Raw genomic sequence first — 144,179 nt, 5'->3', positions numbered from 1 at the left:
CATTTTTACATTCTCCTTTCTTTCTTCTGAATTATCGTTGGTCTTCCACTTACTTTGTTGGTTTATTCTTTAAACCGTTTTCGTTTCAATTTTTCCATCGATTTATTTTTGATAAAACACTATCATACGAAAACAAAATTGTTTTACTTTACAAGATTTTCCAGTGCGTGCTCACATGCATGCTCATAGTAAAATTAAACTCTCATGTTTTCCTCTCTGTCAACCTCAGGAAGAACGGGGAGTGAATATGCATTGAATGATTTAAACGGATATATATCATTTTAATTGAAGATATTGCACTTCACAATTCGCTTGGCGTTTGCAGTAACCATTAACAAGGCTCAGGGACAATTTTTACATTTGTGTGGCTTACATCTACACCCTGATTGCTTCTCACGTGGACAAATATATGTTGTGTGTTCTACAGTCAGAAAATCAGACAATCTCTACATCTGCACAGAAAAAGGACACCTCAAAATATTGTGTATCCACAAATATTGAGAACATAAACATAAGAAACACACATTTTTCTTTTGTATTTTTTGTGTTTCATTTAAACAAACTGAGCCGCAGCAACGTGTGGTCGGGTACAGATAGTATATATATATATATATATATATATGGTTCTGTTTGAAATTCCATATAGATTTCTGTTTGACAGAAAGATTCCCAAGTTTGACTAGAGACACCTGAAGATCAGGTTACATTGGCTGAAACGTTGTGGCAATAACCCTTATCCTCAGGTGGCCTTTGAACCTTGATAGGTAGTAGCTCCCTTTCAAAAAAAATAAATAAATAAAAAACACTGTAGATATTCATAGAATTTTTTTTTATTGCATTTTCACCCCAAATAAGGCACATTGCCACTTTGTTGTAGGGGGCTACTATCAGGGACATAAGCATGAGGGGTACTGTGTAGGGAGTTGGGCAGCAAGATGTCGGTTCATGTTACACTTGAACTTCTGCATGTCAGTACAGTTGGGGAAGCAGAGACCGGAGGGGAATTCTAAAGTCTAGCGGTTTTGGGGAAGAAACTACTGGAGTAAAAGGCTCTCTTACATCTAGGGATCTCTACCGTGAAGGGGTGGGATTTTGCTGCTTGTCGAGTTTGTCGGGGGTATTTATGTCGAGGGGGCACAAGTGCTTGCAGTTCGTCAGAGCATTCACCATTAAAGTACTTGTAGAACAGGCAGAGGGATGCAACATTTCGTCGATGGGACAGAGGCTGAAGTTTAGATGACAGGTCAGGACCTATCAGATTGGCGACTATTTTTTTAACCTTGTCTAGGAGCGAGAGACTAGCAGCAGATGCATCAGCCCAAATATGACAACAAGACTCCATACATGGGCGAATGGTGGCCTTATAGAGGTATAGGATACTTTCGGGCGTTAATAGCTTTCTAGCATGGAAATAGAATACTAAGCGCAATAGATCCAAATTATCAATCGTCTTGTAGAAAAAATTCAGAAACAGAAGATCTTAGACCGCCATTCCATTTTAAGATACAAGTGATACTCTTGTGCAAGTAGTGTATTGTGAAGCAAGGGTTGCGCAATCACATCTCCAGAAGTGACATTTCTTAAGTCCAGTGGCAAGAAGTTCAGGATGTTAGGAAACACTGCCGAGATAAGTAGGAAGCTCTCTCATATACAGCAGCTCATATTCCCAACTCGTTACTCATATAGTAATTGCCAGATCCAACGTTGCTTAACCAAACTATAACATCTACAGTACTATCTACCTGTGTCACTTAAGGCATCTTAACTTTGTGGAACTTTTGTGCGCAGCTAGTTTATTCTCGTATTTGTCTTTTAAACTGCAGTATAATTAACAGCTGAGAAAGTGTAAACAGAAAGAAAAAATACAACAAATAGTTTATACCAAACGCAATATAATTTAATTATCTGCTGACCTGTATACTTTTGTAAGACTTTTCATTTCAGAATTTCTTGTTGATGTTTGTGTGTCTTATCGTCATTCTAAAATAAAAATTACTGCGCAAAGAGTTTTGAGATACTGAAACTTATTTTGAAAAAAAAAAAAAAAAAACAATTTCAGAATGTTAAAAGTATACAGGTCGGTAGAAAATTAAATTTTAATGCGCCTGGTGGAGTTTATATATATATATATATATATATATATATATATATATATATATATATATATATATATATATATACGAGCAAACAGTTAATAAAACATGTTAAAAAACACTTTGAAAAAGAGTTAAAAACATAATTCATCTGAAAAGGAAACACTTGATAAGTGGATAGTCCTTAATCCGTGGAGTTTCGAAGAAATACTTTCCTTCTCATCAGAGGGTAGGAATTAGCAAAATGTGGGATCGGATTTTGCATACAAAAGTATTTGATGAAACAGCTAGTAAGTCAAAGATCTTACTTGATAACAAAACAGTGAAGCAGAGGGAATATCGTGAAGAAAAAGATAATTACACGTGAATGGAAGCTCTATCTCCTATTTGGTTTTATCGAGCTTTTACATCTGGTTGAGATTACTTTATAAATATTAATTCTTTAATATTTATAATATACTTTAGTTTTACCATCTTGGATCATTTTGGTAAATTTAATTGTAATTTTTATTTTATATATATATATATATATATATATATATATATATATATATATATATATATATATATATATATATATATATAATCTCCAGGCTTGAGATGTTCAAAAGTAAGGACAACAAATGGTTCAGGGTCACCTGACAAAGTCTCATTGACTGAAACAGATGGCTGTTTGTAGCGACCAAATGTAACTGTTTACCTTCGAATAATTAATATATATATATATATATATATATATATATATATATATATATATATTCGATTTCACGGTTGGTAAATCGAGAAAAATGTTAGTAGCCATGTTTGTTTTTCTAAGAAACAAATTTTATTTTTAAATAAAAAGAAAATGTTAAGTTTCAGAAGGTTAAAAGTATACAAGCCAGAAAAAAATTTAATTTTTTTTTTGTCTGATAAGTTATTTGTTATACATTCCGTGTTTTGTTTTTTGATTTCTCGGTTGTTAACTATACTGCAAGATTACATGTTATTTATTTTCTTTTGCTTTTTTTAGTTTGGGGTTGTCCGCAACAAGATTACAGGCGCAGTAAGCTTGGATAGAGTCTACGACAGTGGACGATATGTAATTGGACCGTCTTATGAATTTAAAAGATTCCAGGCTGATGCTCATTTCCAGTATGTCGATAATGTTAAAGTCTTTACATCTGACAAACTTGAAGTAAGTTTTTGATTTTTTTTTTTTTTTGTCTTGTTTTTTGTTTACTTTTTCACGTTAAGATCTGATTTTTTATTTGATTCAGTTTTTTTTTTTTACTTCGTTTTTGGGGGCTTTTTTTTACTTTTTCACGTTAAGATCTGATTTTTTATTTGATTCAGTTTTTTTTTTACTTCGTTTTGGGGGGCTTTTTTTTTTGCTTTTTATTTTACTTCTTTCAATATTTTTACTTCTAAACGTTATTTAAATATCTGTTCAGTTTACTCTTATATAAAATAAACATTAATATCACAACCAGTCTCGCATTTTTTTTTTAAGTATTGAATATTTAAAAAGATACCTTTCTTTTAATTTGTCATGCACAAGGCATATTGCTACTGAAGTGAAAGAAAAAAGACAAATCGATTTGTTAGTCAAGGCTATATATACCAAATCGATTTGTTAGTCAAGGCTATATATACCAATCAGACTGTAGATAAGAAAAGTTTACTAGACAAAAGTAAATGTAAACTTCAATCTAATATAAATATTAATATTTATATATTAATCCCAACCAAATAAAAAAAAGCTCAATATGACGACAATAGGAAGTAGAACTTGACATAAAAAACACCTTTCTTTATTTCTTGATCTTACCAAAATATTTCATTCCACTTTGGAATGACCAATTTCGGTTTGTTTTTCATTTTTATTTATTTTTATAAACATTTTACAAGTTTTTTTTTGTTTTTTGTTTTGTTTTTTTTTTGCATTTTATGACCACGATCATATAATGCAGTTTCATACAATGCTTAAACAAGCAAATCTTTAGCTTTGCTATATGTACAGAGTGTCCAAAAAGTAACTGAAGGGTTTTGAACTTAAATAGATTCTTTATTTTTGATGATATCTTTATACAATTTTAATACAATCTGACTAAGACATTGGGAAATTATTTTTTTTAAATTGCAAAATTCAAACAATTTTTATTTATGAAAAATAATGTCTTTTAAATGTTGCCCATTTTCAGTTTCGCATATTTGTGCTTTTTCCAAAACATTATTCATGACAGATTGCAGAATCTCTGGATTGCGATTTAACTCTTTTATTTTATTCCTGATGTTTTCCTTCAATTCTTCCAGGGTTTGGGGTTTGACGTTTTGGGGTCTCTGTATTGATTTTTCTTTATTTCTTTCAGGTTGGTCTTTCTGCCTGGTACCAATATTTTCTCATTCAAAACCAGCTGCCATATCTACATCAGAAATATGATATCTACTACCATGACAAAGTGAAAAGAAAAGGCAATGATGCCATAAAGGTTGGATTTTGGTTTTATTATTCCGACATTAATAAAATCTTCTTTTTTTTTTTTTTTTTTTTTTTTTTACAAAGGAGTCACCACTTACCGAGGCCCGGAGTCCACTCGAGGATAACGGCTGATGAGTACACGATAGTCAATGAGATAATATCGTAGTAACCATCAGTAGTTGAAATCTGGTAAATTGGATTACTTAAGGAGACGACTCATCAAGTGCATGTTTACATTGGACTTGAAGATGACCATATTGTAATCAGCTGCAAGGCAGGGAAACGGAAGAGAGAGTTCCACAGACGTGTAGTTCTAAGAAAGAAGCTTTGTTTATGGAATCTACATTTAGGTTTGGGCACAGATAGAAAGTGGGGGAAATTAAAACAATAGATATCATAACAGATAAAATTAATTTCCCCAAACGGAAGAGTTTTGCACCACTTTCTGTGTCTTCTTATAAGATTAAAATCAACATCTACTGATACTAAACCTAATGTCTAGAATCCTTATTCCAATTTTGATCAAAATTTGTTACATGATATGGATTCCAGAAAATGTTTAAAATTCAAAGCTTAAAGAGTCTCAAGAAGAAATTCAAGGAACCTTGCTTCATTGGTGTCTTATGATTATGGATCAGATTCGATGCAAATCTGACATTTTTTTTTATTTCTTAATAGGATGCTGTGCATATAGTAGCCCCCCCCCCCGAACAGCTCTTTAAAATATGTCAAAATAATGAAATTTGGGAAATATTTGTGTTTAATAACTAATGTTGAAATCTACATCAGAGGTATCGAAATTTTTGCAGAAGATTTTCATCCCCTCCTTTTTTTTTGTTTTTTTTTTTTTTTGGCCACTTTACATAATATTAAATTAAACTAAATATTTGACACTTTTACATCTAGCATCTGTGTTTGAAAATTCATAATGATCGGTTAATTAGTTTAGGCGTGAATCCTGTACATACAAATATATAAACATATATGCATACACATCTAATTTTACAAAATAATTCCCAATTAACTTTAACTTTATATAAATAGAGACAAGTTGTAATCTTTTACCCCTGGACGTCAATAATTGAATTTTTGTTTATTTTTTTTTTTATGTTTGTTTCCTTGTGATCGCTGACAGCTAATTTATTAAAAATTATTGTATTTGAATTAGTTTTTTGTTTACAGGAAACTAAACTGATTAACTTCAAATAACATGGCCGCCAGTGATAAGAAAACGCACATAAAATTTGCTAAACAAAAAAGTCTATTCTAACATATTTTATTCAACTTTATTTCATGGTCAAATAAAAAAATTCTGGTATTCTGACTTCCTTACTCTTCCCACACCTTTCATCACCCCTCACAAACTCCCTGCCTTCCTTAAATCTCTTATGCCACTCAAAAACTGATGCTCGATTCATGCAAGATGGTCCAAAAGCAGTCTGAAGCATTCCATATGTTTCTTTGGCATTTTGTTCTAAGTTTAAAACAGAATTTTATTGCATATTGTTCTTCTAAAGTGTTCTCACATCCAGATTGCATTTTTGAAATTCACCAGCTGTGACAATTTGCATATGTACTTTTCTTTGGCTGCTGCTGCTAATAATTTAGTAGGGTGTATTCCATTTCCTGTTGTAGCTGTTCATTTGAACCTGAAATTATAAATATTAGTCAGTCGACTCATAAGATATGTAGCAATAACATACTAAATTTTCAAGAGTCTACAACAAATTTAAATGCCTGTATCAAAAAAGTCTGGAAACTTATTGGAGGCACCTCGTAGGTTTAACCTGGAAAATCCAACCAGTTTGATTTTATATATTAGATGTAATTTGGATGTCCAGCGCCATTATCTCATTGTCTCTTTCTCCCTTTGAATCAAAGGTGGTAGCAAAATCGAAACACAGGAGAGGCTTGTTCATAAGTGTAGAAATTGATAATGGTTAGTTATGTAGATTGTAAGCTTGCCATGTTCAGGTTCTTCCAACATTATTCAATTATTTTAACAAATATCCTTAATATGTGAATTAATATCTCCTCTTCCAATGGGTGAAATAGTAGGATACCATTTAAGATTTTAATAAACAGTAAATTTCATATGCTAGTGAAAGTATTATGAGGCTGGATAAGATATGTAATCAATGAAATCTATGGGAATTTTATTTTTTGTGGCTAAATAAGACAGACTGAAAGTTTTCATATTTTTTGGTTACTTTTTTTTTACACAGAACTCACCACTTATCAAGGTTCGGAGGCCACTCGAGGATAAGGGTTAATGGGTATACATTAGTCAATGTGATTATAGCGTAGTAAACATAAGTAGAGGGAATTTTGTAAATTGGATTACTTAGGGGGACGGTTCATCAAGAACTTGTTTATGTTGGACTTGAAGACAATCAGATTGTAGTCAGCTGGAAAGCAGGCAATCGGAAGAGAGTTCCACAGGCGTGAAGTTCTAAGAAAGAAACTTTGTTCATGGAATCTACATTTACATTTAGGCACAGATAAAGAGTGGGGGAAATTATTGATAGTGGTTTTGGCTAGATGAGTGCTTTTTGTGAAAGTTTGGCGAGGGGGCGGGCATGGATTGACGCTCAGCTGAACACTTGCCATGAAAATAATGATAAAGCAGAGATCGGCTCGCAACATCTTTTCTGTGGGAAAGAGGTTGCAGGGAAGAGAAATGGGCATCCCCCACTAAGCTATGAAGTCTGCCTTGAACTCTGCTTCTAGCAGCTTATCCTGCCCAGTTAGAATCAAGTATCGATTTGTTATATAAATTGCTCTTTAGTCTTAACTTTGAAAATCCGGCTAATTTAATTTTATATATTAGATAACACTTTCTCAATTTAAATGCATATTTATTAAAAAATTAAAAGAAAAAAATTTACTCTGTAATTCCTGAGGCAACACATCTAAAGCTGTTGAAAAATTATGTAAAAAAAATTGCAAAATATTTTACCCCCCCCCTTTCCTCCACTTTACTTGCACTGTTAAATTTTTGTATTTACATTTTTTTAAACATTTTCTTCCAGAATGTAGCGACCCGATTTACGACACGTGATGTTGTTAAACAACGCTTGAAGCTCGAGACAGAATTATTTCAGAATTTGAAAAACGTTCTTGGAGGAAATTGCTGCAAACCCCATTGTGATACAAATGAGAATGCGACTGGTGTGTATCCTTGTATTTATGTTGTACTTACTTTATATTCCATATGTTTTTATATACCTTAATCTTTACATTAAAAAAAAAAACAAAGAAACTTTCCTTTTTATCAGAATGAAGAAAAGTGTAATGTGATATAAAAGAAGTTGTGCAGCAAGATGTCTGTTCACATTACATTTAAACTTCTGCATGTTTAGTACTAATGTTGGGACGATTATTCAGAATCGGGAATCAAAAAAATCAACAAATTTGGGGGTATTGGAATCGGTATCGGAATCACAAAATTGGTGCCTATTTTCCGATGCCGAAACGATTCTTTTAATTATCTTCTTTTTTTTTTTTTGATTTTGTTTAAAGCAAAATCTTCCATTGCTGTTAATAATGGAATAATAATAAATATTTATTGATTTTAAATCACCAGTAAAGCTAAAATCTATAGATCATCCTCCACAAATGTATTTTGACGTTTAAAAAAATAACTGCACCTTTAACATGTGTTTTTTACAGAAATCGGCGAAAATAACAACTCTATAATTCGGTGCCTAAACCTAAATTTTTTTCTTTTAATTTTTTAATAAATATGCATTTAAATTGAGAAAGTGTTATCTAATATATAAAATTAAATTAGCCGGATTTTCAAAGTTAAGACTAAAGAGCAATTTATATAACAAATCGATACTTGATTCTAACTGGGCAAGATAAGCTGCTAGAAGCAGCTTATCTTGCCTTGACAGAGTTCATAAAGAATTGGAGTCGGTAATTGTATCGGAATCGGGAAAAATATTGGGATCATCACCTCACTAGTTAGTAGAGTCAGGGAAGCAGGAGACAGAAGGAGAATTCTAAAGTCTAGCTGTTAGAGTAGAAGGCTTTCCAGCATCCATTGTCGAGCCATTTATCAGAGTTTCTGGTTGTGTTCTGGATTTAGAAAAAAACTTTTTGCATTCTTTGATTAAGTTAAATTAATCGCCTGATGAGATCTGCAATCGAAACCTGATTGCATTATTTGCATTAGTTGGATAATACAAACTTCTTGTTATTTTTAACAATGGTTCAACGGATGTCAAATCTGACTTTCTTCAGGTGCATCTTTTCAAAATCTTGGACCCCCACACTGTCCAGCACCGTCGAAAAAGGAAAAACAAAGAAAAATAAATAAATCCGACTTGGCTTTTCTTTCTGTTTTAACACAATTCGTTTATTACTGTTTTTCTCTCTCCCCCGTCTCCACATCAGCTTAAAAAGTTTCTCGCTGCAACTGCAGGCCACATGTCCAACTCCCCTGGTGGCGTTTTTTCTTTCTGCTCCACTACACACCGATCAAAGACAACCATTTCTCATCTTCAACTTTACACATCCATCTTTTTCAACCGCATTTTTCTTCTCCCGACCACGTGGTGTCCTTTATTTTTTTGTTTTTCTTTTTCTGTGCCTAAACCTAAACGTAGATTCCATGAACAAAGCTTCTTTCTTAGAACTGCACGCCTATGGAATTGTCTAACGTTTTCCTGCTTTCCGGCTGACTACAATATGGTTATCTTCAAGTCTAACGTAAACAAGTTTTTGATGAGCCATTCCATATAAGCGAACAAATTTACCGAATTTCCATTACTAACGATTACTATATTGTCCAATTTCTACTGTACACTATTTAACCTTTATCCTCGAGTAGCCTCTTGGCCTTGATAAGTGGTGATGCCTATGTAAAAAAAAAAGCTTCCTAATTTTCATATGTACTTTTCTTTGGCTGCTGCTGCTGCTAATATTCTTGCAAGCCAGCTATCTTACAGCTTCTGCTGATATTTTCCCGTGCACTCATACGCACTCTGTTACAATCATTGAAGATGATCTATTGCGAGTACGTAACTAAAAATTCATCTTCTCTCAAGAAATTCAAAAATCTTACCAGACCTTCTACGCAAGCTTCCAACATTTAAATGGTGGTGGTGATGCTTGCTGTTGAGACTGACTCATCATTTTTGTATGACTCTATTATTGGCATTCATTTCCCTGATATCTTTCTAGTTAGAATTCTTTCTAGAAAGGCATCCAGTACTTACGGGAGGGACCATGTGAAGGTTGCCAACATCCCTAAGTGAAAATGTTTCTGTAGAAGGAGCTGGACTCAAACTTGGCACACCTAGGTTATCAGTCCATGTCGTTAAACACTTAGCCACCATCACTTTTTTTTGTTGATGATGATGATGATGATCATCATCATCATCATCACCACAACCACCACTTCCTCCTCCTCCTTTGGATGTTTTTAGTTGAATTTTCTTTCTTAAACATCAGGTCAATTCCTTTGACTTTAAACATTCAAGCTGTATAAACACTATCGCCGTTCCCAATGGGCAAGCCTTTTGTAAAATTATAAAAGAAATTTTCTTGTCAATCTGATTAAACCATTTATGGTGGTTTTTTGTTATGTTCCCAAGCTTTTCAATTATAATGGAAATCACCTTGACTATCGTACAGTTTGAGGTTTTGATATATTATTATTGTTTCATAGCTTTCTTAACTTTATGATGTTTTTTATTTATTTATTTTTTATTTTATTTATTTTTTAAATTTTTTAATTTATTTTTAATTTATTTATTTTTTTAAACATTCAATTATTATTATTTATTTTTTATTTCGTTTAATTTAAAAAAATTTTAATTTATTTTTATTTATTTATTTTTTAAACATTCAATTATTATTTTTTTTTTCGTTTATTTTTTAAATTTTTAAATTTATTTTTAATTTATTTATTTTTTTAAACATTCAATTATTATTATTTCTTTATTTATTTTTTATTTCGTTTAATTTTAAAAAATTTTAATTTATTTTTTATTTATTTATTTTTTAAACATTCAATTATTATTATTTCTTTTATTTATTTTTATTATTTCATTTATTTTTTAAAGTTTTTAATTTATTTTTAATTTATTTATTTTTTTTAAACATTCAATTATTATTTTTTTTTTTTTTTTCGTTTATTTTTTAAATTTTTAAATTTATTTATTATTTTATTTTTTTAAGCATTCAATTATTATTTTTTTTAATTTATTTTTTTTTCGTTTATTTTTTAAAATTTAAAATTTATTTTTTATCTATTTATTTTTTTTAAACATTCAATTATTATTATTTTTTATTTGTTTATTTTTTTTTAAGTTGTAGGCAATTTGAGAAGCAACTAAAAAAAATATTCCACAGTTTTTAAGAAACAGACTATGCGGGTTTGTATTACTGTACACATAGATTCGAAAAAGTTGTCAAAAAACAAATATATAACAAATAAATGTTATCAAAGGCAAGATAAGTTACTTTTCTACCAAACTGGATATATTTTTCGTATTTTTATTCAATGTAACATGTTTATTCAGCTCTAAAACCATACAGTGTTTACCGATGTATTGGAACATTCAAGATGGCGTCTTATTCTCTCTTTAACACGGTAAGTGTGAGAAAAGATGTTATAAATAAAAAACCGGATAAAATACTGTTAAAAACTGGCTCAATATATGTTACCGTGACATAGGTTGACATATATTCGGCGGGTTTTTAATAGTATTTTGTATAGTTTTTTATTTATAACACCTTTTTCCATACTTACGGTGTTAAAGAGGGTGTGAGACGCCATCTTGAATTTTCGAATACATCGGTAAACACTGTATGTTTTTCGAGCTGAATAAATATGTTACATTGAATAAAAACACGAAAAATATATCCAGTTTGGTAGAAAAGTAACTTATCTTGCCTTTGATAACATTTATTTGTTATATATTTGTTTTTTGACAACTTTTTCGAATCTATGTGTACAGTAATACAAACCCGACTATGCATATGCATCACAAAAACTTATATTTTCTTTTTTCCTCTTTTCATCTTAGATTGCTTGTCGTGTAAGCCAAGGCAAAACTGCACTATTGATGATTACGGCATGTTCATAGACGTGCGTTACTTCCAACTGGGTGCCATTGACATTCCTGATGCTTTGGATGAAAGTTTTCTTGATGCCCTCATTTTGAATGCCTCGGCCGAGCGAGAAGTCTATCTTCAAGAGGCGACCATCGTTCGTAAAGAAACAGAACAAAAGGTAAGAAAAAAAAAGAGTTGTCAATCTAATCGATCCCACTTTATCAACTAAGCTCCAGCCCCTGTCCCATCGCCGCAATGTTGCATCACTGTGCCTGTTTTAAAAATATTTTAATGGAATGTGTTCTGATGAACTTTTTTTTTTATTTTCTTTTTTTTTTTTTTATATAGGCATCACCACTTATCAAGGCCAAGAGGCCACTCAAGGATAAGGGTTAAAGAGTGTACAGTCCCTCGACGTACATATCCCCAATAAACGCGCTTAGCAAATAAGATCTCACCCCTTCGCTGTTGATGTCCGTAAATGACAGAAACCTTTCTATTCTAATAGTTTCTTTCCTCGAACAGCTAGACTTTGGAATTCCCTTCCTGCTGCCTGCTTCCCTGGCTGTACTGATATGCGGAATTTTAAATGTAACATAAACAAATATCTTACTAATCTTTCCTAGACATGCCCCCAAATAGTAGCCCCTTACGTCCAAGTGGCGATATGCTTTGTAAGAGGTGAACATGAGTAAAAAAAAAAAAAAAAAAAAAAAAGAGTCATCTCCCCCGTAAAAAAAAAAAAAACATTATTTTCCCTTGAATAAAGGAGAGAGGTTTGTCATTGGTTTAGATTTGAACGCAAGTCCGTGTGTTCTTTCTTTTTTTTTTATACCCCAAGCAGGGCTTATTGCCAGTTGGATGTAATTAAGCTAATATTTAAGACCATATCTACTGGGCTAATATGTTGGAAATGAGCAAGCTGTTTGTTCACATTACATTTAAATTTCTACATGTTAGTACAGCCAGGGAAGCAGAAAACAAGGAAGGAATTTCAAAGTCAGGCAATCCAAGGGAAGAAGCTATTAAAGTAGAAGGCTTTCTGTCATCTAGGGATCTCTACAGTGAAGGGGTGGGATTTTGCTGCCAGACGGGTTTGGCATGTTTGTGTACGAAGTGGGGGTTACAAGCGCAATGAGTTCATCAGAGCACATCCCATTAAAGTACATCTAAAACAGACAAAGGGGTGCAACATTACGATGATGGGACAGAGATTGGAGCTTGGTAGATAGTGCAGGACCTATTAGGTTGAAGACGCTTTTTCGGACCTTGTCTTAGAGTGATAGACTAGTATAGATGTATCAGCCTAGATGTGGAAACAATCTATGTATATATAAAGTAATAGCATTCGTGTGTGTGTGTGTCTGTGTGTGTACAACTCTCCTACAGCCCAAACCACTGGACTGATCATGACCAAACCTAGGGATGGTGCACACAATTTCTCAAGGTTAAAGTCAAAGGTCAAGGTCACAGACTACTCTCCTACAGCCCACACCATTGAACCAATCATGACCTAACCTGGCATGATGATGGTACCCCAACCAGAGATGGTGCACACCGTTTTTCAAGGTTAAGGTCAAAAGTCAAGGTCATAGCCCATGTATATATACTCCCTGCAGCCCAAACCACTGAACCGATCATGACTATTTTTTAAGGATAAGGTCAAATGTTTGCTAATACTCCATATTATAGCATTGTGGCTACTCTCATGTATAATTTTCTTGCACAGTAGCAGTAGCCTACATTCTTTGCAGCAGCCTTGGCAATATCCTCAATGTATTTGTTCCAGTTCATGTTGCCTGTGAGTGATAAGCCCAGGAGTTTAGATGATGAGCTCTAATCTGAGTCTCTGTTCAAGAAGTCGTAGCATCAGCATGCAGAGGTCTGGGGATACCCAAGATCAAATTCTTCATTATATGCACCAAAGACTAAAATATAAGTCCTAGTACTGAGAAAAATATTATGAGAAACTGAGATAGTTTCAATATGATTGGAAGTTCCCCCACCTCTAAATTTGGATGTCTGGGGCTATTGCGCCCTTGTCTTCTTCTCCCCCCCCCCTCAAATTAAAAATAGTGGCAAAATCAAAACACTGGACAGAGTTGTTATTAAGCTATGTAAGGAGGTACCTGCGTGCTATCATTCCACATTGTTTGCATCTGAATTTGGTGTCTAATTCAGACCTAACCCAATTGTTTGTTGGGGAAGGTTACTTAGTTTGTTGTGTGGCTGTTTCTTGAACTGTTGTTACATCCTAGGAATGGCAACCAGCTCCCTGGGTGTTAGAAATGATCAAATGATAGGCACATCTCCTTACATTAAGGGGTTTATATGGTGCCGACTATAATCGGCTGGCAGGTTTGGTCATCATCAGGTCTTCTTTGCATCGTTACAGGCAGCATTTATATCATCGGCATTCTTCATAACAGGGATCACTTCCTCTGTTGCTGAAAATTAACGCTTGTTTAATATATTGAACGCTGTATAAAATAATCGAAGAAGGCATCTTTTTTATATTATAAAAATATAGATTTATTTTAACAACACAGGAGCATTTTTTTATTCAACCCAATGAGACTTCATAATTTGTGCATTCATTTTTTTGGGTGAACGGTTATCCTCATAGTTGTTGTTTCACTATGTTTCAGCCAACTTATCCTCTGGCCTTCTTCAGGTGATTAACCATGACAGGATAGGAAAAAAATAAATACACAAATTATGAAGCCTCATCTTCCTATAATCTTCTCTATATAAATAAAATGAACTCATTTTTTCCCGTCTGATTTTGACATTAATAGGATTAAAAATCAAGATATTTCATGCAAATATAATATGCACAAACGGCAGAACAATATCTGAGGTGTGTTATAGGCTTATTATTTCTCAAATTCCTCGATAATCTTAGATTTCTATACTTTTTCTGCTGAGAAGTCACGGCCAAAATCGGTTAAGATCAATGGAAGTGGTAAAATATTTTCTCTCTAATAAATTCCTCCTCCCCCTGCCACCACTTAACACCGTTTGGGGATCGTTCACAAGGAACAGTTGAGAAGAGAACACCGGTTTGGCTTCGTAGTTCTTTCATGTGAAGTTATCTAAAATCACTAAACTAAGCTGCAGTGCTCTGTGGCGTAGTGGTTAGCGTGCTGGACAATTCACATTATATTTTCACGTTCGCGCCGACCTACCGTAGTCGTTTTTTTTTGTTTTTTTGTTTTTTCCTAAACAACTGGAATGGACTTTTCTTGGTGGCCGAACTGTTAACGTTGCAGATGTTTTTTTTGTTTTTTTTTCACACTTTATTTTCCTACTTTTACTCATGACTCCGGGTTTGATCCTTCCTACTTACCTACCATAACATTTTTTAAAACTCCCCCCCCCCCCCGTCCCGGAAACAAACACTCGGGCAACGCCGGGTACCCCCGCTAGTAGAATAATATACTATTCGATAAAAATTAAAAAAATAATAAAAAGATACGATTCGGTACAGACCAAACAATGGGAGACCAAATAAGAACACAAAATTGGACTTTTAAGATCATAAAATTCAACCTTGATCACCCTTGGTATAGTGGATAGAGGCGTTGAGTCTATATAGTTCCAGGTGAACATTGTCTGAAGATAGCAGTTTCTACCCAGGCAGGCCAGAGGATTAGTTGGCCAAAACGTGGTGAGACAACAACAACTATGAAAATGAGGATAATAGTCAGAAAAAAATGAATGCACAAATTATGAAACCTCATTTGAAAAGATACAAAAAAAAAAAAAATAATAGCATCTAATTTTTTTTTGTTTTATTTTAAACTTTGTCTATTGAACATGATGAGAATCAGCAGCGAACCGGATGTTAACGCATCCACCATGAGAGACAAAATGAAAAATCGTCTTTTGCACATGGCTCCATGCATTGCTTCCGCTTGGGAAGAAAAAAATAAGATAACCACAAAATAATTATCGACCAATGGCAGAGCTCCGCACCTAAAATAAACACTTCAAATGACACAGTCGCTGGGAGCCAGTCTGTGACTATAAAAACGAGAGATTTGAGAGAACCAAAGGTGGGAAGAGGAGATTCGCCCTGTTGCGTCAGTGAACACACGGACAGATTCTCCCACCCGACCTAAAGAGATGAAGAGATGAGAACTCGCCCTGCTGCGTCAGTGAACGTATGGATGGATTCTGTCACCAAACCTGAAGAGACATAATGAAGAAGAAAAAGAAATAAGGCACCAGTGAACTGAAGCCGATTACGCTCTCATGCTATGGGCCAAACGCCTTCAATTCTAAAAACTGCCTAATTCATACAAACCAAAGAAGAGAGGAGGAAAAAGAAGACGAAGACGCCGGGCTGCTAGCTGCTGATGAAAAAGTCACTCGCTTTCCAGTTACAAGCCAGGACACGCATCACCGACAGCAGGATAACCGGCCTACCCTAACCATCTCCATCGTCCAAAAGATAAGTTACATTTTCCGAACATTCATTCCTTGTCAATTCACACATACCTACAAACAGTTTATGAACATTCATTCCTTGTCAATTCATACATACCTACAAACATTTTACGAACATTCATCTCCTTTGTTAAATCACATTCCATCCTATGAACACTTTGCCTCTTCTAATACAAGTTGTTAGTAGTAAATAAAATCGGTTCTCAACCTTCAATATTCGTCTGTCTTTAATTATATGGAGTCAGAATCTACACACTTCCAACGTTGTTCATTTCATGTATTCTTGGTTGTGACCTCTATGGCATCCTTTCCCACCCCTAATCCTTTATATAAATACCGAGGCCATAAATACCAGGTCTTAGATAATGGAAATAACCTTGACTGTCAGAAATAAAATTTAGAAATATAGGATATGGATAAGTCTTAGATGTCTTCTAGTTTTCTAGTCTGGTCGCTCGGGGAAGGGGTCCTATTTTCTTTGTGTCAGACTTGGATATTGCAGAATCATTTTTTTCATAACACTATATGTGTATAAGCAATTACTATAAATCCAATGCAATTTCAACTCGTCATAGCTGATTCCTAAATATACAAAAGTATCCATTATCCTAGTCATGCACACCGTCCCTCATAAAAATAGAACATGTATTAAATATCAGATATTATAATAACACAGAAATTTGATTTTATTTAGGTCAAACAGATTGAGAACACAGCTGCTGAGACGTTAGAAGCTGCTGCATCAGATTCCCGGGTTATCTTGGAGGCAGCTAAGGCAAATTCCAGTTTCATGGTGGAGAGTGCACGTATCTCGGGGCTCAAGAACCTCTACACAAAGCTGAATCTGGACAGAATGCAAGATCGTAACAGGTTTGACTATCTGCGATCACTGCAAAAAATTGATGACCTACATTTGACAATTGGTTACGAAACTATGATTTCAGGCGGCATTCCTAAAAAGTAAATGCTTCATAATAATCTCTTCCTAAATTATGTGATTGCTTTAAACGCATTTCACCAGACATGGCTAACAGACTGTAGGCTTAATGTTGATAAAATTGAACTGACCTTTAATTAGACATGAATCGGAATTTTTTTCTAATTGCTCTTAATCATTTAAATAGAAATAAGAGAAGTCTTTAACATTCTTACATAGATATATATATATATATATATATATATATATATATATATATATATATATATGTGTGTGTGTGTGTGGTTTATTTACAGAATGTTTAGATAAGTCATCGGTACTGTTGATTTCAAACTTGATAATTGGGGACCATTTTAGATACCTATATCAAGCTCTCTTCAGCCGATACTCATCTCTCTCGGCTGAAGATGAAAATTGATACAATGTTTTAGATATGTAAAAGTCAATAAAAAAAGATGTTATTAGAATGGAAATATTACAAATATAAATTCAGAATAATAAAGAAATTAGGAACACCTGTTTTTACATAGAAAAGCCGATTCAAAATTGCAGTGAATCTTATGATTTAGAGGGAGATTAGTCATAATAAGTTAGACATGTTCACAAGATAAATTTGTGTGTGTAATATACATATATATATATATATATATATATATATATATATATATATATATATTGTGTGTAATATATATATATATATATATATATATATATATTCTAACGAATGATAAAATATAAAAATTAAATAAGTTTTTTTGTATAGTTTTAAAGGTTAAAACACTTCCAAGACTATATATATATATATATATATATATATATATATATATATATACTCCTAATTTTATTCAAAATTTTTTATGCAAAAATGTATCGTCAAAAGGTATAGTTAATGGTGGAAGAAGATTATTTTATAAAATCAGCCAAAGGCATAATTTGTGTAGCCTTCATAGTCCATTATTAAATGTGGCTTGGAGCAGCATGCACATAAAATGCATAAACAATAACATAATGACGTATATTAACATAATTTCAAAGTTGACAGTTAAAGGAAAATGATCTGTCAACTTTGAAAAGAGGTTTTGCTTATAAATCGTTAATTTTTAAAAGATGTATTTTTTAACTATCAACTTTGAAATAATGTTTTTTTTTACTGTCAACTTTAAATTATGATGGTTTTATTTTAACTGTCAATGTTGAAATTATATTTTTATTTTAATTGTCCATTTTGAAATAATGTTTTTATTTTGTCAATTTTGAAATGCTGTTTTTATTTTAATTGTCAATTTTGAAATGCTGTTTTTATTATTATCAACATTGAAATGATGTTTTTATTTTTATTGTCAACTTTGAAATGGTGTTTTGATTTTCACTGTCATCTCTGAAATAATGTTTATATTTTAACTGTCAACTTTGAAATGATTACCAAACAATAATTAATTTACATGTCAGATATTTTAATATGTTTATATTGAAAACAGAATAAAGAGACAGAAGCACAAATGAACCATAATACTTTACTTATAGTTTTTAATTTTAATTCAAGCCAGAAATGACTTTCTGTTAATCAGGCTTGAAAATTATTTCATATCACCATGATATTTAAAAAACATATTAAAAAATGTGCTAACATATTTTTAATCCATAAATAACAGATTAAAATAGCTGACCTTTTAAAAATTTGGAAATGATTAGTAAGAGTTTAAAACTGACAAGTAATTTCTACACTTGATTAAAGCTCAAAGTATACATTTGTGCCTCTAACCCAGGAAAAAAGATTAATTTTTTGCATGTCATATCAAAGAATCAAGAATCCCACTCCCCTTTTTAAACTGATTTTTTGTAATTCATATTTTGGGGTGCTTGTTTCCATTAATACTAAAGTAATAGTTAAAAATAAAATAACGCGTAAAGTATTCCGCATACTTATGTATTAGGCAAGAATAGATACCTGCACCAAAAATTATGGAAAATTATCAAGTAGAATTTTAATAAAAAACAAAAAATCATTTTTTTGTTGTTGTTGTTTCGTATAAGTCAAATTCTAGATTGAATCAAACTTACTTTATGTCTTTAATTTAAGAGAGTTACATAAAAAGGAGAAAAGGGGGAGGTAAGTCAGTTTACCATTTCTCCAACGTTCTGAAATGGATTTTAACAAATTAAATCTTGAAAACAGACCGACTTATTTCCCCCTTTTCTCCCTTTTTATGTAACTCTTCAAAATGAAAGGTGTAAAATAAGCTCGATCTAACATATAATCAGACATATGAGACAAAAACTGATTTTTATTTTTATTTAAAATTCTACTCAATATTTTTTGGTAATTTTTGCTATAGACATATATTTTTGCCTGATACGTAAATACATCAAATAGTTTTCCTGTTATGTTATTTTGAATTATCATATTTCATATTTCATTTGTGTATTGCTGGAAAAAACTGTACCATATTTTGCAAACCTGACAAAGGGTAACTAGAGGAAGCTCTTACAAATACTGAGTAACAAAAATGAGTTGCAGCAAAGAAAATTGTTTTCTTTATTTTGTTCTCTGCTGCTAACAAAAGAAGTCAGCAATCTCTAACAACTGCGTTCCCAAAATTAAGATGGCAGAAATGGATACAGTTGATGTAAATACAGAACGGAAGTCACTGAGCATGAAACGAAAAAACTTGTAAATATTTTACTTTAAAAAAATTATTTTAGTTGTTGTGCTATTATGAAACAAAAAAAAAAAAAATTTATTTTTTACATTTCTTTAAATAAAGTTTCTTTTGTTTTGTTTTTTATTTTAACACTTGTGTTATCATGAAACAACAAAAGAAATGCTAAAACCAAAATAATTTTTGGAAATAAAATATTTCTATATGGTTTCGTATTTCGTTTCATGCTTAGTGACTTCTGTTCCGTATTTAGATCAACTCTATCATTTCCACCATCTTAATTTTGGGGAACACAATTGTTAGAGATTGCCAAGAAGTCACATATAAAAGATAGCCCCAAATCTTAGAGATCTAGACTTAGAGTATACAAGATATACAATGAAATTGGTAACGGCATTATGGACCTAAGATTCAAAACGGCTTTATATACATGAGTATGAACCAAAGCTATTATTGCAGTGTGTATTTGTAACATTTGATTGGTCATTGTCCTTCCCTATTTACATGCCTATCCACGAGAGCAGAGTAAGACACAAAATTGTTTTTTTATCTCGGGAAAACATAACTTTCATCAAAAAAGGCCACTTGACATTTATCCCCCTCTCACAGCAGAATGATGTAGCAAAAGGCCCTGAAAACGGGATTTTAAGAGTTACTTCCCTTGAATTATTCTACAGACAGTGGAGACTTTTAGGACAAGCAAGCTAACTGCTGATGTGTCAAAAGTGTATCATTAAATGTCTGGATAGTGTACGAAACGTTAACATTTGGTACCAGACGTAGTTCTACTAAATGTTAATGTTTTATATATGATCCGAGAACATACACTAGTGTATTTCATACATTTGAGCAGTAAGTAGGTTTATTTTTAAATAATCTCCACTTCCTGTATAATAATTCAAGGGAAATAACTCTTCTGTCATTTAATATTAATATTCATCAATTATGTAGTATTTTTACGTCTCTAAGATTTGGGTTATCTTACATGACTAATCTTAGTGGCAACATTTATTTTCTAATCCATTTTTATGCTCTTTGAGGAAAGAGATAATACAAATAATTTTATTTAATGCAGTTTTTTTTTCTCTTCATTCTTATAACCAATCTATTTGCTCAAAATCAAGATGTATGAAAAGTTTTCATTGCAATCAGAATGTAAATTAATTTGTCTTTAACAGAAGACTTTCCAGTCCAATGAAAATGAAATAATTCTCTTCTGCACTGTGATATTAAAAAAAAAAAAAAAAAGTCTCAGAACTAAAAATCGTAATGATGCTCTAATTAAAAATAAATGTTAATTTAAAACAACCAATCAAATTATTTGCTCAAATTTAGAAATGAATGCAATTGTGTTATACAATACAATTTACCAAATTTTCACTACTAACGATTACTACGATATTGTCCCATTGACTACTGTATATTCTTTAACCCTTATCCTCGAGTTGCCTCTGGACCTTGATAAGCGGTGACTCCTTTGAAAAAAAAAAAAAAAAGATCCGAAGGCTTATTTAAAAAAAAAAAGTTTTTTTAACTGTTTAACAAAACTTTAATTATTGTCTTATGATTAAATTGGACTGGAAAGAAAACTGACCTTCCCTCACGTCTTAAATAATTAGAACATAAATTGGACTGTATAGTCCAAAAATATTTTTAAGTATTCCATTATCTTTTGGGCGTTATTTTATTTCTATCTTATGACTAATAATCAAAAGTTTTTTTGTTTTTTTTTAAATACGATGAAGCAATTTTTAAATGAAATATAATAAAATATAAAATATAATAAAATATATAAATGCATTTTTTAAATTGCTTGATAATCTCATTAATAAGACAGACACACACACACACAAACGCATATATGATTTTTTATATAAATATTAAAAAAATTTAAATCTTGTTTTAAGTTTATTCTCATACTAAACTTATTGCAATTCTTTTAAGGAAAAGTGAGGAATAAAAGTTATATATAACTTTATTATATCATCAGAACAATAAGGAAAAGTAAAAGGGAAAAGCAAGAAGAAAAAAAAAAAGAAACCCTTTTAGACTATGGCATTTCGAAGCTAAATGCTTCTCATCAGAAGGGAAGGGCAAGAATTATACAAAATTCAATTTTAGATAAACACTGGCTTAATAACATCTTTCATTTAATATCTTTGTTTGCTCTTCTTAATAGTGTTGAACTTTTCTTATCTTGATAAGTTTTGCTTTGTTAAAGATATATTCCTTGATAACATAATTGTATTATATATATATATATATATATATATATATATATATATATTCTTTCTCGGTTGGAGGGGGGGTCCGAAAGCCGTTCTTAACATGGAGAGGTGTGGGGGGGTATACTACACTGGGGCACGTAGTAATTATTTCTTTCCGGAAGTAATCATTATCTAGTTTAAACTTTTTTTTCTTTTGTTATTTATTTTGGTCATAGTTTAAAATACAGATTTCATCCTCTGATTCTGGTGAAAAGAAAATGGCGTCTCCATTTTCAGTGATAAACTATAGAAGTACCAAAAGTTTTGTTTTTTTTATTTTTGCAAGAAAGTTTGAAAGTTCGGTAGGATAACCATGTTCGTAATGATTCAAACGTAATAGAGATAACATTTCAATTTGTCTTATATCAGTGCTCTCTATATATAATATTGAGCATCCCTTTATCACGATAGAATTTAATACAATATATATATATTTGCCGTATTTAATTGATAATCATAAAATGATTTCTTATAAAAACTTTTAATTGTTTCATGCATATATAGTATTTAACAGGAAAAAAACTTTAACCTAATCGTGAGTTATTTCTAGAATTCCTCTATTGTTACGTTCCCATAAATAATCTTAGTTATTTCTGTTTGCTTTTTTATTTGTTTTTTTTTATATTCTTGGTTGATATTGTACTAACATACTAACTTTTATGCATCTAATATTTCTTGATGGTTTTCATGTTTATCAATATTGTATTGACTCTATGTAGATTGTTCCAGTGAAGTTTTCTATTTAACAAGTTAACACGTTCTATCTCTTTAATTCCAGACCCTTTTTAGCTTTTTTTTTTTTTACAAATTAAAATATTTCAATGAATTTTTTTTGTTGTTTTTGCTTGTTTTATTTTTTTTATGGATAAAACAAACAAAACATAAAAATAACAACAGTACAGATAAACTGCCCCAAATCATGTGGTTGAATAAAAAAAAAAAACTAGCAATGATTTTTTTTTCTCTCTACATTTTTTTTTTTTTTTTTTTTTTTTGCATATAAAATTTTAAAACATCCTTCACGGATTGTTTACCCCTGTTTTTCTTAAACCATATTTTTTCTAAAATTTGAATATTTTATTATTCACTATTCCAATTCGAAAAGTTGATCTTGAAAATTTGGCCGCCTTTTTCTTAAAAAAAAAAAAAAAAAAAAAAAAAAAAAAAAAACATCGAATTGAAATAAGGCCAAAATTGTTTGAAATTTATCCCTCCCTCTTCGCCATCTATATTTTCAGGGTCCAAACATTCATACCTCTCCCCTAAATAAGAAAAACCAAAGTGCAAATTAATTTCCATCCTACTTAACTGTCGAAATTGACGTTTCTTACTATATCACCATCATTTTATTTTTCCTGCATTTATCCTGCACAACAGGATCCGAACTGTATTTATCCCTCCATCATACAGGGTCAAAGATTTTGTCAGGACGAAGTCCGGCTGTTCTTATATGCTGGTGTTTTAATCATCCTATAAGCCTTTTTCCAGAGGCCTCCATCTTGAATGCTGTTTTACATGCAATAGATGTCTGTCTGTACAAGTGCAAAAAATGTTCCCTCATTTTGTTTGAGATTGGCATAACATCGTAATGGCGCCGAATATCAACATTTCAGACATGTTTGAATTTGGTCAAAACTGAAGTCCACTGTAATAGATCCATCTCCATCAGAGGCTGGCTAGCACTCGGAACCATACAAAGCAACAGGTTGTTCCATGGATCACAGAGGACATCAGTGACAGTACACCATGTCAACCATTTCTCTATAATTTTAGAAACACAACATTAATGCTGCATGCAAATGAGATCAAAGAATTTTCCTTCGGGAATACTGGCACTCAAGTGCTGCAATCCTTTCACTGTTTGCTCATTAATATGTGAATTTTGATAGAATTTATTGAAATTGATATTCTTCGACTGTTTTGAGGAGCTAAAACTTTAAATTCATATTTGCTGAATATATAAATAATGCAAAAGAAACTTTATATTATAGAGACTTTATAGTTTATAAGGGATTTATAGTTTATAAGGCTTTATAGTTTATAAGGGTTTTATAGTTTAGTGAAGATAAAAATCTAATAGGCGAAGTTATCTAAAAAATTTTGATACATTTAAATTATCGTATATATTTGTGTATAAGTTGAATTTCTGGGAGACGATTTTAAGGTTATTTGGGGGGGGCGACTTATACGTTGGTAATGCTTTTGGAAATGTTGTTATAGAACAATTCGGCACTCAATCATAACATAAAAAGCGTCATTTTGTTTGTGCACTCGATATATACCGGTAATGCTTGTAATCGCACTCCTTCCGAACCCCACTCCAGTGTTTGCCAGCATGTGCGATTTTTCAGTGGGAGGCTTAATAATAATTGGGATAGTTCTCACAATGTTCACTCTCTAGACGTGGCTATAGGCCTAAGTTTGATATGATGTATTTGGTGATGATATGACGGTTATTTTTAGTAGGTTAGGAAATGTAGTGTTTACGATATGTCATTCTCCCCTAAGGTTAACAAGTTTTAACAATTTAATGACAACTATTTAATGAAACAATTTAATGGCACTTAACGCATGTGTTTACATTATTATGGTATATTATGGCTCATGCAATGTATGCGTTTTTTGTTATTATGGTACGTGGCATAAATTATGTCTAAAATCAGTAACCATGCATGGAATCTACAGGTTGTCATTGATCAGAATGTTTGATTAGCAACATTTGCGTTCGTTGCATGTAAGTGTGCAACGGGTTGGTTCTATATATGAAAACTGAATAGACCTTACTTGCATAATTGCATGTATTATCGCTCACGGATGTCAAGAAACAATTTATAATATGTCTTACAAAAGAATAAAAAACCAAAAAGGAAATTATCTGTGCAAGAAAGCGCCATGAGACGACCCATTTAACTTGTCTAGAATCTACAGTCGACTTATACACAGGTAATACCTAAAATGACACCATTTTTGGTCTTAAAATTCACATCGACTTATACACAAATATATATGGTATTTACAACGTTTTTCTTTTAATTAACTTTTTTTTTAAATAAATTGTTAATTCATCGCCTTTTTTTTTTTTTTTTTACAAATCATGTCTGTGCCTATTTAAGAATGCTCAAACCATCTGTTTGTTTGTTTGTTTGTTTGTTTGGGGCAAGGGGAAACATTCTTGTAAGCGGTGTGACACATTTTTGTGATGCAAACTAAGGAACTGTTTATCTCGTTCTACTTCAATGAAAATTATTTTTATTTTTATTTTTTCGGTTTTCATTCATAATTTTGTGATCAGAATAATGTTCTAACTTTTCAAAATCCCATTTTGATAAAAATGGAACAAATGGATGGACCTGAAAAAAATGGCACAAGTGGATGAATCTGAAAAAAAAATGGCACATCAAGTATAGTTCTGTGCGGTTCTAGGAAGTTCACCCTCTCTCTCTCTCTCTATCTCTCTCTCTCTCTCTCTCTCACTCCTGCTCAAAGAGAGAGAGAGAAAGTTTATTGTTAATTATGTAAGGTGGCCCTACAGGGAATGCTAATAGTGCTGCTCAGGCACTTTTTGTAAGGCAAAATGCACTTCTTTTTATACGCTGGCTTTTGAAAAACCTTCACCTGATCTTGTATCTAACCCTTTGAAGAAGAAGTAAATAAATTCAAATCTGGTCTTTGTTGTCGATTTAAAAAAAAAAAAAAAAAAAAAAAAACACCACCAAAAGTAAAATCAAAAGATCCTTTTTTTCTTTTTGTATTTTCACTTTTCAATATGGTATTAATATGGTATTAATATGGTATTATTCAAAATGTCGTTCGTTTTTTGTTTGTTTGTTTCCGATTTGTGACCTCGTAAAAAAAAAAAAAGAAAAAAAAACTAAAATATCTTTAAACCCGTCTCTGTTTATGACTCGTACTTTGATATATTTTTTTATTTTTGTGCATTTGCGGTATAAAAAAAAAAAAAAAAAGAAAAAAAATTTGGTGCTTGTTAAGATAGAGTTAACGGATCGATTTTTTTGTTTAAATATGTGGTTTTAAGCAAAAACATCGGTACTTACTTGCCATGTCGAAAATAATAATATATTCAACAATTATGAAAATTCATCAAGTAGAAAAGTATTTATCGTTAAAAGTATTTTTTATGGAAAATTGGGGGGAGATTGCATTTTCCCTAGGTGTGAACACCTTGAAGATTGCGAATACGGAACATACTTATCTCCCTTTTCATCAGTTTAATGGTTGACAATTTGTTTTAGCCTATAGCGATAGATTTTTCTTATATATTTAAAACACAATAGCAGTTGTTCTACTTGGTGGATTTTCGTAATTTTTTTTTTTATATATTACTCTTTTCGACACGGAAATTAAGCGGGTACTGTTTTTCTGCGTCAAGACCACTTTTTTTTTTAATCGATCTGTCGACGCTATCTTAACAAGCACCTAAAGTTTTATTTAAATTTCCCACCATATTTTCCTCTGCCCACCTTAACTTTATGAGATATATATATATATATTTATATATATATATATATATATATATATATATATATATATATTCCTCAAGTTTATATTTTGAAAAAAAAATAACTAATACTCAAAATAACTTCCTCCTTATGTATGATGGAACATCATTGTTTTTCTATGGAAATAAATGTTATCGATATCAAATTGTGATTCAGTTGTTTTATTATTTGGGCACTTCTGCATTACACGGACGGCGCTATTTTTATTTATTTAATTATTCATTTTGGTACTTTTACAGTTTAATCAAGACATTAAAAAAATGAAAACATCGAGAAAAAAAAAAAGTTTAAATTGTACGTATCCATTATGGAATGAAGTTCTCCGAATTTTTTTTTTTTTTTTTTTTTTTTTTTTGCAGCGAAAAAACAATTTTCTTATGATACCGAACAAAGGATTCGATTTTTAGGAAGAAAAGCTAGTATTAAAGATGGGGAAGAAGTGTTGGCGCTTAAATTGAGTTATCTCCCCGTGGCATGGTCAAAAAATTCCAATATGCCTACCTTCAATGCGCTATCATAAAAAAAAAAAAACCTACTCGATCAAATTAAGGGAAATTTTTTTCAAACTTCAGTTCAAAGATATAACCTTTTTTTGATATTTTCATTTTTTTTTAATATCTTGATTAAACTGTACAAGTGCCGTCACTGTTGCCAGGTGGTGCTTATCAGTCAAAGAACAGCAAACTTTTAGGGAATTTTTTCAGAAACTTAATCTTAAAATGAATGTAGATCCCCTAAATATGCGCGATATTGCATTGTTGACGTCAAATTGTTTATTAATTTAAAAATTAAAACTATAGTATCTAATATATATATATATATATATATATATATAAAACTTTGTTGACCCTTTCAACAAGTGCCACAAAAAAATCAAAACTATATTTTGTTACAGTGACAATTTTACTTTAATTCAAAAAATGTTTTTAAAAAAATATCCAATGTTGCTTTAATTCGAAAAATGTTTCATTTAAATTATTAAATTGTTTTAAAAAAATCCAATTTTACTTTAATTAAAAAAATTGTTTTATTTTTACTATATTTTCTTACGCAAACTTTTCAATAAATGTTTTTACAATTATGTATTGATACATTTTTATATAAATGTTTTGGTTTTCAAATATTTTGTGTTTGGAAAAAAAAACCTTGTTTGGTATTCATTTGCTGTGTTATTTGACCAAGAAGAAATTGGAGTTATACCCCCCCCCAAAAAAAAAACAATGGTGCGGTCCGTTTAATACAGAAGTGCCATTATTTGTTGGTTTTTACTTTGTGGGGGGGGGGTCAAATATATAAAAGTTTTTTTTTTGTTCTTGTCCAGAATTCCCCTTATATTAAAAAAAAAACAAAAATAAAGAAAAATCTGTATGATGTACATACTTATGACGAAATGAAAATCTCATATTCCAAAAAACCATATGAATTGATCAAGTAGTTTAATTTTTAAATGAGAAAATCAAATTTTAAGAGTATCAAAAGAGTGATTGTTTTGTCAGCCATTTGGAAAATCATCTAAAAGAAAAAATAATAAAGGGAGATAACTCTGTTTCAAATTTGCTGGATTTATATTGTAATACCAACAAATTCCCATTAATCGCTTAATCATAAAATGCAACAAAGAGAAACAGCGGTGTCAGATAGGGCAATAAAAGATTATGTATCGATACCTACCACGTATGTATAACGTCTTTATTTTGTTGTTGAAAATACAAAACAATTTCACTGCATTCTGACTAATGGCAGGTAAGTACAGGTTATATATATATATATATAAAAAAAAAAAATATATATATATATATATATATATATACACACACACACAATGTGGTATATATATATATATATATATATATACACACACATACAATGTGGCATATATATATATATATATATCCCACACTTTTCCAGGTCGGCCATCTTGGGTATATATATATATATATATATATATATATATATATATATATATACTTCGGAATAGTTTTTATTTAACAATCAGTGGCTATGTAAACGTGAGATTGTAGGTTTACAAAATATTACTGGCAGTAATATATGAAACTCAACCACTTCATTTCATTTCAATGAGAGTTTTTTGAAATTCATTGAATTACAATTTAATATATATATATATATATATATATATATATATATATATATATTTTCTTATAATAAAAACGCTCAGAGAGCGAAAAAAGAAAAAAATTAATTGCTAATAAAAAAATAAATAAAATTCAACAATCTTACATTTATAAGTGATAAAAATTGGCAAGGGCTCGGTGGTTGCTTGGTAAAACACTAGACTACTTATCAAGCTGTTGTTGGTTCGATCCTTGTCAATAAAGTCTAGCTATACTGATGAGGAGTAAAACTCTGAAACATGTATGTATATAGATGACTTACTTTTAGGCACGTAGTAATTATTAATAAATAATATTTAAATATATATACGAGGAGTGTTCCAAAAGTAACGCTTCTTATTTTTTTTTTTTTTATTATTCTGGACGAATGGATCAGAGGGATTGCAGATTGCATTGTTATGCTGACTGAACTTATGCATTCATGATGTGAAAGTTTCATCTCTCTGTTGCAAATATTGACGGTGTGAGACTATAAAAACAAAAAGGTAAGCAACCCCTGTAATGAACGTGTGTCAGAAGCAGAGACGCGTCATTGAATTCCTGGCAAAGGTGCATTGAGAATGGTGCTGACTATGTATAAAAATGCATTCTGGATCACAAAAGGTCGCTCATTTTAATGGTACCACTCCCGTCTTTATAGCTCTTCAACTTTTGGAGTTCGAAAAAGATAGGAGGCTTTACTTTTAAAACGACTCTCATATGACAAAGTGTGTTCTAGACGCCCATGCACAGCCATCGTTCATCGCTGGCAAAAGTGCATTAAGAATGGTGGTGACCATGTAGAAACATAAAGTTTGGGGAACAAAAGGTCGTTCGTTTTAATGGTACCACTCCAGTCTTCATAGCTCTTCAACTTTTTTAGTTAAAAAATAGGTGGCTTTACTTTTAGAAAGACTCATATATACAAGTTTTCACATAAGAAGTAATATGTTGTGTGTGGCATTGAATATAGCAGAAGGATCTCCAGGATAGGGGAGATTAAGAATTGGGTAAGAATGAGATTTTTATATTCTAAATAATACAATTAGAGCTAATTCATGTTGACGCACCGGTTCCTATTAGATCACCAAAGTTAAGCAATGTTGAGCCTAGTCAGTACTAAAATGGGTGACCAGATGGGATTTTTTTTTTAAATGAATTTTTATTACATTTTCACCCCAAACAAGGCGCAGTGCCACTTTGATGTAGGGAAGTTAGTATCCCTGCAACTTATGTCCTTGATAGTATGTATAGAGTTCAGCAGCAAGATGTCTGTTCACATTAGACTTGAACTTCTGCATGTCAGTACAATTGGAGAAGCAGGAACCCAGAAGGAAGTTCCAAAGTCTAGCAGTTCTGGGGAAAAAAACTATTAGAGTAGAAGGCTTTCTTACATCTAGGGATTTCTACTGTGTAGGGGTGGGACTTTGCTGCTTATGTTTGTCAGAGGTATTTACATCGAAGAGGTACAAGGGCTTGTAGTTTGTCGGGCATTCATCGTTTAAATACTTGTAAAACAGGCAGAGGGTTGCAACATTTCGTTGATGGAACAGAAGTTGAAGCTTAGATGACAGTTCAGGATCTCCCCAGTTGGCGACTCTCTTTGGACAATACTCCATACATGGGCAAATGGTGGCCTTGTAGAGGTACAGGATAATTTCAGGTGTAAGTAACTTTCTAGCATGATAGATAGAGCCCATCTTCTTTGCAGCAGCCTTAGCAATGCTCTCGATGTATCTGTTCCAAGTCACGTTCCCTGTGAATGAATTCCAGTTGCTATAAGTGCTCTCCATTCATCTTGTTGTTACCAATTCAAATTTCAGCACCTATTTTACAAGGATCGTTCCTACTTTCTCGTGTGTGAGAACTGAGTTTTATATCGGGAATAAAATTCCCTATGAATTATGATTAAATAACCAAACGTGAATTGGTATGCCATAAGTAACAATAAAGTGGCCAACTATAGTTGAGGTTGACTCAAAGGCTCCATTTTTCATTAGCTACTATGCCAAGGTGTAGGAGTTAACGTCACTCCTTTTCCAGGATTACTCCACTTAACCTTGATCCTTACCTTATAATGCTGAGTGTTTAGCAAAAGGGGCATCAGGTACCATTTTTTAAGTTTTTGTATGACTCAACCGCAGATTGAACTGTGGTCTCTCGGCTTATTAGCAAACATTTTTGTCATTATGCCACAGTAGTTAAACCAAACCAATGTTATACTGTTAAATGAAAGAAAAAAAATATCAGGTTGACAAGAAATTTCTTGCAGTTTTTAACTTTTAATAATAAAATTTATTGATCAAAATAAGCACTGTCAGAATGAACACGCTTTTGCAAATGCAAAACAAGTGTATTTATGCCAGTGACGTAAAAATCTTGCGTTCTGGTGGCGATGAAATCGCTGAAGATGTTTTTGATATCGCTTAGGGTTTTTAAGCATTTCTCACGCAGAAAGTTGTTGAGGTGCTTAAAAAAGTGGTAGTCGGTAGGTGAGAGGGCTGGAGAGCATGGGGAATGAGGCAGAGTTCCTATTTACAATGCCTCCCCACGGGACAGAGTTAGACACCAGGGTCGTTTTTAAATGTGGAGAAAAGGAACAAAAAATAAAAATTGTCTCAGTCGTGAAGGATTTCTCCTCCACTGACAGAGAACAAGAAATTGAAGTGTAACATCTGAAGAACAGATACTACACTCTGATGCTGTGTGTTGTTATCGGTTACTTCAATTTTTAGGTCATGGCATCATGTTTGCTAAAAGGTAAATATTCATTTAACGTCTCTCAGATATGATCCAACTTGTTATAACACACTATTTTTAATGGAGTCTTTGTTTTCTTTTTTTTTTACAAAGATTTCTTTGAAGTAACGATACTTTGACTGTTGTCAGCAATTTCATTGTCAATAATTCAAGTGACTAAAATAGGATTTGACCAAGATGTTTATTATTTACCTTGTTAGCTGTAAACTATTCACGACATTCATCATTTATATTCTTCTTTCTATCTTGAAGGAGTTGCCTATGTTACATGTAAGAGACCCTGTATATATATATATATATATATATATTAGATTAAATATGTTTTTAACTCATTTCAAAGTGTTTTTAACATATTTTATTAACTGTTTGCTCATATATATATATATATATATATATATATTATATATTCTAACGAATGATAAGAAATATAAAAATTAAATAAGTTTTTTGTATAGTTTTAAAGGTTAAAACACTTCCAAGACTATATATATATATATATATATATATATATATATACTCCTAATTTTATTCAAAATTTTTTATGTAAAAATGTATCGTCAAAAGGTATAGTTAATGATGGAAGAAGATTATTTTATAAAATCAGCCAAAGGCATAATTTGTGTAGCCTTCATAGTCCATTATTAAATGTGGCTTGGAGCAGCATGCACATAAAATGCATAAGCAATAACATAATGACGTATATTAACATAATTTCAAAGTTGACAGTTAAAGGAAAATGATCTGTCAACTTTGAAAAGAGGTTTTGCTTATAAATCGTTAATTTTTAAAAGATGTATTTTTTAACTATCAACTTTGAAATAATGTTTTTTTTTTTACTGTAAACTTTAAATTATGATGTTTTTTATTTGAGATGTTTATTATTTACCTTGTTAGCTGTAAACTATTCATGACATTCATCATTTATATTCTTTCTATCTTGAAAGGGTTGCCTATGTTACATGTAAGGGACCCTCCGTCGGTAGCAATTAAGTTAGCTAGTATGAATTTTGGCAAGGGTCACATTTAGTACATGTCAGGATAACCTTAATCTGTGAACAAAATCAAAAAAGGTGACGTAAAGTTGAGACGGGCGAAGGTCAATCGCTGTAGACAAAACAGGGAATCAAATGTCGACGAAAGATGTCAAGTTTTCAGCTGGATATTTGCTGATTACGAAAATCTCATTAAAATTTGGCAGAGACGAGTACTTTTTGATGGTTAGAAGTGTCTATTCTGAAAGCTGTTCTTAACATGAAGAGGTTGAGGATTGACAACAACTGTACTTTAATTTTTTATGAGGGAGAGGGCCTGCATCAAACGGGCAACGCCGGTTAACGGGTCCTGCTTGTATGTATATAATAGTGGACTGTCCGGCGTTGCCCAGTCATAAAATATAGTTAAATATGATATTTTAATTTATGCAGATTTTAAATTTATTATTATATAGTTAATACTCTATTAATTATTATGTTGTACCCAATATATATATAGTAGTGATTTGAAGTCAGAATAAAATAACTTGGATGCTATCATCTAGAATCGAAACCAAAACATCTAGCACTCCAGCAATATTCATTATCATCTGAGCTAACATGAGATGGATATCCAAACTCTAAAAATAAACCGACATCAACATATAAATGTATGTTTGTGCATGCATAGAGAAGTATTTTAAGTCAACTTACCTCTGCCAAGTTCCAATTTTTAAAAAATTTAATCCCTTAGCAGCTATTTTTACAGGTTAAAACCAAACCGAATTTGTTCCAAATCGCCTATGTATCAAGTTTTCAATAATAAAAAAAAAAAGAAAACCGGTTTTCATCAAACAGAAATGGGGCGACAATTTTGTTGCATAACAAATAAATGACAAAAGCCATTATTTCATATGCTCTGTAATTACATCTAACTTCATACCTAACTGATATAAATAAAAGCTGAAATATAATAAAAGAAACATATTTCCGTGTGTGTGTATGTATATATATATATATATATATATATATATATATATATATACTGGATTATTTATCTTCTACCAGACTATCCATTCATGTGTAATCACCTTTTTCTTCACCATATTCCCTCTGCTTCACTTTTTCGTTTTCAAGTAAGATCTTTGACTTACTTGTTGTTTCATCAAATACTTTTGTATGCAAAATCCGATCCCGCATTTTGCTAATTCCTACTCTCTGATGAGAAGGAAAGTATTTATTTGAAACTCCGCGGATTAACGACTATCCACTTATCTAGTGTTTCCTTTTCAGATTAAATATGTTTTTAACTCATTTCAAAGTGTTTTTTAACATGTTTTATTAACTGTTTGCTCGTATATATATATATATATATATATATATATATATATAACAATTTATTAATATGTAGATTTAGCATTCGTGATTCTACATTAAAATTCAAAGATGGCGTAACAAAAAGAAAACCCAATTGCAACTTCTCTTCTAATTTTTGGATTTTGTAATCATGCCCATATTCTTTTATTTTCTTTTAAAGTTGATGAGTTCTTTCTTTTCTGAAGAATAAGGGTGAAGTCTGTAGACCAAAAATTGACAGAAGAGTTTGGTAGAGACCTTTCCTCACACAGACAGACAAGGTCACATATATATATATAGTCATTTACATACAGTACTGTTTCGCTGTTTCACAGCTCATCAGTGAAGCTAGACAAGCAAGTACCTCAAGTCAGGATCGAAACCCGATCGCCTAAGCGATATAAGTATATATATATAAGTATATGTATGGGGAAATATGTTTATTCAATTATATTTCACCTTTTATTTATACCAATCCTTTAATTTTTGAAGCTCAATGTAACTACAGAGCATATACAAATAAATGACAAAATATCTATTCCAAATTTGAAGAGGTTGCCCATCTTACGGTTTATTTCTTTCGGCATGTTAAAATGTTTAATTCTTGATAACAGCAGCTGTTTTGTAGCGCAGAATCATTCATATAATTATGTCAGTTTTTGAATTTATTCCGCCTCATCTCATCAACTTTAAAAGAATATAAAGGAATATTGGTATGATTACAACAATCGAAAATTACTATTACTTAGAACTGATCATGGTTGTTGCCTAGAATTCAATCTAATTAATAAAAAAAAAAATACAGAAAAATCTTTATGATATATGTACCAGTTATGGAATGAAAATATCATATTCCATCAATCTCATAACTTGATCAAGTAGATTTTATATAGATAATCTTTATGATTTCTATTGATTAATAGTAAATCGTAGCCATAACAAGGTTGATTTTGATCTCTATTTCTGTAGAGATTATTAAGAGAGGTAATTCATTTTATTTATTAAAGATTGTGAAGCAAGAAACACCATTCTTCATTCCTTGTAAAATTTTATTTTCTTAGTAATAAAAAAAAAAATAGATCAATATAAAATATGATATCGTTCCATGACAGGTACAAACAGCGCAAAGATTTTTTTGTATTTTTGTCTTTTAATTAGGTGGAATTCTGGACAAGAACCTTGATTATTATTTTGCACATGGAACGCATTTAGCAACACCCACAAAAAAAAAAAAGAGGCTAATTTTCATCTTTTTTTTTTCTTATGTTACCTGTTGTAGTGTTGTTGCATTTCATTTCTATGAGTTATTGATAAAAGAAATAATATTAATTCTTGATTTAAAGTCTAATAACAAAATACTAATTAATATTACACAATTTATAAATGAAATATTGTAACTGAAAAGGGAGTAAAAAGAAAAGGAAAATTTAAGTTTCTCAAAATGAATTGTATTTGATTTCAATGAGAAAAGCGTTCATTCTCATTTTCGTGGTACAGGCTGAATTATCTCCCTTGAACTTTACTTTTTTAGTCCCATTTTCATTTTTTTCAGAATATTCTGTTCAATTACTGTTAAAACATAAAGTAACAACAAAAAAAAAGGAAATAAAAGTATATGAGAATACTAAAATTTGACATGATAGACAAGAGTATTTCGTTTCATAAGGCACCATATACAAGGCAGAATAAGATTGAAAAAATGCTTGACAAACGTTCAACGTTTATTCATTTTTGGTAATGGTGAATAAAGGATAAAGGTAGACCCTAACTTTTAACCACACCGGAAGTTGGCATCCGCGTCTCTCAAAGTATGGAAGCACAGAATCGATACAATTTTCAATTATATTTTATGTTTATTTTTTTTAATTCTAATAAAAATATATAAAATACGTAAACATTTTTTATCAATTTTAAAAAAATTTTAATCGTATATCTTTTCAAATAACTATGTTGATTTAAGTTAATATGTTATATATTTTGTCAAACTATTTAGATATTTTAAAAATATATTTATTTACACAAACATGAAAAAATCTTTGGATGTGTCATATTTTTTATAGTTTTAACTATGTTTAATTAAGTTAATATGTTATAAGCGATAAAAATATAAAAAAAAATAATCGATAAAAAGTTTACATATTTTTATATGTTTTTATTATAATGGGGTGAAAAAAAATAAACATAAAATATATTTGGAAATTGTACCGGTTCTGTGCTTCCATTCTTCAATTTAGAGACGCGGGTACCAACTGCCAGTGTGTTTGAAAGTTAGGCTCCCCTTTTATTTACCATTACTTTATTCTTAATTTTTTTTTTTTTTTTTTACTTCTTTTCACGCCAAACAAGGCATATTGGACTTAGGGGACTACTATTTGAAATAATATCTAACAGGGGACTGTGGAAAGTTGAGTAGCGAGATGTCTGTTCACATTACACTTAAACTTTTATCTGTCAATACAGTTAGGGAAGCAGGAAACAGGGAGGGGATTCCAAAGTCTAGCAGATTGAGAGAAGAAACTATTAGAGTAGAAAGTTTTCTCGCATCTAGAAACCTCAACAGTGAAGGGTGGGATATTGCTACTTGTCGGGTGGAGTGGGGGGGGGTCATTATCTTAAAGGAACACAAGTGTTATGAGTTCATCAGAACACATTCCATTAAAACACTTATAAAATAGACACACGGAGGCAACATTGCGACGATAGGACAGAGGTTGGAGCTTTGCCGATACTGCGGCACCTATTAGATTTAAGACTGATTTTTGGATTCTGTCTAAAGGTGAGAAAATAGTGGTAGCTGCACCAGCTCAGATGTGGCAACATTACTGAATGCATGAGCAAATTCTGGTTTTGTAAAGATATATGTTACTCTTTGGTGTAAGTCATTTTCTAGCATGGTAGATGGAGCCCACCTCCTTTGCAGCAGCCTTGGCAATGTCCTCAATGTATTTGTTCCAATTCATGTCGTCTGTGAATGTTAAGCTGAGGAATTCGAACAATGATCTCTCAGGTAAAGTGTTATTTGTCATGGCAATTGGTGGTTGAGAGGGGTTTTTTTTTGTTTGTAGTTGTTAATGGAAAGAAGCTTAGTCTTAGTAGCATTAAATATTACCATCCATTTACGGCCCTATTTAACTACAGATAGAAGGTCGTTAGGTCGTTTTCTAAGGTTTCTGCCATTGCCTTGGATATGTGTACATTCGTTCTATCCCCCTCCTTGCATTTTAGAGAAAAGAATTCAAATTAAGAAGATAATAATTTAATAATACGATAGCGTGTGTGTTCTTTTGTGTGTCACGCTTACATCCGGGTTGTTTAATTGTTATGTACTTCCATTTCTCATCATAAATAATTTTATCAAGAATTCTTCATAAGGTTTGGTTTTGGTTTCGATTATGGCTGAAGGAACTCAAGTTATATATATATATATATATATATATTAGTTTTTTCATAAGTTTTTATTTCGGTTTCGATTCAAGTTAATGCACCCAAGTCATATAGATATCTTTTTTATTTTGGAAATCGCAACTTTATAATATATAAAAATCGATAGAACATTAACTTTATAATGATATATACGAAATGTGCAAGAATTAAAATATCATATTTGAGCATATTTATGACCGGGCTTTGTTGGGAATTCGTGCTAGCTTAGATAAATACTTTTGCAGTTTTAACAAAAAAGCTACAATAATATCAGAGCGTCTCCATTTACACTGAACATCTACAGAATGCTAACATCAATATATTACATATGAATGAGTCCCCTGTGGAATTTCCACAGGTCCCGCTAGTATTTTAATTTAAGCAACAAAATATTTACATTAAAATAATTTTGGCAAATTATTTGTTGCAATATTTTAGTCATTATATCTAGGGTATGATTCCCCAACATTGGAAGGTTCTACTTATAGGCACTGCTGATAGGATTTGACCAATCAAATGAAGCCATGTTCTGCTTGCAACCAATCAGAAACTAGAATCACTCAATAAAACATAGGTGGGAATTATAAAATATCCACTATGACTTTTGGTATCTAACATGAGAACCAATTTGCTCTTCGTCTGCAGTCTTTTACAATCCAACATTTGTAAGATCGACTAACCAACGGAAAACCCTATTCTTTGTCTTGGATTTTACAATTCAAAGCTTCTCTGATTGATGACTGCCAACTTGGTTGGAACAAGAATTTTTTTTTTCTCCTGAAACTAAAATGGCTTTCAATTCAAAATTATTATTTTTCAGTAAATGCAAAGAAGGAAACATTTGCACCAAAAAAATGTTCATTCAATTAATGAGTATCCCCTCCCCCTCTAGATCTTCCATGTGAAATCTGACCAAACCTAACAGATTAGGTCAGAGGATTTGCTGGGAGCACTACATTTTGACTAGCATAAAGATTATCCTAAGAATGAGTCGGCTACACTGATGAGGTCCTTCTGGATCCTGGATAAACCAATATAGAAGCATGGATTTCTTGAATTGCAGGAAGGTTGGTTGGCCAATGGAGACTTGGAAGACTTTGGAATTCCCTTCCTGCTTTCTTGACTGTACCGACATGCAGAAGTTTAAATGTAATGTAAAGAGGCGCCTCACTCATCTCCTTATGTAATGCCCATCTAAACACGGTCCCAAATAGTAGCCCCTTACGTACAAGTGCCTTGTTTTGGGTGAACAAGAGCAAAAAAAAAAAGGGCCAGAAATTAAAAAAGACCATTTTGAATGGCATTTGAATGCACAATGAGGATTGGAAAGCGAGCTTGTAAAATATTAAAATAAACATGCAGGGTCTCCTTTCACCATGACTAATGTTTGTGCAAAAGTTTAAAAAAAAAAAAAAAAAAAAAAAAATCCTAGGTGTGGTTATTGAGAAAAGTGCAAACAAATGAACGGGAATTACTAGGTCCAATTCTTTCTTTTGTCATCGGACCAATAAATAAAACGTCTGGCCTATTGACAAGAGAAAGCTAAGAGACCTAATCTAGACACTTATGGAGTCTGGAGTCCGACAGGACCTGGAACTGTGCAACTTGATATATTTACAGTTTAATGAAAATATTTATTTTTATGTATTCATTGGTCATTAATTCAGTATGTCACTTTTACATTGTAAATACAATTTTGTTAGTGCATCTAATCTGTCAGTCGTTAATTTAGTCTGTCATACTTAAGTATGAGACATTGTGACATAATAGTAGTCACGTTAACAGAAAATTTTAGAAATCTGGGGCGGAGGTTCAGAAGATGACACCGAGCAGAAGTTATGCAAGAGTAGAAAGACTCCAGGGCTACTTCCGGCAGCCTCATAACTCTTGCTTCCTTTCTTGTGTACTTTAATCTTCACATTCCATGAGCAATATTTCTGAAAAGGGGGGGGGCTGCTGTTTTCTGGGTCAGAATCTATGCATGTAACATTTATTGTTCGCCAGTTTTTGATGTTTAAGCTTTTTTTTTTTTTTTTTTAAAACATCAAGTGGCTTTATGCCTTGTCTGGAGCGATTTCCATAAAAAGAAGAAAAACTCATACAAGTTTCAGTGGGACCGTTCTCACTTTCTTAGAAGTGCAAGATTTTTTTTTTTTTTTTTTTTTTTTCATGTTACCCATTAAATGGGGATAGCAGGTATCAGATGACTGATATAGTTGAAATCTCACACAATTTTCTGTTCTGTCCTTTGAATTGAATAAACCAAAAAAGTATCAGTGTTAGAACTTCGGTCAAAGGGAGCTAATTCCTTTTGTTTCAGACACAGTTACCTTCTCCTTTGTTATACAATTTCTTGCATAGAGACACGAGAATAAAACACGATGGATGCTGGAAGGTGTAACAAAAGGATGGCTTAGAATCTGGGTTAATGAAGATGAAGATATATTACTCCTGCCCACGATAGTTGTGATACACAAACTTAAATAATATCGGACTGAGAATGTGTGGGAACATGCCTACCGGATGCTAACGTCTCCAGCATAAGAGACGAAATAAAAAATCGTCGTTTGCACATGGCTCCGCGCATCGTTTCCGTTTGGAAAAAGAAAAATAAGAAACCATAAAAGAATTATGAACCAATGGCAGAGCTCCCCGCTGAAAATAAAGGCCTAAATTATCACAGCCGTTGGGAGCCGGTTTACGACTATAAAAGGAAGGGACCAGAAAGAAAAGAAAGAGAGATTCGCCCAGCTGCGTCAGTGAACGCACGGACATTCTTCCGCCCGACCTAAAGAGATGAAGAAGAAGAAGAAGAAAAAGAAATAAGGCACCAGTGAACTGAAGCCAACTCCGCTCTCATGTTATGAGCCAAGACGCCTTCAATTCTAACCATGCCTATTTTACACAAACCAAAGAAGAAAAAGAAGAAGAAAAACACAGGAGGCGAAAACGCCGCGCTGCTAGGTTGATAAATGTAGTCGTCGCTCTCCAGTTAAAAGCCTGACACATCACCGAAGTAGCACGACTGGCCGCCACTTACCACCCCCGTCGTCTGAAAAGATAAGTACGCTTTGTTTAATTATACTACCCTACTCAAGTTCATTCCGTATCAATGCATACACACGCTGGACTACCATTCTCAATTTTCCTACAACAATTATTCCTCTTCCCACGCGCGAACAAACAATAGTGACCCGAACTTGAGATGAAAACACATTTCCTTTTCTTGCTACAACCCAGTCCTGCAACGAACATTGGCCACATACGCGCGGACATATTGTAACTAAACCGTTCATTTCTTTCAATAGCAAATAAACCACGTTTATCTTATCCATTAACTGAGCCTTTGTTTCCTTCAATTCCTCATTCGTTTCATCATTCTCTTGTAACGGGATTGGGGTATTTATATATCCTAGTCCCCTACAAATGATAGGTATAATTTGTATCATTTTGTATGTTACCTCCTTGTAAATAAAATGTCAAGGTCAACTGTGTATTTTCTTTCTTCCACTACTTTCTATCATTCCTTCGCTACGCACACATTCTTTGGACATAATCTTTTGTAGAGCATTAATAGTCATGAGATGTCAATATTTTCGTTCATAACGGATGTGCTTTTGTACCAAAAAAAAAAAAAAAAAAAATGTAACTGAGGCTAAAACTACACGGTGCCAGTGACAAGACTATCAGCTTTATACGCTCATCTGTACATAATTATATATAACAATATAATTTTCATTGCTAATCGGGAAGATAGAATGAAATAATCTATATATCTATAAAAATGAAATTGTCTCTGTGTGTACATTTCCCTACCAAACTACTCTGTCAATTTTCAGTCTACAGACTCGAGATTTGATATAAGGGGTATTGAGATTTGGGGAAATCTTTTTAGTCAGTTTTCGGACAGAAATTTGGCTATCAAGGGGGTCAAAGTTCAACGATTTGACCTTTGAAAACTCTACCGAACTCCTCCACCAATTTTGGGTTTAAACACTTGAAACCCCCTATTATTAATCCATAACTGTGCATCAAACAGATACCATAATACTTGCTTTGCTGTACCTTATAGCAAAGGTCCATACAAAATTTCAGCCAGATCAGTCTAGTAGTTTACGAAGATACCTTAGCTATCGTTTTTTTTTTTTTTAGTTTTATTGAACAATTGATTTCTAACAAAGATTTTTTTTTTTCATTAAAAAATTGAAACATGTTCATGAAACAGTATTAATGAACAATAGTTTTTTTTTACACAGTGGTTACCACTTATCAAGGCCCGGAAGCACTCAGGGATAAGGGTTATTGCAAGTACATTATGTCAGTGTGGAGATTTGATGAAGTGTTTACTTAAGGGGGCGGTTCATTAGGAATTTGTTAACGTTGGACTTGAACACATCCAAGTTGTAGTCAGGTGGGAAGCAGGCAGGTTGTTCATTAATACTGTTTCAGTTTCTTAATAATAGGGGTTAGGGTTTAATGCAAAAATAAGCACAAATTTAACCAAATTTAATCATATTCAACCATAAATTTGGCATAAAGTATTCATTCTAAGTCAACAGGAATATAACATTTTTCCCTTGTTTTTAATGGACTAAAAAGTCTCGTCTGCTTAATAAATTTTTAAATGAATTTGATTAGAAATTAAAATGTAAGCATTGTTAAAAGAATTTAACTTAGTGTTAGCCTTGTTTTACTTTATGGTGACAGTAAGGGAGAGAACTTGTTTCAACTTATTTTAAGACCCCCCCCCCTCAATAATTGTTGTTTACAAAAACATTTTTTTTATTTTTTGTTTTGAAATGAACATGAAGAAAACGCTTATTGGTTAATTAAAAGAAAGACATCTTTTCTATTGGAAGAAACAAAAAATAAAACCCCCCAAAACACGTATTTTTCAGGTTATTGAATTCTACACTCTAAAGTAAAAAACACTAAATTTTACAGATGCTCATTGGTCATTAATTCAGTCTGGGTAAATAAATTTAAACATTATCTTATATAGCGAATATATTCTTGTACATGGCGATTGCAAAGCAACTCGTATTACGTTTTATTATTGGGTTTATTTTCAGCAGCCCCATAAGTCGCTTCTCTTATTTTGTCCTCACATTCCATGAACAAATATTTTCTGCGTTTAAATTCATATAACATTTATCGTTGGCATTTTTTTTTTTTTTTCTTTTTAATCTCGAAGTGTTTTTTATTTTTATTTACATTGAGTGGCTTCTGGAGTTTTTTTTTTATTTTTATTTTTATTTTTTTTTATTATTACATTCTCACCCTAAATAAGGTACATTGCCACTTTGATGTAGGGGGCTACTATCAGGGACCTAAGCTACAGGGGTACTATGTAGGGAGTTGGGCAGCAAGATGTCGGTTCACATTACACTTGAACTTTTGCATGTCAGTACAGTTGGGGAAGCAGGGACCCAGAAGGGAATTCCAAAGTCTAGCGGTTCTGGGGAAGAAACTACTGGAGTAGAAGGCTCTCTTACATCTAGGGATCTCTACTATGAAGGGGTGGGATTTAGCTGCTTGTCAGGTTTGGCGTGGTTATTTACGTCGAGAGGGTTGCTTGCAGTTCGTCGGAGCATTCACCGTTAAAGTACTTGTAAAACAGGCAGAGGGATGCAACATTTTGTCGATAGGAAAGAGGTTGGAGCTAAGATGACAGTTCAGAACCTATCAGGTTGGCGACTCTTTTGAACCTTGTCTAGAAGCAAGAAACTAGTAGCAGATGCACCAGGCCAAATATGACAACAATGCTCCATACATGGGCGAATGGTGGCCTTATAGGGTACAGGATACTTTCGGGCGTTAGTAGCTTTCTAGCACGGTAGAGAGAACCTACCTTCTTCACAGTGGTCCTGGCAATGCTCTCAATGTAACTGTTCCAACTAATGTTTCCTGTGAACGTTAGGCCAAGGAGTTTAAAAGATGTACTTTCAGATAAAGAGTCTTTAGCCATTGCTATTAGTGGTAGAGAAGGTTTCTTGTAATTATTGAAGGAAACAAGTTTAGTCTTGGCAGCATTGAATGTGACCATCCATTTTTGTCCCCATTCCACTACAGATCGGAGGTCATCCTCTAGTGTTTCTGCCATTTCTTTAGATATGTGTTCATTTGTTTTCCTGTCGTGCCTGTTATAGAGTGTGGTGTCATCAGCATATATACCCATCTCACAGACAATTTTGTCAGGAGGGTAATTTATGAATATTAGGAATAATAGAGGTTCAAGGATAGACCCTTGAGGCACTCCTGCATTTATATCATATTGTTTAGAGGTACAACCATCAAGAACAACCTGGATTTTTCTCTTATCTAAGAAAGATTTAATTATGTTATGTATTCTTCCAGTGATGCCATATGATCTGATTTTCCTGAGAAGACCTTCCTGCCATACCCTGTCAAAGACCTTAGATATATCTAGAGCTACCACTCTACCCTCCCCTGCTTTGTAGTGAATGGTATATACGTTCAGAGATTACAGTTAGGATGTCTGCTGTGGAACGGGCTTGCCTAAATCCATATTGTTGGTTGATGAGAAGTTTAGCATGTTAGGTGATGGACTAGAGCTTGGTTAATTATGGACTCAAATATTTTGGCGAAAAGTGGGAGGAGGCTAATGGAGCAATAATTTACTGGGTCAGTTCTTTCGTCAGAATTCTTTAAAACTGGTACCACAGAAACAGTTTTCCAGCAGGCAGGAAAGCAAGATTCATTAAGGCATTTGTTGTTGGGAGAGAACTGGAGCTACTTCAATGGCGCACTTTTTTAATAGCACAGCCGGGATGAGATCAGGTCCACATGCTTTTGCAGTGTCAAGATTTTTTATGATAGCATGCACCTGAGAAGGGGGGATTTTCAGATCATCTAGTTTGGCGTCTGTCTGCAAAGGAAAGTCAGGGAGGGGATGGTTAGCAGTGTCCAGTGTGGAGTTGGAGACAAACCGACTGGTAAGCATGTTGGCCTTCTTGATTGCTGAGCAAACCACCTCATGATTGTTGGATTGTGGATTGCCCATTATTTACTACACTGTTGTCACGGGTTCCTAATTTTTGTGCTTCTATGCGTTTTTTGGTGGTTTCAGTAAATTCTCTCTTAGCTGTCGCTATTTCTTTCTTACAGTTACTTCTGGCTTCTTTGTACTTCTGTCTGTTTGAACTGGATTTATGTCGGTTAAATCTGCGGTATGCATGCTGCCTTTGCGCAATGGCAGCTGCACAAGTAGAAGTAAACCATTGGGTAGAGTGGGGCTTGCTATAAAATTTGCGCTTGGGAACATGTGCTTCAATTGCCATTTTGAACCATTCATTGGTCTCATTTGTGCATTGTTCAGCAGGAAGTGAAAAGATATTTTGCCATGGGGCATCTCTGACGAGATCCCTGATGGCTTCCCAGTCAGCCTTTTTATAATATCTCGTTTTCAGCAATGGCTCTCTAGTTTTGGCTCTAGAGTTTAGGGTGATTTCAACCATTATCACTGCATGATCAGCGTTCCCAAGTGGGCTGTGGGCATTCGTTACACAATCATTAGGAACTGTGGTCAGAAACAGATCTAGAAGTGACGCTTGTTGTTCTTGCTGGTCTTGGAAACGGGTTAGAAACGTAACCATCTGTGATAGGGAATGGGATATAGAGAAGTTATGCGTTGTGCTACCCGCTACGTCTGTAGGTAGAAAATCCAAGCCAGTTGCTGTGGTGGATATTGAAGTCACCAAATACATGTACTTGTGCGCTAGTGTCGAGGGAAAGTACTGTGTCTATGCTGTAAGAGACTTTGTTTATTAGGGTACAGTCCTGTGTCGAGGGAGAGCAGTAGAGAAAATACAAGTAACTAATGTCATGTTAAGTCTAAAGCACATAAATGCTTGATCGTCCGATTCTAATTTGTTTCTCTAGTCAAGGGGAGGGTGTTTCAGATATAGACTCCAAACCCGTGCATACGTCTGTCAGAGTCCTTACGGCAGAATGAGAGATATCCAGGCATGTTAAAGTAGTTAGAGGGGATAGAGGAGTGTAGGTTTGTCTCACTTAGTGCTACAGATCATAAATACAAGCCTTAAGGGAGGAGGCAAGTTGGTTTTGTTTGAGTTTTGGCCTGGTTTAAGTGTATTTTTTTATTGTACTGTCATATTTTTTAAGAGTTTCAGTTTGGGTAAGGAGCACTGAACAAGTGGTTATGCAGAATACCAGACATGCAACACCAGTAGACCTTCCATCTACTAAGATTGTGGCCTCAGAAAAGCCCACCGGGAATGAATGCAGGGTTCCTTTCCATGTGCAACATGGCACTACAAACATCCTGATATTATAAAACTGTTGATGGAGCAGCCGCTCTAAGCGCTACAAAAGAGTTAGGGCTCCTGTACTACCAGTCAGAAACAGTAGCCAAGAACTGTCAATCCAGTACCCTCAACCCATCAGACGATGGTCAACCCAATCTACTTGCACTGGCATTATGGCATTCAAGCACTTCCAAGTGCCCAGTTTAGAGGGATGGGATGTGCAGAGAGTGAGGAAAATGGCGTTCATTGCCCTAGTCAGGAAACAAGATCGACCACTGAGTGTTTCTGTCGAATTCCTGTGATTCGACCTCTACGCCTGGCTAATAGGCAAAGGAGTATGGAAACCAGGCGATAAGCAGATTAGCTTTGCAGACGTGTAATTTGTTCGAGTCACCAGCTCTAGGAAGGTTGTTATCCAAGACTGGAGAGGCTTCCCTCCACTTAGGTTTAGCTTCAGTTTTCCTTCTCCTAGACAGATGGCCTGGGAAGATCTACGGGTCCATCAGCATCAGGAGGGTTTACCTCTTGCCTGGGTCCTAATCCAGGTATTTCTGCGACCCCGCGTGGGTAGTTAATGTTACTGGGTTAATTTGTAAAAGTTATACAGTCCTGGTCAAAATCATAAGACCACTTAAGAAAGTAAGCGTTTATGCATATTATCAAATTTTTAATCAAACAAAATGGTTGAAACCATTGCCAAAAGGGAAAATATGATGGAAAAAAAAAAAAAAAAAAAAAAAATGAAATCTGCTTCATTCGAAACCTTAACCTTGATCTAATAATTATTTTAAAAAAAAAAAAAAAAACATTTTCACATGGTCAAAATGATAAGACCACTTTAATAAAATCGGCTAGTTTTGAAAAAAAATGAATACGAAAAGCTTTCTATGTTACTAAAAGCAACTTGTTAGTGGATAAAAAACATCTTACTAAATTATAAATGGTAAAAGGGAAACCATTATCAGAGTTTGAGAGAGGAAGGATCTTTGAGCTTAATAGGGGTGGACTCTCCCATAGATCCATTGCAAAAGAAGTGAATCGTAGCAAAACGGTCATCACAAATTTAAGAAATCCAGATCAATATGGGCACAAAAAGAGTACAGGTCGACCAAAAAAAAAATAACCCCATCACTGGATCGCTGTATCAGAAGTTTAAAAAAAAACTTTAGTATGAGCTCAAGTCGATTGAAAAGCCAAACAGCAGCAGAATGTAGTCCTAAAACCATCAGAAGGCATCTGAAAATGAAGGGTTTCAATCATTTAAAGCGACTGCAGAAACCACGCCTTCTTGAACAGCACAAAACTAATCAACTTAAATATACCGCCAAATACCAGACTTGGGATGAAGAGAAGTGGGAAATTTTCTCCGATGAGAAAAAGTTTCATCTAGATGGTCCAGATGGATTTCAACACTATTGGCATGATAAAAATTTGCCCAAAGCGACTTTTTCAACTCGGCATAGTGGAGGAGGGTCTTTAATGATCTGGGGTGCTTTCTCGTCAGCTGGGACCCTAAAGTTGCAAGTAGTGAAAGGCCGGCAAACATCATTAAAGTACATTTCAATGCTTGAAAATGCTTCTATCAGGACTGAAGGTCCACATCTGTGTGGAAGAAATTGGATTTTCCAGCAAGACAACGCTGCGATACACACTTCGACAAGCATGAGAATACTTTTCTTCAAATAATATAGAATTGTTAGATCATCCAGCATGTCCTCAGGACCTCAATCCCATTGAAAATCTTTGGGGATGGATGGCAAAAGAAGTGTTCAAGGATGGAACCCAGTATGATTCGATAAAGGAACTTTTTGAGTCAGTTTTCAGTACATGGGATAAAATTCCTTCACAACTGATAAAAACCTTAGTCGCAAGCATGCCAAATAGAATTTTTGAAGTAATTCATAATAATGGAGGCTATACTAAATCCTGAGACCCTTTTTAGTAATTTATAACTGCCTTTTGTTAGATAAATTATCAGTGGTCTTATCATTTTAACCAGGTGAAAATGTTTTTTAAAAAATAATTATTACATCAGGGTTAAGGTTTCGAATGAAGCAGATTTCATTTTTTTTCCATATTTTCCCTTTTGGCAATGGTTTCAACCATTTGTTTGATTAAAAATTCGATAATATGCATAAACGCTTACTTTCTTAAGTGGTCTTATAATTTTGACTAGGACTGTATATCTACTGAAAAATTACACTCCTCAAAGTGATTAAGGGACATTGCTATTTCATTGTGACTGGAGGTAAAAGTTCATGCAGTGGAAGCAGCTATATTTGCAACAGGTCTGTTGGAAGAAGTTAATGTGTGGATTTATATTTTTCCTTTAAATTTATTAATTTTTTTTCCTTATTTTCATGTTGGCTTAGGAATAGGATAACATGTTATAGAATGGCTCGATATTAAGAATTAACTAAAAATTTGTTGCCAAAGCTCTGAATATTTTAGATGGCAGGAGGGTTAAGATGTATATTCAGTGTAGATACAAGTAACGTCATTTTGGATATGAAGTACAATACAGTACAGGTATAATTGGAAGAAAATTATAAGCTATGGCGTATTCAGTATGTATAATAAAGTAAATAGATATATGGGCAGATTTCCAGCAGATGCAAATATATGGAGGTTGTACGTATTAAGTATGTTTTTACTTCTAATGAAGATATCTTTAGCTTTCGTTTAAAAATCAGGAGTTGTATTTTGCATTACAGAGTATCGGTTCAGTTTTTTATATTTAACTTTGCAAAACTAAGGAAGAGACAGCTATTGCTATGTAATATAGATAGCTGTAAATCTAAGTACAGACTATAGCTAGTAAGTATCTACCTGGATAAGAAAAAACTAATGCATGCCTTAGAGGTAGAAATGCATAGATGTTTAGTGATAATGACTTCCAATCGGTCAGCATGCGAAGTTTAAGGGCTGAAAGGTGTGTGCAATGTATGTGTTAGTGGCAGCTTGGGGAGTAGAGCAGATTGTTAGTTTTTAGGAGAGGATTAAACTTACAGAATACAGTAGAATTAATTATTAGAATTTAAAGTGTCAAGTAAAGTTTAGTTGGAGAAAGAAAAAAAAATTTTTTTTTTTTTTTTTTTTTTAATTTAACATGCAAATCAGACAAAGACAAACTATTAATACATGGCGCTTCGGGATTCGTAGTTAAAAACAGTCAATTAGGTCAAAAATAGTCAGTGTCGTATCTAATATCACAGTATATTTCAGGTACAAATACAATTGAAAGTAAGACAAACTATATTCAGTGGTTTGATATAGATAGCAAGGAAGTCACATTTTCAATACAAGCGAGCTTATAGTAATTGTAGATATCAAGTATATTAATTAAATAAAGTTCTATCTTCTAATGTAGGAAAAAAATAAATCCAGGTTTGTGATAAATTCTGGAATTTACTTTGCCTAGGCTTTTTTGATTTAAAAAAAAAAAAAAAGAATTTATTTAAATTAAATATTTTTAAAAAGTGTAATTTACTATAATTCTTAAAAAAAATGAATACGATAAGATGATATAGCACAACACTAAGTTTTATTTAGAATCCAATTTCAGCACCAGCATTTGCAAAAAGATTCTCAAGCCCTCTGAGAACCAAATCAACTGATGTCATCGGGAAGATTTTTTTTTTTTACACTAATGAGTCACCCTTACCAAAACACTTTAAGATGAGGGTTAACAAGATAGATTGAAGGTTTAATGATGACGAATATGAAAACCAACTGAGAAAACTAGTAATTCATTCTTTACAAAAAAGATAATACATGGAATGGGAAGAATTGGAGGACAAAATAGAGCAGGCAGCCTCATAACTCTTGCTGTAAAATGCTTTTTAATCTTGATAAGTGATTATTAATTAGTTAAAGAAAAAAAAAAAAGCTTATGAAAACAGTTGATGCAATTCCTGAGCAGCCCAAGAAGTAAATGCTGGAACAGATATTAAATTCTAAATAATACTCTGCACCATAGATTTCCTTTCATTTATTTCTTACTATCATGGGTGCCCAGCGTTGCCCGGGTGTTTGGAGGTGTGTGTTGAAAAAAAAAAAAAAAAAAAAAAAAAAAAAAAAAAAAATGGTAGTAGGAAGGCAGGCTCGAACCCGTACCGCAAAGGAGGAAAAGAATGAGAAAAAAGTGACATCTTTGCTGTTACGACCACCACCAAATCGGAAGTGACAGTTTTCAATTAAGGCTAGACAATCGAAAAGGAGATGACTTTCGAAAATATCGGCAAAAAAAGCAACCCCTCCCTGTAGAAAAGTGCCCAGTTGAGGATGAAGAAATTAATGTTTTTAGCCAATTTTTCGGTATTTGTCATCTGAAGGGTCGAGCTTCAACACGAGCCTGATCTCGTGAAAATCCATCGCCTCTGTCGAAAGTTTTAGGCAGACATGCAAACATACATTTATATATTAGTAGCTCAAATTTTCGATCCAAACCGATTAAAAAGCTTGCCCTTTCTCTGAATACCCTTTATGTAAAATTTCAAATGTTTAGACCAGAAATTGTTTGAGTAATTTGGTAGAGACCGCAGAGGTCAATTTTTTTGACGCCTATTATGACCCCTTAACATTTATTGTTTTGGGCTCAAATCAAGTTATTAAGTTAGATCCATGTTCAAGGAACCTATATCTAAAATTTCAATTGTTTATACCCAAAATTGGCGGAGGAGTTTGGTAGAGTTCTCAAAGGTCAAATCGTTGACCTTTGACCCTTTAACAGCCAAATTTCTGGCAGAAAGCAGATTACCAAGATTTTCCCAAATCTCAATACCATGTATATCAAATTTCGAATCTGTAGACTTAAAATTGACAGAGTTATTGTGTAGGGAAATGTACACAGACAGACCACTTTCACAGATATAGATAAGAATTATATTTCGATATTAAATTACAAACACTTCCTGAATGGGAATAACTTTCCACACACCTGTATTTTTATAAACATGCACTCCACTTGTGCGTTTGTTCATTGCGCTAACCGGAGTCTCTGCACTTGTGACCATCCAAAGTTGTTGTTGGCACTGTCAATACTGCAATAAAGAATTCCTCATTTAAAAAACATTCACAAGCCAAACCTATAAACAAATAACAATGTTTACTCCTTAAAGCTTACAAATAGTACTCACTCCCCCAAGGTTGAATCACAGAATTGCAGAATTATACTTTGCCGGATCAGGTCGAAATGAACAAGTCCACTTGGCACAGTTCTTTAGCCAAGAGTCACCAAGGGACCTACCCGGCCAAGAGAATCACACTGGCTGAACTCTCTAGTAGCTCTCACCAAAACCAATGTCCAGCTTCAACTCCCTCTTCTTCGCTTCCAGGGACTTTGGTTCTAACCCTATCCCTCTTTCTTTCTACCTAAAATGGTCACTGCTCTGATGTCCAGAGATTGGTCACTCATGATACCCACCAGAGATAACATTGAAGATGTTCTTCATTATCTGTAGATGACACTGGACATTGTTTCTTCTCATAACGGCCGATCGCAGCACGAGTTTCCCTATTTAATAGAGTACTTATTTTCTTAAAACAAAGAATATCTCATGGGTGGCCTGACGCTGGCCAGAGATATTTTCAGTTCTTCCTTTAGCCAAGCATCTACCACTGCAATATCTGCCATCGCCAGGCATCAGCAAAACACGATGCGCAACACGTTTACATATCAAGATAAGCATCTTTTTTCATCTGAACTCAGAAACTACCAAAGATACATTGGAAATCTTGCATATTCTGATTTAATATAATCTCAAAAAGGTTATTGTAAATAATCTCTACATTTATTCGGTTGGAGGAGGAGGAGGGGGTGGGTCATCTGGGACAAAAACCTATGCTGTACACTTTCTCTGATTTATTTTTTGCAAGAATTCTATTTCAGAAAAAAATTATGAGCACTTAACAGCAAGTTAATTTCCAAGTATACATTGATATATTTTAGTTGTGGAGTTCAGCGAAAACTCCACGTCTAAATATGAAAATGAATACTCTTAAATAGATGAATATCCAGAATTTATCCTATGAAAAAAAGAAAAACATGGTAAAGAAATATTTATATGATTTATGTACCCATGACAGAAAATATTGTATTCCAAAAATCACAAATCAATCAAGTAATTTTAGTTTTATAAAAAATCATTTTTAAGCAACTTAGTCATTACAACAAAAATCTCGGGTTTGAATTATTTTGAGTTATCTCCCTTGTTTCTTGAAATTTTACAAAATGGTATCACGATAGTCAATCCTCGGTGAGCCATAAAATTGAATTTTCTTAAAATAAATAAAACTACTTGTTCAATTTACATCATTTTTTAATACATTTTCTTGCCATCATGGGTACGAATATCATACTGATTTCTTTATTCTTGTTTAAACATGGGAGAATTCTGGGCAATCCTTAAATACATAACTTAGTTGCATGATCAATTATAAAAAACATATGCACTTTCCGAGTCCTTTGTTATTGTAGCAAAATTCAAAAAATGAAAAATTGTATCTTAATATTTTCTGTCATGGGTACATACATCATATAGATTTTTCTTTACTAGTAATGAAAATATTCAAAAATTACGAAAAACAATAACGTAGAAAATTAATTATTAATGAAGATAATTTTCACTAATTGTCCAAAATTAAGTTTTGCTAAATTGACCAAAGATTTTCAATTTTCAGAAAATACTTACCTCCCTTTTGTTACGATTGGAACTTTTTTCTTTTCTTTTTGCAAAACTCAATTTTTGCTAATTGTCTTTGAAAACTATTTTCATTAATAATTTTCTACCTTATTTTTCATAATTTTTTTTATATGTTCATTACTGTGACATGACAGTTCAGTAGACGCCATTGGTTTCACTTGAAATGCAAGGTTTTAATTTTCGAATTTTGCTAAAATAACAAGCCTTTTTTATATTATCTTTCCTTTGTAAAAAAAAAAAAAAAAAGAAAAAGAAAAAAAAGGCATTGCTAAAAATGAAGATTTGACAAAGTGAGGCAGGAACAAAAAAAAAAAAAAAAAAAAGAAAACAAGCAAAGAAAATAAAAAAAGAGAAAAGGAAAAGTAATTAGTTTATTGTTCAATTATGTCGTTCACACCACAGGTGTTGTTTCCGCTATTACTGCATAGCAGGTAGATAAGTCCTATTTACAATACTGCAGTCGTTTTGGGATTCTTGTTTGTTTTTTTTCCCCCAGACATTTTTCCTTCATGTAAAAAAAAAAAAAAAAAAAAAAAAAATCTGACAAGGCCTTTATAATCAGATGATAACCAACTACCGTTGTCACAAGTTATCATGGCCGCCAACAGTACATCTGTTCATTATCGCTCTGTAGATTAGCATCTGTTCAAACATGTTTATACAATATAGTAATATACATGGATACACCTTTCATGAGCAAAGGGAGAGAAAAAAAAAATTTATAGTCACGTTTTGAATATGCGCACATACATATTAGATCGATTTATAAGAACTTTTTTTTTTATGTAAATAGATTAAATCTATATATGTATATTAAAAAATTGTAATTCAAATTAAGATTTAAATTTTGCGGAAAACAAAAAAAAAATTTGGTGCACAGTTCAACTTAAATGAAAAACACAAATGCAGAAAAATCTTTATGGACGTACACATCACAAAACGAAAATATACTATCCCCAAAATGTAGATTAATCTTTTTATTTTAAATGATTTTAAGTGATTAATATGACATTGTTAATTTTTACGAGGCTAATCTCACAAGGTGGAATTATCTCTGAATTACCTGCACTTGTTTTTTTTTTTTTTTTTTAAGATGGTAATGCAAAAGTTCTTTTGCTTACTCATAAAATCTGAGATATATATATATATATATATATATATATATATCAAACTACTTGATTAATTTGTATCAGTTTTGGAATATGACATCTTCGTTGCATGATAGCTACATCATAAAGATATTTCTGTATTTTTTTTTTTTTTTTATTTATTTATTTAGGCTGAACTGTGGACTTGCATCAAAAATTTATAATCAATTTCGAAGTATCTAAGAGCTGATCTTAACTCAATGTTAGCAACCAGATAGCAACCAACATGTTTTTGTAATATTAATTAAGACATTTTATTACAGATTATTTTTTAAAGCTCAAGACCATACCAGGAGACTAGATTCTTAAAAATAATTTTTTTTAAACATTATATATATATATATATATATATATATATATATATATATATATATATATATATATATATAGATATTAATTATTTCTTGAAAGACAGTAAATTTGTTTTTTTTTGTGCATTTTTTTTTTTTGACATATCAAAGATTTGTCAAAGAGTTCCTGAAGTATTGAACTCCAATTTCTGTTCTAGAAAAATAAGGATCATTGCTTGGGCAAAAAGAGGTGCAGAGGTGGGAATGGTAGGGGAGATAATATCATTATAACCCGATGAAAAATTATGTTTAGTGTCATCATCAAGATACTTAAAGAAAAAATATTTCTTCTGATGTCACCACAACTGTTCTGAGAAGAAATGAAGAAAGAGAAAAAGAGAAACAAATAAAGAAAAATAAATGGAAAGAGAAAAAAGTGGAAAAAGAAAATGGTGGGAAAAAAAAAAAAAAAAAAAAAATCTCAGACCAGACTAAGGCTTGACATAAATCTCCCAAATGGTGACATTACTACAGTGTGTGTGTGTGTGTGTGTGTGTGTGAATATATGTAGGTTCGTGTGTGTGTGAATATATGTAGGTTTGTGCGTGTGTGTGTGTGTGTGTGTGAATATATGTAGGTTTGTGTGTGTGTGTGTGAATATATGTAGGTTTGTGTGTGTGTGTGTGTGTGAATATATGTAGGTTTGTGTGTGTGTGTGTGTGTGTGTGTGTGTGTGTGTGTGTGTGTGAATATATGTAGGTTTGTGTGTGTGTGTGAATATATGTAGGTTTGTGTGTGCGCAATGGTTTACACCTCCCTGCTCTTTCCCCTCTCATCTCATGTCATGTCCTTCATTTTGATGGTCAATTATCAATCCTATCCAAAAATAGCTCCACAATTCGGACATCTCCGTTGTCTCATAGCCAAACAGCAAAGAATGCCTATAGGGAAGAAGATCAAAGCACACGCAACTCCTAAACACGTGAAATCATCTTCCAATATTCCAACCTGAAAAACAAAACAAAATAAAAAATAAAATTTTAAAATTTTATAGACAAACGACAAACACATAATACCAGCTAAAGTACCCATGTATACCAGGTTTTTCAAATCTTCCTATGCATCTATTCAAACGGAAAAATATTAAATGGTCATCAAGTACTCATTTAATAATTATAAATTACTTATCACAAAATAAATAACATTGATAATATAAATCTCACTTGTCTGTCTATGCATGCATGCATGCATGCATGTGTCTGCCTAAAACTTTCGACAGAGGCAAAGGAATTTTACGAAATTGGTATCATTTTGAAGCTTGACCCTTCGGATGACAAATATTGAAAAATTAGCTAAAAACATCGATTCCTTCACCCTAAAACGGGCACTTTTCTACAAAGAGAGGGCTGCTTTTTTCGCCAATATTTATGAAAATCATTACCTCTTTTTGATTGACTCGCCTTAATTTAAACCTTTGCCACTTCTGGTTTGGCGATGGACGCAATGGCAAAAGCATCACATTTTTTTGTTCACGTTCTTGGCCTCCTTCGCGGTATGAGTTCGAGCCTACTACCACTTTTTTTTTTTTTTGCTCAACACACACATCCAAACACCCGAGCAACGCCAGGTACCTAGACTAGCTGATAAAAGTTCATTTTTTATGCTACTAGAATTTCAGATAATTAATTTGATTAATCATGTGCTAAAAGGTTTTTGTTAACAAAAAAAAAAAAAAAAAATAGTAGGCAGGCTCGAACCCGCGATGCAAAAGCGGAAAGAAAGTGGAGGTGTCTGTAAGGGTGTTCCTATTTACAATGCCTCCCCACAGGACAGAGTTAGACACCAGGGTCGTTTTTAATGTGGAGAAAAGGAACAAAAATAAAAATTGTCTCAGTCGTGAAGGATTTCTCCTTCACTGACAGAGAACAAGAAATTGAAGTGCAGCATCTGAAGAACAGATACTACACTTTGAGATATTAAATCTTTTATTCATGTTAAAAAAAAATACAGAAAAAAAAATCAACGATGAACAAAAAACTTAGGCACATGGCCAACTCAAAAGGGGTGATTTTGGGGGTCGTTGGTCATCCTTGTCACTCCAGAACTAAACAAAGTCAAAAGTTTCTCCCAGCTAGTATCTTCTTTCACCATAATACCGCATTCACCCTTTCATATTGGGGGACGTCCTAGTAACTCCCAATTTTTAAAACATTTTTTATTGACGTGTAAAAACAAAAAAGATAACAATAAAATGGTAACAATAATTCATTTGTGTCGAGGGAGGGGGAAGAAAAAACAAAAGGTGATTAGTAGGACCCTCCCAACCCCGTCTAGTTGATAGACTGCCCGTTCCACTAGGTTTGTAAAAGGAACCTCGCTTCTGCGGGTCAGTCTCTAGGTGGGGATGCCCTCTAGATGGGGGTGAATGGAGAAAAGAAAATTTTGTGGGTAAGGGATGGAGGTTAGTTTGTATTTCTTTTTCTCCAAGATGGGTAAAATTTAGAGGAAGGGGTGAAAACAAAAATTGCAGGTAAGAGGGGATGGGGATCTTGGAGGCTTCCTAATCGGGGAGGGATGGAACACACACTCAGCTAGCTGAGAGACTACTTGTTTAATTTAACTTTACAGAACTGCGCGTTCCACACCTAGGCGGGGAACACGTATTCAAATTTGGCTCCTCTTCGTACACACAGACTTGCCACATGTATCCATCTTCTGTCAAATGCCGCGCGATGCAGCCTTCTTCTATCACATCTGATCTTCACCCGTAGTTGGTGTTTAAAGAACGCGATCAGATCTTGATCAGAAAAAGACAACACCCCCCGGCAACCTTGCAGACGCGACGTCCAAATCACCATTCTCGCCACGGCCAGAATCGTAACGTAGACCATTTGTCTTTCCCGGTCCCACGGCGGCCTCACGTTGTCCACAACATTGGATACAGTAATTGGGTGAGGATGCTCAGGATCGATGCGAGCCGTCACCCCACTGACATACGACCAGTACTGGCGGAGTTCGCGGCAATCGAAGAAAGCGTGATCCGTAGTTTCCACAGCCGTTGTCCCACAATGGGGACAATCAGGCGACTCCAGAAACCCAGAACTGCATTGTATGTTGTTGAGTGGAAGTGCATTTCGGGCCAATCGCCAGGTCAGAGAGAACTCCGAATTGTTCAGATGACTCGAACCTGGCGCCCAGCTCCACGCGGAGCGGATCTCACTCTGCTGCCACCCCAAACGCGCGCATAGCGGGTCGTCAGCGGCCTCCTTCACTAGATCCCTGTGGAGTTCCCTACGGGTAGCAGTCACAAGGTCACTGGACCTTGGTAGTCGTTTTAGCGCGGCTCGGCACTCTTTCATGTAGGCAGATTCTCCCCGCGGCCTGCGACGGCTCTCGATGGAAGGGTCGAGAACGAGGTCGGGGAAGGCGGCAGTAACCACGGGGTGCCACGGTTGGTCCTCCTGCATATAGTGGCTCAGGAAGGCCAGCCTCTCAGCATCTCGATGACACTTCAAGTCCGGCATTCCCAAGCCTCCCTCACACGGACGTTGAATACAGACCTGTCTGCTCACCCAGTGTCTTCCTCTGTCCCAAAGGAGCGAGGACAAGAGTTCGACAAGAGCTTTTAGGTGTTGTGCAGGCAGGGGAAGTACGGCCAGTCGGTAAAGGATGAGAGGAAAGACGTAAGTGGCGCACGCCTCAGCTCTACCCTTTAAGGAAAGTTTCCTAGGAAGCCACGAATTGACTGCAGCCTCCACCTTTGACCGTACCTCCAACCAATTCTTGTCAAGCTGGAGACCCGGTCCGAACCACACGCCGAGGATCCGGACCGGGCCATCTGTCCAGCTGAAGGGCGCAGGGAGGTTTGCGTTGCCACTCCATGCGCCCAACCGCAGTCCTACCGACTTGTTGCGGTTTATCTTGGCCCCTGTAATTCTTTCGTACTGTGTGAGTGCCTCCGACACGACCTCAATGTCTCTGAAGCCCGACACGAAGATCGTGACATCATCGGCGAACGCGGATACCTTAGCAGCTGAGCCGCCAGGCAGAGCCATTCCGCGCAGGGCCGAATTTGCCTCCCCATGTCTCAGCTTGCGGAGAAGAGGCTCCAAAGCCAGGACATAAAGCAGGGGCGACAGCGGACAACCCTGACGAACCGACCGAGAGATAACAAAGGGTTTCGAGCGCTTTCCGTTCACTTGCACGACAGCCATGGGCTGTCGATACATTATGGAGATCCACTTGCAAAAGTCCGGTTTAAAACCGGCGGCCTCTAAGACAGATGCCAGGAAACGATGGTCGACCCTATCGAAAGCTTTGGACTGATCTAAGTTTATCAGCGCGGCTTCCGTGTCGTCATCTATTCCCCCCTCTAGGATCATGCGGATCAGGTGCAAGTTGTTCTGAATCGATCTCCCCTTCACAGCGTAGTTCTGTTCCGGTTCAACCAACTCGTCGATAACAACCTGCAGCCGATTCGACAGGACCTTGGCCAAAATCTTCAACTCTGTGTTTAGCAGAGTTATGGGCCTGTAGTCGTCTAACTCTTCCCCTCCATGCCCGTCACCTTTCTTCAGCAATGTGATCACTCCCTTGGTCACCTGCCCTGGGATGGATCCCTGAGCAAACCAATGGTTGAACATATCCGTCAGAAGAGGCAGAAACATGGGCGACAGCCTCAAGTACAGTTCGTATGGCAGACCATCAAGTCCTGGCGATCTGTCACAGCTGACCTGCTTCAGCGCAGTAAAGACCTCCCGCTCCGTCACCCGGCCCTCGCAACTAGCCGCTCTAGCCGCCTCGAGGCGGGGAGAGTCGGCCAAATAGTCGCTAAACTCAAGGACCGGAAGATCGGGCTGCTGCGTAAAACGCTCCTCGAAATGTTCTCGAAACCCCTCGCAGATCTCCCGAGTCGATTCCAGGGTGCGTCCATTCGGATGTTTGATTTTTGCAATGTATTTGTCCGAGCCACGCCTAGAAACCTCACGGCGCACGTCTGCATCAGAATTGACTGCTTCGTTGCCTATCTTTCTAAGCCTAGCTCTAACTACTTGGCCTTCGTAACGCTTGCTAGTCTCGCGTAGAAGGTCCTGCTTAGCTAGTTCCTGACTAACCCTATCACCCTCCCCCGTAGCCTGGGCTAGTTTCTGCTCTAGCTTCTTCTTCGTCTTGGCCTTATCTAGTGCGAGGCGCTGGGCATACTTGACGGAGAAGCTTCTGATCTTGGCTTTGAGACCTAACCACCACTTACTCCCGGTAACCGCCCCCACTAGTGCCTTTTTTATCAATTCTCTTAACTGATCTTGGAAGTCTTGTATCTCCAGAAGGGAGGTGTTTAACTTCCAGTACCCCGCTAACTTAGGCCTATTTCCTAGCTTCAGCCGGGCCATAACTAATTTATGGTCCGTCTGGCCTAGCCAAGTGAACGTGGGACAAGATAAGAAGTCTACTTCGCCTCTCCTAACTAACATCCTGTCCAAATAAGTATTTGGATAGGAGGAAACACTATTGGTCCACGTCCACATCTCCCGCCCTGGATGCTCGACCCGAAACCTGTCGACCAGGCCGCATCTAGCCATCAGATCAGCCAGGCTGGACTCGCACCTCTCCGATCCTCTAGCTCCGCCTCCTACCTTATCTATGTCGGGGTCTAAGATGGAATTCCAATCCCCCATTAGCACTACCCGCTTCCGACAATCTACAAACGCGTCAAGCTGACTGAAGAATGAGACCCTCTCACGAGCGGTGCTGGGCGCATGAACCGCAATCACCCGAAACACAGAATCTTTTACGGCAACATCGGCCACAACCAGCCTACCCACTGCATCTCTATGGACAACGTCGACCGTCGCCGACAGGGTACGTTTAACCAGCACGGAAACTCCCTTCCCCCGCGAGCTGCCATATGCTGAGAAAACCTCAAAGTCTCGGGCCAGCACCTGACAGTCCACAGAGGAAACGAAATGCGTCTCCTGAATCGCAGCGACATCCACTCCCAGGGACAAGAGGTCGTGCCGGAGGCGAGCCGCCCGGCCCGATGATCTCAAGCCCCTCGCATTCAGACTAGCCAAATTCAAAGCCATGGTACCTACCTTAAGGTGTGTTACACTCAGCTCCGAAGTCAGCCGGGGAAAGGACACCGACGTTGTGTGCAATGCTCAAGGTGGTCAGGTTTTTCATGTCCTGACCTTCTCTCACAATGCCGCCGACATCCAAAGGGTAAGTCAATTTAAGGGCCCTATAGAGTGACGGATGGACCAACACTGGGACCCTTCCCTTGCATTGTTTTGCGAGTTCCTCAAGGGAAGGGTCATTTTTCCTAATCAGTTCAATTCCCGGACCAGCCCCTTCAGCGGCTTCCAGCATTGTCCACACGTTGGTTTTGCAGGCCTCAGGAAGCCTGACGAAAGTTGTTAGCCGTGGGGCGTCCGGGAAATTAGAGGGGACATTAACGTCTTTTCCCCCTATCTGTTGGCAGTCCAGTAGAGGTTTTAAATTTTTTTCTCTGCCGGTGTGGTACGCCCATTGCCACAGACAGGGGGTCTACAGAACAAAGTTCCTCTCTCGTTTCGAGGGCGAGAGTCCCTGTTGGAGTGAGTCCGTAAGTGGGAGAATCTGAAGGGTCTCTCCCCCTCCCGGGTTCATTCTTTTCTTTCTGGGATGGCGGCTCAATTTGCATTGGTGTGGGGACGAGTGTCTGTGTGGTGTCTGGTGTTGGTGTTGGTGCGGTGTCTGGTGTTGGTGTGATGTCTGGTGTTGATGTTGGTGCGGTGTCTGGTGTTGGTGTTGGTGCGGTGTCTGGTGTTGGTGTTGGTGCAGTGTCTGGTGTTGGTGCAGTGTCTGGTGTTGGTGCAGTGTCTGGTGTTGGTGCGGTGTCTGATGTTGGTGTTGGTGTTGGTGCGGTGTCTGATGTTGGTGTTGGTGTTAGTGCGGTGTCTAGTGTTGGTGCAGTATGTGGTATGGGGGTGGAAGTGGGTTGTGTTGTTGTTAGAGGTGGTGTATGCTCACAGGGAGTGGGGGCTGCCTTTTCTTCCCCTTTCCTTTTCTTTTTTATTCTTTTGAATGAACCGGGGAGTGGTGAGGTTGAGTTCCTCTCCCTCTCACTAGCAGATTCATCCTCAGAGGAGCAGTGTTTTCTTCGCTTGATCCCCGTCTCAATTGGTGTGGGGACCGTTGGTTGTTGCTGCTCCTCTAATTGTTGTTTCTCCGGTTGATGCTGTTGCTTTTCTGGTTGCTGCAGCCGTTTTTGTTGCTGCTGTTCTGGCTGTTGCTGCTGCTGCTGTTTTTGTTGTTGCTGCTGTTTTCGTGGCATTGGTTGTGGAATTGGCCGCGGCAGCTGATGTTGTTGCTGCGGCTGGTTCAACGGCTGGTTTGGCTGCTGCTGCTGTGTCTGCTGCCATGGCTGTTGCTGCGGCTGTTGTGGAGGCTGCTGTTGTTGTTGCTGCCTCGGTTGTTGGGTTGGTTGTGGGACGGTGGCAGATGGGATTGTGGGCTTCCGTTTCCGCCTCATTACCGTGATCCATTCCTCCCCTTTGGGCTCCTGCACAGTTTTGGGTTTCCTCGGTGCTGGGGTTGGTGCTCTGGTTGCAGGAGTTGTGACAGCCTGTTTGGACACTGGTGCTGTCTCAGAGGTTGGGACCGCCTTTAGTGTCACTTGAGTAGGATTTGACCTTTGAGGGCAGCTCTTGGCCATGTGACCCTGTTTTTGGCAAAACCAGCAGTGCGGACGACGCCCCTCCACTACTACTGTCATAGTTGCCTCCTTAAATGTCAGCTGTGCTGGTATCGCCTGGAAGCCTTCTTTCTTTAGCCTCATGGCCACAGTGTAGCTGCCCAAGTGCATGCCGGTTTTCGACCGCACTGGGGTTATTTTTTCCACCTCGCCGAACTGTGTGAAGAAGGATCCCAGGATTTCTGCTGATATTTGCATAGGTACATTGAATACCTGCACCCGGGTCCTTGTCCTGCCCTGGTATTCGGGCTTTAGTTTTGTTCTCCCATACTTAATTTCCTGTAGGGAGAGTCTCTCCGCATCTTCCTTGGTGGGTAGGAGGATGTCCCACATGGCGTAGCTCCTCTGGTACAGGTATAATACCGGGATGTTTAGCTTGTGTAGGAGCCCTGCCATGTCTTCCTTTTTCATCCCTAGGAGGCGGTTTTCCGGCATATCCGAGATGATGAGGGAGAGCACTCTGTCTTCGATTGCCTCCCAAGCGCCTGGCACTGGTTTAATTTCTGCCCCCTCTATGTATTGTCTGTACTTGGTCAAGTACAAGTCTCTATACTCTTGAGGGGACAGTTGCTTCTCTACAGTCTTCCCCCATGCCGACCCTCTTGTTGGTGTTGGATCTTTGGTGAGGTTGGACTGTTTTTGCTGTTCCTTGGCGGAAGGGTTGCTATTTTGAGGGGCATTTTCCTTTCCGCTTTCCTTTGGGACCGACTCTCCCTGCTCTATACTTCTTCCAGGAAATACTTCCCTTTTTGGGGAGTCGGCCTCCTGGGGAGCATTGTCCTCTTTATTGTCTTTGGGAGCTTTTGCCCCTTTTGTTTTGGGGAGGTTTAGGCTGTATGCCCCCTCGTTTTCTTGATTTGCTCCCCTTTTGGGACAGTAGCCCTCCTGGGGAGCACTGTCTCTCTTATCGTTCTTTGGGGCTACTGCCTCTTGATTTTTGTTGTCAGAGCGGGATGCCCTGTCCAACATTGTTTTTTCTCCCCTTTGTGGGGAGTCGCCCTCTTGGGGAGCACTGTCTCCCTTATCGTCCTTTGGGGCTACTGCCTCTTGATTTTTGTTGTCGGAACGGGATGCCCCGTCCAACATTGTTTTTCCTCCCCTTTGTGGGGAGTCGCCCTCTTGGGGAGCTGCTGGTGAGTTTTCTCCTTTCTGAGGGGCGTCCTTTGGTTTAGTGTCCGGGCGGTATGCCCCGTTGCTTTTTGCTTCCCCTGTTGGGGAGTCGTCCTCTTGGGGAGCAGTTTTTCTTGTGGTAGCCCCCTGGCTGGGGGTATCGGTATTGGTGGTCCCCGGGCTGGGGGTGTCCATTTTTGAAAGAAGCTCTCTCTTCCCTGTATAATTCACCAAAATGAGTGACGTGGAGTCGACGTCCAAATTGGGAGCCGACTTTGGCGCCAAAAAGAAGTGGCGCCAAAGGCGGCAAGAGGGGAGATAGAACTGAGAGAGGGAGTGGGAAGTTAGTGGAGGGAAGAGAGAAAGTGTTTCCGACCCTCCCTCGCGGGAAGGTCGTAAATTATCAGCTCGGATCCCCCCCCGTGGGGGAGGGGGGAGAGCAGAGAAAGACAGACAAAGTGGGGGTGCGGACAGAACGCTACCCAACAAGCTCGCCGGGCACGAGAATGTGTCGCCAGAACAAGACTGCCTATCGCTGTGTATTTATCAGAGAACAGATACTACACTTTGATCTTGTCCCGAAGGCCAAGTAGGTGAATTGCAAGGGTGTTGGTTGAAAAAAAAAAAAAAGTAGTAAGCAGGTCCGAACCCATAACGTGCCAGAGGAAAAAAGAGGAAAAAAAAAAAAAAAAGTCTTATCGATGTGCCTACCGTGGTTGTGATGTAAATGTTTAAAAATCTAAATAAAAAGTAGTCTTTACTTTGAAATGAGTCTTTTTCAGAATGGTTTCATTTTTAACTAGCAGAACCCATGTACCGGCATTGCTCGGTGGAAATATGACACAGACAGCTACAGTACCCCCCACCCACAAAAAAAAAAAAAAAAAAAAAAAAAAAGAAGAAAACCTTTGATTATCTCGTGCATTATCCTAGAGGAGGCACAAATTATTAACTATAGAATAGCAGCTAAAGAAATATTAACACAGGTAGACGGCTCAAGAAAATTGCGGCCATTAGTGGTTGTGGCAAAAATGGATTCTACTGTCCTGCAGTGGCAGCTAATGGCATCCACAGGCTGTTATAGTCGGTGATTATTGTTGTTTTAGGGTGGTTACTTGCCTTTACAAATGTCACGGTGCATGGCTGACAATATCGATCACAGTCATCCAGATAGTGCCCATTATGATTTATCTTCGTTAACTGGGGAATATTGATCTTTTTTAGGTGGTTACTTTGATGGTCCTAGCAGGTCCCAGTATGCACTATTAGTTATTGCTGTATTGAAGTGGTTACTTGTGGGCATTGGCTGCCTTAACAACTCTTTCTCACAGTCATCAAGTGTTTTTAAATGGCTGCCATGACCAGTGTAGAGTTTGCTGTGTTGGTGTAGATGTTATATCACGTTTTTTTTTTTTTTTTTTAAGTATGCAGAAGACCGACCGTACCATATTTTACATAATGTACTTATACTGTATACCATAAGTATTGTTTACTTAATTGTAACTTTTTTTTTGTTTTTTTTTACATGGTCACCACTTATCAAGGCCTGGAGGTTACTCGTGGATAAGGGCTATTGCATGTACAGTAATCAATGGGATAGTATTGTAGTAATCGTTAGTATTAGAGATTTGATAAAGTGTCTTACTTAAGGGGGAGGTTCATCAGGAATTTGTTTATGTTGGACTTGAAGACATTCAAGTTGTATTCAGGTGGGAAACAGGCAAACGGAAGAGAGTTCCACAGGCGTGCACTTCTAAGAAAGAAGCTTTGTTCATGAGTCTACATTTTGATTTAGGCACAGAGGTGCCTCATGATAAGACTGGGTCAATAAATAATAACATTGGGATTTCAGCACTGTCCATATTCTGCATAATACATCTATGTGTAAAATGATACGAGTCTGAATGCAATCCGGCATGTTTATGCACAATTTGAAAAAGTATATGGTAAAAAAATTAAAAAAATAAGAATAAAATAAAAATCTGATAGTTATTTTTAAATATTTCTTGATACACCCAATCATGTTCTGTTAATGAAGACGAAAACTTTGCCGATATTACATGTAAGTTTCTAAAAATTAAAAGTAATTTTGAAGCATTTATACTTGCGAATTGAAAGACTTAATGAAAACCCTTTATTCAATGAATAACGTGTTCTGTAAAAATCTCATAAGTGATCTATAAATTTTATGTAGGTTGGTTGGTTGTTTTTGTTTTACGGCATATCAACCCTTTTCGGGCTATTTAATGCCAAATCCAAAGATTTTGAAGAAAATTTTTTTTTAATAGAATATATTTGTTGTTTCCACATCGGTTTCTATTTAACCCATAGTTGGGACCCTAACAGGTACTACCACTCCGGGTCAGAGTGGACCTGGGGAGCAATGGTGATTAAAGGGTGGCTCCACACTCCCCAAAGCCCACAAGCTGGGGCCTCACCACTGGATATAGTTTAAGGTCATATCCAGGACCCCCATTGAGGGACTTTTACCCTCTGCAGGGAGGCAGTCGGCGTATTCTAATGCCCCACCGACAGGGCCAAATTTTATGTAGGAGGAGAAGATGAATAAAACATCCTTTCATTGCAGGTTATTTCATTATGACTCATTTACAGACGGTTATTTCATTATGACTCATTTACAGACGGTTATTTCATTATGACTCATTTACAGACGCTTATTTCATTATGACTCATTTACAGACGCTTATTTCATTATGACTCATTTACAGACGCTTATTTCATTATGACTCATTTACAGACGCTTATTTCATTATGACTCATTTACAGACGCTTATTTCATTATGACTCATTTACAGACGCTTATTTCATTATGACTCATTTACAGACGCTTATTTCATTATGACTCATTTACAGACGCTTATTTCATTATGACTCATTTACAGACGGTTATTTCATTATGACTCATTTACAGACGCTTATTTCATTATGACTCATTTACAGACGCTTATTTCATTATGACTCATTTACAGACGCTTATTTCATTATGACTCATTTACAGACGCTTATTTCATTATGACTCATTTACAGACGCTTATTTCATTATGACTCATTTACAGACGCTTATTTCATTATGACTCATTTACAGACGCTTATTTCATTATGACTCATTTACAGACGCTTATTTCATTATGACTCATTTACAGACGCTTATTTCATTATGACTCATTTACAGACGCTTATTTCATTATGACTCATTTACAGACGCTTATTTCATTATGACTCATTTACAGACGCTTATTTCATTATGACTCATTTACAGACGCTTATTTCATTATGACTCATTTACAGACGGTTATTTCATTATGACTCATTTACAGACGGTTATTTCATTATGACTCATTTACAGACGGTTATTTCATTATGACTCATTTACAGACGGTTATTTCATTATGATTCATTTACAGACGGTTATTTCATTATGATTCATTTACAGACGGTTATTTCATTATGATTCATTTACAGACGGTTATTTCATTATGATTCATTTACAGGCGGTTATTTCATTATGATTCATTTACAGGCGGTTATTTCATTATGATTCATTTACAGGCGGTTATTTCATTATGATTCATTTACAGGCGGTTATTTCATTATGATTCATTTACAGGCGGTTATTTCATTATGATTCATTTACAGGCGGTTATTTCATTATGATTCATTTACAGGCGGTTATTTCATTATGATTCATTTACAGGCGGTTATTTTATTATGATTCATTTACAGGCGGTTATTTTATTATGATTCATTTACAGGCGGTTATTTTATTATGATTCATTTACAGGCGGTTATTTTATTATGATTCATTTACAGACGGTTATTTTATTATGATTCATTTACAGACGGTTATTTTATTATGATTCATTTACAGACGGTTATTTTATTATGATTCATTTACACATGGTTATTTTATTATGATTCATTTACACATGGTTATTTTATTATGATTCATTTACACATGGTTATTTTATTATGATTCATTTACACATGGTTATTTTATTATGATTCATTTACACATGGTTATTTTATTATGATTCATTTACACATGGTTATTTTATTATGATTCATTTACACATGGTTATTTTATTATGATTCATTTACACATGGTTATTTTATTATGATTCATTTACACATGGTTAGCGTAATATCCATTCTTTGTTTAATAAAAAATATGACAAACCAAAACATTAAAACAGCACTCATGCAGAATATGAAGTGTGCTGAAATAACATTTAGAAACCCATTCTTAGCATGGGGAGGGCGTTTTGTAACTATTTGATACTTTCATCTAACAATTTAAAAAAATAGAAGTTACTTTAAAAATTGAATTAGAGTTGCAAATCCTATTTACAAAGTAGTACAGTCTGTATTCTGCTGAAGTTCTTTAAAACAATGACAGAATTTCTTCTGTCCTTGGACAATGATTAGATTTGTAGGTTCACCAAGCTATCTTTCCAGGCTTTACCTCCTCTGAAAGGATACAGGATTATTTTATCACCTTAGGCATCCCATATTGATGTCTACATACTGATGGATCGGATCAGCAAATTGTTATCAGCCACAACGCTGAGAAACTGGCTATACCCCATATTAGATTAGATATTGCTACATCTAGCCCGTGTGTGTGTGTGTGTGTGTGGAGGGGGTAGTATTTGCAAGTTAAATACATTTTTTTACGATATGTTTTGTATGAGAAGATGAAAATCGAGAATAAGAAATAAAGAAAGAAATGGTAAAAAGAAAACTCGCCGGTTTGCATGTCATAAAAAAACAAAAAACAAAAAAAAAAACAGTATGTTTGTTTACAAATACATGAATTTGAATGAAGAGTAAAAAAAACGAAAAATGAAAAACACAAAGACATGATGGAGAAGGAAATAGTATGTGTCTTAATCTTCCTGTAAAAAAAAAAAAAAAAGTGTTTAAAGTTTTTGTAGAAGAATAAAACGAAAAAGACGGAGAATAAAAATAAGACATGTAGCACAAGAGAATATGAGTTAGTTCCGTTTGATTAATGCCATCTTGCTATGTTTTTAAGCAAAATATATCTGAACCCACTATTCCATTATTCTGAGAATCGCAGACAACCAGTTTGATTGGACGAGCTGTTGAAAGGGAGAGATCATTATTTCAAGAACTGAAAACGAAGTAGTAAATGTCAAATGTATCTTTCGATGACCCAAATACAGGTGATGAAATAGTAAAATTTGCAGACAATGTAGAGAACATCCCGGGTATTAATGAGAGATTAGAGAAAATAGTTTTACCTCCGTTTACTAAGACACAAGTACGATTGTAATGCTCCTAGGAAGTGATATAGGATTTTATAACGGATGAATGCAAATATGTGCAAAATCTACATAAGATAAAGACTAGTAGTCTGATTATAATTACTTTATATGTTGTTCTGCGTGTGCTAAGTTATGTTTCTTTCCGTAGCGGAATAATTAGCCCTATTTGATTAATATAGAAGAAAATAAAATGTTATAATAAAAATATATTTTCTGCTAAAGTTTACATAAAAAATAGATTTTTACTTTGAAATGTTTTTATTACACATTTAAAAACAAAAAAAAAATTATTTATGGTGTCAAAACATCTTACAGATGACTATGAAATTTCCAACAACTACAACTATGTAACCACACACAAAACTTACCCGACACGCAGGACACCCTCCCACCACAACAACCTGTGGAGGAGGGGGAATAGGCACGTGCATGTGTTGGGATGGCATTCCAGGGTGATATTTCGGCATCTGTGGTTGATTCATGGTTCCATATCCACTGTATCCTGCTATAAAAGAAAGATTTTCATAGAATCAAAATCTGATTATGCAAATGAAATTAGACAGGTTGGTCTTATTTTATATACACTACTATTCAAGGAAAAAATAAAAATAATTATCTCAATTTCTAAACGTAAAAAATAAATTGAAATATAGACTTTTTGTCATACTATATATTACATTATCTGTTGAGGATACTTCGGTTTCTTCACTGATCATTCTGGATCTTCAGCGTTTTAATGTTTTCTTTTAACTAGCTTATGATGCATAAAAGTTGTGCTATTTGTTTCAGGATCCAAACACTATGAGGTACTAACATTTAAATAAAAAACTGAAAAAGATGGCAAACAAAGAAACAAGTCTAGCGCTACTTTATTTTGCACTGTCAAGAAGATATCAAGGATTGCCGTCTGTGGAACATATTACGAGACTACTTCCTTGAAAGCTACAACATGGTAATTTTCAAATATTTGTTATTAAACTATCTTAAGTAATTAAATTTTAGGTACTTATGAACTTTTAGTGCCTGTTTTTCCATGAGTCTTGCTCAGCAATGCCCAGCGAATAACAAACCGCCGGATTATACCAAGCGAGCAAAAAGAAGCAAACTAGCAGACGATAAAAATTGGAAGAAAAAAAGAAAAGAAAGGAAAGAGTTTAAAAGGAAAAGAAAAGAAAGGGCAGAGTATCATTGCGCTTCTTCAAGCAACAAGTCTTGTGACAAGTAAAATAATGGTATTTTTTTTTTTTTTTACAACCTGCCCCAGCGTAATATAACCCCCCCCCCCAACTCCCCCATATTAAGAACTGTTTTCAGAATAAACACTCCAAATATCCCCATGTTAAGAACGGCTTTCGAGGTTATGGGGTGTTTATTCCGAAAGCTGTTCTTAATATGGGGAGGTTGGGGGGGGGGTTATATTGCATTGGGACAGGTTGTAAAAAAGAAAAGTACCAAAATAACTTTCCATACACAAACAAAAAAAATATACATATATTTGTTCACCAATTCAAAGAAACCAACAATTTATGACCCCCCCCCACCCCAAAAAAAGACACCGTTACCATAAAAAAGAAAAACCAGTAAAATTTATAAAATTATTACGGTAGTTTTTGTTTTTAATTTTATTTTTTTGTTTGTTTTTATTACTGACTTCCGTTCGCTTGTTATAATTAAACGGTTTCGATCGTCTGCCGGGCATTGCTAAGCTATATTCACAGAAAAACAGGCACTAAAGTGCAGAAGTAATTAAATTTTATTCATTCCATCTTCAAACATGCAAGATGGCCTGACAGACTAAGACTGTTTTACATGATGGCACGTGTTAGATGGCTTTTAGAAACTGACTTACAAATTAGTTTCCTCTTCCATTTTTTATCACTTCCTCTCGGGTTTTCTTTGGATATCTCCTGTGAACTAAACCCGTTACTTTAACTGTTCTAAATCTCCAGTCAATCTAGCAGTTTCACCTTTCCAACAAGTTTTTTTTTTTTAACACAACACAGGTCAGTATATCTTCAAGAAACCCAACAAGTCAACCAGATTTTCCCTTCAAGCTTCATACATTCAACTATATGACCTGAAATGACTTTCAAAGAAATTCGTTTATATTTCCTTATTTGAGGCAATTTTTTTTTACAGGCTTGATGTCCTTCCTAACAACAACCAAGTGAGGTTATGGGAGAACAATGCTTTTATAGAGACACCATCTCTAGGTGATTGCTGATGAAGGCTAAAGAGTGCTTCACTTACTCTTTTGTAAAAGAAATTTAAATAAAATTTAAATGATGATCTAGCCAGGGATAATTTAGTTTGGAAGTCAATTTCTAATAACCATCCAACACATAGCAGTATGCTAAACGGACATTTTAGATCGGATGCTGTTCCTGACACTAATTCAGTTAGGAGATGGAGGACCAATGCTTTTATTGAGACATCATCCCTAGGTGATTGCTTATCAAGGTTAAAAAAAAGCACTCCAGTTGCTTTTTCAAGTTTCTTTAAAAAAAAAAATTGATTTTCCTTAAAAAAATAAATAAATGAATAAAAATAAAATTATTGGTTATAGTCAAGATTGTCTGCTCTTTTTTTTACTTGTTTTTGCTTCATAGAGGGGATGACAGTGACAAGCAAGATATGGTCTTTTTCTAATTAATGATGTGAAATGATTAAATGTTAATGGCTTTCTTGTCAGCTTGACTGTCTAATTATCCAGCCAAATAAAGACCAGAAACCGAAAATCAAAAAGAGCAGACAATCTTGATTAGAACCAAATTATTTATTGGTTTGAAAAGTAAAAATAAAAGAAATTTTTAATACGTGTTGGAGAAAAAACTAAAGCAAAAAATTTTCAAACTCGTTCATACGAGATGACCAAGGTAAAATATATACTTTATCTTACTGAAATATTTAAAGTTTAATTAAATTCTTGCTAATCATTTTCATAACACATTCAACCCCTGACCTTCGTTCATAAATTATTACAATTATGATAACATGAAATAAAGACAACAGTAACAAATAATAATCACTTTTTATAAAGATAAGATGAAACTATATTTAAAATTGAAGTAATTAAAAATATAAATTTATATATATTAGTGGCCTGAAAAGGCTACAGAGAGACAACCGAAGCAGCAAAATTGAAGCTGCTTGCCAGGACACTACATATACAAATAAGGCAAATTTGGGCATATTTTATTGGTTTGAAAATATAGTTTTTTTTTGTTTTTTTTTACCAATTGTCATAAAATTTTAACCATAGAATAGAATTATAACCTTCTGCAAATTTTTTATGTAGTTTCGTCCCATAAAACCAAAGATGTGCATTTCAATATTCAATTTGGCTACGAGTATTAATATATCCACATATTTCCACAAAACCTCTGACCTTGGAGAAGTTAAAACTTGTGGTTTCAAATAATTTGAAATAACAGCAAGGAGAGACTTGATTCCAAATATTTCTATGTTATATCTCCTTTTGGAAAAGTGTACAATTATGAATATGGATAATCCCCTACATGTGCGACCTTAAGGGCAAATGTCACAGCCCACTACACAGTTCAGGTCATTAGCTTTCCAACGAGCTTTCATTTGTTAAATTCTGATCAATAGTCGCCGAGATTTCAAACTTATAAAATTGGTCAAAAGAGTTGGTATATATATAATAGTGGTCGTCTCCCTTGTGGCTTTGCCACAGGGGACACAAGCAAGCGAAAAAAAAAAAACTAAGAAAAATTCATCCCAAAGCAGCAATAAGAGGGGGAGATATAACATATGAGAAGTATTTGGAATCAAGTCTCCCCTTGCTGTTATTTCAGAACATTTGAAACCATAGCAAGTTTTAGTCTCCCCTCCATCAAAGCCTGAGGTCGTAGGAGATATATATATATATATATATATAACACACACACACACACTAGTGGGTATGAAGAGGTTTTATGGTAAAGGTATTGAGTAACGGAGCCCTTAAAAAAAAAAAAAAAAAAAAAAAAAAAACATAGTAAGTATCCACACAAACGCAATGGAAAAAATTAGTTGAAGTAGCCAGGCTCGAACCTATAATGCAAAGGAGGAAAAGTAGGTGAAAAGAAGACAACTGTTTAGCCTCCACATCCATCATGACAAACGATGTTGGCAGGTTTCGAAATAAGGCTAGTCATTGCAAGGCATATGATGACTTTGCAAAAATATTGACGAAAAAGTGACCAGTCTTTGTAAAATGCGGCCCAGTTGACGGTGAAAGAATGAATGTTTTTAGCCAATTTTTGGATATTTGTCATCAGAGAGACTGAGCTTTCAAACGATACTAATTTTGTCAGTGTTGGTCACATGTGTTGAAAGTTATAGTGAGACATACAAACATACATACACACAATAACAGACATTTAAGATGTGATTATATATACTAGCATGAGTGCCCGGTGTTGCCCGCGTGTTTGGAGGTGTGTGTTGAGGAAAAAAAAAAAAGGTAGTAGGAAGGCAGGCTCGAACCCATACCTCGAAGGAGGAAAAGAATGGGAAAAAAACGTAACGTCTTCGCTGTTATGACCACCGCCAACCAGGAAGTGACGTAGGTTTTAATTAAGGCTAGACAATCGAAAAGAGGGGATGACTTTCGAAAATATCCGCAAAAAAAGCAACCCCTCCCTGTAGAAAAGTGCCCAGTTGAGGGTGAAGAAATTAATGTTCTTAGCCAATTTTTCGGTATTTATCGTCTGAAGAGTAGAGTTCAAAATGATACTGATCTTGTGAAAATCAGTCGCCTCAGTCAAAAGTTTTAGGCAGATATACAAACATACATACATTTATATATTGGTAACTCAAATTTTAGACCCAAACCGATTAAAAATCTTGCCCTATCTCTGAATACATTTTATATAAAATTTCAAATGTTTAGACCAGAAATTATCTGAGTAATTTGGTAGAGACCGCAGAGGTCATTTTTTTTTTTTAACTGTCCCCTATTATGACCCCTTAACATTTGTTTTGGGCTCAAATCAAGTTATTAAGTTAGAGCCATGTCCAAGGAACCTATATCTAAAATTTCAATTGTTGATACCCAAAATTGGCGGAGGAGTTTAGTAGAGTTCTCAAAAGTCAAATTGTTGAATTTTGACCCCCTTAACAGCCAAATTTCTGGCCAAAAATGGACTACAAAGATTTTCCCAAATCTCAGTACCCTGTATATCAAATTTCGAGTCTGTAGACTGAAAATTGACAGAGTTATTGCATTGGGAAATGTACACAGACAGGTTCACTTTATATATTTGTTAGCCATCATTCCCAAACCAAAAGCTGCATTAAATTCACTCATAATATTCTATTCATATTTTTATGAAGCATGTCAGACATGTTTTGTGGAATAGTGGAAGCCCACCAAATAATTCAGACAAATGTATGTTACCTGGAAAACATTTGGAAAGCTTGTATTTCTTTTTTCCTTTGAAAGAAAAAAGAATTTGGCATAGCAAAAAAAAAAAAAAAAAAAAAAAAAAAAAAACTGGAGATTTTTTAAAGTCTGCAAATACATGAAGAAAACACTCATTGCAGTATTTATAGCCCCCCCCTCCCGTTTTTTTTTTTTTTTTAATTGAATTCAAAGCATACATGGAAACACTATCTTATGCGATCATATCTTATTTTTAAACAATGTTATAGCTATATTTCTAAGATTTTGGATTTTTTTATGGACTGTTCTTTCATGGGTCTTTTAGCTGTTAAAATAGTTTTTAAGGGGTCAAAAATGGGCCAAAATTGAAAAAATAGTTATACATTTTGTAAATTAATCTTGGTTTATTTTTAATCAGTTCATATGTGGTAACGTCACCAGCTTTGAATACTACAGTTTTGCTTTCAGTTTGGATTCTAGCTGAATGCACCCAAATACTTTTTTTTTTTTACTTCTGAAATCACGACTATAATATATACAAAATCTGGACAAATTAAAATATATTTAAGCATATTTTATGACTGGGCAAAGCTCTTACCCCCCCCCTAGTATATCTATAAAAGATATAGTTTAACATTTTGCAAAATATTAATATTAGATTTAAATTTAAAGATTTATTTTGTTATGGTACATGGCAAAAAATTTGTGTACGCTTGCACATACAATGGTCACCACTTTTAACATAAGGAATTATATTGCTTGATATCTGGAAAAAAATATACTTATTTGAAGAAAATTTAAATGTGATATTCATTTTCAGCATACCCGAAAACCTATAAAGGTAGTGATTTTAAAAGAAAATGTTCAGGTGGAAACCAAGTCTTGTTCAACTGTCAAATTTAAAAAGCCTGTATTTGAAAACCGAGAAAGTTTCATCAGATGTCCAGCTGACTTGACAGATTGAGAGCAGTCTCAAGGCATTCTTTCAATTAATAACGATATATTATATATATATATACACACCAGTAAATTGAAAATTCATTGAAAATCAAATAGAGACTGACAGAGATTCAAACCACTTTATATTAAAAAAAATAAATAAATAAAAAATCACCATCTGTTGCAAATCCAATGATAACAGACAGACAGGATTGTTACTCTGATGGGAAGGTTAAACAATCTGTTCAACGGATGATTGATTGCCTTTATACTGCACTCAGTCATTTGCATAACAAGGCAAAGAAAAACTAAAGCTTGGACTAACTCCAGCACTTACGACAGCGCATAATTCTATTGTTTCTTACCCACCCTTCACTATCGAGTATATTTAGTCAAACATAATATAAATAAATTGAAAAAAATCTGGTTGTCACAAATTAAGCCCGGGGGGGGGGGGGGTACCAACTGACACACCAACCCATTTGTAACAAAATCACCACTTGTCAGAAATTAAATAGAGTACAACCGAGACATGAACCCTGTAGTAACCAGAACACACATTGAATGCTTCCCAGCTTACTTCAACATGGTCATTTTAAAGTCGGATGTCAACAAATTCTTGTTCAGCCGTCTTTTTAAATAATCTAATTTTGATGAGTTTCAACCATTGTGTTGTTTGCTTAAACAAAGTGTTGCTTGGGATAAAGAACTTTTCTTGGTGTTGCCCAGGAACTAAAATCCATCGTGCTTAATATCACTCTTCTCCAATACAGAGCATTATCCCCCCCCAAAAAACCTTTAAATCAAGTACTCGTGCATCTTTCTGTAGCTTCTTCAGTTCTTTGCCGAGGAGGCTGAAGCTGTAAATAGTCCTTTACACATGTCACGGGCACAACACTCATCTACGTACACATCAACGTAGGCATATGTTGCCTTCTGTATACGCTTATCCTTCATCAAAATAAAAAAAATCCAGGTTTGTAACTCATTGTATTCTGCACAAGCTATTGCAGGGATGGAATACTCTGGTATTCTGTTGCATAATTTTTCTGGTGGCTGATCACTTGACCACATCCAGGATTTGGTGGATTGGTTGAACTCTGCTGTTCCAACTCTAATATCACATTCCAGAGCGAGACTCGACTCAGCAAAATGTACCATGCCCCCTTCATAGATATGCATGCCACAGAGTTTTTTTTGATAATGTCCATTCCTAGAAGAAGGTCAAATTCCAGTAGCTTTTTGTTTATCACTAGTATGTCAGTCTTCAGGGGATTTCTGTTGGTCACCGTTTGTTTAAGATGCTGCTAACACCATGGCTTACAAGGCATTTCCCACCCGCCATGAGAATTGTGATTTTACGTACTTTGGGTTGGCATAGAACCCCACTCACAACAGATGAGGAGCATTTGGAATTCACCAACGCTACATTCCATTGATTTTTACCTTTATTACAGGGAGCACTTTATCTTGTTTCCCCCAGACACCTTATTGCAACATGTCCTTGTTGGCACCGATAACAGTTCTTACTTTCTCCCCAGGTTGCTGACAGTCTCTGACAAGGTGATGGAGACTTCTACACTAGTGGCATTGCACTGCAACTGCATCCTGCTGGTCAGAGGTTGAAGTCAGAGGCACACAAAAAAGAACTCTAAATCATGCCACGCCTCTGAGTGGTAGAGCATGCTCGACGTTATTAACACCGCACATTTCACATCCCAACTCTAATTATTCCAATAATTCAGACACTGATTGGTTGAAACGCCACAAAATTCAAGAATCAACCAAAAATCAAATGCTTTGCCTACTATTCACATTTGATTATTGAATAGAGAATTAGCTTGTTCTGCAAGGTCATGACTGATCGTAATGTTTCCACCTACTCAAGATGTAACAAACTGTCCCCCACCCCAAGTCAAGTTCTTTTATCCGCCTCAAATCTTGCCAAGTCATACAGGATTATCATGTTCTTCACGTCTTCTTGCAAAGAAGACGAAAGAAAAAACACTAGAAGTGTACCTGGTTTTATGCGTGTGCAGAAAGAACACACCCTTTGTCTCTTTGCGGTAAGGCGGTTTGTAACATTACTACTACAACCTCTGCAATAAAGGGTTATGGTTGGAATTCCATATAACTTCTTGAGTTTGAAAAGATTCACCTAAAGATGGGAGATCAGATCATTCAAAACATTGTTAAAATAGCAAACAAGACGGGAATAGTAATTTGAATGATCTAAATAACGCAAATAAGTACGTCACAATCACGTTGACACACCAGTTCTTGCCAGATCACTGAAGTTAAGCAACGTTGAGCCTGGCCAGTACCAGATGGGTGACCATTTTGGAAGGCTAGTCGCTGTATGTACCTTTTAGGAAGGTTGGGCGTGGGGCCAGCACTCTCACTCTGTAAAAAGAACTCCTCGCTACAAAAACATCTACAAGAAGTTGCAGATAGCTTATGTCCCTACAGGGGTTCAAGGGCGATGGATGGATGGATATATAAATGCAAATATTTTGTTTGGATTCTTCGGACTATTTTGAGTGTTATTTTCACAATATTTTACCAAGTATTTGGTAGAATTCAGTTATAAATTCTGGAGGTTGAACGACCAAGTCTTAGTGTGGGCGACACTCAAAATACAATTACGAATTACTTAGGACATCTACCCAGCTATGGCTGATGGAATGAGAGCACATCCACGTGAATTAAATAAAAGGTTCTATTTGAAATTCTCATGTTCAACAGCGTCACACGTCAACAAAATACACCTGAAGGTCAGAGGTTACATCAACCAAAACGTTGTGAAAATAACACTCAAGATGAGAACGGTTTTCCGAAGAATCCAAATAACACGAACAATCAATCCTTATCTCAAAAATGCAGGAACATAATATGCAAATTATCTGTTGAGCATAAATGAAAACAAACTCCATAATGCAAGCAAAATATAAAATTTTAACAATGCAGAATGCAAACACATGATACAAACAATAAGTTTATAGTTTTTTTTATAAAAAAAAAAAAATCTAGTAATATTGAATTTGATTAAAATAAAAAAAAAAAATATATATATATATATATATATATATATTAAACACGGCTTCCAATTTTCAATTGTTTTAATAAAAAAAAAAAAAAAAAAAATTTTTTTAATCATTCAAACTACTGGTTTTTATCAATGAGAAATAACTGGTAACAGCTGGTGTGAAAATGAGAATAATGGAACAAAGTGTATTGAAATATTGATGAAGCAAGCCGTCACCCAGACTCTTAAGAAAACTAGCTGTTATTATCAATAAGAAATCACCAATAACTGCTGGTGTGAGAACCCCAAATAATCATTCAACCACGGTAGTGGTTAAATATATGCTTAAGTCCAAAATTAAATGAATCGAGACACATTCAAACCCCCACCACTAATTCCGTTCACAACCAAATTTCAAACAGATTATATAGTTGGATAGAACACCTCATTAGCTACCTTTTGAAAAAAAAATTTCGAAAATTGGTTCAGGAGAAAAAGTTACAACAAAATATGTGGGTTCACAAACAGGAGTGTAAGTACATAAGTGACTAATGGTTTTTTTGTTTTTTTTTATTTTGCATAACTTTTTTTGTATATAAATATTTTTTACTGGGGTTTTGCCAATATGACATGTTAGCGTAACGGTTAGAGTACCGGGGATTGGTGGAAAGATTTTAGGTTCAATCCCGTGTATTGTTTTTTTTATAATTAAAAAACCGAACTTTTTTTTAATAACTAATTTTTTTAACTCTCCTTATGATTTTATAGCAAAAAATGGTGAATTTATCGATTAAAAATATTAGTGAATTCTATGATATACATATTCTTTGAATGAACTCAAATTTTTCGTCATCACATTTGATGAAAAATGTAGTCCCATTTTGGCAATGCGTCTGACCAATGATGCTTTTGAACCCGCGACCAGCACTGCGATGTCATCAGCATCAGCCTGGACATAAATATTCCTATTTTTAAACTCCTTTAAAAGAGAATTCAGCATACAGTTCCATAGTAAAGGGGATAAAATCCCACTTTGGGGGTTTCATTTAACTACTTCCCTTTTAACAGTTGCCCTCAGTAGTTCTACTTGAACTGTTCTGTGCCTCACCATATACTCAATCCATCGGATGAGTACTGGTGGCACATTGAGTTCTCGTAGCGACTTGAACATACTACTGAAGGGTATGTTGTCAAAAGCTCCAACGATATCTAAAAAGACACCGAGTGCCATCTTCTTTTTTGTTAGTTTACGCTCTATACAGATCATGAATTCATGAACCGCAGTCTCGGTAGAGACCCTGGCTCGGAACTACTGTGATTGAATGATAAATATTGCATAAATATGTGTTTGAGAGCTAATTTTTTTGGACAATCATTAATAAATATTATAAATTTATATATTAATACAATAGCAATGCCTGGAAAAATCATGGATTATATGGAAAAATGCGCGCATGAAAAGTAATATTCTTAAGATTTTATTAAACCTGGAAAAGTAAAGGACAAGAAATTCAACCTGGAAAAGTAAAGAACAAGATATTCTAGTAAAGTAAAAAATAACAATTTTTTAGACTTAAAATATTGCAGCTAAAAATAAAATTTAAATATTGATAAATATTTTATTTATTATTTGCATATGTTGTTGTTTATTGTTGAGTTAGAAAGAATTAAATGATCCTAATTAATTTTATGTAAATTATAAAATTATTAATTCCATCTACTAACTAACTAACTAATGAATTAATTTTATTCAAATAATTTTCACTACATAAATATATGCAAATAATAGGGGGAAATAAGTTCAATCCAGCGACTGACACCCTTTCTAACTCAACAATAAACAACAACATATGCAAATAATAAATAAAATATTTATCAATATTCAAATTTTATTTTTAGCTGCAATATTTTAAGTCTAAAAAATTGTTATTTTTTACTTTACTAGAATATCTTGTTCTTTACTTTTCCAGGTTGAATTTCTTGTCCTTTACTTTTCCAGGTTTAATAAAATCTTAAGAATATTACTTTTCATGCGCGTATTTTTCCATATAATAATGGTTTAATGTAATTCAATAAATTTGGCAAGTAAATTAAAACAAATTGGCTTTATTTGCCATGCAAGGAAGAGGACATATACGGCACAATCACATTGACACACCGGTTCTCGCCAGATTACAGAGGTTAAGCAACGTTGAGCTCGGCCAGTACCAGATGGGTGACCATTTGAGAAGGTGAGGCGCTATATGTAACGCGAGAAAATACCAAGTTGAGAAACTGGCGTGGTCTATCCTTCTCGAGGGCAGATGGGACTCTTAAGCCGTGGTAGGCATTCCGTCTAGTGATGGCATCACTATAAAACATACGCTTGATAGTCCTGGCAAAGCAGCATCAAGTATTCAGCTACGGACAAGATTTGAATTACGCTACAAACTCGTGTAGAGAGTTCAATCTTGGCTACGGCTGCACTGGATGGATGGAGGAAAGGGGGGGTAGAAATTTACACAGAAGATACAGTGACCCAGCACCTGTCCAATTTACTATATTTCTAAGAAGTCCATTCTATGAGTACAAAGATCCAGTTTGATCAAAATTGACAGTGAAACAGTTTCCGGTGTTATCCACACAGATGTCTTTCTAGTACAGGAATGAATAGTAGATCCTGCAGAAGATCATAATGGCCATTAAAGAGATCATAATGGCCATTAAAGAGATCATAGAGCAAAATGAGATAACAGCATAAGCATTGACACTTCAAGAAAAAGGTTAAGTTTCTCAAGTCAGCTTTGGTAAGACAGATTCCATAGTCCTTGCGCTATTTAAGTTGAACTCTTTCCAGATATCACATTCTATGTATAGAATATAGGTCTGGACATCATATTTGGTTTAACATCCAAGTAACATGCCAGCATGTTATTTTAGTTTTCATTTTTTTGGAATCCTTTGAGATGAGACTTCATAATTTGGGCACTCAAATTTTTTTTTTTTTTTTTTTTTTACTTTTATTATCTTCATTGTTGTTGTTGTTTCAGCATGTTCCAGCCAACTTATCCTCATTTCAGGTGAGTGCTGTCTGAAAATAACAGTTTCAATCCTACCTAAAGCAGGCCAGATGATTAGTTGGCCAAAACGTGAGGAGGCAACAACAAAAAACTATGGAAGGTAATAATTACTGGGGATACAGTTACAAGACTCAGTATTCCTATCCTGTCACGGTTAACCACCTGGAGAAGACCAGAGGATAAGTTGGCCAAAACATGATGAAACAACAACTATGAAGATGAGGAGAACAGTAAAAAAAAAAAATTAAAAAAAAATGAATACTCATGCTAGCATATGTTGGACAGCCTTAAGAAATTGGCTTCCAAATTAACCTATCTCTGGCCAAGTCTTTACCCCTCTTTCTCTCTTGTCCATTTTCTCCAGTAAACAGGGTCTGTTAACTATAGCTGTTCTATATTTGAATAAACTCATCAATTCTTTCAACATGGCTATACCATAGGAATTTCCTGTTCTGCACACATCTCCCTATACTGTCCAGATTTAATCTTCATCGGAAATCAGCATGTTCTTGAAGAGGCACATTACACATTCATCATTCTCATATCATTTCTCTTCATGCAACGCATGTCCTCAACCCACACTGAACAGGTTTTATTTGCATGCACACCTAAAAAAACTAGCAGGCCACTCAGCGTTTCCCCGGTTGTAAGACACATTTAAATGATATTTTAATTGAGGCAGATTACGTGTTTATTAAAGACAATTTGCTATCTATTGTATTGAACCTAAATATATCGTAGTGAGATCAAAACTATATATATATATATATATATATATATATATGTATTAGTTATATTTTGGGGAAAAAAGAACTCCAGCAGAGTGCTCTATTACAATGGAAACAATTTAAGATAAGAGCGTAATATTTATATTTTATTTTCAGTTTAGATAAGATAAGCTATCAGTACCGTCGGTTTCAAACCTGATATTAGGGAACCATTTTAGGTCCCAATATCAAGTTCTCTTTACCCGATCCATCTCGTCTGTCTATAACCGGAAGTAAAAACATACACATTACAAGATCTAAATCTATTTTAAACAAAAAGTAAATTTCAAATGATTAAATTTTTTTAAATTGTCCGTTTAATATTTTGGATAGCAAAGAAAAAGAAAACCTGGTATATACTTCATGTGGCTCTGTTAATAACCATAATAAATGTGAACTTTTTTTCACGTTTCCTATGAATAAATCTGGTTTCAAATTAAATGTTTTTTTTTTTTACCAACCTTAAACGGGTTTGTTTATATCCCAACTAATTTGTAAACTAGTTCAAGGGAGACTACTTTGTAAATCATGATCGACTTTACATAGGCATGTACATAGGTGTATAAACATTTTGACCCCTCCCTTTACTTAAAAAAAAAAAAAAAAAAAAAAAAAAAAAAAAAATCACCAAAAATCAGGAAATTAACCAACTTTAATGAAATTTTCAGTATTTATCAAATAATGATCGCAGAATATAATGAATTAATTTTTATTTAAATCTTAGTGTAACTGTATTATTTTGTTTAAACAAAAAATACCTTTAAAGTTATGGTTTTCAGCAGTAAATAAAATATGCAAGAATTTATTTTTGCTTTTTTTATATAAATTAAAGCATCATAATTTGTAACAATAAAAATAAAATAATTTTTACAAGAACATTACGAAAAAAGCCCCGAAAGTCCATATTATGAATTCGATATAACTCAAAGAAAAATGAATTTCTCGAACTACCGATATTACCATTGAATTAAGCATGGTTTATTTAATATTTTCACAAAAAAAAAAATTATAATTGCAAAAAAAATTTCTACCTTTTTTTTTTCTTTTTAAATTACAGATTTTGCATAATTTTTATATGCAAGATTTTAATAATTTCCTTGCTCGCAAGAATGTGAAACTTTCCGCATAACATATTTGTTATATAATATTGAAGAATAATTTTTAAAAATAATTTAAAAACAGGAACATAGAAAAATAATTAAATTAAAAAATAGAAAAATTTATACAAACATTCAGAATAGGAATGTACGGATGCACGTCTGGGGAAAAAAAAAATTATCACACCCCTTCCTCTCTTTTAATTACATGATGTCATTTTCAGTCTCTCGACTGGCTGAAATTTTAGGCCTCCGTATATTCCATGTTTAGAAAAACTTTAGTTTGTTGCGTTTTGCGAACAGCAGAATCACTCGGTTTGGGGCTAATTAATTTATGTTTTGTATAAACAAGGTGTTTTTTTATTTTTTTTTATTTAATTCAATATCTTAGGACTTTACAAATTATCTTTGAAATAGACCCAGAAAACTAATACTTATCTTTTAAAGGATTTTTACAATGAATTTATTTAACTTCAAAATTTAGCTGAATTGAGGAGCTCGCCGTGAAAACATTTTTCATAACTTTTTTTTTTTTTTTTTTCCACGCGTACAAATATTTTTTTCCTTTTGGAAATTAACTTTAGTCCTTAATCTTTCAAATACAATCAAAAAGTAGTCAGAAACCTACAAAAAAAATTATGATAAATCCGCTTTCAAAACTAGATCCCCCTATCGTTGTCTGTACAAAAAGTTTTTAAAATTTTTCAATCCTAATTCGAACAGATAAAAATTTTTATTTATATAATACTACATTTATCTTACTCCTCTTTATCTTTATCTATATATATAAAAGCGAAAATGTATGTGTGTTTGTGTGAATGTATGTTTGTGTGTCTGCTAAAAACTTTCGACAGACAAAAAAAATTCACAAACTTGGTCTCATATGAAAGCCCCACCTTCCGGATGACAAATATCGAAAAATTGGCCCAAAGTGACCATCAGAAGTGTGTCAACTGATCGATTTTCTGCAGGGGGGGGGGCCAAAAAAGTGACATTTTAATGTTAAACATTACATATTTTTAAATCGATTTATAACTGCCCAAAAAAATACGGCCGTCAACTCTTCTACATAAAGTATACACGCGGCCGTTTATTTTGAGTCAACTTATATTTAAAACTCGCTGAGTCATGTCATGTGATCTTGACGTCAGCAACCTCTAATAGCGGTCTGAATTTACAATTTAAAAATGTTATCAGTAAAAAAAAAATTAATTAAAGTTAAACTATGAACTTCTACGCTATGGCAACGTTACCAAAGTTATTACCACATTCAAAATAGGTAGATACGATAGTTAAACGAAAAATAAAGCCAAGCCAAACATGTGAAGTAAAAAGAGAGAGAGAGAGAGAGAGAGAGAGAGAGAGATGTCTAGATAGAACGTTAACTTTTTACAACGCATGCATCAGATGACGTCATGACCTGATTTACTTTAAATAGTTGATAAACCGAACAAACTTTATATACGCCGCTTTAGCGCAGGTAGTTAAGGCCTTGGTTCATTATCTAAATGTTTTGGGTTCGAATCGTGGTGTGAGAGGTCTTTTTTTTTCGATTTTTTAAATGTAAATATTGAACCAGTGTTATTTAAGCCATTTTTCACGTAACGTTTGTTTGTTTTTCTGTTTTAATCGTTCGTTCGCCTTACGTTATTTTTTTTTGTGTTTTACCCCCACCCCCCACCCGCTTAATTAAAACGTTGTTTTCTTTTCTTACTTCGCTTATAACAATGCTTACATCGTCGTCGTAACGCTCGACAACTTTCAAACATCTTTCACTTCTGGCTAGCCAATTTTATTTTCAAACTTCGCCTCAGGGGTTTGGCTTCGATCCTACCCCCCCCCCCCCCGGTTTCTTTTTTATTTAACACCACACACCCCTACAAACACCCGGGCAACGCCGGGTACCCCTCACTAGTATATATATATATATATATATATATATATATACACATACACACACACTTAATTCACATGCTTATATTCTCTTTTAAATCGCCTAATCTAATATGGTCGAGTGTAAATTTCTTTTAATTAGTCTGAAAGAGAAAAAAAAAAAACAAAAAAAAAAAAAACACTATCTTATATAAAATTTTAAATTATACTCATCAAAATTTTTTCTAAAAAACCTAATCCAGATGTAAAATTAACAAGTGAAGCAGGTATGGTCCCCCGTGAGTGCACAGTGAACGAGGCATCTTCCCCCCATTTAGCCCCAAAAGTCCTCAGGGGACATCAAATCCTGGTGAAAATGAACAAACGATGCAGTTTTAAGCCTTAACATATGTAAATTTGAGTTTTGCATCATGCAAAAAAGAAATTAAGTCCATCATTTGCCCTCCTCCCTCCATTTAGCCCCAAAAGTCCCCAAGGCCTTCACATATTTAAATTTGAGTTCTGCACCATGCAATAAAAAATAGAAATGACCAAGTCCATCATTTCCACACCCCACACCTCCATTAAGCCCCAAAAGTCCCCAAGGCTTTAACATATTTGAATTTGAGTTCAGCACCATACAAAACTGCTAAATAGACATGCACAGTAAATTTTGGACAAATATGGTAAAACAGTCCCAAAAATGGAGTGTTTTTATTAGCCCTAAAAGAGTCCCTCGGGCACAACCAAGAGTTATCGCGAAATATAGACAAACAAACTTATATAGTAATAAGTTAGTTACAACTTTTCAGAAAGTTTTATAAAAAATCCAAGATATCAATTTTTTTTTTTAATAAGCACAAAAGTGTCAATTTTAGCCATTTTAACCCGAAAGGACCCCCCCCCTCCCGGGGGGGGGGGGGGTCCTGGAAAATCCATTCTGTTACTTTTTTACTCATGTTTAATGTTTGTGCAAATTTTTTTTAAATTCCAAGGCGTAGTTAGCGAGAAAAATGCAGACGGATGAACGGACAACGGTGAATTTACAGGCCACCCTCCTTTTGTCAGGGGACCAAAACTTAAAATTAAATTCATAAATTAAAATTTAATCAAACCATTTTTAAACGTCATAGCCTTACTCTCTAATTTATATTATAATATATTATTATATTTATAATTGTATTTTAAATTTTATCAATTTCCTCCAAATTAAACTTCATAATTATCAATAAATGTTTATATTATTATAAGGCCCCTACTAGAAAATCTCGGTATATAAATTCACCTGTCATCCCTTTTTTAAAAGATGGAATCACCTGATTGTTAAAGGCAATATTCCAGAAAGGGCACTCAGTCCAGAGTTTTATAATTATATAGATTGGTTTCTTTTTGTTTTGGGGTTATTTAACGCCGTATCTGGTAATTTTGGAAAAAGATTTTATGCTTCAACTTGTTTAGATATTCAAATATTTATCCATAGTGTTTAGTTTGGTTGTTTTGTAGAGAAAAATTGTTTATGGGTTTTTTTTTTTCACTCTGCCGAACATGATTGAGTTCTGCAAATGGAAAGGAAAAAAAAAATAATAGCATCAATGGTTGGTATATTTAAGTAAGGAAGTCGATATCTTCAGACAGCCTGATCTGCTAGCACTAAGAAGTGCAAGACATTTAATTTTCAAGATCATAGCAATAAACTCTTATCCGATATGAATGGGTAGTTAAGCTAGTTTCGTTTTCAACAAGTAATTTCAGATTTATTATCAACAATAAACAGATAAGAATGTCAATTGACCAAGATAAATGTTGACATTACGTAAAATAGCACCACATTAAATGCAACGTATGAAAGAAATCATAATTAAGATAAAATTTAAAACTATAAATTAAATTTATTATACTGACCTGGCTCAACTCCAGGAGGTTGCCCCCATCCCCTCAGCTGTTCCTCTCCCCACTTAGAGGAAGTGCAAGATCAATCTCCAAAAGTGAAGGAGTGCAAGTCAATTGAAACGTGCTTTTCTAATTATCCTAGATAGAACGTCTCAAAGGTTAGATAATAGGGTAAAACAATATGTTCCATCCAAAATTAGAAATGGAAACTACCTACCTTCGGATGTTTTGAACAATACCCATGGCTCATCTATAGGAGAGCACCTTATAAATAACCGTATTTGCGCTTTGAATTTTAGTGCAGACTTTTTTTCCATCCTTAGCAAGTCGCACTCTCTTTACCATCTCAAAATTCTAGAAACTATATATATTAAGACCCTGAGACCTTCTCTTTGCAAACAAAAAGAGAATCTCTTAGGGCTTAATATAGTTTCTATTTAATAATTAATCCTCCCCCCATTTTTTTTATACATATATATATATATATATATATCCCCCCCCCCACTTTTTCATCTCCGATTCATTGTTCCCCTTCTTTTTAAAACGTAATTAAGCTTGATTTTAGCTCTGTTGAGCAAGCTTCGAAACCGGTCAGCTGACGCATTCATTTTTATTTGTTAATTTCACAATCTAAAATAAAGAATGTTTTCGAACAAATTTAAATTTGGTCTTTACATAGCCATAATAAAATTTTGTACCTCGCAAAAAATATTTAAATATCCTAGATATGTAAATGTGGCACAGCTAGCACACTAAACTCACTGACCTTGTGCCTTTGAGGAGAAATATTTCCATTCATTTTTTTTTTGTTTCTTTTTATTTGAAAATCATGCCAAACAAGGCATGAAGCCACTTGATGTAAGGAACTAAAAAAAATAAATAAATAAAATACCATTTCAAGGTCAAAAACTAACAAATAAGTGTTAGATGGATAGAATCCGATCCAGCAAACAGCAATTCTTCCTCCTTTATCAGAAACAGACCATGGAAAGTGAGGACTAAAGCATAAAATGATGAAAGTAAGAGTTACAAAGCTACTGATAATAGACCCAATCCTCTCTTTAATCTACTAAATTAATGTTATCCTAAATTTAATGTGAACTTGGAATCCAATTATCAAAAAGTTGATATTTAACTGATCAAACCTTAATCTATATAAAGAAAACAGTAGTTGTATATTTGTGTGTGTGTGTGTATATATATATATATATATATATATATATATATACACATACATATATATATATATATGTGTAAACCGATAAACTCTTACACTACTGGTCACATAACACTGAAATTAACAGGAAATAGTGATTATACACTAAAGATGGTTTATAACAGTAAATTCTTTGTTCTGGGTAGATGAATAACCCGCAGAAGTCGGCAAGTTGAAATGCAAACTGATCATTTCAACTTGCCGATATTTTTATTAGTTTGCACATGCGTAAACTAAATCATAGCTAAAAGTGGTTTAATTTCACAAGTTTTTTTATCTGTCGGTTTAGCCCAACTGAAGATTTAAATGAGGGGTTGCAGCTGGAGAGCTAATTGTTTTGGTTTCAATTCTAGCTGATGGCATACAAGTTAATTTTTTTTTACTACCTTTAAAGTCAATACTATATATTAGGTAGAATATTCAATAGAGAATTGACTTTGTAATAATAAAAACAATATCTGTGTGTATTAAAATATATTAAACGTACTTTATGACCAGGAAACGTCGGGTGTCCCCCATGCTAGTATTGAATAAATTTGTTTAATCTTCAAATACATAATTTCCACAAAGCAGGTTACACCAAGCATACCTAATCTGTACTATTGTGTACTGAGAGACATGATGGCTGGCAAAACGTCAAAATGATACGAGCCTGGCTGCAGTGCATCAGATTGAGAAAATTTATGGTCTCACTGTAAAAGACTTCCATGAAAAATCATATCACACAACGATAGCTCTACTGTGTCAGACACCAATGTCAACAACAAAATTGTGTGACAAGATGCTCAAGACATTGAAGGAACTAGTTGACGATAACCAGTTCCTAGTAGGTGGCATAAGCAAAATGCCAACAGACAGTAGTTGGAAGTCTTTTACAAAACATTGTAAAAAAAAAAAAAATAAATAAAATAAAAAAGGTACCTATATCCAAGTTTAAACTTAGTTTTCTTTTGATAAAGAGATGGAGTGTTTTAAACTTCATAAAATTTTACCAGTATAACAAGCAGAGTTGACGGAGTCAAAAAATCCACCATTTTTGTAAGAGGTAGGAGTCAGAGTCAGAGTCCATAAAATAGACACCCTTAAACAAGCTTGAAAAATTCATATTTAAAAAGGTCCTTTTTCACATGTGAATAGATGACAGCAAAAACGTTGAACTAACAACTTAAGACCAGTATTACGTGGTAAACATCACTCCTCTCAAGTAGGCACTTCATTATAATGTGCGTAACTGTTACTGGTAAAAAGAGCGATTCAAGGATGGGATTTATTCAATAATTTTTATATTTTACTAGCAGGACCTGTGTCACCTGTAAAAAATTTAAACTATGGTTGTTAGTGGGAACCACTGCTGGTCCAGTAAAATAGCTGGCACTGGTCCCGTGGGCAAAATAAATGTACCTTGCCAAAGTAACAACGTTAGTATCTAAACCCATTCTTAACATGGGGATTTGATTAACTGATGTGATTATTTTGTGCTTTCACCTAACGTGTCTGCAAACCTGAACAATGATTCCCATGATGACTTTAAATTTTTCCTGTTAAGTTTGTTGTAATTTTTTCCAAGCAATTATCATAGATTACAAAGTTAATTTACTGATTAAAAAAGAAATTTAAGGAAGTATTTTTAATGACTAATAGTCGGGGATCAAATGTAATGATAACATTCTAATAAACGGAATGCACGCTTTTTTGCCATGTCAGTTGTTAATGCTGCCCCAGCCTTTAAATGTTTTCCTTTTCTGTTGGTAAGGTGTATACAATTTTTTTCAAGGTATTTTGGTAATGTGAAAACTAAGCGTGTAATCTATGATACATGCCATAGAAACAAATTGAAAAGGAGAAATCTAAATGCTAGTTGCAGCATTAACAGTATTGTCCAAAAAGTGGGTGTCCACTGTCATAGAATGTTATAATTCCAAATTTAAGTCTGTAAGTGCTGATAATCACCTGTAAAAGTTATGAAGTGAAAAGTAAAAAGATAAATGGTAGGTCTATCATTGTTCAGGACGACCGATTCTTTTTTTTTTTTTTTTTTTTTTTCTTATTTTGCAATCTGAAAGTTATGTGCGTTTTAAAAGGTTCTAAATAAAGAGTAAATATGTTCAATAGCTGATCCTAATTGAGTTGCCATACTCTAAATATTTTAAGCTAAATCTTCAACCAAAAAAAAAAAAAGTCAAGAAAGACAAATTAATAACTACAGGGTGTCCACAAAGTCTGGCTACATAATGTAGCCAGACTTTGGACACCCTGTAGGTTTATTCCACTGTTGGATTTTCGTTGTGGTTTACTTGATCTGTGATAAATAGTAAACCGTTCTTGTTTACGACGCGTTTGCTCAGTTAGTAGAGTGCTTGCCTCACATGCCAGAGACTCGGGTTTCGAATCCTGAGTTCGAATATGTCTAACTGATGAGCACAAATGAGGGCGAAACTGGAGTCTTGGGCTCCTGGTTTGTTGGTTTGCATGGCTCTTGTGAAGTGCGACGTTGTAATTTCTTCAGCCAGACAACAATTTATTTTAGTTTATATATTTGCAGTAAAAAATAATCTAATAGAAAATATTAGCGCCTGAAGTTGCCATTAAAATTTGTCTTTATTAGTCAGTCAGACACATTTTTTTCTTATGGCCAAGAGATCATTAACGATCACTTCATACTACATTATATTATCTATTAAATATTAATTTTTTTTTAACACAAAAATGTTGCATATAAGTAGGTAAACCCAGAACTTATTTCTAAACTCCTTAAAAATCTATTGTCTCCAACAGTTACATTTGCTAGAAATAGAAAGAAGGCTTGATCGCAGGCATTCCTCCCCATGTTAAGAATGGCTTTCTAAAATCCTGCAGATTTGAATTATTTGAAATTATCTCCCATATCCTGTAAAATAGCATAGATAGATCATCAATTAGCCATAAAGTTTTCTTTTGTAAATAAAACTATTTGGTCAATTTATGGAATTTTTGGTATACAACATTTTCTTTTCACCATGGGTGCGTACACCATAAAAAAAATTTTCTTTATTTTTGGTACTTTTGTTTGTTTTTTTTTTTATATAGACTTACACCAACACAGCTAAGAGCACAAATTAAACACCAAATGCTTTCTTTTAATTCCAAAGTTCAGCATGTATGTGTGTGTGTATCTATATATGTGGGCGTGCGTTTGTATGTATGTGTGCGTGTGATAATTAACAAATTAAAATAATTCCTTTGTATAATTCAGATCAAGTCTCATGAGAATAAATTTCAAAGGCAAAATGGAGTTCAACATTCAGGATTTAAACTTTGAAAAGGTTATTTTATAATTTGCAATAGGGATGCTCATGATAATTTTACTTTTTTTTTTTAATGGAAATTGCTCCAGACATGGCATGAAGCCACTTAATGTAAGGAGCTAAGAAGAACAAAAAGATGATTATCTCAAAGACAGGCGATGCCTATTAACCTTAGTCTTGAAAAGCCCAAGGTTAAAAGTAGGGAGAAAACAGCAAGAAGAGAGTTCGATAAGTCTTGCAGTTCTTGTAAAAAAAAAGTTACTGGAATAGGAAGCTGTATTCTAATGAGGTATTAAAACAACAAACTGATGAAGACCATTAGACCAGTGAGTCAATGGAGCTGAAACAATATTTTCTGTTATGGATACATGCATCATACATACTTTTCTTTCCTTTTTTTTTTTTTTTTACTAGCATGGGTGCCCGGCGTTCCCGGGTGTTTTGAGGTGTACACCGAGCAAAAAAAAAAAAAAAAAAAAAAAAAAAGGTCAATTTTTTCTAACTTTGACCCCTATTATGACCCCTTAAATTTATTGTTTAGGGCTCAAATAAAGTTATTAAGTTAGATCCATGTCCAAAGAATCTACATCTAAAATTTCACATGTTTACAGCAAAAATTGTAGGAGGAGTTTGTTAGAGTTCTCAAAGGTCAAATCGTTGAACTTTGACCCCTTAATCGGCAAATTTCTGTCCGAAAACCAATCACATCGATTTTACCAAATCTCAGTACCCTGTAAATCAAATTTCGAATCTGTAGGCTTAAAATTGACAGAGTTATTGCGTAGGGAAATATACACAGACACACGTATATATTTTATTTACATTTACACATTTCGCCATCCATTTCTAACATTCTTTTATTGCAGATCAGTTGCAGATCATAACTTATTGTCAATTATTGAGAATGTCTTTGTGACTAAATAGCTATGCACTTCCATAACTCTGTATTTGCTAAAAATGTCTGAAAAATATGCTTGTGATGGCATGTTCACAATTACCACTTGTTTGCCTGGTACTGGTATTTGTAGAAAAATTGTATTGTAACAGAGAGTATGCTTTTATAATTTCTTTTATAAGTTTGCTTAATGATTTGTGGTCATTTTTAATTTTGAAGCATACTATGTAGATGAATTCACGAAATGTAATGCTCTACAAAAACCGTTTTCCTTTCATTGTGTTATAGTTTTGCTTTGCAGGTGTTGTTGCATATATAACTGCCATTTTTTTCTTGTTCTAGTATCGAGTCTAGTCCATATTTTCTAAAGCGTTATTTTAATTAGAAAATTTGGGTTGTAAAATTTTAAGACTGGTTTGGTTTGGTTTGGTTTGGTTGTTCTACAACATATCAACCCTTTTTCAAGTTATTTAATATCGAATCAAGTAATTTAGGAAAAGGTTTCTATGTTCTAAGTTCTGTATGTCTTCCAATATTTTTTTTATAGTGTTTGGCTTGGTCGTTTTTTTTGTTTTTATTTATATAGGAGTCACCACTTACCAAGGCCGAGAGGCCACTTGAGGATAAGGGTTAAAGAGTGTACAGTAGTCAATGGGACAATACGGTAATAACCGTTAGTGAAAAATTAGTAAATTAGATTACTTAACAGGATGGCTCATCAAGAACTTGTTTACATTGGACTTGAAGAAGATCATATTGTAGTCAGCTGGAAAGCAGGCAAATGGAAGACAGTTCCACAGTCATGCAGTTATAAGAAAGAAGCTTTGTTCATGGAATTATGTCAGATAAAGAGTGGAGGAAATTAGTGTTTTCAACCAAACGAGTGTTTCTCGTGAAAGTTTGGCGAGGAGGAACCATAGATTGGAGTTCGGACGAGCACTTGCCATGAAAATAATGATAAAGCAGAGACAGGCTCACAATGTCTCTTCTGTGGGAAAGAGGTTGCAAGGAAGAGAAAAGGGCATCCCTTACTAGGCTATGATGTGTATCTTGAACTCTGTCAAGGCAGGATAAGCTGCTTCTAGCAACTCCTGCTCAGATGTGGCAACAGAACTCCATCCTTAGATGTACCTGGCTCTTTATATAGGTAGAGAATTGCATCAGCAGTGAGATATCTACTGGATTGATGGAATGACAAAGTTCTCTCGGATTCTCTCTCCTCTGATCTCAAGCGCATGGTTCAATGGGGGAAGATGTGGCTGGTTACCTTTAATGCATCCAAAACCAAACTCCTATCTTTACATCATCAACGCTCTGATACCCATCTGGCATCAATTGTGATGGATGGCTCTCGTCTGGGTGAGGCCCCGTGTTTTTACAAGCTTCTGGGTTTGACCTTTACTCCTGATCTGAAATGGAACAAGTACATCAAGTCTGTTGCCAAGGTCGCTGGAAAGATGGTGGGATCCTTCTACCGCTCCAGAAGATATCTCACTACTGATGCAATTCTCTATATAAAAGCCAAGTACGTCCAAGGATGGAATACTGTTGCCATATCTGGGCAGAAGCGGCCAAAAACAGCCTATCATGCCTTGACAGAGTACAAAATAGACTTTGTGGCTTAATGGGGGATGCCCTTTTCTCTACCCTGCAACCTCTCTCCCACAGAAGAGACGTTGTGAGCCTATCCTTGTTTTATCGTTATTTTCATGGCAGGTGCTCGTCTGAACTCCAATCTCTGGTACCCCCTCGCCAATCTTTCACGAAAAACACCCGTCTAGCTGAATCCACTGAAAAATTTCCCCCACTCTATATCTGTGCCTAAATCAAAACGCGGATTCCAGGAACAAAGCTTCTTTCTTAGAACTGCACGCCTGTGGAACTCTGTTCCGTCTGCCTGCTTCCCTCCGGACTACAACTTGGATGTCTTCAAGTCCAATGTTAACAAATTCCTAATGAACCGCCCCCTTAATTAAACACCTCATCAAATCTCCACACTAACGTAATGTACTTGCAATAACCCTTATCCCCGAGTGGCTGCCGGGCCTTGATAAGTGGTGATCACTGTAAAAAAAAAAAAAAGGACCCCATCATTTTTCCAGTGACCTTGACAACAGATTTGATATACGTGTTCCATTTCAGATCAGGAGTAAAGGTCAAGCCCAGAAGCTTTTCAAAACATGGAGCCTCCCCCAAGACTAGAGCCATTCATTTCAATTGGTGCCAGATGGGGATAAGAGCGTTAATGATGTAAAGATAGAAGCTTGGTTTTAGATGCATTAAAAGTAACCAGCCACCTCTTTCCCCATTGTACCACATGCTTAAGATCGGAGGAGAGAGAATCAGAGAGAACTTGGTTGTTTACAGCCTTTGATGTGCTGCCATAGATGGTAGTGTCGTCAGCATAAATGTCTACGAATGAACTAAGGATGTGATTTGGAAGATCATTGATGTAGATCAGGAAGGGAATTGGGCCCATTTTTTATTTATTTATTTTTTTTTTTTTAAATATTTTTTGCAAATTAGTCCCCCGGGTAAATTATTCCTTGTAATATATAATAATCGACAGAGGATTGATTCTATAACATAATACATACGCAATTTGTATAAATTAATACATCATGTTTAAGTGTATTATACAACTGGGCAACTCCGGGCTGCCAGCTAGTATATATATGCAGTTCGAATATGCTTGTGGGTTCAGTAGGCATGGTCACACTGGCAGAAGGAAACCATCCACACACTAATATACTGATGTTTCTTAACTCTACAAAGAAAAGCACAATTAACTTTTCAAATTCAGGCACGAACAATTAACTCACACAAAACAACTAATATCTTTGAAAATTTATATGTATGAAAATATGTTATGTTCATTATCTTTGTTTTTATCCCTATTCATTCATTTTTTTTTCCATTTTCACATTGTGTGCGTCATTATACATTCAAAACATGTGACCATCTATACTTCATTCATACCAAGACATCATTGTATTCTTTATACAATAGACTAGCAGGATTACTCAGCGTTACCTGATGGCATAGATAACTAGAAAAAAGTTTATAAAAAGTGTGTATTGTTTGGATTTTTTCAAACTACTGCCTTCATCTTGATTGTTATTCCCACAACATCCTTATAAATGATACTCAAAGTGTAAATGATCAAACAGAAGAAGGCAGCCATTAGTTTTCCTTTATCGAAGCAAATGGTTTGGGCTTAATGACCCATCAACCACTCCAAATAGAAAAAAAAAATACACTCCATTTATTTATTGTGGACTATTATTCTCATCTTTTAGTATTATCCTCATCTTACACATTCCAATTTATTAAATATAAAAAAATAAAAAATAAATAAATAAAGGGGGATTAACATGCAAGCACCAGAGTTAGATAAAGGAACGAAAACTAGAATTTTACTGACATCGTTTCATTGCCTGTGCAAATGTCCAAGCTCAAGATAAACAATCGCATTCAACAGATTGCTTGGTCCACCTACAATAGATGATCCCTATTTGATTTGCAACAGCTGGTGATTTCATTATGAAACATTTTAGAGTGTCAGTCAGTCCCCTTTTTGATTTGTGATGACACTTTATATTACTCTTATGCTGATAAGTGAATTTATTATATATGCCTATACAATTTTTAAAATTGTCCAATTATTAAGGATAAGTAGGTGATAAATATGTCCAGAAATATTGAGTAGGATGTGCTAGACTCAAGCTTTGTTCAAGTGGGAGAAAGAAAACTCAAACACAACATCAGCAATTACGACTATACAAGACCTACTAAATGAACTTACTGCTGGAAAGACAAAGACACTGCACTATGGCATTGTCTGGAAAGGATAGACTCTTCAAACTTTCTAAACTTACGGCAAAATTTTGAAGATCTTAGTGGCTAGAACATTTAGTGCCCAAACGACTGACAAGACATATCTAAAGTGAACTTTCAACAGAACAGGTAATAATTCTTCCAAATGAATTCAGCTGAAAAGAACAGAACCATAGAAAAAGGAATTAAAGATCTTTAAAACAGGAATTCTTATGCATGAAGCTACTCGACTGGTCATAACGGGCTGAATTATATGCAGAGTATCCTGATTGGTTGAGGCTGGAGAGTTCATGTCAATGCAGAGGATTAAAACTTTTCGAGCACAAAAAACTTAAGTATAACAGTTTTCAAGGAGAGAGCCTTAATCTGCCAGTTTCAGGTCAGGATAGTTGTCTCAAGTTGAGCAACACTGAATTTCTATCAGTACCAGATGGACGATCATTTGAGAATAGCAAACGTATATGGAAGAATGAGGACACCTTCCTGAACAAACCAACGCCCTCATCTCCTGACCAGGATATACATACAACAAAGGACTGTTTGCAAATTTAATATTCCCTAGAGACTTCCTCCTTCAAAGGAAGCCAACTTAACCCAACCAAGATGAATGTCAGAATAGATACTAGATATGCACTCGTGATTATAACTTCAAGCAAGATTTTGCAAAAAATAAAGTTTTTAAAATATTCAAAGACAAACAGATAAAAACACATGTCCTTTCCGATTAATATCAGAAAAAAAACTGATGCCATCTTACCATTTATTCCTTGTGATTCTTGATAGCTGGGTGGTGGCCCCGTATATGTTGGTACAGCGGAACCACCAGGCTGGGCAGGTGGGGCCGTTGGTGGTGCAGACATCTTTACTCACTGCAAAACAGTAAAAACAAAGGATTATTATACAATCAGTTAAAGTAGAAATTCAATTTACGTTTAATCAAATTTGACATTACATATAAACACGTGATTTTAGTGTTTAACACCCAATATTTTTTATGAAACCACTTGAAAGGAGAAAACAAAAAAAAACTACTTCACTGGCAAAAAATATGGCTACATTTGCTAGAATTTTACATTTCTGAATTTTGGAGATGAGGATTGATTATTTGGATTCTTCAGACTACAGTTCTCATCTTTTATGTTATTTTTACAATGTTTCAGCCAATGTAACGTACAACAACAATGAAACATACAAGTTTCTTCATGTGTATCTTGTCCAACTTGGGAGTGTTTGTGTTGAATTTGGGAAGATATTGAAGATTGTTTCGTTTGAAATTTCGTGCAGATTCTCCAGTTCAGAAAGATTCCAGAGTTTCACAAGATACACCTGAAGAAGAGCAAAGATTCTAATAAACTAGGTTTGATTGCATACCCAATAAAACAAAAAAATCAAAATACAGTTTACTTTTCCCTAAGTTGAAACCATGGATCAAATTGATTCCAGGAAAATTTTTTATTTTATTTATTTATTTTTTACTTATCTAAAAATTCTTGCAAAATTTGTAAACAATTATTCAAAACTACATTTAAAACTATTATAGGTGCATGAAAATTTACATTCATTTACGGATTATTTCTATAGCAAATACAAATGTCATAAAATTTTTCAAGTGCACACGGACTTTATGGACACACTGTATATCCAATATATGAAATAACATTAACTTGATTTTCAAAGCATAAATAGCATTTAAGCTGACCAATCAAACCGATTCTGACTACCAAAGTTTTATTTGTTATTGTTGTACTATGTTATTCATAATAAACTAATATACTTTGCTACATTTTATTCTATGGTTAAACTAACAATTTCTTGCGCAAATTCAACATTTTGCCGACAAAACTTTGGCACTCTTTCAAGTTGACTCACACACGACTCCATACATAGCACACCTTCTTCCAACTTGCCACCCTGTTTGCTTCACATCCGTTTTTATTTATCTGTCTCATTTGCATAGAAACAGCAACTGTCTGCAGCACTCGCATGACCATCAACCATAAGACCAACTGGTTGTCACCATTTTAGCCATTCATTTTTTGTTACACAACCAACCCTTTGAAGCACGCAGACATGCTAGCCAAGCAAGTTACGATTTTCCTTACATATTCTAAAAATATGTAATCTCATCTAGCAGTTTTCTAATATTTAAAAATTTTTTAAATAGACACCTAAAGATCAAAATCAGCTAAGGGGAATAACTCTTTAATAAGAAGAGTTACTGTTCCTTATTGGGTTTTGTTTTTCCATTTTAGGTTCACTAACAAGCTTCTTTTTTTTTTTTATATAAATAAAAGCAAGGATTCATTTGTAATTTAGACACTTATGGACTTTTTGAGTTTTCCTTACATCTTGCTTCATTCTTTTTAAATCAAAACGAGGTTCATTTTTGGCCTAGATACTAAACATAAAGTTATAATTATAGAACATAAAAATATTGACCAAAGAAATTTCAGTGTAATGCATTCTGGGCAACGCTAGGTCAGGACAGCTAGTATAATAGATATGCTAACATTTAACAATGACTAATAAAAATAGTTTATTATAAGTAAATTTTTTAGAATTATTTCCAACTAATTTTCTGGACAGTATAAACTATAAAGTTCAGCTATAAACAACCAAATGAGCTCAATCAGTGCATAAATACTTAAATATTGAACTATGTATTTTGACTATTCCATCAGCAGGTGCTATTTAGTCTATACTTCAATCAATTAAAACATTGGTTGGTTTATTTTACAGCATATTTGGGTTATTTCATGCTGAATCCAATAAAAAAAAAAAGTTTTCATGCTTTATATCTTCAAATATTTATTCATGGTGTTTGGTTTGATTGTTTTGTTTTATAGCATATCAACCCTTTTCATATTATTTAATGCTGAGTAATTTTGAAAAAGTGTTCATGCTTCGAGCTGTTAATATCTTCAAATATTCATTCATTGTGTTTGGTTTGGTTGTTTTATGGAGGAAAATTGTTTTTGCCTTTGCAAAAACATGATTAAGTTTTACAAAGGAAAAAAAAAAAGTAAATAAATGTTAGGTGCATTTTAGGTCAAGAAGCCAGCATCTTCAGACAGCCTGATTTAGTAGTACCAAAATAGATTTACTAAAGGTAGAATGGATAGGTTTTGATTGTATCTTTGATTTGGTTGTTTCGTTTTACGGCATATCAACTCTTTTCGGATTATTTAATGCTGAATCCAGTTATTTTTGGAAACAGTTCTTATGCTTCAAGTTCTTCGTATCTTAAAATATTAATTTGTAGACTTTGGTTTGATTTGGTTGTTTTATGGCATATCAACCTTTTACGGGGGTATTTAATACCGAATCCAGTTATTTTGTAAATAGTATTCATGTTGCATCCAGTTATTTTGTAGAAGGTTTTTATTCTTGAAGCTTTTTGTATTTTCAATCGCTAGTTTGTAATGTTTTGTTTGGTTGTTTTATAGTGGATTTTATCGTTTTTGTTCCCTGCCCTAAGTCAACTAAATATGTTAAGTCCATACATGCGCAAATATACATTTATATCTTTAATGTTATTTCTATAAGTTTCGCATGTGTATGGATTTAGATCAGACGATAATGAATAAAGCTGGAGAGCTATACGTTTTGGTTCTGATTCTAGCTGATGAAACTAAAGTCATTTTTTTTTTTTTACTTTTTAAATCTACTATATATTGGGTACAATATAATAATCAATAGAGAATTGGCTCTTGTAGACAAAATCTGCATAAATTAAAACATCATTAAAACGTAATTTACTAACAGGCAATGCTAAGCAGTCTGCTAGTACAGATGTATAAGTTATGATTCCATTGAAAAATATTTTTTTTTGCTATGTTTGAACAGAAAAACTGTTTCATTTTCTATATTCACTGATAGTTGTACATTTATTTAAGCAAAAAAAAAAAAAAAGGGGTGGGGGTAAATTTTGTTTTTAATAATTAAGCGCTATACTAGTTTCTACAAAAATTTTTTTTTTTTTTAAATATTACACAAAGTAAATGAATGAAATCGAATTTCAATAGATTCTCATAAAATTATGTTTTTGTCATAATTTTATGAGTTCTGCAAATATCTTCACTTTACCTGAATCTATGATCGGTTTGGTTGTTTTTTTTTATGCATTGTTTGATGCTGAATCCAGTAACTTTGGAAAAGTTACTATGCTTCAAGTTGAAGACCAAGAAAATAATGAAGGAAGAAAAGAAATAATAAAAGGAAGACGTTTTTCATTTAAAAAAAAGGCGTGGTCTTTAAAAGTGAATTTCAAAGTAAAAAAAAAAGAAAATCTTTTTTCAAAAATCGGTATGAAAATTAATTTATTTGTTTTTCACAATGTAAATGTAAAATTATTTTTTTCAGGATTACTCGTACACAAACTTATGGCAGATATTTAATCAAATAAAAGACAAAACGACTAAAAATAAAATTTCTTTCCCCACAGAAGAGACGCTGCGAGCCAGTCTCTACTCTATCCTTATTTTCATGGCAAGTGCTCATCTGAGTTTCAGTCTATGGTCCTCCTTTGCCAAACCTGAACAATAAATACTCGTCTAGCTACAGTTCTTCAGATGCTGCACTTCTATTTCTTGTTCTTTCGGTGGAGGAGAAATCCTTCACGACTGAGACAATTTTTATTTTTGTACCTTTTCTCCACGTTAAAAAACGACCCTGGTGTCTAACTCTGTCCCGTGGGGAGGCATAGTAAATAGGTACAATCACTATCAACAATTCACCCACTCCCTATTTGACCCTAAATATAAAAGCAAATTCCATAAACTGGCTGCCTGTGGAACTGTTCTGTTTGCCTGCTTTCCAGGTGATTACAATATTGTTGTGAACAAGTTCTTGCTGAGCCATCTCCTTAAATAATCAATTTCCACCATTACTACACTGTTGTCCCAGCGATCCTCCTCCCATACACTCATTAACTCTTATCCTCAAGCTTTGATATGTAGAGACTCCCTTATAAAATATAAAAAACGAAAAGGGGAAAAAAATGTGAAGTACAGATAGGAGTGACTCTCTTAAGGAACCATTACAAAAATCAAAAGAAAAAGCTTAAAAAAAAAAAAAAAAAATGCCGGAAGTAGGGAATAAGGACCCTGGCCGGCTTCAATTTAGAAAAGGACAGATTTCAGGTGACATCGGTTTAACCTTCACCTATGCACGCAACCAAGAATGCGTTTTTTTTCAAACTTTAATCTTTGGATTGATATTTTCATTAAAAAAAAAAAATGAATAATAATAACCTGTCCTTTTTTAAGTGAAGCCGGTCAGGGTCTTATTCCCTACTACATCAAAAAATAAATTAATTAAAAAAAAATTTTTTAATGTAGACATAAGTATTTTTAATACAAAAAAAAAATGTTTTTGCATTTTTTTTTTTTTTGTTATTTTTATGGTATTCAATTATTTAGTGCTATTCAATTGTTCTAAAATATGCCCTGAAAGGAGAAAGTACTTCACTTCAAGAGAGAGATCTGCACTTAGATTTAAAATCCAGTGTAGTATATAGACAATAAGGAAAACACGAAATAATTGCAGTAATTTAGTCAAAACAACACTAAGAAAACGTCCCAATGATTGAGGTAATAGGATTAAGATTAAAATGAGGAAGAAAATATCTCCTCTGCAAAAGACAGAGTTGAGAGAAGCAGTTTACCTAGAAACTTAAGAGAAAATTTGAAAGAAAACGAAACAAATGAATAAAAATCATATGATTCTAAAGCTATAATAGCCAATGAAATAGAGAAAAATCGACTTTATATAGTTAGAAAACTTAATTCTACAGTCACGTCACATCGGGTTTTTTTTTTTTTTCTTCAAATTAAATTAGCTCCGTAAATTTTTTTCAATTTGGTTAGAAACCATGAATTAAACTGATTCTTATAGTATTCTATGGACATAATTGAAAGCAGTTCATCCAGACCTTTTTAAATATAACAGTTTCTGAAAATTGGCTTCCAAAATTGAGAAAATCCTCAGTGTCGAAAAAATTTCAGCGATATGAAAATTTTCAAAAGGCCATAAAATTTGAACGGAAAAAGGAATTGAGCTGAAATTTTCAGGATTTACTCCTTTCAATGGTACTAAAAGAATCTGAAAGTTTCAGGAGATTTGGAGAACATCAATTCCAAGCCCTCACTGAGATTGGCTGGACTGACCCTAATATAGTTAGAAAACTTAATTCTACAGTCACGTCACATCGGTTGTTTTTTTGTTTTTTTTCTTCAAATTAAACTAAAAACAAATGAATAAAATAAAAAAATGAACAGAATAAAGTTCAGTTAGGTGTTTTAGTTGAGAAAGATAAGCTAATTAGTCACTAGCTAGAAATACAATTGTACAGATCAAAGTTCATTAAACGTGTTTATTTAAAAAAAAAACAAAAAAACAAAAAAACATTTATAAATATAAATGTTTACACGCGAGGGAAAAACAAAACTGATCCAAATTTAACTGTTTTTCTTTTTGAATAAATATGAACAGTCAACTTTTAATATCCCCGAATGTTTAATACAGATTTCACATGTATTAACTTTAGCTTGGTTTATCTGTTTAGATATTTTATGAATCATTTCAACAACAGCAATAATGTGACTTTGGAGCGAGGCGGGGGGGGGGGGGGGGGGGCTGAGGTCGTTCCAGAAAATTCAGAAGAGAATTTTTCAACTATAGGTTAAACTATAAAATCAACTTTAAAATTTCTGCTTATGAATTTGTTCAAATCTTTAGGTAAAAAAAAAAAAAATAAAATTATATCTCAATTTGTTTTATTTTTTAAAAGTTAAAAAGTTGTAGCAAGATTGAGATAAATGAGGAGGTCGAAGGAGTAAATATTGAGAAGGCTGCTGCAAAGAAAGTGAGTTCTTTCTATTGTGCTACAAGACTACTCACACCTGAAAATATCCTGTACCTCTACAAAGCCACCATTCACCTATGCATGGAGTATTGTTGCCACATCTGAGCTGGTGCTTTTACCACTAGTTTCTCCTTTTTGGATAGGGTCAAAAAAAGTTCTCAATCTAATAGGTCTTACTTTGTCAATTAAGCTCCAACCCCTACACCATCACCACGATGTTGCATCTGTGCCTCTTTAACAAGTTTTTTTTTTTATTATTATTAAATGTGCATGTGCACTGATGACCTCACTACATTTGTGCCTCCTTGATGTAAATATCCCGACAAGCCGACAAAGCAACAAAATCACACCCCTTGCATTATTTAATGCAAGAATAACCTGGCGGCCCCTATTCTTCAGATTTCAGACTACATACAGCACTTGGTATTACCAAATGGTCACCCATTTTAGGACTGACCAGGCTCAATATAGCTTAACATTGGTGATTGGATAGGAACCGCTGTGTCAACATAATTCTGCCACATATACAATATGCAAATAAACATGTAATAATACAGTTATTCTCACATAACGTTTCGGCCGATGTAACCTCCAATATTCTTCAGATGGCTCTTGTCAAATTTGAGAAATTATACATAATTACAAACTGAACAATTTATTTAATTCACAGGGGTAAACTTTTCTCGTTCTGTCAGCCATGATCAAGTAGACATCTTAAATATTTCTGAAAATTATTAACAGATAATACACTTTGATCTTAGCCAGAAAGATACTTTATCCATATAACTATAATATATAAATGACAGTTGTCTGCATGTCCAGTTAAAGCCTAAAAAAATACATAACAAATGCCCTCAACTTCCATAAAAAAAAAAAATTGATTTTACTTATCACTTTATCCATTGCGACATGGGCCACCATAATCTTTTCCTTGAATCATGCGCTACTCTTAATGTAATTGATAGGAGACTCTTCCTCACCCTTCCACATATATTAGCACATGTAAATTACCACCTTCTCATCTTTTAGTTTTAATCCCAGCTGCTGCATAACCCTTTCAGGATGTCACTTGCTTTGAAAATCAAATAAAGTCTAACAAACTAATTAATGAACCCCCTGTAATCTTCAAATACAATTATTAAATTTAAATCACATGATATAATTCAGAGTTATGAATGTGCGCATTGCCTGGTTTGTGATTCAACTAAAAGTAAAAGTTTAAAAACCTGGCATTATAAAAAAAAACATAAAACGTGTTCTTTTGGTCAGTGCTTATATAAAGATACCCCAAATCCACACGATCCTTTAATTTTTTTTTTTAAATATTAAACTTAAATATTTCTGCAATTTTACTCAGATTTAAATACATAAAAAACGTCAATGCACAAAAATAATTAATCACAATGATCTAACATATTACAGTAGAACCCTGAGATACAATGGCCCTAGGATACGTTTTTTTCAGCTTATGATGTGAAATACAATGTTTTTTTGGCCCCCTGGTTACAGTATTTGCCCCGCCTTACGGTGTTATTTATGTTATTTGATTATATACATGTGTATTATATACTGTACTGTATTTTGTTACTAATTATTAATGCTGTAACCCGGGGTTCTACTGTAATATGGACATCTTCTGTATGGTCTGTTTGTGCAGTATATCCTTCCACTAACAACCTTAATGATATTTCACGATAACAATCTGGCACAGATCAGGCCATGTTCTTAAGAAAAAAAAAACTTTAAGGTTTTTAAATTAATTTTATTAAAAATACTCTTCTTTTAGGTTGAAATTCCATTTTTTTGTATTCATAAATCAGAGGAAAGAGGAGGTAATTTCCTACTACACAAATATGTACTCTAATGAAATCCAAAATATTTTTAAGATAGCGGCCATCTTTAATTTCTGAAGTAAATCTAATTTTTAAAACAATTTTACTAATTTTTTTTTTTTTTTTTTTTTTTTTTAAATGTAAAAAATTAAACAATGCATTACTTTATTTTTAATAAATACTAGTGGGGGTACCTAGCGTTGTCCGGGTGTTTGTAGGTGTGTGTGGTGTTAAATAAAAGTTAGTATCGAACCCGAAGCCCTGAGGCAAAGTTTGAAAATAAAATCGGCCAGTCAGAATGAGTTAGTGAAAGATGTTTGAATTTATTTAAGTAAGAACCAATTGACAGGTGCACGTACCGATGACCAGGTTTGTTTGTTATAAGCGAAGTAAAAAAAAGAAAACAACGTTAAAACTTAAGCGGGAAAAAACACACAAAAAAAAAAACTAACGTAAGGCAAACGAACGATAAAAACAGAAAAACGAACATGTGAAAAATGGCTTAAAGAAGCCTGTTTCGATATTAAAATTAAAAAAAAAAAAAAAAAAAAAAATCGGTGGGTACCCGGGTGTTTTTAGGTGTGTGGTCAGGGGTGGATAAGCAAAGTAAAAAAAAAAACCAAAAAAAACGAATGTTACGTGAAAAATGGCTTAAATAACACTGGTTCAATATTTAAATTGAAAAAAAAAAAAAAAAAAAAAAAAAAAAAAAAACGACATCTCACACCACGATTCCAACCCAAAACATTTAGATAATGAACCAACACGCTAATCAACTGAGCTAACACGACGTACATGAAATTTGTTCAGTTTTTCAACTATTTAAAGTAAATCAGGTTATGGTGTCATCTGGCGCATGCGTAGAACTGCTCGTCATCACAAGAAAATCATTATATATAAGATTAAAAGGTTTTATTTTTACTTTTTAGTACTATTGTCTTCAACACTATTTGAATATAGGGGAGGAGTATAGTCAGAAAAAATAAACACTATACTTGAATAAGGTCAGAGAGCACATCGACTGAAACAGAAAGAAAAGTATCAAGATTGATAACGGCAACAGTAAAAAAAAAAAAAAAAAAAAAAAAAATGTGAAGCATGCATGGTCCATGGTCCTGTGAGTGCACATTGAACGACGCATAAAAAAAAAAAAAAAAAAAAAAAAAGTTTAGCATTTGAAACCCACCCTCTAGGAGGCATCAAATCTAAGTGAAAATGAAGGAACGGTGCCATTTTAACCCTTAACATAAGTAAATTTGAGCTCTGCACCATGCAAAAAAAAGAAATGACTAAGACCGTCATTTGTGCTCCCCCTCACCCCCATTTAGCCCCAAAAGACTCCAAGGACTTCACATATTTAAATTTGAGTCCAACACCATGCAAAACTGCTAAATAGACATACACAGAAAACTTTCGACAAATATCGTAAAATAGTCCCAAAAATGGGGTGTTTTTATTCGCCTTAAAAAAGCCCCTGGAGCACATCCAAGAGTTATCGCAAAGTATAGACAAACAAAATTATATAGAGATTAGTTGGTTACAACTTTCCAGAAAGTTTTATAAAAATCCAAGGCATCAATTTTTTTTTAATAGGCACAAAAGTATCAATTTTAGCCATTTTAACCTGAAAGTCACCCCTAGGGTGCAACCAGAGTTTTCTCGGAAAATCCGTTCTGTTACATTTTACTCATGTGTTTAATGTTTGTGCAAAATTTCACAAAGTTCCAAGGCGTAGATATTAAGAAAAGTGCAGACGGACGAACAGAGAAGAGTGAATTTACAGGTCTGCCCTCCTTTTGTCGTGGGGGGGGGGAGACAACAACAAAAAAAGATTGTAGATAACGGTACTCTCTAACCTAAAGATGCAGATTAAAGAGTGAAAAGTGCAAAGAAAACAGGATTTAAGCAGCATACACATGCTCGAAAGTATAAATAATCAACACTGGAATGTAATGCCATTACATCAACTATTTGTATTTATATTTTATTGTGCATGTTCTAAGTTCTAAAGAAAATTAAACTTTAGATATCGTTGCTGTTACATGACCGATAGGAACCAGCATAGTCACCAAATAATGGAAAAATAAATATAAATATTATGCAAACAGAAGAGCCTTTTAACAAACAATAATATAACTTATGTCAGTGATAAGATGAGATAAAGTAATCATATATATATATATGATTACTATTAATACCTTTATCAGGGCAGGGAGTCACAATTACCATCGGTTGGGAGATTCGAACCTGGCCATGAAGCCATCTCTGACGATTAGCAAGAAACAAACCGTTCAGCCAATGTTAAGTGCAACGAGAATATAATTGAAATTAACATTTATATAAATTGTAAATGTCATTCAAAAAGGCTGACAGTGATTATGTCATTTTAACATCACGATCTGTACACAGGGGCTTAAGTGACCGACTTATTTCATTTCAATGTAAATTGCTCAACAATAAAAACCCAGTTCCTAAGGAGTCAGACATAATTATTACTATAATTATTTTATTAATACCTACATCATTAAATTAGTGTCATACTTTATATATATATATATATATATATATATATATATATATATATATATATACATACACACACACACACTAGCAAAAGTACCCGTCGTTGACTGGGTTCAAAAACAGCCTACAGAAAATGGACTCTGATTTATGAAAGTATGATAGGTTATGAAAAGGAAGGGTTGTAAAGAGATAGCTTCGAATTTGGGGGTGTCAAAACCAAAGCAAAATATGATGAAAGTAAAAATAAAATAGATAAACCCCATAATTTATTATACCATACCTGTTCACACTGAAACGCTTATCACAATATTTTGTGGACCTATATTAAAAAACATTGTTAAACTTTGTGACATATTTACATTCTATGGAGGTCAGGCGCGAACGAACACTCCAGAATTTTATTATACCATATTTCTTCAAACTGAAACATAATTATCAAAGTATACTTACGCAGATAGATATGAAAAGTCTTTATTAAAGTTTGTGCCTATTTCCATTCTATGGAGGCCAGGCATGAACGCAGACCCTACAATTTTATTATACCATCCTTATTTAAGTTAAAACATACTTATTAAAGTATTATTATGTACATTTATATCGAAAACACTTGTAAACGTTTTTTTATTAATTTTTAAATTTTTTTATTTCCATACGTTGTGGACTAAGCGCGAACGCAGACCCCACAATTTTAATGAACCAACGTTCTGTTAGAGCAAACATACCCATTCCTGTGTCTCGATACATCTATCATTATTCATTATATGTGATCAGTTTTTTTTTTTTTAAATAGTCAACCATACAGGAGCCTATTCGTGACCAGACACACACACAGCTTTATATTTATATATATATATATATATATATATATATATATAAAATAAAAGGTATGATACTAATTTACAACACCCATAAGTAAAAACTAGTAAAATAAAATTAATTCATAATTTTTTACTCTATACTTAAAGGAAGGATCAGGGTTTAAATCACATAAACAGTATATAGGTTAAGATTTGTCCTCACACACATTCTCACTTTTATAGATAATTATTTTTTTATATTTTCTTTATTGCTTATTATATGTATTTTTTTGTATTTCTCTGCTAACCCCTCCCTATGTATCCTTACTCTCCCGTATATTCACTTTTCTATTCTATTTTTACCTACACTTTCAACTTCCTGCTGCTGTATGCATATTCTTTTTCATTTCTAAGCTAATGTCATGAAGCCAGTTTTTTTGGGGGGGGTTTATTATTTAGATTTATAGCTTTGACTTATTCTCCTCTTCCGATGAAAAGCATTTGGCTTTGAAATGTCATGGCCTAAAGAGGTTCTTTTTGTCTTATTGATCTAATGAATTAAAGTTTTTTTTTTTGGGGGGGGCGGTCTTTTTATTCAACTTTGAACTCATCTCTCACTTATTAATTGCTCCACTTAACTGTGGACAGCTACTATTTGGATTGGTTTATTCACTAAAAGATTTTTAGCTTTATGAATTTTATTTATATATGTGGGGGCGGATCTAGTAAAAATCGCCTCTAACAACTGTGCCCTTTTGAAGTATACAAGAATAATTGTGAACATATCCATCAGCATTTTCCAGGGCTGTTTTTTTTGGGGGGGGGTTTTACCTGCTTCCCACAAGATGAAACATGTAGTCAGTCTAACTTTGAGGAGGGTGGGACATTCCAACTCCTCTGAGGGGAGGGGGGCACACTTAGAAGGGTACAGAAATAACACTGAACCGACCAATTGGTATTCCCTTATAGGAGCACACGCTAATAAACTACTCCCCCCACTCAAGTAGGACATGATCATTACTAAAATGATCTAACATTGTACTGAACTATATGAGGTGTCTTCAATAAGTTTCCAGACTTTTTCTCGTATGGTTACTTTTATTGATAGAACACACATGAAACTTTAGTCCCCTTCGAAGTAATCTCTTTCGGCTGAAATGCACTTGTACCATTCTAACAACTTCTGGAAGACCCCATGAAAGTCCTCTTGTGGGAGCGTGTCAATGACCCTCGTCACAGCCTCTTTCATCTCAATTATCTCATAACGACAGCCTCCAAAGTTTTCCTCAAGCTTAGGTAATAACCAAAAGTCACAGGGAGCAAGGTCTGGACTATAGGGAGTGTAAGGAACTGTCTTGGTGTCCATCTTGGTCAAATAGTCTGTGACAAGGATGGAGTTGTGGACTGCATCCTTGGGACAAACTTTGTGCAAATATTTTGCATCTTCAGTACCTCATGAATAATTATGTGTATAGTTCCCACACAGACATCAAACTGTACTTATTGTCTATAGACACAACGGTCCTTATACAGTAAATTCTTTATTTGGCCAATTAGCTCTGGTGTTCTGACTTCCCATACCTCTCATCATAGACTCCCTGCCTTCCTTGAATCTCTTATGCCACTTAAAAAGTGATGCTCAATTCATGCAAGATGGTCTAAAAGCAGTCTGAAGCATTCCATACGTTTCTGTGGTATTTTCCCCAAGTTTAAAACAGAATTTTATTGCATATCGTGCTTCTAAAGTGTCCTCACATCCAGATCGCAATTTTGAAATTCACCAGCTGTGACAATCAAGCTTTAGTAGGGTGTATTCCAACTCCTACTGTAGCTGTTCATTTGAATCTGAAATCATAAAGATTGGTCAGCCATCTCATAGAGGTATAGAAAATAGACTGAATTTTCAAGAGTATACAACAATTTTAAATGTACAAAAAAAAAGTCTTGAAACTTACTGAAGGTGCCTCTTACCTTATTTAGGGCCGTCTATTAAGAAATGTCAAAATTAAATATTGAAAACGGTTCAAGTTTTACTAATTTTATGATTGAATAAGTTTTAATTTTTGAAAAATCATTTTAGTAAATTTTATGAAAAAAAAAAAAGTAATAAATTGGATTTTTCAAACTTTGCAATTATATATCATTTGGATTATTCGGCCTATTTTCATCTTGAGCATTATTCTCACAATGTTTCAAACAATGCAACTTCTGACCTTCATAATACAAACTAGTGGGACCAATGGAAATTCCACAGGGGACCGATTCATATGTAATATATTGATGTTGGCATTCTATAGATATTCAGCGTAAATGAAGATGTTCTGATATTATTGTAGTTATTTTGTTAAAACTGCAGAAGTATTTATCCAAGCTAGCAGGGACGCCTAGCATAGCCAGGTCGTAAAGTATGCTTAAATATGATATTTTAATTCTTGCGGATTTCGTTTATATTATTTTAGAGTTAATGTTCTATCAATGTTTATATATTATAAAGTTGCGACTTCAAAAATAAAATATATCTATATGACTTGTGTTCACTAACATGAATCGAAACGGAATCCCAAACTTATGAATGAATATATATATAACTTTAGTTCCTTCAGCTATAATCAAAACCAAAACTTATGGGGAATTCTTGATAAAATTATTTATAAAAAAAAAAAAAAATTATTAGAGTGCCATTAGCTATAATTGAAACCGAAACAAAAACTTATGAAGAATTCTTGGTAAAATTATTTATAAGAAATCAGAATTCATTACAATTAAACGACCCGAATGTAAGCGTGACACAGAAAATAACACATGCTATCGTATTAATATATAGATTATGAATCCTCCTCTAATAAATTGAGAAACGCTATATTTTTATATTTACCTTCTTATTTTACTATGAAAAAAAATTTTTTGAACAGATTTGATAGTGTTTATGTTTATTACAACTAAGTTGTGTAAAGAGTTATCATTAGGTTGGTGCAAAATTAATGTTGTTTATTTGCCGTACATAGACCTGATAAAAACGACATTATTTTTGCACCAACCTAATATTAAGAAAAGATATACTTTGACCTTAGCTAGAAAGATAATTTATGAAATTAGAATTTATAGATATACTAGCAGGACCTGTGGAAATTCCACAGCAGCATATTTAATATGTCCATATTCCTGCTGCGTATTCTGTGGACAATCAACATGAATGGAGACATCCCACCCTACTCCCGCGATATTATTGCAGCCCTTTTGTTAAAACTGTAAAAGTATTTAAGTAATCTCGCTAATGTAGTGTAAGAATATATCTGATTATTACGGTTTATCTCCCATATCCTTATAGAAGTCTGTGACATTTCCATTGAATGGACACCCAGCACAAACAGAAACCTCATGATATCATATCTTTAGACAGAACAGATACTAACCTTGGATCCTGACCAAGAAGGTATATTTTTGTTCCACATACGGTCCAAAAGCAACATCATTTATTTTAATTTTTTATATTGCATCTTCAGTGATTGGGAGATCCTACTTATTGGAGGCAAGAGTAGAGGGTGGTAACATGCTACAAACATTAAATTAGTGTATTTACACACTAATGTTCGTGGTATGTCGTCGCCTTTTGTCCTTTTTAATAAATAGGATCTCCTGATCAAATAATTTATAATCTGGAAACAGTGACACGCATATGTATGGTATTAATATATAGATTATATAAAGGAAAAGTGTGTTATTCAGTTAAAACTCAAAAACCACACAAAACACACTCACAAAGCTAATATATTCTTTTTCAGCATTACCTTTGAAAGATTATGGACATATTTTTGTTTATAATATTCACTTTTTTGTGGTTATTCAGGGCTAAATTTAGAGCAAATTTATTTCATCGACCTTTTTTCTGAAACTAGAAAAAAAAAAAAAAAAAAAAAAAAATTTTTTTTGGCTTTGGGACTAGAATCAAATAGTATCTGTTCTCAGTAAGAGGGGAGAGGAAAGAATGAGCGAGAGAAAAGTTTAAATAATGCTACAACTATACCCCCAAACAATGCCAGGTAGCCATGCTAGTATATATATATATATATTAGTGATGGGATGATTAATCGAATCGGAAGAATTGTATTTTGGGGGGAATTGGAATTGCATCATTAAAAAAATACCTTAGATTTACGATTCTTTCATTACAATTCTTATATTTTTAAGTTGAACTGTTTGTTTGAAGTGAGATTAATGCTGTCAAAAATTTATGATAAAAACGTCATAGAACTTTTCATAACATATTTAATATGTTCAAGAATTTTTTTTTTAACTACTTTGAAAGGTAATCTTTATCTTAATGAGTTTTCTTATTCCGTCATATACAGAGGCGCTGTCTGTTTCGAAACTTTGAGGCCCATGCACTGTTGCGAAACTTTAGGGGCCACAAGGTAACATTGTTTTCATTTGTGAGCGAAGTTTATTTATGTCAAGCCTATGTCAAGTCCATGAAAAAGATGAATACTTAACCCTTAGAGAAAAAAGATTTTACAGTGCTCTCATTGCGAGTAAATCAGTGATTTTTCCAATGGGTAACTAAAAAAAAAAAAAAAAAAAAAGGGTGGGCGCTTATTTTTTGGCAATTTTTTTTTTTTTTTTTTTTTTTTTACCAACACTCTTCCATTAGTAAATGAATCAAAAATCTCATTAGTAAATGAAAAAGGTCTGTCAACCTTTATATTTTTTCAAAATAAAACAAGCAAAGTTAAATTATTTAAACAATAAAAGGTTTAATAGAACAATATGTACTTTCTATTTTCTGAACGAAGGCTGTTTCAGGAAACATTTCTAAAACTAAAGTGAAACTGATCACGTGGTATCAGTTCGCAAAGCTTTGACAGTCGGTCAACTTTTTTGAAGTATCCAAAAACAAAAACGTTAGAACTACATGTTACGCTGACTGATGGTTCTGCTTAAGGTCTTTAGAAAACTACAAAAGAAAACAATCATTTTGCTATTTGTTAAATAAATGCGATAAGTGAATTTAATTTATTTTTTTTCTTTTAGGAATTTACATTTCATTAAAATATTCTGCAAATGAAGCAATTAAACATTTCTTTTGGAACTTTGCACAAAAAAAAAAAAAAAAAAAAAAGTGAAAATTTATTAAAAAGGGGAAAAAAGTTTAATTTTTTAAAATCCTTTGAACCCTAACTTTGCAAACTAACTAGTCACTCACTCACTCAGAGCCGTTCAACAAAAGGACTGTAGGGACTTGGTCGACATTCACCGAGGCCTGGTATCAGTCGTGATGTGAGCATAGGTAAATGTTTGTTACATATTTGTTTTGGGACAACTTTTTCAAATCTATGTGTATAGTAAAACAAACCCGATGTTTCCAGTTCCCCAAAAGGGGAGAGGGGCACTTCGGATTCCGTCTCGACCCCCCCCCTTTTTACACATTAAATACCGAATTTGTGTCTTACTTTGCCAAAAATGGGGAGACAAGATTTACTAACGTCCTTTTGATAGGAGATATAATAAAAAAATTTATCATTCAAAGTTTGAAAAAAAAAAAAAAAAAAAAAAAAGGGAGGGGTATTTAAACTATTATTTACTGTTATTGAATAAATGTTTAAAAGATGCATTTTAAATTGTAATTCAACACTAATTTTAACTATCGATTATTAAAAAATTGTTGACTTATTGCGGTAAATCAAGACAGGCGACTCGAAGTCCGCAAACAATGCCAGATAAAAAAAAAAAAAAAAAATTTTTAATTTTTTTAAAGAAAATACGAGATCAGTAAATATTTTATGTCTTTTCTAATACTAAAAACAAATTCAAAACAGTGAAACGAAACAATAACATTTTATACAAAAAAAAGTATAATGCGAATTTTTATCTGACACCGTTTGCTGCCGACTTCGAGTCGCCTGTTCTGATTCACCATTATTGTTATGTATAAAATATCATTCACGAAATAATCGTTCAAATCTCAAGTAGAAAAAAAAAAAAAAAAAAAAAGAAAACACACACACACAGATCAAGGCGATCCCTAATTATTACCATGTAATAATGTAACAGGCAAAAAGTCGGTCAATCAAGAAATAACTCTTACGACAATCTTGACGGCCAACACCCACTTCCTGAGGGGATGATGGCGTGACCACTATGTTGTGTTCAGGGAGTTAAAATATTTAAGTACAATAAAACACTATTTTCGGCCAATACATAAATTAGTGTATTTTAAGAAAAATGGCAATGAGAAAAAAAAAAAAAAAAAAAAAAAGGTACAACTTCCGAAAACAATGATAAATGGCGAAGTTAAAGAGATTCTTTATCAGTTGTTATCAATTCAAAAACTTCTATTTCATGTCCTAAACTCATTGCTTAACGTCCTCGTTTTATATTTTAAAAATAATGTTAATTAATGATTTGTATTAATACTGAAATAAATTATAAAATTATTCGTCAACCGTTTCCCAAAATAACAATGATGATGCGTATGATGGTCCTTATTCGGATTTCCCTCAATATTAAAAAATACAAATAAATGAAAACTCATAACATGCGCACTTGTGATAGAAAGAAAATCTAGTACACACAAAAAAAAAAATAAAAATCCACGTAAATTGATCAAGTTGTTTCATTTTTAAATAGGAAAATAACATTTTTTTATGACTAATCGAACAGTGATGATATTAAGACACCATTTTAAAAAGGGGGGATAACTCCCAATAATTCACGTGTAAAGTTTTAAAGCCATTCGTGTTACGAGGAAAAGAAAAAAAAAATAAATAAAATTCAAAAGAAAAATTTTATTCACGAAAAAAAAAAAAAAAAAAAAAAAAATTTCTTGACCAATTTATGTGATTTTTGGAATACAATATTTTCTTTCCGTCACTGATACGTACATTATACAATTTTTTTTTTCTTTACTTTTGTTTTTAATATAGAGAAAATTCTGGACCAGTACCAAAACTTTTTTTTTTTTTTTTTTTTTTTTTTTTTTTTACATCCAATTCATAACTCGTAAAAACAACAACAAAAAAAAATACGAGAGGGGGCAAGTTGGACAGATACCCCCTTAAAAAAAAAAAAAAAAAAAAAAAAAAAAAAAAAAAAAAACCATTAAAATGGTGATTAAAACAAAATGTTTACATTTGCTCTTAAAAGCCGTGTAAGGGCTTCTGGTGCTTATTTATTTGTACTGTATAACAACAAGGCCACTTCGATGTAGAGAGCTATTATCTGGACATAATTTGCAGGGATACTATGTAGGGAGTTGACCAGCAAGATGTCTGTTTCACTTGAACTTCTGTATGTCAGTAGAGTCAGGGAAGCGGGAACCTGGGAGGGAATTCCAAAGTCTAGCAGTTCAAAGGAAGAAGTAGGAGAGTAGAAAGAAGGTTTCTTGTAATTATTAAAGGAAAGAAGCCTAGTCTCCGCAGCATTCAATGTGATCATCCATTTTTGTCCCCATTCCACTGCAGACTGAGGTCTTCCTGTAGGGTTTCCACCATTGCCTTCGGTAGGTGTCCATTCATTTCCCGTTGTGTCTATTATAGAGCATGGTCTCGTCAGCAAATATACCTATCTCAGAGACAATTTTATTAGGGAGGTCATTTATGAATATCAGGAATAATAAAGGTCCAAAGACCGACCCGTGAGATACATCTGCGTTTATATATATAGTTTTGACGTACAACCATCGAGGACAACCTGGATTCATTATGTTAAGTATCTGTCCTGTACTACCATGATCTGATTTTCATGAGAAGACCATCGTGCCATACCCTGTCGAAGGCCTTAAATATATCTAAGACTACTGCCCTAGCGTCCCCTGCCTCATTTAGTGCATGGTATATACGTTGAGAAATTACAGTTAGGATATCTGTAGTAGAATGGGCTTGCCTAAACCCATACTGTTGGTCGGATAGAAATTTAGCAGCTGTGAGGTAGTGGACTAAATTATAAATTATTGACTCAAATATTTTGTTGCAAAGAGGAAGGAGGCTAATGGGGCAATAATTTCGCCAGAATTCTTGTAAACTGATACTACAGAAGTATTTTTCAAGCAGTCAGGAAAGGAAAATTTACTAAGGCATTTGAAAAGTTTGTAGAAAATGGGAGCAACATCAATGGAGCAATTTTTGTAATAGTACAGCTGGGATGAGATCAGGTGCACATGCTCTTATGACATCTAGGTTTTTTATGATATCAAGTACTTAAAGGGTGATTTTCAGATTATCTAATGTGGTTTCTGTCCAGAGAAAAATATGGAATAGAGGGTTTGCAGAGTCCAAAGTAGAGTTGGAGGAAAACCGACAGACAAACAGGTTAGCCTTCTCAGTTGCCGTACAAACAACTTCAAGATTGTTGGATAGTTGAGGAATTGTTGATTGTCCATTATTTACTACATTTATACACAATAGTAAATTTTGAAACTAACGCATTTAAAATGAAAATATTTGCTTGTCATGTCGAAATTAGTATAGATTCCAGGAATTTATAAAAATCATACAGTAGAAAATGTGGCAACACGTAAATATGTAGTAGTGTTTTCACCTGAAATGCGTTAGTTTCAAAATTCACTATTTAGTACAAGCATCAAGTTCCTTCATCATTTATACTTCAGTGTCAATACATAAATTCAGTGAAGATACAGAATAGTTAACAATGAGTTTCAAACTAATGTTATTTATAATCCAATTCTTACCATAAGTGGTTACAAATATATTACATAGTTTTTTTAGTTATATTTTTTTTTATAAATATCTGTAATTTGTAATCAACTGAACATTAAATTTTGGATGAGATTCTGGATAAGTATTAGGTTTTTTTTCTCACGTGACTCGAATTAACTAGTCATGGGCAACTATTTGAAATTGCAAAAAGAAACGTCTGTTCAGAATATTTACACCAATACTTTTTACGCTCGCCACCTTAATTGCTTAATTTGAGGCATGCAAGACAAATCTTTGTGATTGATGGCCGATACAAAGTTATCCTTAATCTATATATATAAATAAATATATATATATATATATATATATATATATATATATATATATATATATATATATAAAAGTGAAATTGTCTGTGTGCGTACATTTCCCTACCAGAATACTCTGTCAATTTTCAGTCTACACACTCGAGATTTGACAAAGGGTATTGAGATTTAAGGAAATCTTTTTAACCAGTTTTTGGCCGATAATTTGGCTGCCAAGGGGTCAAAGTTGAAAGAGTTGACCTTTGCAGACTCTACCAAATTCCTTCACCAATTTTGAGTCTAACCACTTGAAATGTTAGATATAGGTTACCTGGACAGGAGTCAAACTTTTTAATATAATATAATATATATATATATATATATATATGAGTGCACATAAAGTTATGAACAGTACACAGGGCCCGACCAAAGCCAGGCTGAATTGCTAGTATTTAAAAAATGAAAACTAATTCCAAGTTGATTTGAACTCTAATGTATTCAACATGTCAATCTTTTTAAAAAATTGACAATTGAGGTACTACGTATCATCGTTCTGATAAAATTATAAAGAAACTTCATGTTTACCACCGATTCCTCATTTCGGAGCCATTCTAATTTTTCAAGACAATTAACTATTTGATGATTCTTCCAAGGCTACGTCAGATTGAAATATGCCAATTTTAGATAAACAGGAAAACTTTAGAAAATACATTTGATAGAAAAATAGGCACTTATCCAGTTTTACTTCAATATATTTACGGGAAAAATATGCTTATTCAATTATATTTCATCGTTTAGTTATACAAAATCCTTTTATTTATGAAGGTCAATGTATGCTAGATATAATAATAGAACATATACAAATAAATGACAAACGTCTATATTCCAAATTCCAAGACGTTGTTCATCTTACCATTTATTTTTCAGCATGTTCAACTTTTGACAACATCTGTTTCATATACATATATATATATATATATATATATATATATATATATAAATATATACTAGCAGAAGTACCCATCGTTGACTGGGTTCAAAACCAGCCTACAGAAAATGGACCGTGATTGATGAAAGTATGATAGGTTATGAAAAAGAGGGGGGGTTGTAAAAAGATAGGTTTTGATACTCAAAAATTTTACCCTAAGCAAAATAAGATGAAAGTAAAGATAATTTTCGAGAAAACATTTTTTTTTTTTATATCAACTTTGTTTCCATCCGTAGCCAAGAATGACCAACAAAATTGTTTCCTTACAAAGTGAAAATGTTATATATATATATAATAATATAAATATACAAGAAATAAATGTTACCATAGTCCATAAAAGTTACTTTTATGGCAGAAAAGTTCATTGGTTTGTATTTTTAAGTAGTTTGTAAAAAATAAAAAAAAATAAAAAATAAAATAAAAATTTAATTCACGAACCGGTTTAAAAAAAAATAAAATAAAAATGGTAGCGACTTTGAAATGGAGAGCCCCGCTTTCAATTTGAAGGAGGGGCACCTGAGAATTCTGTGTTAACAATTTAAGAGAGTTCCGTCAACGTAAGGAATATTTATAAACATATTTTAATGTTTTCCGTTATCTTGTGCTTTAGGAATATTCGATTATGGCATGTGTGGTTTACATAAAAATTCACTTAAACACGTAAAGTAGTTATCGCCTCAAATTTCGTTTTAATTTCGGTTCACTGAAATTATTTCAAGTAAAGAGCATTAAAAACTATTTCAAAAAAAAAAAAAAAAAAAAAAACATGAACTGAACTTTTTGACTAGGGTAACATTTATTTCTTGGATATTTATTTTTTCGGGTAGTCGTTTGTTGGCTTTTCTGCTAAACACTCTTACTAAATAATATCGACAAAATATCGAAAAACAAAAACCGTTTTGAAAAATAATGATGCTTTACTTACTTTAGTAAAATAATCCGAAACAGCAAAATGGGATATTAAAAAAGTAAACACATAATTACTAGCAAAGAATCGATATAAATATGAATAAGAAGAAAATGGCACCCTTTTCAAGCAGAACAGCTTAGTTTCAGTTTTACAGTATTGAACGGTGTAGTATTGTGCCGTCAGATTCAGGGTTGTACTATTGTAAAGAACATGCAGAAAGGGTTGTAATCAACTGAATTCCTTCTAGTACACTGACAAAAAAAAAAAAAAAAAAAGCTTAAACAGATATATAAATAAAAATAAAAAGGTTATGTAAATGTTTTCAAAAGACACGTAATCATGTGAGCAGGATTTTTTCCTTCTTTTGACACGATAAGTAACGTTCCTATTTTTTATTATTTATCTATTTTTGAAAGAGTGACACGTGCAAGTGGAGAAGGAAAAAAACAGAGTTATGCAAAATTTGCGTCGAGAATTGTCTAAAGTTCAGACTTTTTTTTTGGCTTTCACTTTAATAAGAACGTGAATTTATGAGGTGAATTTATTTGGCACAATATGATTCAACTCAAAAAAAAAATGAATAAAAGCTAACATGAATTAAAATTCAAGTTAAAGTGTTATTGTGGACCCTCACCCCTTTTAAAAAACCTTGTGACATATTTACATTCTATGGAGGTCAGACGCGAACGAACACCCAATAATTTTATTATACCATATTTCTTCTAACAGAAATATAATTATCAAAGTATACTTACGCAAATAGATATGAAAAGTCTTTGTTAAAGTTTGTGCCATATTTCCATGGAGTACAGGCGCGAACGCAGACCCCACAATTTTATACCATCCCTATTTAAGTTGAAACATACTTAAAAAAAGTATTCTAATGTATCAAAAATCCTTGTAAACGTTTTTGTTTTCATTTTTTATTTCCATACTTTGGGAGCCAGGCGCGAACACAGACCCCACAATTTTTATGAACCACTGTTCTGCCAGATCAAAATTACCTATTCCTGATCCTCGATACACCTATCATTATATGTAATCAGTTTTTTAAAATAGTCAACCAGCAAGGAGCCTATTCGTGACCAGACACACACACAGACATTCAGCTTTATATATATATATATATATATATATATATATATATATATATATATATATATATCCAAGCAGTTGTGCAAGACAGCCCAACGGTAGAAGTTTAGGCTTCTTTCCATGGGGTCCCGATTCCTAATCTCAGTAGATTCAGCCACTGATGACTCATAGACGAAGAAACACCTGTCAGTGGATAATTATATTTTAAAAACAATATACTAGCAGGTTGCCCAGTGTTGTTGACCAGTCGCAAAATATGCACAAATATTATATTTTAATTAATACAGAAACTAAGATAAGTGCATGCAAGTGTTTTTTTCGAAACCGTTCACTTCTTGTAAGTAAGAAAGAAAAAAAAAAAATACTTGAGTTGAGATCGAAACCAAAACCTAAAAGACAGCGAGTCAAGTATGATAACCAGTAGACCAGCGTGACACTTTTTTAAAAAAAGTTTTCAAATTATTTATTTTTAACACAAATGATCTGTAATGTAAACTATTCATGCATGCGCATTCATGAACTAGAACTGTTAGCAAACAAAGTTCGACGACTCTCATATACCAATTGTGACCTCTCAGTAGCCCTTTTTTCCGGATGAAAATAGATTAAGAAAATTTTTTCACGTGTACGAATACCCTATATACCAAATTTTAAGTCTGTAGATCCAAAATTTGTTGAGTATATAGGTTGAGAAGTCTTCTCACATTTTCACTTTTAAAGATATAATTGCATAAAAATTTAATTATGTGCGTACCTGTTAGATTAAAAAAGGGTTATACACCAACATTTATGCAAATTCATCCAAAATTTGTTTTCGTAAAATAAAATTTGATCGATAAATGATTTCTAGTCAGTATTATGATAGTGTGTTGAATTATGTCCATTTAGGCGTTGACGTTAATGTAAGCAGAAATGGTGGACAAGACATTTCACTGCTATAATCTGTTTTTTTTTTGTTTTAAATATACTTGAATTAATTCTTCGCTTACTGTTTATATATTTTTTTAACCCAACATGCAACATAACATGTTTGTGCCATTTCCTTTATACAGGTATGTGCAAAATCAATGCCGATGCTCAAAATGTATAAACATTTTGAGCACTCCCTCTACTTAAAACTTAAAAAATCAGGAAATTAACTAATTTTAATGAAATGTTCAGTATTTATCAAATAACTAGCCTGGGTGTCCGGCTAGTCTTTAAAATAGTAAATAAAATAAAGCGCACCTGATGAAATAGTACCTTTAAGTATTTAGCAGAGAAAACAACGGAAAGATAGGGGTTAAAAATTCAAATATACAACAAATAAATATTACCAAAGGCAAGATAAATTACTCTTCTACATACCTGGATAAGTTTTATGTATTTTAACGAAATTATAAGCGTTTATTCAGTTCGAAAGTAGGGTCGAGTAGGTAAGTTAGACGGGCAATCAAGATGTACGATGAAAGCATGTTGTCTTCAGAGTCGATAATGGTTCAAAAGTGTAAAAATTAAAATGCTGATAGAAATCCACCCAATTTATATGGTGGATTTCTAGACATCTCCAAACCGTATAAAACGTCACCATTGTACACATGAATAGCAACATCATCAATTCGTGTGTTTACTATAGTCTGGGTCAATTTCTATGGAAGAGCATTTGCGCTACAATGAATAAATAAAATTTACAATAAAAAAAATGGATACAAACAATACAAGACTTACCGGCAAGACTGGAGTTTAGGTGGAAAAATAATCTCGAACCTTTTATCACATAAAAGGAACTAATTTCCCTAATCACCGGTACGTTACTATGTCAATAATATAGGTATTTCAGAAGTTGTTTTGAAAACAACTTAAAGAAGCCCAACTTTTTATTTATTTTAAAACGTTTCACGATCTTTTTTTCACGATATCTTTCTTTTCTCATTTTTTACTTCTTTATTTCAAACAACATTTTTTAATTTTAAACAGAACGTTCCACGATATCTTAAGAACCTTTTTTTAGCACGGTAACAAAAATACATAAGTACCGAACGTTTTATAATTAATAAATTTAAATTTGAAATAGAGAAATAATAAATTGCAAGATATTACGCGGGTTTAATATTAATTTGTATCGTTTATAACTACTCACGTAATTTAATAATAATCACGCGATTCAATTTTTAATTTAAAAAATATTGTTTAAACTTAAACTTTAAAAAGTCTGATAATTTAGTATTTCTATTTATGTATTGTTTATCATTAAGGTACTAGTGCAATGCACTACTAGTGCAATGCACTAGTAGTGCATAGAGCGATCCCTGGACGTAAATAATAACGTTATATTTAAAAAACCATTCTTAATATGGAGAGGGGAGAGTGTTTTGTACATATTCTATACTTCAACCTTACAATTAACTAAAATAAATATCATAAAACTTTAATTAAACTTGGAAATACGATTTAAAAAATAAAACCTTTTTTATTTTAATTAAAAGCAATATAAAAAGAAGTTTGTTTTTTTTAAAGTTGTTTCCAAAAACAACTTCTGAAATACCAATATTGTTTATATATTATTGACATAGTAACGTACCTACCGGTGATTAGGGAAATTAGTTCCTTTTATGTGATAAAGGGTTCGAGATTATTTTTCCACCTAAACTCCAGTCTTGCCGACTTACCTTTTGTAAAACAAATAGATTTTTGTTAACGAACTACAAAGACGAGAAAATTAATTTTAATGTCTTCTGTTGACGCTTATGTATCTGGAGATAATGTTGCTTACAGGCCTCCATACTTTTTTTTTTTTAGAAAAAAAAAGGTACAAAAATGATTAACACCCTCTATCATTTTAAGTAATCCAATCCAAACGATTTGGGGGGGGGGGATTTTGCTTTTGCAATTTTTATTATCTCAAGAGCCATATATTATATGAATGTATTTTTTTTTATTATTGAAAACCTGTTATGAGAAAATCTTTGTTTAAACTTCATATCGCGTAATATTTGAATTTAATATCATATAAAGCGTTTTAGAATTGTTTTTTTTTTGTAATCCAAATAATTATTATTACTGAGAAAAAAAAGAAAGTGTTCTTTTTTAAATATAATATTTACTTTATGTCCAATTTTAATTAGAACTTTACAGCAAGTCAAATAAATAACGCGCGCGTTATTTATTTGACTTACTGTAAATATATATATATAAACTATTTAATTATTTGATCTTTCCAGCTTTCAAAAAATGTTGAAATTTTATTGACCTACATTTGTTGTTTCGTAACATAAAATATGGGGGGGGGGTAGAACACCTAAAAAAAATTCTCTATTTAACGAAACCTACTTTTATGTAAGTTTCTTCATATAAAAAAGATATCGAAAACCTCAGGAAAATGACTGATTTTTACGAGATTTTTAAACATGGGTATGTCTACGGCTTCAAAGACGTCACTATATGGGAACATTGTTTTAAAGCGTCGATAATGTAAACACGATTTTGGTCTCATATTTTCATTATTTTTGTATGCTGTAAAAAAATTTTTTTAATATTAACAGTGTATTTGAAGCTGCTTTTAAATGGTAAAAAATGTTTGGATGATAATATTAAATTAAATCACAGTTACATCGTGTTACATACGGGGGGGGACTGACGCGCGTTGGCGGTACCTATTTCTATCAGTATTTTAATTTTTACACTTTGGAACCATTATTATTGAGGCTTTGAAAACAGCATGCTTTCGTCGGCCATTTTGATTGCTCGTTTAACTTACTCGGCAGTTCGGTACTACTTGTCTTTCGAATTGCCCCATGTTAAGAACGACTTTCGGCATAAACATAAACACCCTTTGCAGGTTAACCAGTGCACATTGACCGTGATTTTTAATTCAACTAAATCCATAACAAGCGGCACTTGAATGAATGGTTTAGTTTATTCTCGCTACGCTGCTACACCGTAATCACATGATTAAAATTTTTGCAGACGAAAATTTGGGAGACACAGGTCTAGGAGAGCCTTTTTTTTTTTTTTTTTTTTCTTATAAACAATCGATTAATAATAAAGTTTAAGTCACAAAGAGGTAAGGGTATTTATGCAGAATACGGACTGTGCTGAAATAACGTTATTTAGAAACCCAGTCTTAACATTAGGGGTGTTGTTATTTTTTTTGTTTTGTTTTTAACATTGGATTTACCTGTAAAATCGGTGGTTATGCACTTATGTTACCGTGCTATTTTTCTTTTAAATCGTATCTTTGAGTTAAAGGTATTGTAAAACTCGAATTTATTAAATTGCTAGGTGAAAGTACAAAATAGTTACAAAACTCCTCTTCATGTTAAGAATGGCTTTTTAAATAACATGGTAAATTTTTACGACATCCCCACTGCCCCAGCGTATTATAAACATCCCAACCTCCCCATGTTAAGAATGACTTTCGAAATAAACACTCCCAACCTCGAAAACTGTTCTTAACATGGAGGGGGAAGTATTCCGAAAGCCGTTCTTAACATGGAGTGGTTGGGGGGGGGGGGTTATACTACGTTGGGTCGTTGGGGTACATCGTAAAAATGTACCAACATTATTTTAGAACGATGAATGCACCATAAAATCCCATTTCAAAAAATAAAATTCACCTTTTAATTTTTTCCAACGATTATCATAATTACAGACTTAAATATATTAGCAGAAAAAAAATAGGCACTTCTGCATGACGGTGACATCAACATAGACGAGTTATTGACCCCTGTTTTTCGAAAGAGAAATGACATCTAGCGGCCATTATGTGAACCTCAAATATAAACAAGTGTTTACGATAACGCAAAAATATATAACGAAATAAAATTTGAAAATCGAAACATTTACTGAAAAAAATGTATCAAAATATAACTTCTTTCCAATGAATAATTTAATGTATCAAAATATAATTTTAGTTTAGTATTGTAGCAAAATAGAATTTTAAAAACAGGAAACGTTTAGAATGTAAGAATTTTTTTCCCCCGAGATCGTATAAAACATATCAAAATTTAACATGAAACATTTAGGGAATTAATTTTTTTTTTTTTTTTTTTGTACAGAAAGACTGTAGAAAATTGTACCAAAATATCATTTTAGTTTGCACGCACTTTTAGAAAAAGAGTTATCGACCCCTGTTCTTTGGCTGACAAGTGACATCAACCAAAATACACACATTATTCGCCTCATGTCACTGACATGCAGAAGTGCCAAAAAGTTAATGATTTTAAGGGGGTTCACTTTCTCGTTATAATCACGTGACACGTCGGTACAGAAATGGACAGTAAATCAGGTAGCAATGAAGTAGAACGTTATAACGAGAAAGTGAACCCAACCCCTTCCTTCACTAAAGTCATTAAATTTATTTTTTCTAAGTTTTCTCTAATATGATTAAGTCTGTAGTCTATGATAATCACCGGAATAAAGTTTTAAAAAAAAAAAAAAAAAAAAAAAAAAATGTAAAACAAATTCTTAGGGGGTGGGCACTCTCGTACAGGTCCCCCCCCCCCAAACTTCGTGTACGTGACTTACATTTATTTTGTTTTACTGCAAAAAAAAAAAAAAAAGTTCAGGGCGGTGGATTCCTTGGAGTATGTATAATATATGTGTGTAAGTTTGCGACTTCAGGTCTTTGTCTTCAAAAATATACCTGTTTGATCGAGATATTGTGCAGAATAAGGATTGTGCTGAAACCGTTATTTAGAAAACCATTCTTAACATGGGGAGGAGAGTAGTTTTTGTCTTTGTGTTGTTTGTTTTTCTTTAGTTTTCACTGTTTTGTACTTTCACATATTTTAATAAACGAAAAGATACTGTATTGACAGTAACTGTAAAATCCTATCTAAAATATAAACAAAACAAAAATAAAAAATAGTACGGTCCGTATTCTGCAGAAGTACCAAAAATATATATTTTAGTAAATAAAACAACTCTCCCACCCTTCATACCCACCCGCCCTACACACATATACAATCAAGTTTTGAGGGTGGACTTGATTGTCAACAACATTAACTCCGGGTTTGTTGTGTTTTTTTTTGGGGGGGGGTACCCGCGATATAAATAAACTATTAGTTTAAAAAGAAAAAAAAAAATAGTTAAGTAATAATTACAAAATTCAAAATAAATAATCTTCTAAATTTGCCTTAAATGAATTGTAAAAAATTTGGAGGGGGGATGGCAAAAAGGGGGCATTTTAACCAACTTAGCTCAAAAGTGTGTACTGTACTACACATTCAAAGTAGAGAAACAAACGCACATTTAAAATACTTCAAAATTTTAATAAAAAAAATAAATAACTTACCGTTGTTTTTTGTTCAAGAAAATTTTTTTTTTTTTTAGACGAGACGAAAATAATTATTTAGTTTCAATCAACAGAGGGAATAAAAAGTGTAAATGACCCCAGACCGGTTCTGTATCCACATATGTAATTCGCGTAGATACCAAATCGGGTATGATGAACAATTATTGTGTTCTACTTTGAAGAAAACCACTGGGTAAAGAGCGGCCGGGTCAGTTAATAATAATGATGGTGGTGATGGGTGTGATATATATATATATATATATATATAGAGAGAGAGAGAGAGAGAGAGAGAGAGAGAGATAGATATATCACAGTAGTAGCAGGATACTTTCAGCCGGTAGAGAAAAGTCCATGCAGGGACGGAGCTAGAATCCAAAAGGTCTTTAAATAGTCAGATAGTCAGACGAACACGACAGGAAAGAAAGCCGACAACAAACTGAAGAAAAAAAATCAGTTAACGAAAAAAAAAAAAAAACTGTGGTGGCCAACAACAAGTCCTGTGATCCGATGACGTCATGCACATCACAAGATTTCGACGATACAAATCACTTATTTTTAGCCGCAGATTCGGATTTTTTTTTCGCACGCTTTGTTTTGGTCTAGTTTTGGTTCTTGTTTAGAATTCAATCTAATTAAAAATTAATAAAAAAAAAAAAAAAAAAAGATAATAAAAAATGCAGAAAAATCTCTATGACAGAACAGAAATATGTCATATTCTAAAAATCATGAACACACTCACATGAAATCATTTTTAAACGATCTGAGCGATTACTATGAAATTACCATTACAGGTTTGATCTCACAAGTTTGAATTATTGTGGACTTATCTGCGCTTGTTTTGTTTTTCAAGATTAGCGACGCGAGACGATCCCTGTTTTGCTTACTCATAAAATTTGATTTTTTTTTTTTTTTTTTTTTTTTTGATAGGTAAATATGAAACTCCTTGAACAATTTACATAATTTTGGGAATATGGTATCTTCGTTCCGTGACATTATATTAAATTCTAAATAACCTCAGCTTCTTTATTTCCCCACCACCACCACCACCAGAGAGAGAGAGAGAGAGAGAGAGAGAGAGAGAGAGAGAGAGAGAGAGAGAGAGCATGAATACATATTCAAAAAGAAAAAAACAGGTCCAGATGACAAGTTCATTTAGGTCAGCCTTTCTGATCTTTCCGTAGCCCTCAACTTTATAAACACCAATTAAATTCAGTTAGGATCAAATCTGATTGACGACATAGTATATATATATTTTTTTATGTTTTTATTTTTCCATCCCAAACAGGGCACTGTGCCATAGTGCCACTAAGTCACAAGAGGCTATTATTTGGAACCAGATTTGCAAGGATACTATGTAGAGAGTTGGGCAGCGAGATTTCTGTTCACATTACATTTGAACTTCTACATGTCAGTACAATAAGGGAAGCAGGGGCTTGAGAAGGAGTTTCGAAGTCTAGTATTTTGAGAGAAGAAGCATCTAAGGATCTCTACAGTGTAGAGGTGGGATTTTGCTGTTTGTCTAGTTTGTCGAGGGTATTTATGTTGGGGGTGGGGACTAGTTTTTTAAGCTCCTTTGAGCACTTACCATTAAAGTACTAGTTAAACAGGCACAGGGATGCCATATTTCGATGATGGGACAGAAGTTGGAGTTTGGTTGACAGTGTGGGAGCTAATAGGTTGGCGACTCTTTTTTTTTTTTTTAACCCTATCTGGGAGTGAGAGACTAGTGGCAGATGCACCACCCCAGATGTGATGACAGCATTCCATGCATGGGCGAATAATGGCTTTGTAAAGATACAGGATACTCTCAGGTGTGAGTAATCTCCTAATATGGTAGAGAGAACCCACTTTCCTTGCAGAAGGCAATTACCTCAATGTATTTATTTCAGTTCATGTTTGTGAATGTTAAGGCTAGGAGCTAGCACCTTTACAACTCTATGTCACTCCATGCAAATGATAAAAATTAGATACAAGATCCCCAATTGTGAGAGACTACAGCTCCTTATAGCTTCTTTTGTGGGAGATTTCTTCATGAATCACTACATCCTACAAAAGATTACTTAATATTGTGCCACACAGGGAGCCTTCTTCTCTACTAGTTTCTTTTCTCGGACTGCTAGACTTTGGAATTCCCTTCCTGTTACTTGCTTCTCTGATTGTATCACGGCTACCGACAGAGAAGGCGGCCAGTGAACATGATAGTGTGACATCATCACCAGATCGACATGTAGGTAAAGAGTGCCTTACCTAGCAAGAAAAGTAGCCTAAAGTTTTCTGTGTTCAACCACATGGCCATGCTACTAGGCATAAAAAATATTTTTTGTTGCCTTTGAGAATGGTTGTGGTAATTTTGTGGAGGTAGTCCAAACGTGCATGTATTTTCTTCTCCTAAAGAGAAAGAACAATTTTCCATTTGGCTAATTATATAATTGCAATGATTATAATTGCACATTGGGATAATTTTAATCTAACAAAATATAGCAGTAAGTGAAGTTGTTTTTGAACTTTTCTCATATGTCTATGGAAGAAAGTTGAATATTTCATTTTATTTTTTTTTTTTTAACTGCAGAACAGACAATTTTCATATGAGATTATTTTTCAGTCCGTTCTTTTAATAATAAATAAAACTTTTCATTGAGTATTTCCAAATATTTTAAAGTTACAAGCATTTTTCATAACAGTTTTTTTTTCTTTTTTTTAACTAAAACGATTGACGAATTCAATATTTTAGCACCGGGCATAATTTATTTCAGGTAGTGTATCATTAGCCATGGCAATCAGCAGTTGACAAGGTTTCTTGTAATTATTAAGCTTAGTCTTAGCAGGATCCAATTTTGGCCCCATTCTATTACAGACTGGAGGTCTTCTTCAAGAGTGTTAGCCATTTTCTTAGATATGTGTTCATTTGTTTTACCTTTGAGTCTGTTATAGAGCATAGTGTCATCAGCAAATATACCCATCTCATAGGCAATTTTATCAGGGAGATCGTTTATGAATATGAACAATAATAATGATTCAAGGATTGCCCCTTGTGGCACCCCCGCATTTAAATCATGTTGTTCAGATGTAAGACCATTAAGAATAACCTGAATTTTTCTCTTATCTAAGAAGGATTTGATTATGTTAAGATTGCATCCAGTAATACCATATATGAGAATTTTGATGAGAAGACCATCATGCCAAACCCTGTCAGAGACCTTATATATATCTAGGGCAACTAACCTAGCCTATTTCAGAAATCTCATTCTAACATTTAAAAACAACTTTATTGGTTATCTTCGTTAGTAAGATTAAGGAAAGAAGTTGGTCGTGGAAAATGTTCCCATATGGAGGCATAGATTAAAGATTAAACAGGCCTGTTGAAAGAAATGTATGTTTGAGTCTTAAGTGGTAGTAGAAATGTGATTAGGATGAGAAAGAAAGTTCATGTGTGCCGCATTGAGGTCTACGTGTGGAGATAGTCATGTTGGCTTGTTTGTATTCACATTTTAGTCGAACCCCGAGCCCAAAGGCCGGGTGAGTTCTGTTGAGTCCCAAGAGAGAAGTTAGGGGTGGACAGGTCCGTTCCACATGGAGTTGTTGTCAGTCCACAATCTGGGAAGAAAAAGAGAAAGTGTGTTGTCAGTTTAACTTTTTATAAACTCGGTCACATGACTGAGAGCTGGCTTCTGATTGGACAAGCCAAGCAGGAAGTGTATTCAAAATCTCCAGCCGCAATGCTAATGTTTGTTGTAATTTCGTCTGCTACAGCCTTATTCAAAGAGTGGCAAAGACATTTGGAGATTATAGTTAGGATATCTGCAATAGAATGGGCTTACCTAAATCCATACTATTGGTCAGAAAGAAGTGAATTATCTATGAGAAGGCAAATTAGTGCTTGATTGATTAAGGACGCAAAGATTTTGGTGAAGAGAGAAAGGAGATTAATAGGGCGATAATTTAGTGATTCAGTTTTCACACTAGAATTTTTGAAAACTGGGACAGCAGAAGCAATTTTCTAGCAGTCCGAAAAGCAAGATTAAGGCATTTGTTGAAAAGTTTGGAGAGAACCAGTGCAACCTCACTGGAGCGTTTCTTTTTTTGTTTTGTTTTAAGTATAGCAGGGCCCACATGCCTTTGAGGTGTCTATATTTTTTATGGCATCACGAACAAAGGAAGGGGTGATTTTCAGATCATCATGTGGCTGCAAGGGAAAATTTGGGAGGGGTGTTCAGTTGGGTTTAAAGTGGGGTTGGAGGCAAACAAGCAGGTCTGCTTTTTCAGTAGCCGTACTGAGAATTTCCAAGTTGTTGGATAGTTGGAGAATTCTTGATTGATCATTATTTATAATTTATTCTGTTATAAATTTTCCAGAAATTGTGAGTGCCTAATTTCTGAGACTCTATACATTTTCTAGTGACTCCTGAATAACTTCTCTTGGCTGTGGCTACTTCTCTTTTACAATTATTTCTTGTTTCTACAAACTTTTGTCCATTTGTATTGGATTTATGTCTGATAAGTCTGTGGAGTGCATGATACCTTTGAGCGATAGCAGTTGCACAATCAGAGGCCAAGCATTGTGAAGAGTGTAGTTTACTAAAGAAATTCCGTGTGGGAACATGCGCTTCAATTGCTGCTTTGAACTATTCAGTAGTTTCATTTGTGCACTGTTCCGCAGGAAGAGAAAAGATACTACCCATGGAATATCTTTGATGTGATCCCTCATGGATTCGAATTCGAAGTCAGTTTTCTTATAGTACCTTGTCGTTTTGAGTAATGGCTCTTCAACTTGGGGTCGAGAATTTAGGGTGATTTCTATCATTATCACAATGTGGTCGACATTTCTGAGTGGGTTATGGGAATTTGTTACACAATCCTCAGGAACTGTGGTCAGAAATAGATCTAAAAGTGAGACTTGCTGATTCTGTCATTAAAGGAGACAGGTCAGGAATGTGACTCTGTGATAGGGAATGGAATAGAGAAAAGCTACGTGTGATGCTACCAGCTGCGTCTGCGTAACTAGAGAAACCAAGCCAATTACTGTGGTGGGCATTAAGGTCACCAAACACATGTACTTGAGCATTAGTATCTAGAGAAAGTGCTGTATCTATGCTGTTAGAGTCTTGAATTGAGGGAAAACGGTAAAGAAAATATAAATAGCTAACACTATATTGCAGGTTTAGTCTAATGCACATAGTCGTCTGATTCTAGTTTGGATTCTTTAGCCAAGGGAAGGATGTTTTGAATGCAGTCTCGAAGTCCATGCATATGTCTGTCTAAGTCCTTACAGCTAAGTGGAAAATAACCAGGCATGTTAAAGTGGTTAGATGAAATGGAGGAGTGTAGGTTAGTTTCTCTTAGTGCTAATATATCCAGGGAGTTTGCTTGGAGAAATGATTGTACATCATCTAAGTTAGTTCTAAGTCAATGGATATTTGTGGATGCAAGCCTTAAACGAGGAAACGATTTGGTTTTGTTTGAGTTTACGTTTTGTTTGGTCGTAGGTTTTGATTGAGCTGTCATTTTATTTAATAGTTTCAGTTTTAGGGTGAGAGGTGCTTGACAAAATGGATATGCATAAAACATGCAACACAAGTAGACCATCCGCTGATTCTCCATCCACAAGATTGTGGCCTCGGGAATGCCCACCAGAGATGGGTGCAGAGTCTCTTTCCATGTGCGACATGGCAATACAACCATCCCGATATTATACAATTGATTATAGAGCAGCCGCTCTAAGCACTATCAAAGAGTTAGGGTTCCTGTACTGTCAGTCGGAATACAGCAGCTAGACAAACTGTCAAACTAGTGCCCTCAAACCTGTCAGAAAAATGTAATTATGCAACTGCTACACATCTGACATTTTGGCATGGATCATATCAAACAGATTGTAGATTGTTGTCAGGGATTTTTTTTAATATGGAAATCGCTCCAGAGAAGGGGTGAAGACACTTAATGTAAGGATCTACAAAGAACAAAAGGTGATTAGTGCTTATTGCTTTTAGTCTTGAAAAGACCAAGGCAATAAATAAGAAGAAAACAGTCAGCAGGAAGAGAGTTCCACTAGCCTGCAGTTCTTGGAAAGAAACTACTAGAATAAGAAGCTGTATTACAATGAGGTATCACAACAACAAATTGATGGAGACTACTAGACCAACGAGTCAAATGGGCTGGAACAAAGGAAGCAGGGAATAGATCAGGCAATTCTGACGAACACATATCTTAATAGTATTTATAGACATGGCATTTTGGCATGAATCTTATCAAACAGGTCGTAGGTTGTCATTGGGGAATTGATTGACTCTGCACAAAAATATGTGAAGGGGAGACTAATTTAGAAAAAAAAAAAAAAATTTACATTTGATTTGTACAATCAAAAAAAAGGTAGAAGATGAAATGGATCGATTTGGATCAGTCGAAAGCTTTTGACAGGATCAACCATTGCTCAGTGATATCTGTTTTAAACTGGACTTCTGTATTCTGTATTGCTTGCTGATGCAAATGGTGCAGCTTCATAGAAAACGTTCAGAGTTGTTAACCGTTTCTCAGTCGGTATGTCCTGGTTGTCAGTTGGCACATTTAATTTATGTGCTAGTATTAAAGCCACTACTTAACAGACTAAAGAATAGTCCGGTTATGTTCATCAATAATTTGCTTTTGTGTCATGCTTTGCAGACATTGAGGCAGTGATGGGGGCGCTTGCACATTACAAACAACTAGCAGGAATGGGGTCGTAAAATACTTTTAAATATAATATTTTAATTTCTCTAGATTTCGTATATATTATTATAGAGTCATGATTTCAAAAGTAAAAAAAAAAAGTATCTGGGTGCCATCAGCTAGAATCGAAACTGAAAGCAAAACTGTAGCATTCAAAGCTGGTGACGTTACCACTTTACCAACGTGATACGCATATGAACTGATTAAAAATTAAAAATTAAAAATAAATTAAGATGATTGTACAAAATATATAAAGATTTTTTCAGTTTTGATACGTTTTTGACCCCTTAAAAAACTATTTTAACCGGTTAAAGACGCATAAAAGAAAGGTCCATAAAAAATCCAAACATTTGAGGCCCTTAGCGCGCTCTGCGACTTTTAGTTTCAGAGAGATAGAGTTTGAAAATATGGAGACAGACAGACAGATATATAGTTTTTTATTAGACTAGCCTGGGTGCCTGGCATTACCCGGGTGTTTGGAGGTGCGTGCTGAGCAAAAAAAAAAGGTCATAGTCGGCAGGCAGGCTTGAACCCATACCGCAAAGGTGGAAAAGAACATAAAAAAAAAATGTGACGTCTTTGCTATTGCTTCCATTGCTAAACCGAAAGTGGCAAAGGTTTAAATTAAGGCTAGTCAATCGAAAAGAGGGGATGACTTTCGAAAATATCGGTGAAAAAAGCAACCCCCTCCTTGTAGAAAAGTCCCCAGTTGAGGGTGAAGAAATTAATGTTTTTAGCCAATTTTTCCATATTTGTCATCCGAATGGTCAAGCTTCAAAACGATACCGATCTCATGAAAATCCGTCGACTCTGTCAAAAATTTTAGGCAGATATACATACATACATACATACATACATACATTTAAACAGACAGGTGAGATTTATATTATAGCTTGGGTGCCCGGCGTTGTCCGGGTGTTTGGAAGCGTGTGTTGAGCAAACAAAAAAAAATAATAAAAGTGGTAGTAGGCAGGCAGGCTTGGACCCGCGAATGTGGAGAAAGGTGTTAAACAAAAATGGTAGCAGCGTGGGAGAGGGGGGGGTTAAAACAACAGTAGGCAGCCAGGGGGAAGAGAGGTGTTAAAAAAAAAATAAATAAAATGGTAGTAGGCAGGCAGGCAGGCTCGAACCCGTGACGTGAAGGTGGAAAAGAAAGTGAAAAAAAATCTGACGTCTTAGCCGATATATCTCCATGACGTGACCGGAAGTCAAAAGCGCTGAAATTAACCAAAGTCAATTCAATGGTGACGATGACTTGCTAAAATGTCAGAGGAAAAAATCGACCCCTCCTTGTACAAAACGGCTGAGTTTAGGATGAAGGAATTAATGTTTTTGGCCAATTTTTCGATATTTGTCGTCTGAGATGTCAAGCTTCAAAATGATACTGATCTTGTCAGGATTTGTCGCTTCTGTAGAAAGATTTTGCAAGACATACAAACATACATACAAACATACATACATTGAAACAGACAGGTGAGATTTATACTATAGATTGCAAAGATCAAAATTAACCACAGCAAGTCAATCGGCCTGCAGTTGGGTGCTTGGAGTTGTAATGCTATGGCATAGTTACAAGGTGTCTTCAATAAGTTTCCAGACTTTTTTCATATGGGTACTTTTATTGATAGTACACATGTGAAACTCTAGCCCCCTTCGAAGTAATCTCCTCCGGCTGCAATGCACTTGTTGTACCGTTCCAACAACTTCTAGAAGGCCTCATAGAAGTGCTCTTGTATGAGCATGTCAGTGACCCTCAACACAGCCTCTTTCATCTCCTTAATTGTCTTATAACGACAGTCTCTAAGGTTTTCCTTGAGCTTAAGGAATAACCAAAAGTCACAGGGAGCAAGGTCTGCGAAGATGAGGAACTGTCTTGATGCCCATCTTGGTCATGACAATGTCTTTCTGATCTTCTCTGAGCACCCTTGGGACAAACTTTGTGCAAATCTTCTGCATCTTCAGTTCCTTGTGAATAATTGTGTGTACAGTTCCCACACTGACATCAAGCTTGTCAAAATTGTCAGTCATCTCATAATATGTATGGCAATAACATACTGAATTTTCCAAAGTCTACAACAACTTTAAATGTCTGTATAAAGAAAAAGTCTGGAAACTTATTGAAGGCACCTTGTATGTGGTGTAGCCCCTGACCTTAGTACAGGTCATTTCGCCTCACTAAGCCCAAAGGCACAGGTGAGGGGGGGGGGAGGTGAGCAGACATTCTTAGATTCTTCAGGCTTACCAGTTTTGGGGTTTGAAATGATTTCAATTTTTTGAAAGTATTTTGAACTAGCTGGAAGTCGTACAATATACTTAAACATGATATTTTAATTTATGCAGATTGCATATGTATTATTATAGAATCAATCAATATTGATTATTATATATTACGAGGAATAATTTGCCCAGTCGACTAATTCGCAACAAAAATTTTAAAAAATAATTGTGATAATGTCGTTCATCAAATTCCATCTGTGTTTGCTTACAATATCACATCAGCTAATAGTTGGGATTGATGATGAATGCCCTGGAAAAGTCACTTCTGATTAATGTTTACTTTTAAAATATGCAAATGAAAAAATGATTTGCAGCGATTTTAAATGGTACCTCTTCTTTTATCATAAAGTAAACTCATTAATAAGAAAACATTAAAATAAAATGCTGAGGTATATTGAACAGGAGATCATTCGATCTGTAATAGATTGCTCTATCATTAAGCTATATCTCCAGATTATAGCAAATTTGTTTGTTTTTTTTTTTAAAAAGAAATGATTTGCTGAGATTTTATTATCTCCCTTGGCTGGTGTAACGTAAAATATTCCCTTGTTAAAATTATTAAATTTTATCTATAAAAAAGAAAAACTGTTTTTAAAGTTTGAATTTTTTCGATTTTCGATACTTATCAGATGAATTTCTGTACAAAACATATCTAAGAACACTTACCAGACATATAAATTCGCTTTTGTGCGAAATTTGCAAAAGATAGGCTCAGCTGTTGCAGAACCTATGAGAAAGGAACTCACACACACACACACACACAAAGTGACTTTTATAGAATAGTACAGATTAATACTTTCCCATGAAAACTTGCTAGCTTTAGAAAGTGACGGAGAAAGCAAATTCCAACACAGTGGAGAAAGAAAGAGAGTAAGCACTTAGAATCATTTGTTTTTTCAGCGTTTTTAGGAATCATTTTCCGATTCAGCTGCCACAATCCTTTGCTTCTGGATCCTTTCAGATGGATGGATGGTCCCTATTCAAATCCTAAGCTAGGATATGGTGGCCCTGGGATATGTTTTTTTTTTTTCAGGTTATGATGTGGAATATGATGTTTTTACAGCCGCTGGTTATGGTTTTTCCCCTGCCTTACAGTGTTATTTAGAATGTTATTTGATTATATACATGTGTATTATATACTGCATTTTTTTTTTTACTAATTTTTAATATGTACTGCATAAAATTTTGCTTAGGGGCTGCCATACGGCGATATCACCTTACGATCCCAACCCTGGAACAGATTAATGGCGTATCCTGGGGTTCTACTGTGTTCTAACCTAACAGTTGGTCCAGAATTTGTTATCACTTAATAGCATACTTTTTAGATCAAGCTTAGCAGACTCTCATGTGACAATGCTGAAGGAGAAGAAGGGCTGTTCTGGAGGTAGATAAACACAATGACAGTTTTGGAATCTGTATGGAATTTTGAATGGAACCCTTTATTTAATCCACGTGGGTAACATACTCTTGTAGTGTAATGGATAAAATATTAAGTAAAAATCAGTACTAAGCGACACTTTCGTGGAGGTTGAAGATTCAATCTTCAGTGTGGGCACTTCTATGAATATAATTGCAAATTACTTCTACCCGCTCATGGCTGATGGAACGAGAACAAGCTGCCCCTATGAATTAAATAAAGAGTTTTATCTTAAATTTCATGCAAATTTTTGAGTTCCACAGAAAAATTCTACAGTTTGATAAAATATAAAAGTTGTGAAAATGACACTAAAAATGAGAACAGTAGTCTGAAGAATCCAAATAATACGATTAACCAATCTTTATCTAATTTATTTGGAGAGAGCTTTTACGGATAGAGAGAGAGAGAGAGAGAGAGAGAGAGAGAGAGAGAGAGAGAGAGAGAGAGAGAGAGAGAGGCCATGTAACTAATTAATTATTTACTTCTTATATTATTAACTACTCTTAAGAATAGGTGATGACAGACAGATTCTTGAGGTAAAATTCTACTTAGATTCAGTTTCTACATCATTTTCATGTCCTGTTGGCTTAACTTCTAAGAGACTCTAGAAACCCTTTTTCTCTCGCTCAAAACCCTGACTTCATCTCATACTGTCATATCATTCGACGCCTGCTTTTCTAGCCCATTTGACCTATCGACCCTGCCTTGTCACCCATCTTCCATTAAACCTTGAAAATAATCTATTTTACAGATCTAGGTTATCCTGACCTGCACTAATGTGACACTCGTCAAACTTCACACTAGTTAACTTAATCGCTACTTACTGGCCTAGAGTCCCAATGTATAACACTGCTAATTACTTTTTTTGTCTTTCTTTTTTCTTTCTTTATGGTTTTCTAATTGTTGTGGAGTAATAACACCCTCATGACCAGAATAAATTAAATCTTCAAAAGATTTTAAATAGTTTATATTATTATTAATTTTTTTAAAATTACATAATATATAGTTTTTATCTTGTTTAGTTTTTTTTTTCGTTTTTTTTATTAATAAATCCCGATTTATCGAGGCCCAAAGGCCACTCAAGGATAAGAGTTAATGGGTTTGTCAGGCGGACAGTGAGATAAACACCTTAAAGGTTTGGGACAATGGTTAAAACTGGACAAAATTAGATTCGATTATTTAAGAGGACTACTCCAAAAGAATTTATAAGTATCGGACTTGAAAATCATCATATTGCAGTCAGCTGGAAAGCAGCATGGTGGTATTGTGTTTTACAAATGGATAGTTTTTGGGAAAAAAACTTTGTTCATGGACGTTCTATTTAGCTCTAGATACACAGAGGAAGTAAGAAAAAGAGGTGATAAAAATAAATATACAACAAATAATTGTAACCAAAGGCAAGATAAGTAATTCTTCCAACTGGAAAAATTTTTTTGTGTTTTAGAAACGAATCCAATAAATGTAGCCAATTGTGTGAAAATGTAATGTTCTACCAGTATTTTGTTTAATTTTCGATTTTTGAGTTATTATCGAGGGTCAATGTGAACGTAGCAAGAGTGCTATATTTTTGTTTTAACTCAACAGACTTGACTGTTTTTGTTTCAAAGTAAATGAACCTTTTAAAATAAGTTAAAACACACAAAAAAAGCATATCCAGAAGAGTACCTTACCTTATCTTTGGTGGTAATTATTTATTGTTTTTTCTTCTTTCTTTTTTTTTTGTTGGCTATTGTAAAAACATGCTATAAAATTTCTTTACAGTGGTTAATAGCTAGACAAGTTTTTCTATAGATTAGAGCTCAGTCGAGCATCGGTTATGAAATTAACAACAGCGTGTTCCAATGTATTTATTTGTCCCTCTATTTTTTTTTTGCATCCCAATTTTAGTTTTTATTCCTCATCCCATCTCTAATTAGGTGACAGATCGCTTGATATGACAAAGATGCAGGTCAGCTTTCAAAATATTCGTAAGAGGTGCCTGCATCCCCAAATTGGTGTATCTGACATAGTTTAGTAATAGTGAAAGAAAATCTGACGTCTTGCCTCTACTCCATGGCGTAAACGGAAGTTCGGAACGTAAAAATTAGGCAAAGTCAATCCAACCGATATGATGACTTCCAAAAAATGGCTCGCAAAAAATCGACCCCTCGTTGTGGAAAACTGTCCAGTTGAGGATAAAGGAATTAATGTTTTTGCCCAATTTTTTTATATTTGTCGTCCGAGACATCGAGTTTCAAAATAATACTAATCTTGTGAAAATCCGTCACCTCTGTCAAAAGTTTTAGGAAGACATGATAGCAGCAAACTCATTCTTGAGTATTGCCATTACTTAATACATCTCTGGCTCAAATGAGGCAGACATGAGCGCCACTAGCAGCACGTGCCGGGCGGTCACTTCTATGAACGTTCTACAGTCCTGCACATCTGCTGATGACCGGGTTCAGGCTGTGGTGCCCTGAACACCTGCTGAACCAGACCTTGGATGCTCCAGAACCTGTATTTCCATTAACGCCCATATCCGCACCAGTCCTCATTGAGTGTCCGTTTGCTGTTTTAGGCTACAGCTAGTCTTTTTGTTATCGAGATACACACTGATGGTAAAATGTGTATTCCATTGCATATCAAGTAATGCCTGTGTTTGAAGCTTTTTATAGTGAGGAAAGACTTTGCACCGAGACAATCCCACTCTCTGAACAACTGCCACATTGAACCAAAAAGAAGATCAAGTCAACATCATTGGAAGCAACAGTTGCCGCAGGTTTTATATCAGGGTTTTCCTTCTCCTAGAGAGGTTGCCTTCACCACAGCTTATGGGAGCCCTCTCCACCCATCATGCCATTTGATCCATGACTGGGACTTAGGTTGCTGGGCACCAGAGCATATTCCACACGCCAGTAGTGGTCAAGGTCTGGTGTGGACGTGTGTTAAAAGCACATAGATGTCTTCTCCCAAACAAATCAACCCCACGTGCATGCCATGACTACTGCCACGCAGACGGGGCTCTGATGAACGGTGAATGTCCTGCGCCGTATAACTGGATCTACACTGCCTTGTGGGCCAAGGTTCTTTTAACCAAAGGCTAAGGGTGAGGTAACCCTGACAGAAACCTCCAGAGGAGCTTAGGCCCTGTAAGCTGTGGCATACATTTAGCAAGACATACAAACATACATACATACATACATATAAACCGACAGGTGAGATTTATATCATAGATACCATGCTTATCTAGTAAATATAGTTTTTATTTCCCTAATCCCCCCTCTCATTGCATATTGTAAACAATATGGGTTTTAAATAGCTTACTCACAGTATGATCTCTTATGGTGATTAAAGAAGGATATATACAGCAAAGGATGTATAATATAAATGCGGTATTTTGGTGAGAGAAGAGTGAATGTAGTAATAGCTAGGGTAGCACAATTAGCATTAGTTGGTCATGTGTTAATCTTTTAATAAAGAATGTTATTTTTTATTGGAAATAAATATGTCTTGCTATTAATTGCTGTACTAGAATTGTGATACTATCGGCACTTCTCCTCCCCAAATATTAGGAAGTAAGGGAGAAAGAGAAAACAGAAGTTTCAGAGAAACAAAGGTACAGGAAATAGGGTTGGTGGAAAGATTATAGATAGGAAGTTGTTCATCAAGGCACACAAAAGTAAGCTGAAGTGGGATTGTGTTTGGTAGTGATGGGACAATTCCAATATTTTCCAATATTATTCCGATACAATTACCGATTCCGTGCTAAATTCCGAATTCCGATACAATTACCGATTCTGATTCTTTATAAATCTCTAATTATTTAACTATAAGATTGTTATTTTCCTCGATTTTCATAAAACAAAAACATATTAAATATGCAGATATTTTCCTAAACGTCAAAATACACTTGTGGAGGATGATCTATCGATTTTAGCTTTACTGGTAATTGAAAATCAATAAATATTTACTATTTTATCATTATTCCCAGCAATGGAAGATTTTACTTTAAAGAAAATCAAATAAAAAAAAAGATAATTAAAAGAATCGTTTTGGCGTCGGAAAATAGGCATCAACTTCTCCGATTCCGTTACCGATTCCGATACCCCCAAATCTTCCGATTTTTCCGATTCCTGATTCCGATTCTGATTAATCATCCCTACACTATTGTTTGGTTGTTTTGTTTTAAAGCATCTCAACCTTTTTTGGGTTAACTAATGCGAAATCCAGTTATTTTGGAAATAATGTTTATGATGCATCCAATTATTTTGTGGAAGGTTTTTATTCTTCAAGCTCTTTGCATCTTCAATCGGTAGTTAAAAGTCGTCAGAATGAGCATAATGGCGAAAACGAATTTTAACATTTATAATGAAATTTTATTTAACAATAAGATATCATTTTTTTTTTTTTGCATTGTATCTTTATATGCGTGTGCCGATTTAACACGTGGACGAAAGATTAAATCGTTCAATGTTTTGTAAGAATGTGTAAGAATGTTGTAAGAATGTGTAAGAATGTTGTAAGAATGTGTAAGAATGTTGTAAGAATGTTTAAGAATGTTGTAAGAATGTGTAAGAATGTTGTAAGAATGTTGTAAGGATGTTGTAAGAATGTGTAAGAATGTTGTAAGAATGTTGTAAGAATGTGTAAGAATGTTGTAAGAATGTGTAAGAATGTTGTAAGAATGTGTAAGATTGTGTAAGAATGTTGTAAGAATGTGGAAATATTCTTGTAAAGAGTTGTAGGGGAATAAAAGGAACAACACTGGGTTACGGTATAAGGTAGGGAGTGATGTCCCTTGATAAGGGGAGACAGAGCTTGGACACGTGTAGAGCCGGACACGTAAATTCTCCCCTGGTGAAACAATGTCGGACGAAACAGAGTAGAACTCTAGACCACGATTACCCCACTCAGCCGGTAAACCCACTATTGAAGTGAGTAATGTTTTATTGTGTTGTTCGCTATTGCAGTGTTATCATTTGTTTGTGTTTGTCAATAAATATTTGTCTATTGTACTTGTGTTACATTTAATATATATTTATGCTGGTAGGTAGTTTTGTTTGAACCTCTACACCACCACATTTCTGTAAAAGTCTGAGGCAGCTACAGACGGCCAAAAAAAAACGGCTGGGTAGCTGAAACAAAAATGTAACTTCACAGAAAAATATGGTAATAAAAAAAAACGCATATTTGCTCTACAACAGTATTGAGAACTTTCTTCAGGCTTTTATTAATTACCATTTCTACTAAATATATATATATATATATATATATATATATATATATATATATATATATATATATATATATATATAAAATAAAAATTACAATTAAATTTACCAAAATGATCCAAAATGGTAAAACTAAAGTATATTATAAATATTAAAGAATTAATATTTATAAAGTAATCTCAACCAGATGTAAAAGCTCGATAAAACCAAATAGGAGATAGAGCTTATAATAAGAGCGAACAGTTAATAAAACATGTCAAAAAACACTTTGAAAAAGAATTAAAAACATATTTAATCTAAAAAGGAAACACTTGATAAGTGGACAGTCCTTAATCCGCAGAGTTTCCAAGAACTACTTTCCTTCTCATCAGAGGGTAGGAATTAGCAAAATGCGGGATTCCTCATCCTGGTTGTTATTGTCACAACGTTTCGGCCGTTTTGCCCTCCGGCCTTCGTCTTACAGTTTACAGTTACCCAAAGGTGCTGAGTTCAGTCCTGAACGAAGGCAGTGAAAAAAATAACATTCAAAACAGAGAATCAGCAACTATGTCCCAAAGCCTAGCTGGAGTTCGAACACGGTACCCCCGTAATAATAATAAAGGGTTGGGTTCGAGACTCCTAACAAACGGTTCCCCAGTTCGATACAAAACACCTGACGAAGGCCGGAGGGCAAAACGGCCGAAACGTTGTGACAATAACAACCAAGATGAGGAAGTCAGTCCGACAATCTCAATCTATATATATATATATATATATATATATATATATATATATATATGTATACATATATATATATATATATATATATATATATATATGTATATATATATGTTAAAACGAAGAGGAAAGGGCACTAGAAAGGAAATAGTTTTTATTTAAATAGATACACATTTATTCACACACACAAGTACTCATTATTGATGTCACAGTTCCAAATAACTTTGGCCTTAATAGAGCTGAACGGGAAAAGATAACAAAATAGTAAGACCTAAAAAATTATCTAAAATCGATATGGTCTCTGAAAGAAATAAACATTATAAACCGGTTGTGATAGGAGCAATTAACCTGATAAAAAAAGAATCTTCAGAAATACTTAGAAGCAATCCCAGGAAGACTAAGCTGTCACGAAACACATAATGAGCAACCATAAAATGAACAGCATCTATTCTTAAAGGAGCCCTCGGATATAAATTTAAATCATGGCCAGATCTAGGAACATCTGGGAACATGAACCATCACCAATACAACGGAAATGTGAAAGTATTCTATGACAAAAACATACAGGTGGACAGATACATAAAAGACAAGGCCATCAAGCCTGATATTGTAATATGGAACAAATCCGAAAAAACTGCGCTCATTATCGCTGTTACTGTCCCGAGTGATTTTGGCCTTAATAGAGCTGAACGGGAAAAAATAACAAAATATCAGGACATAAAAAATGATCTAAAAACGACATGGTCTCTGAAACAAATAAACTGGTTGTGATAGGAGAAACTGGCCTAATAAAAAAAGAATCTTCAGAAATACTTAGAACCAATCCCAGAAAGACCGAACTGTAACGAAATACAGATAGCAGCCATAAAGGGAATATAATATAAATTTAAATCATAATGGAATGAAGTGTAAGCTCCAGGAGGAGTTAGCTCCCTTTGATCTCGTAAAACTAGCCGAAGTAAAAATAAATTTTTAAAAAATAAAAAAATAAAAAACAATTCATCAAAGACACATATAAAAGAAGCACGAGAAACATATATATAAAGTAGTACTTAATATGATATACAAAGGGGAGAAGAAGAAGAAGAAGAAGAAGAAGAAGAAGAAGAAGAAGAAGAAGAGGCGTTAGTACCAAAGACGGAATACATTAAACTTCCAATAAAATAAAGAACACATGTGTCACCATGGTCATAGATAGAAAAGATACGTGAGCATTAGATAACTCAATATTACTTACATTTGAGAAGGGGTTATTCTGGGAGTTAGAAACTACACGGAATACACTTATAAAACTTGCATCATCAGATCCATTGTTAACTTGGTCTGGTCAGGGTAGAAAAGAATACTGAAACATGCATTCTCTTGTGATAATCACTGACCAAATTGAGGAGTGAGGAGATAAAAATTACAATTTAAAAAAAATGCTTACTGATAGATGTTTAAAAAATAACACAGAAACTAGGTCCAACAGTCACACTGTTAGTTTCTTTTATCTTTATTACTTCCTTTCTTTCTATTTCATTTATTGAACCACTTCTAATGTGAGAAAGAAAGAGAGAAAGAGAGAGAGAGTGTGTGTCAGTTTGAGGTATATGGAGAGATGTAGAAAGAGATAGGAGAAAATGCATGAACATTGAATAAGTAAATATTGCTGACATTTGAGTATGCGTTATTCTGGAAGTCTATGTGACTGCTATCAGAAGGGAATGTATGAAACTGCTACCAGGAAAAGTTCTTGATAGACACAGCATGATGGATAACCAGTTAAACCACATTCGATGGCTTTAAAAGTCTTGATAGAAAAGGGAGGCTCGTTTTAACTTCTGCATTGCATAGAATGAGTTTTCTTAATTTCCGGACAGGAGAACATATAAGCTTGTTGTATCGCATATCCCTCCAGATTTATATAAACAAAACACGAAATCAGCAGGAGCAGTGATAGTGACAACAATGGCAGCACTGAGACGAACCCTGTTCATCGACACAAACTACGCGCACATACCAAACGCACATGTCAACGGCATAATTCACAAGTCATCCCAGCAAGAAAACTACTAGTGTGAACCATTCAACAACAAAAAAAAATAGAATAAAGTTCAAAGCATGTCCATCACAGCCAACAAACCACTTACATATGCATTAACACAAATAATGAACCCATGCAACACTATGAGAGTATAATTCTTTCTCGAACACATCCACATCAATCTAATATGGACGAGTGAACGTACCCATAAACAGATGACTTCCTGCAGTACATTAAGACAAAGAAACTAACACAACTGTAAAACGAAAATGACATATCCACGCCTGGAACCATCATGTCGTCAACTACGTCCGTGAGCCAAGTATAAGTACAGCTGGTTTTTGACAACCAGGCAGAATAGGCTAGATCACCGAGCAGTGAGGTAGTCCGTCGACGCTGCCATCCCAACAGCAATCCAAGCCACTGCATCAGCAGCAGCCAACTGTCATCAACCTCACTTAAAATAACATCAGCAACATCTCAAGCCACAGCAGCAGCTAACCGCCATCGACCTCACCTCAGACGACACCTACAACAGCTGTCCAGACTATTTCTTCTTCACCACCGACTCCCAAGAGCTTGCCGACCGACATCCTTACTCCAAGCCGCTGATGGACATCCTCATCACCAAGCACTTCCTGACAATACCAACAGCAACTG

The 144,179-nt window shown here is 34.0% G+C and overlaps 2 protein-coding genes and 1 long non-coding RNA gene across 8 annotated transcripts in view; 2 read left to right on the top strand and 1 right to left on the bottom strand.

The window, feature by feature from the left end:
* LOC145285889 (uncharacterized) overlaps nt 1–17,195 on the top strand; it is a 131,027-nt gene extending 113,832 nt beyond the window's left edge. For all 6 annotated transcript variants that reach the window (XM_080134352.1, XM_080134350.1, XM_080134351.1 and 3 more), the window contains 5 exons: nt 3,106–3,270; nt 4,445–4,564; nt 7,587–7,725; nt 11,595–11,800; nt 16,769–17,195. In XM_080134352.1, the coding sequence (XP_079990478.1) occupies nt 3,106–3,270; nt 4,445–4,564; nt 7,587–7,725; nt 11,595–11,800; nt 16,769–17,038 (900 nt within the window). In that variant the 3' untranslated portion in view covers nt 17,039–17,195. The remainder of the gene's footprint in view (nt 1–3,105; nt 3,271–4,444; nt 4,565–7,586; nt 7,726–11,594; nt 11,801–16,768) is intronic.
* Nucleotides 17,196–52,431: 35,236 nt separating this feature from the next.
* LOC145285886 (membrane protein BRI3-like) lies at nt 52,432–125,705 on the bottom strand. Its single transcript, XM_080134347.1, has 4 exons — nt 125,174–125,705; nt 95,691–95,802; nt 68,032–68,168; nt 52,432–54,520 (listed from the first exon to the last, which is right to left on the bottom strand). Exons 2-4 carry the CDS (start codon nt 95,791–95,793, stop codon nt 54,389–54,391), a joined length of 372 nt encoding a protein of 123 aa, XP_079990473.1. The 5' UTR covers nt 95,794–95,802; nt 125,174–125,705; the 3' UTR covers nt 52,432–54,388.
* Nucleotides 53,612–55,813, top strand: LOC145285887 (uncharacterized). Its single transcript, XR_013869084.1, has 2 exons — nt 53,612–54,061; nt 54,180–55,813. It is a non-coding gene; the product is annotated as an uncharacterized LOC145285887 (long non-coding RNA).
* Nucleotides 125,706–144,179: the final 18,474 nt, after the last annotated feature.

The sequence above is a fragment of the Euprymna scolopes genome, chromosome 10 (assembly GCF_053919585.1).
Source record: "Euprymna scolopes isolate OS-2025 chromosome 10, ASM5391958v1, whole genome shotgun sequence".
NCBI classification, from domain to species: domain Eukaryota; kingdom Metazoa; phylum Mollusca; class Cephalopoda; order Sepiida; family Sepiolidae; genus Euprymna; species Euprymna scolopes.
Note: the sequence above shows the minus strand (reverse complement) of the source record. Positions and strands in the feature narration are given on the sequence as shown.

Bases quoted from the DNA above. Each gene is read 5' to 3' on its own strand.
- LOC145285886 (XM_080134347.1), bottom strand. From the start codon at position 95,793: ATGTCTGCACCACCAACGGCCCCACCTGCCCAGCCTGGTGGTTCCGCT. The intron at 68,169-95,690 runs GTAAGATGGCAT...TTTCTTTTATAG, and splicing joins AGAATCACAAGGAATAAATG to CAGGATACAGTGGATATGGA. The intron at 54,521-68,031 runs GTAAGTTTTGTG...TTTGTTTTTCAG, and splicing joins GAGGGTGTCCTGCGTGTCGG to GTTGGAATATTGGAAGATGA.